At 43.2% G+C, this 144,179-nt stretch overlaps 2 protein-coding genes across 2 annotated transcripts in view; both read left to right on the top strand.

The window, feature by feature from the left end:
• Positions 1–32,494: 32,494 nt before the first annotated feature.
• TNNI1 (troponin I1, slow skeletal type) lies at positions 32,495–117,296 on the top strand. The gene is made up of 7 exons (XM_056560146.1): positions 32,495–32,569; positions 46,441–46,482; positions 65,660–65,791; positions 66,688–66,777; positions 82,534–82,710; positions 98,559–98,670; positions 116,609–117,296. Exons 1-6 carry the CDS (start codon positions 32,495–32,497, stop codon positions 98,664–98,666), a joined length of 624 nt encoding a protein of 207 aa, XP_056416121.1. The 3' UTR covers positions 98,667–98,670; positions 116,609–117,296.
• Positions 117,297–139,512: 22,216 nt separating this feature from the next.
• The window catches only part of LAD1 (ladinin 1), a 190,973-nt gene continuing 186,306 nt past the window's right edge, over positions 139,513–144,179 (top strand). The window contains exon 1 of the mRNA XM_056557618.1: positions 139,513–139,610. Coding sequence (XP_056413593.1) covers positions 139,573–139,610 — 38 coding nt within the window. The 5' untranslated portion in view covers positions 139,513–139,572. The remainder of the gene's footprint in view (positions 139,611–144,179) is intronic.

The raw sequence follows: 144,179 nt of genomic DNA, 5'->3' as shown, positions 1-144,179 counted from the left end.
ACTTACTGAATGTCATTTTGAATACTTTTAGGGGTGCAGTTTTTATAATGGGGTAATTTATTGGGTATTTCTAATATGAAGGCCCTTCAAATTCACTTCAAAACTGAACTGGTCCCTGAAAAATTCTGATTTTGAAAATGTTGTGAAAAATTGGGACATTGCTGCTGAACTTTGTAACCCAATTTCTATGATATCTTCAAAAAGTAAAAACATGTTAACTTTATGATGCAATCATAAAGTACACATATTATATATGTGAATCAAAATATAATTTATTTGGAATGTCTATTTTCCTGATAAACAGAGAGCTTCAAAGTAAAAAAAAAATCAAAATTTTCAATTTTTTTAGCAAATTTTTGAATTTTTCACCAAGAAATGATGCAAGTATCGATGAAATTTTACCACTAACATAAAGTTGAATATGTCACGAAAAAACATTCTCGGAATCAGAATGAAAGGTAAATGCATCCCAGAGTTATTAATACTTAAAGTGACAGTGGTCAGATGTAAAAAATGCTCTGGTCCTTAAGGCCAAAATGGGCCTGGTTAAAGGGGTACTCCGGTGGAAAACTTTTTTTTTTTTTAATCAACTGGTGCCAGAAAGTGAAACAAATTTGTAAATTGCTTCTATTAAAAAAATCTTAATCCTTCCAGTACTTATTAGAGGTTGTATACTACAGAGGAAATTCTTTTCGGATTTTTTTTCTGTCTGACCATATGCTACTCTGGACAGTTCCTAAAATAGACAGAGGTGTCAGCAGAGAGCATTGTGGATAGACAGAAAATAAATCCAAAAAGAATAGAATTTCCTCTGTAGTATTCAGCAGCTGATAAGTACTGGAAGGATTAAGATTTTTTAACAGAAGTGATTTACAAATCTGTTTAACTTTCTGGCACCAGTTGATTTTAAAAAAAGAAAAAAAGTTTTCCACCGGAGTACCCCTTTAACATTATATTTTGATAGTTCAGACATTTACCCATTAACACTTAAAGAACATTTTCAGTTGAAAGGACAGTAATCCATAGTGCAGAGGAATGCTGAACGTAGGGGGGCACCCAAACGGGGTTACTCCTTTGCCAGTCCTGAGAGAGTAAACATGTTCTCTAATCATCACATGTAATTAGTAAAATAAAATAAAACCTATTATGTGTTATTTTTGTAATCATATTGATTTACAGAATAAAGACAACATGTAATTTTTAACGTAAATTAGCAAGTCATTTATTTTTGTAGTATATTTGATGGTAAAATGAAGGATGTCATTAACCCCTTCCCGACCAATGACATACATGTACGTCATGGGTTTGGTGGGCAGACATGACACGGGCCCATTACGGCATTACATTAATCTATATAAGTAATCTAATAATGGGAGGGACAATAATGTGCAAAAAAAAAAAAAGTTAAAATAATGTTTTTCTTTTAAAAATATAACTGCTTCCCAGTAAATATTTTAAATCACCCACCTTTTCCCATTTTTCAAATAAAACACTATAAAAATAAATAAAGATATTTGATATCGCTGCATACATAATTTTCAGAACTATTAAATTATGACTGATTTTGCATGTTGAACGGCGTAAACGCAAATAAATTCCAAGTGCCAAAATTGCTGTTTTTTGGTCACATCACGTTTCAGAAAATTGGCTCCGTAGTTTGAAAAATAAAAAGGCATTGAGGTCAAAAAGAGAGGCAAGAGGTCAAAACATGGCATTGAATAAACTTTTTTTTCCTTATTTAATATTGTTTTTTTTTTTTACCATATAATGACAAAAAAATATCCAAGTTTGGTATCTTTGGAATCATACTGACCCATAGAATAAAGTTGGTATTTCATATTTACAGTATTGTGAACGCCCAAAAAATTATTTACTCATAAAATAGTGCAATTCCATTTTTTTTCTGGCTCTGTAATACATTATATGATACAAAAATTGAGCAAAAATAAGCCCTAATACAACATTGTCATAGGAAAAATAAAAAAGTTATTGTTCTTGGAGTCAAAACACTGGATCATGAAGGGAGTAAAAAGTGCAAAGTTTCCTGCAAAAAAAAAAAAACCTGTCTTTGGCTCTGTAGATAAAAAAATTAAATAAATGTAACTCTTAGAAATCAAAGAGGATAAAATAAAAATGGTAAAAATAGAAAATGTCTTCATCATAAAGGGGGTTAATATGCAGAACAAGGATTCCTTTGAATCTACTCTGTTACACAATGTGATATATATTGCTAATAATGTCTTCAATTTTACTTACAAAATTGTTTTGTTCTTCTACAAAAAATTGGTAATAACTGGAACTTTTTATTTAAATAGGAATGGTTAAATAACTGTTGCACAATGTATCTATATAAAACCTAGCATGTAACCTCATAACAATGACCTTTCATCAGAACAATACCCAGAGGTACAAATTGTATAAATAGGAACACCAGCTGAAGAGTTTTTTTACCATGACAAGAATTTAAACAGCTGAACACAAACTGAGCCTGTATGAAAAAAGAAATACTAGTCCTCTCTATATACATTGTGATGGTCTGTTTTCCATAAAACACTATTGGTATCTATCGATCTATCATTAGTGTTTTTGGGGAAACATACCCTCACAATGTATTTTGAGAGACCAACTAGTATTTCTTTTTTTATACATTTTGTGTTCAGCTGTTTAAATGCTTATTTATTCTATACTAGCTGAGTACCCGGCGTTGCCCGGTTTTTCCTTCCTAATCCTAGTTGGGGAGGAAAATCAACAAAGGCGGAAGTTTTTGACTTCATATCTCAACCTCATATATTGTTGTCATATCCCAACCCATCCTTATATCCCGTCCGGACGCGGCTTTGTGGAAAAGGGCGTGATTTGCAAGCCAGACCGATGCACAAAAATGGTAGAAAATAAAAGGGGTGTGACTTAAACAGTGGGCGTGTCTTTGTGAGATGGGGCGAGGCATGTGTGATGCGTGTGGCTTGCAAGCCAGACATACACATTCACCAGGAGATGAAGAGCAGGGCATGTGGAGTAAGGTACTGGAAGTCCCATATACTTGCATGGGACTTGAAACTAAAACCCATCTTTTATATAAGGGTGTAGGTAAGGGTTAATTTAACTATCATATATTTTTATTTGGCATATAAGTAACATGACCAGGTATTATCGAAATATCTCCAGCCGTATGGAAGTTATGCCAGAACATACATTTCCCATAGATTTACACGAGACTTTAACCCCTTAAGGATGCAGGGTGTACCCGTACGGACTTGGGGGCGTATAGGTACGCCCTGCGTTTCTCCGATCCCCGCCACTCACCGGGCGGGGGCCAGACCGGGATGCCTGCTGAAATCATTCAGCAGGCACCTCGTGCAACCCCCTGGGGGGTCCTGAGACCCCCTCATGTTGACGATTGCCGCAAATTGTCGGTCAATTCAGACGGGCGATCTGCGGCGATTACGGGTCATACGGGTCTCTGGTGACCCAGAAATAAGGAGACTCAGGGCTGTCCAAGACACCCCTGATCCCACTAAAGAGATAGGAGTGAGGTGGCAGGGGTGTCACCCCTCCTATCCCTGCTATTGGTCGGTCAGATGCGACCGACCAATAGCAGATCGGGAGCGGGGGAGGTTAAAGTTCGGTTCCCCAAGTCTGCCCACCCATTTTAGTCAAGGCAGAATGGGGGAACCATCATGTAACCGGCGGCAGACAGAGATGACGTGCGGCTCCCTGGTGCAGAATAGAGAAGCCAGTGAGTTGTTGCCTAGCAACATTTGGAGGGCTATAGTTTAGAGGCCACTATACAGTGGTCTCTAAACTGTAGCCCTCCAGATGTTGCAAAACTACAACTCCCAGCATGCTCAGACAGCCGTTTGCTGTTTGGGCATGCTGGAATTTGTAGTTTTGCAATATTTGGAGGTCTACAGTTTGGAGATCACTGTGCAGTGGTCTCTAAACTGTGGGATCTTGCAAAACTACAATTCCCAGCATGCCCACACAGCAGTTTGCAGTCTGGGCCTGCTGGGATTTGTATTTTTGCAACATCTGAAGGGCCACAGTTTGGAGATCACTGGACGCTGGTTTCTAAACTGTGGCCTTCTAGATCTTGCAAAACTTCAACTCTGGGAGTTGTAGTTTGCAACAGCGGGAGGTTTGCCCCCTCCCCCCATGTGAAAGTACAGGGTACATTCCTGCTTCAAGTTTGAGCTGCTGCAAATTTTCCACTGCAGCGCAAACTCCTAGTGGGAAACTCACTGTAAATCCCCGCCCGTGTGAATGTACACTAAAAACACTACACTACACTACACAAAATAAAAGGGTAAAACACTACATATACATCCCCTTACACTCCCCTCCCCAATACCCTCCAATAAAAATGAAAAACATATTGTGCAGCAGTGTTTCCAAAACGGAGCCTCCAGCTGTTGCAAAATAACAACTCCCATCACTTCCGGACAGCCACTGACTGTCCAGGCATGCTGGGAGTTTAGCAACAGCTGGATGCACCCTGTTTGGGATTCACTGGCATAGAATACCCCTATGTCCACCCCTATGCAATCCCTAATTTAGTCCTCAAATGCGCATGGTGCTCTCTCACTTCGGAGCACTGTTGTATTTCAAGGAAACAGTTTAGGGCCACATATGGGGTATTTCCGTACTCTGGAGCAATTGCGTTACACATTTTGGGGGGATTTTTCTCCTTTTACCCCTTATGAAAAGGATAAGTTGGGGTCTACACCAGCATGTTAGTGTAAAAAAATAAAAAAAATTTGATTAAGTAAGTTGCCCCATACTTTTTATTTTCACAAGAGGTAAAAGGATAAAAAGACCCCCAAAATTTGTAACGCAATTTCTCCTGAGTATGGAAATACCCCATATGTGTGACGTAAAATGCTCTGCGGACGCACAACAAGGCTCAGGAGTGAGAGCACACTATGTACATTTGAGGCCTATATTGGTGATTTTACAGTGGTTCTGACATAAACACAAAAAAAAAATACCCACATGGGACCCCATTTTGGAAACTGCACCCCTCATGTAACGTAACAAGGGGTATAGTGAGCACTAACCACTCCACAGGTGTTCGACGAATTTTTGTTATAGTTGGATGGGAAAATGAAAAAAATTAAAATGTTTCATTTGCACAGCCAACTGTTCCAAAGATCTGTCAAACGCCAGTGGGGTGTAAATGCTCACTGTACTCCTTATTAAATTCTGTGAGGGGTGTAGTTTCCAAAATGGGGTCACATGGGGGGGGGGGGGGGTCCACTGATCTAGCACCACGGGGGGCATTGTAAACGCACATGGCCCCCGACTTTTATTCCAACCAAATTTTCTCTCCAAAAGCTCAATGGCACTTCTTCTCTTCTGAGCATTGTATTGCGCCAGCAAAGCACTTGACATCCACATATGGGGTATTTCCACACTCAGAAGAAATGGGGTTACAAATTTTGGGGGGCATTTTCTCCTGTTATACCTTGTAAAAATGTAAAATTTGGGGAAAAAACTGAATTTTTGTGAAAAAAAAATTCATCTACACATCCATCTTTAACGAAAAGTCATCAAACATCTGTGGGGTGCTAAGGCTCACTGTACCCCTTGTTACGTTCCTTGAGGGGTGTAGTTTCGAAAATAGTGTGCCATGTTGTTTTTTTTTTGCTGTTCTGGCACCATAGGGGCTTCCTAAATGTGACATGTCCCCAAAAAACATTTCACAAAAACTCACTCTTCAAAATCCCATTGTCGTTCCTTCTCTTCTGAGCCCTCTAGTGCACCTACAGAGCACTTAACATCCACATATTAGGTATTTCCTTACTCGAGAGAAATTGGGTTACAAATTTTAGGGTGAGTTCTCTCCTTTTACCCCTTGTAAAAGTGTAAAAACTGGGTCTACGTGAACATGCGAGTGTAAAAAATGAAGATTTTCTCCTTCACTTTGCTGCTATTCCTGTGAAACCCCTAAAAGGGCTATTACACTGAATGTCATTTTGAATACTTTGAGGGGTGCAGTTTTTTATAATGGAGTCATTTATGGGGTATTTCTAATATGAAGGCCCTTCAAATCCACTTCAAAACTTAACTGGTCCCTGAAAAATTCTGATTTTAAAAATTTTGAGAAAAATTGGAAAATTGCTGCTTAACTTTGAAGCCCTCTGATGTCTTCCAAAAGTAAAAACATGTCAACTATATGATGCAGTTATAAAGTAGACATATTGTATATGTGAATCAATATATAATTTATTTGGGATGTCCATTTTCCTTATAAGCAGAGAGTTTCAAAGTAAAAAAAAAATGCTTTTACAATGCTTTTACAGACATTTTCCAATTTTTCATCAAATTTTGGAATTTTTCACCAAGAAAGGATGCAAGTATCAACGAAAATTTACCACTAACATAAAGTAGAATATGTAAAAAAAAAAAAAAAAAACAATCTTGGAATCAGAATAAACGGTAAAAGCATCCCAGAGTTATTAATACTTAAAGTGACAGTGGTCAGAATTGCAAAAAAGGACTCAGTCTTTAACCCCTTCAGGACCAAGCCCATTTTGGCCTTAAGGACCAGAGCGTTTTTTGCACATCTGACCACTGTCACTTTAAACTTTAATTTTGCATTTTTCTAACTTTGAAGCTCTCTGCTTGTAAGGAAAATGTATATTACAAATAAAAAAAAATTTTATTCACATATACAATATGTCTACTTTATGTCTGCATCATAAAAGTGACGAGTTTTTACTTTTGGAAGACACCAGAGGGCTTCAAAGTTCAGCAGCAATTTTCCAATTTTTCACAAAATTTTCAAACTCACTATTTTTCAGGGACCAGTTCAGGTTTGAAGTGGATTTGAAGGGTCTTCTTATTAGAAATACCCCACAAAAGACCCCATTATAAAAACTGCACCCCCCAAAGTATTCAAAATGACATTCAGTCATCATTTTAACCCTTTAGGTGTTTCACAGGAATAGAAGCAAAGTGAAGGAGAAAATTCACAATCTTCATTTTTTACACTCGCATGTTCTTGTAGACCCAATTTTTAAATTTTTACAAGGGGTAAAAGGAGAAAATGTATACTTATATTTGTAGCCCAATTTCTCTCGAGTAAGCACATACCTCATATGTCTATGTAAAGTGTTCGGCGGGCGCAGTAGAGGGCTCAGAAGGGAAAGAGCGATAAGGGGATTTTGGAGAGTAAGTTTTTCTGAAATGGTTTTTGGGGGCATGTTGCATTTAGGAAGCCCTTATGGTGCCAGAACAGCAAAAAACCCTCACATGGCATACCATTTTGGAAACTAGACCCCTTGAGGTACGTAACAAGGAATAAAGTGAGCCTTAATACCCCACAGGTGTTTCACGACTTTTGCATATGTAAAAAAAAATTTTTTTTCACTAAAATGTGTGTTTCCCCCCAAATTTCACATTTTTCCAAGGGTCAATAGCAGGAAATACCCCCCAATATTTGTAACCCCTTCTCTTCTGAGTATGGAGGTACCCCATAAGTTGACCTGAAGTGCACTATGGGTGAACTACAATGCTCAGAAGAGAAGGAGTCATATTTGGCTTTTTGAGAGCAAATTTTGCTCGGGGGGCATGTCGCATTTAGGAAGCCCCTATGGTGCCAGAACAGCAAAAAATACCCACATGGCATACCATTTTGGAAACTAGACCCCTTGAGGAATGTAATAAGGAATAAAGTGAGCCTTATTACCCCACAGGTGTTTCATGACTTTTGCATATGTAAAAAAAAAAAAAAAATTTCCACTAAAATGTGTGTTTCCCCCCTAATTTCACCTTTTTGCAAGGGTTAATAGCAGAAAATACCCCCCAAAATTTGTAACCCCATCTCTTCTGAGTATGGAGGTACCTCATAAGTTGACCTGAAGTGCACTATGGGCGAACTACAATGCTCAGAAGAGAAGGAGTCATATTTGGCTTTTTGAGAGCAAATTTTGCTCGGGGGGCATGTCGCATTTAGGAAGCCCCTAAGGTGCCAGAACAGCAAAAAAAACACACATGGCATACCATTTTGGAAACTAGACCCCTTGAGGAACGTAACAAGGGGTACAGTGAGCATTTGCCCCCCACTGGTGTCTGACAGATCTTTGGAACAGTGGGCTGTACAAGTTTTCATTTTCATGGACCACTGTTCCAAAGATCCGTCAGACACCTGTGGGGGGTAAATTTTCACTGCACCCCTCATTACATTCCGTGAGGGGTGTCGTTTCCGAAATGGGGTCACATGTGGGGTTTTGTTTTTTTTGCGTTTGTCAAAACCGCTGTAACAATCAGCCACCCCTGTGCAAATCACCTCAAATGTACATGGTGCGCTCTCCCTTCTGGGCCTTGTTGTGCGCCCCCAAAGCACTTTGCGCTCACATATGGGGTATCTCTGTAGTCGGGAGAAATTGCGTTACAAATTTTGGGGGGCTTTTTTCCCTTTTACCTCTTGTGAAAATGTAAAGTATAGGGCAACATCAGCATGTTAGTGTAAAAAAGAAAAAAATTTTACACTAACATTCTGGTGTAGACCCCAACATTTCCTTTTCATGAAGGGTTAAAAAAGAAAAAGCCCCCCAAACCTTGTAACGCAATTTCTCCCGAGTACAGCGATACCCCATATGTCGCCCTAAACTGTTGCCCAGAAATACGACAGGGCTCCAAAGTGAGAGCGCCATGTGCATTTGAGGCCTAAATTAGGGATTTGCATAGGGGTGGACATAGGGGTATTCTACGCCAGTGATTCCCAAACAGGGTGCCTCCAGCTGTTGCAAAACTCCCAGCATGCCTGGACAGTCAACGGCTGTCCGACAATACTGGGAGTTGTTGTTTTTCAACAGCTGGAGGCTCTGCTTTGGAAATAGTGGTGTACCGGACGTTCTTATTGGGGGAGGGGGGCTGTGTAAGGGTATGTGTATATGTAGTGTTTTTAACTTTTTATTTTATTTTGTGTTAGTGTAGTGTAGTGTTTTTAGGGTACAGTCACATGGGCGGGGGATTACAGCGAGTTTCCCAGCGCAAAATTTGCTGCATCTCAAGATGCGAGAAACCCACTGTAAAAGCCTCGCCCATGTGAATGTACCCTGTACATTCACGGGGGGGGAGGGGGGGGGGGGTGCGATGGGCAACTCAGAAACTTTTCCAGGTAAGTAAAGTATAACCACAACACTGTAACACTCTGTCCCACCCCGGTACTCGAACAAGTGGTGGTCTCCCATTCCACTGTGCTGCCAAGACAGTCCTGCTTATCTTACATGTTTTACAAACCTATTGGTTTCAATGGGGAAAAAAATCACAGAGTTAATGCACTAGTCATAGTTCCCTATAACATTAAAGAAGGGAGGGCTCAATATTCGCGAATATGCGCATATGCACATACATTTTAGCATATGCGGAAAAAAAACATAACGAATATTCGTCCATATATTCGAGAAATATTGCGAATTCGAATATGGCCTATGCCGCTCATCACTACTCATTCCATTTCACCCCCAGACCCCTCAGTTCCCTATAACCCCCCAGAACCCTCAGTACTTACTGTACGAATTTACGCATATGCCAAAAAAACGGGATTATGAATATCCAAATTTACCGAATATATGACGAATATTCGTCCATATATTCGCGAAATATCGCGAATTCGAATATGGCCTATGCAGCAACACTATGCAGGAGCTCTGAGGACCGGGGATGTCCCCGTGAGGAGTGTGGAGGCATGCTGGAAAGCAAGGAGCATTTTCTGCTTCATTGACCCTTTAACACAGGTTTACAACAGGTTGGGCGCTTCCATTGGTTGGCCTAGGCTGGTCAGTCTCTCCATTGCGGAATGGGCCTATGGGGCATTTAGAAATCTTGGAGGCTGGGACCGAAGCACTTTATTCCTAGTCAGCTTATTCTTTGTTACGCCGAGCGCTCCGGGTCCCTGCTCCTCCCCGAAGCGCTCGCGGCGTTTCTCTCCCTGCAGCGCCCCGGTCAGACCTGCTGACCGGGAGCGCTGCACTGACATGGCCAGCGGGGATGCGATTCGCATAGCGGGACGCGCCCGCCCGCGAATCGCATCCCAGGTCACTTACCTGTCCCGGTCCCCGGCTGTCATGCTCTGGCGCGCGCGGCTTCGCCCTCTAGGGCGCGCGCGCGCCAGCGCTCTGAGATTTAAAGGGCCAGTGCACCAATGATGGTGCCTGGCCCAATCACCTTGATTAACTGCACCTGTTCCTTGCCCTACTTATGCTCACTTCCCCTGCACTCCCTTGCCGGATCTTGTTGCCTTAGTGCCTTGAGAAAGCTATTACTGTGTTTGTCCATACTGTGTTCCTGACCTCCTGCTATTGCCATATTGACTACGAACCTTGCCGCCTGCCCCGACCTTCTGCTACGTCTGACCTTGTCTCTGCCTAGTCCTTCTGTCCCACGCCTTCTCAGCAGTCAGCGAGGTTGAGCCGTTGCTAGTGGATACGACCTGGTTGCTACCGCCGCAGCAAGACCATCCCTCTTTGCGGCGGGCTCTGGTGAATACCAGTAGCATCTTAGAACCGGTCCACCGGCACGGTCCACGCCAATCCCTCGCTGACACAGAGGATCCACAACCAGCTAGCCGAATCGTGACAGTAGATCCGGCCATGGATCCCGCTGACGTGCCGCTGCCAAGTATCGCTGATATATCCACGCTGGTCGCCCAGCAATCCCGACTGATCGTCCAACAAGAAAACCAGTTGTCGTACTTGACCACCATGACACAGCAACTTCAGTCACAGCTTCAGCAACTTCAGCCACAGCTACAGCAACTTCAGTCACAGCTACAGCAGCTGCAACAGCAACAACCTTCTCCTCCGCCGGCTCCTGCACCTCCTCGGCAGCGAGCGGCCGCTCCTAACCTCCGCTTGTCCCTGCCGGACAAATTTGATGGGGACTCTAGACTCTGCCGTGGTTTTCTGTCACAATGTTCCCTACATTTGGAGATGTTGTCGGACCAATTTCCTACAGAACGGTCGAAGGTGGCTTTCGTGGTCAGTCTCCTGTCTGGGAAGGCTTTGTCTTGGGCCACACCGCTCTGGGACTGCAATGACCCTCTCACCGCCTCTGTACACTCCTTCTTCTCTGAGGTTCGCAGTGTCTTCGGGGAACCAGCCCGAGCTTCTTCTGCCGAGACTGCCCTGCTGAACCTGGTCCAGGGTAATTCTTCCGTAGGCGAGTACGCCATCCGATTTCGTACTCTCACTTCCGAATTATCTTGGAACAACGAGGCTCTCTGCGCGACCTTTAAAAAAGGCCTATCCAGTAACATCAAAGATGTGCTGGCCGCACGAGAGATTCCTGCCAACCTGCATGAACTTATCCATTTGGCCACCCGCATTGACATGCGTTTTTCGGAAAGACACCAGGAACTCCGCCAGGAAAAAGACTTTAATCCCTGGGCACCTCTCTCTCGGTATCCCTTGCAATTTACCCCTGTGCCTCCCGCCGAGGAGCCTATGCAAGTAGATCGGTCTCGCCTGACTATTGAAGAGAGGTCTCGCCGTAGGGATAAAAATCTATGTCTGTACTGCGCTAGTACCGAACATTTCTTGGTGAATTGCCCTATTCGTCCTCCACGTCTGGAAAATGCACGCACGCAACCTGCTCATGTGGGCCTGGCGTCTCTGGGTACGGAGTCTGCTTCTCCATCTCTCTCTGTGCCCGTACGGATTTCTCCTTCTGCCAACTCCTCCTTCTCTGCTGTGGCCGTCTTGGACTCTGGTTCTTCTGGAAATTTTATTCTGGCCTCTTTGCTTGATACGTACTGCATCCCGGTGACCCGTCTCATCAAGCCGCTCTATATTTCTTCGGTCAACGGGGTCAAGCTGCATTGCACTGTGCGTTATCGCACAGTGCCCCTGCTTATGAACATTGGACCGCATCTCGAGGAAATTGAATTTTTGGTTTTGCCCGGCTGTACCTCTGAAATCCTCCTCGGTCTGCCATGGCTCCAGCACCATTCTCCCACCCTTGACTGGACCACCGGGGAGATCAAGAATTGGGGTCCTGCTTGCCGCAAGGAGTGCCTCACGTCTGCTCCCAGCCCCGTCTGTCGGTCCTCAGTGTCCCCTCCTGTGCCTGGTCTCCCCAAGGCCTGTCAGGACCGTGCAGTGCCCCCTCATAGTCCCCGTCCTGGTGACCCTCTGCCCCGTGTCAAGCCTCACCCTCTGCCCCCCCTCCCCATTCCCACTCCTTCTGGACTATCTGCCATGCATGGGCATACCCAGGACTTCGCTGTGGAGGGAGACTCTACAGTCGCTCCCGATGTCCTCGTCCTCTGTGGAGCGACATCCCGACAAAAAGAGGGGGAGACCTAAGGGGGGGGGGGTACTGTTACGCCGTGGTCCCTGCTCCTCCCCGAAGCGCTCGCGGCGTTTCTCTCCCTGCAGCGCCCCGGTCAGACCCGCTGACCGGGAGCGCTGCACTGACATGGCCGGCGGGGATGCGATTCGCATAGCGGGACGTGCCCGCCCGCGAATCGCATCCCAGGTCACTTACCTGTCCCGGTCCCCGACTGTCATGCTCTGGCGCGCGGCTCCACTCTCCAGGGCGCGCGCGCGCCAGCGCTCTGAAATTTAAAGGGCAAGTGCACCAATGATGGTGCCTGGCCCAATCACCTTGATTAACTGCACCTGTTCCTTGCCCTACTTATGCTCACTTCCCCTGCACTCCCTTGCCGGATCTTGTTGCCTTAGTGCCTTGAGAAAGCTATTACTGTGTTTGTCCATACTGTGTTCCTGACCTCCTGCTATTGCCATATTGACTACGAACCTTGCCGCCTGCCCCGACCTTCTGCTACGTCTGACCTTGTCTCTGCCTAGTCCTTCTGTCCCACGCCTTCTCAGCAGTCAGCGAGGTTGAGCCGTTGCTAGTGGATACGACCTGGTTGCTATCGCCGCAGCAAGACCATCCCGCTTTGCGGCGGGCTCTGGTGAATACCAGTAGCATCTTAGAACCGGTCCACCGGCACGGTCCACGCCAATCCCTCGCTGACACAGAGGATCCACAACCAGCTAGCCGAATCGTGACATTCCTCTTGTCTGTGGAGGGGAACTGCCTTTAATGTGCCTTAGCCTGTGACCTCCTTCCTGGTAGTGAGCTGATGCTGACACATTAGTCTTTTTTGTGTGTGTGCTGTAGGTATGAGGAAATATAGGGCTGGCAGGTGCTGAATTTTGGTTTTAGGGGTTCTGTGTGGCCTTATTATTGTTTGGTTTTTATAGTGTTATATGACCTCAGAACTTACTTTCCAAAGACAAAATTATAAATGGCCCCCTATAACTTTTTGTACAAAAATTAGTATGCTTAAAATTGTCCTGTTCTGACACCTGTGACACTTTAATTTTTCCATGTACTGGGATGTAAGAGGGCTAATTTTTGCGCCATGATCTGTATTTTTTTTTAATGGACCTTTTTTTTTATCACATTTTTTTTTTCTAGTATCTGAAGTGTCCAAAAATACGTATTTCCATACTTTGGAAGGCTGTATCTGTGCAAAAAACAGCAGAGCTTCTTATGGGACAGTACGTCTGATATAGTAAAATACACAATGTGCTAAGTCAGGATGAGAGGCGGTTTTGCTCACCTTTTGAGGTTGTGTGATAGACACAACCGCCTCTATGAACATTCAACATATACTAATGTATAGACTCATCCTTCCATCCAGTACCCACTTCTTTTGGCATCAATACATAGAACAGGATACCTAACCCTTTAGCATGGAACTGCTTTAGGATTAGCAATATAGTGCAGCTACTAATATTTCTGATGAATATTTAATCTGCTCACACACTTCAAGCGGGCACATGTGCAATATACTTCCTTTACGCAGCGCTGCAGTCACCCTCAGATTGTAATGTGGTGCCTTGTGGGTGTGAATGGTGATCGGGATGTTGCTGTGGAGGTTATAAAGGGTGCTATTAACCCTTGTCAGTCGTGACGCCAGGGTGAGGGTTAAATGCTGTATGACTTGGCCTATCACCATCCTTCCCAAGGACGATAGGTGTTTGCAGAATAAAGTATTGTCCACAACCAGAGCTTCGCTGAAAACTTGCATAAACTTTACTGAAGATTTTCTGTAACATGCGAACATAAGAACAGTCTTTGTAACAGAGTCTATGAACAGCTTAGCTGAGATTGACCGTTGGTTGGGACTTTTAGTAAGTTCTTTAGCTTGTAGGGATTTAGTATGCGCAGATCCGCTGGATTTAGGGTTATGTTTAGGTCCAGGGTCCTTGCCATCATTAGCGGGGAATTTAGAAGAACTCACTGTGTAATTCAGCCGAGGCCACAAGGCTTTGGCCTAGTAATTGTCGTTGAAAGTTGCGGAGGTCCTACCTCATTCAGTGACAGCAACCCAAGAGAGAGAATAATGGCCGCAACTCCCTTATATGGGCAGGGGCTGGCCTTCTTTGGATTGGTCCACGCCATCTGTCAATCAGCTTTACAAGGCATTGTGGGTATCACATGTCTCATGAACCTCCAAAGGTCCTTTTGAACTACCATAGAGACTAAACATCATCATGTGACCCGCAGGTCCTGCGACGCTAGCGCAAGGTAAGTACACTTTTTATATACATTTATTTACATTTACTTTATAATATATTAACTATTTAAGGGGTGACTAGGGGAGGACTAGACCTGAGGACCCCACGGCTCCTAGGAACTCTGACTTTGGGGACCCCTACCAAGGTACGGTATGTAATACGGTACCGGGACACCACAAACCCCCTTACTGAAAACAAGTCGACCCTGACACCTGTCCCCTAAGGCAGAGGAACAAGGACGAAGGCTAAGGATGAAATTATTATACATATATATACAGCCTGACACATTCTTATGACTAGAGATAATTCCCTTCACTAGAGATAATGCAAGTCACATTAAACATTTAGAACTTTCTATACATTTTTAAAGTTCCCTAGACATATCTAAAGCTCTCTAAAACATTTCTCAAGCTTTCTAGATATTTATATACAGCTCTCTAAACACTTAAGAAGCTCTCTAAACATTTATTCTCAAGCTTCCTAGATTTTTATACAGCTCTCTAAACATTTATTCTCAAGCTGTCTAGACACATATTTCTCACTAAAACATTTTACTTTTTTGCCATTTAAGTTTACGCAGAAAGTTATATTGGCTTGCCTGAGGCTATCTACCAATAAGTTAGCTACTAGGGTCTATTGGCTACACGCTTCTTACCCCTAGAACACAACAGTATAACCTTACCTAGGTTACCTTTAGTAAATATGTGCATCAATTTTTAGCTCGCAAGAGCACCTACTGGCCAGGTAGTGCATCTCACACACGTAGAAAGAAAATAAATTAGTGTACCTAACAGTGGTAGGAATTGGACAATGACTTAGGCTACAATTCCTAAACTGTTTTTTTTTTTATTAATGTGAGATATATTTTATTTTGGTGTACTAAGTTAGAATGAAGTAACTACTCTTTAAGTGATTTATTTGGTGTACTATGTGTACAGATACTATTTGGAAGATCAGTCTTGGTATCTTAAGGGTAGTTTACCCTGTGTAGTCCTTTGAGACAGTCACAACATCACCTCTGGGCTGGCAGGAGTCTCTTCAAATAACAGTTCTGTGGAAATTTCAGTCCCCGAGGGACCAGCTTGAGGGCTGGAAACAGAAGCAACTTCTTCGGGTGGACTGGGAGATTTCCTGAAGTCAGGTGGAGAAGGTCTTGCTGGACTTGAAGCAACAACGGGAGAGGTGCTGGTGCTAGCTGGAGCGACTGGTTGCGATTGACTAGTTGGAGCAACCAGTGGCGGCTGGCTAGGTGGAGCAACAAGGGGCGGCTGACTTACAGCTGGACATGGCATACCCCAATACATGACAGGTTGGTGAGAGGAGAATAAAGGAACGTCCATACTGGGATAAATTCCTTCTCCTGGTACATATTCCCTAGCTGGCTTGGCTGGAGGAGGAGTAGGGAGCGGTGCAGGAGGAGGTGATCCCGGCAAGTCTTCCTTCAAGCACACTTTTATTCTGTTTCGGTGGACCACCTGTGGCTCGAACCCTTCTTTCTGTATTTCATACACATCCGTATCGGGATAAGGTATTGCAGTAATAGTATAGGGTTCTGTTTCCCATAAAGAATCCAACTTATGAGTTCTTGGGAACTTTATGAGCCAAACTTTGTCTTAAAGCTGCAGGGGCTGAGCCGAGTAATGCCGATTATACTCTTTTTGCTGTTGGCCCTGGGCTTCGCCCATTTTCTTCTCCATAATGTCTCGGGCTTCTTCAATCCTCCTGCAATGTTCAGAGACCCAGTCCTGAGAGACTTGAGGGGAATTATTTAAAGGAGCCTGTAGTCCAAAAGTTCTGTCCTTCGGCAGTTGACCATGTCGGCCCATCATGAGGAAGAAGGGAGTATACCCTGTAGAGCAATGAATAGTGTTGTTGTAGATTTCCAATAACTCAGGCAGTAGTCGGAGCCACTCTTTGTGTTTCGAGACAGAAGCGGCTCGGAGCATATGGATAAACACCTGGTTGACCCTTTTGCAGAGCGCATTTCCTTGAGGATGGTAAGCTGTCGTTAGGAGCGTCTTACAATCATGCAGCTGGCAGAGTTCCTGAAACAACTGAGCTTCCAAGGCCGTCCCTCGGTCAGTGAGGACTGCTTCGGGACACCCCAAGGGTTGGATCCAGTGGCTGTAGAAGAGTTGTGCTGCCGTCTTGGCGGTCAGATCCTTGACGGGAACAACAACCACCCACTTAGAGTAGTGATCAACCATGGTCAGGGCATAGCAATAGCCAGATCGAGTGGGGGTCAGCTTCACATGGTCCAGGGCAACCATCTAATTATGCCTCTCAGTATTTATGGGGTGCAAGGGTGCTCTCGCATCTTTACGGGGGTTCCTGATGACATTGCACGCTGTGCATTCAGCACACCATTTTTCGATGTCTCCTCGCATTCCTATCCAGTAAAATCTTCGGCGAATAGTGGCCTCCGTCTTATGGATTCCGAAATGCCCCGACTGGTTGTGATATGCATTCAGGACCATAGCTGCATCTCTTCTGGGGATTACAATTTGATGCACCTGTTCTTCAGACACCGGGTCCAGGGAGTTTCTGTATAACAGTCCTTTATGGAGGAATAGACGATTTCGCTGTCGCGACAACCACTTTAGTTCAAAGTCCCCTTGCTGCTTGTGGAGTCGAGTGGGCACCTTCTTGTGGAGGCAGTAATCCAAGAGGTCCCCTATGACCCGACTCTCATCCTGTAGATTCTTCCATGTGTATTGGTCCTCGGGGATTTTCGGAGGTCCAGTTAGAGCATTCTGGCTCACGAACCGTTGGTAGAAGGGTGGCATCTCCACAACTTCCTATTCATCCCCTGCAGGGGGTTCTTCACCTGGGGCCATCCGGGAGAGAGCATCTGCATTGATATTGGATTTTCCACTGCGGTACTTAATGCTGAAGTTATAATTGGCCAACCTAGAGGCCCAGCGCTGCTCAATAGCCCCCAATTTAGCAGTATTCAGGTGGGCCAAGGGATTGTTGTCCATGTAGACCGTGAAGGGGGTGGCCGCCAGGTAATCCTTGAATTTTTCAGTGACGGCCCAGACCAGGGCCAGGAGCTCCAACTTGAAAGACCTGTAGTTGGCATCGTTCCTTTCCGCGCCTCAAAGATGACGGCTGGCGTAGGCTATTACGCTCTCTTTACCATCTTGTAGCTGACACAAGACGGCTCCTAGTCCTTCGAAACCGTAGTCAGGATAGGCCAAGATAGGAGGTTCTGTAAGAAGGTACTTTAAAGCTCGGAAGGCAGTTTCTTGGTCTTCAGCCCACTGTATCAGGAGCCTTCCATTATAATTTTCCTTGGCAGTACCCCTCAACAGGGCAGTCAGGGGACCAGCAATTTGCACAAAATGAGGGATGAAACGTCGGTAGTAGCCGGCAAATCCCAGGAAACTCTCAGGACGCCACGCACTGTCTTGGGTGTAGGCCAATCCCTCACAGCACTTATTTTCTTGGGATCAGAATAGACGATGACATCATCCAAGTATAGGAGGACACTTTGGAAGTTGAGATGCCCCAAACATCGTTCCATCAGGCGATGAAAGGTGGCCGGTGTATTACAAAGCCCAAAGGGCATGCTTTTGAACTCGAAGAGTCCCATGGGGGTCACAAACGCCGTCTTTTCCTTATCCTCCTCGGCCATTGGCAATTGCCAGTACCCACTGGTCAGATCTAGCGTAGAGAAGTAAGCTGCAGATCAGCTGTCTATGAACTGGGGGAAGAGGTAGCAGGGACAGGCGGTGAATGGACTGGAGATTGGGGCAAGGCCACCTGGGGTTCTGCAGCAGGGACACTTGCTTCCTCTACTGGGGACCCAGACTCGATCACCTTGACAGCTATTCTTTTAAAAGCTGGGAAGTCCATGTCAGGATTTTGCACCGCTAGCATCCTAAACTGGGCCTTGTCCCACTTATTCTGTGCCACCTCTATAAACCGGTCCATCAGAACTCTATTGCCCTGATCAGGCGTGAGGCCATCCAACTTCTGCACTGCCTCTAACGCATTCTGCAAGGCTACCACATATGCCCGGAGAGTCTCACCTGGTTTCTGACGTCGCTCATACAGTCTGAGGCGTACCTCAGAGGGGGAATGGGATTCGAACACTCAAAGATCTGTCCCACTGTGACTTTATCAGCCGCTGGCCAGGTGGGGAGCTCCTCCAAGGCAGGCCCCTGGAGCTGCCCCAGAAGCAACTGTACCTGTTGGTGAGGAGAGAGTGCATAAAACCCGAAGAGGCTGTAGATCTCTCTAAAATCTCTTAATGTGAAAGGATCTCCGCCGTACGTAGGAAGCACAGGGTTTCCCAAAAAGACAGGTGCAGCAGCAGGGGCTCCCAACATGTAGGGAACAGCTGGTTATGAAGGTGGGTCCGGACTTGCTTGGGGTGCAGGTCTTGCCGTTGGTGTTGCAGTCTAAAACGTCACAATTGCGAACTGATGGATCAAAACTACGTCGTTGTTGGTCAGGCAGCGTCAGTGTTTTGGGCAGCATTCTTCTGACTTACGGTGGGGACCTCATTGGCGAGGTCCCAGGAGCACCACCGTCCTGTTGGTCAGGTGGCGGTGTTGCAGGCTCTGACATTCTCTCTTTGAGTGTGCTGGCCCTTTAAATGGAGCTTGGGTCTGTAGGTCTCCGACCTTGGGCTTCGGCAATATGGCCGCTGCCGCACCGCAGGCTTTGGTGGGCAGCGCCTCTTGGATCCCGCGCGGGAAGGCCATGCACCGGTATTTACTCTTTTCGATGCATATTGTATATCCGCTATACTCATCGCCTCCCCCCTTACTTTTCGCGTGGCCCCCTTGTAACGTTCGCCACACGTGCCACTCTTGCGCATTAAACACAGTCTCTTTCACTGGTGGCAACAGCAGCAGGCACACACCCGTGGTGCCTTGTGGGTGTGAATGGTGATCGGGATGTTGCTGTGCAGGTTATAAAGGGTGCTATTAACCCTTGTCAGTCGTGACGCCAGGGTGATGGTTAAAAGCTGTATGACTTGGCCTATCGCCACCCTTCCCAAGGACGATAGGTGTTTGCAGAATAAAGTATTGTCCACAACCAGAGCTTCTCTGAAAACTTGCATGAATTTTACTGAAGATTTTCTGTAACATGCGAACATAAGAACAGTCTTTGTAACAGAGTCTATGAACAGCTTAGCTGAGATTGACCGTTGGTTGGGACTTTTAGTAAGTTCTTTAGCTTGTAGGGATTTTGCTGTGTGGAGATCCGCTGGATTTAGGGTTATGTTTAGGTCAAGGGTCCTTGCCAACATTAGCGGGGAATTTAGAAGAACTCACTGTGTAATTCATCCGAGGCCGCAAGGCTTTGGGCTAGTAATTGTCGTTGAAAGTTGCGGAGGTCCTACCTCATTCAGTGACAGCAACCCAAGAGAGAGAATAATGGCCGCAGCTCCCTTATATGGGCAGGGGCTGGCGGTCTTTGGATTGGTCCAGGCCATCTGTCAATCAGCTTTACAAGGCATTGTGGGTATCAAATGTCTCATGAACCTCCAAAGGTCCTTTTGAACTACCATAGAGACTAAACATAATCATGTGATCCGCAGGTCCTGCGATGCTAGCGCAGGGTAAGTACACTTTTTATATACATTTATTTTATAATATATTAACTATTTAAGGGGTGACTAGGGGAGGACTAGACCTGAGGACCCCGCGGATCCTAGGAACTCTGACTTTGGGGACCCCTACCAAGGTACGGTATGTAATACGGTACCGGGACACCACAGTAACACACCCATTACCGTATCTGTCATACACCTACAGCCGGCGTATGCGCAGTACACTTTCCACAGCCCTGCAGACTCACACAGATCGCAACACTGCTTGTGTCCACGATCTGTCTTTTATTGTCAATAGACGCATGCGCAAACTGTCTGTGCCCTTACAGCGCAACAGATCCCCACACCATAGCTTAGATTTATGATTAGCCCCCCCGTACATCTGCGGTTGCGTGCGAGGAGACAAGCGCACTGACTATACGATCTACGTGCAAGAAATTGATAGAAATTCCTTATTATTGAGCTATCCCCACTAGTCACAGGAAACGTCAAATTGAGTGCATTCACTTTCAAGACTCATCTGAATACAATGTAAATTCTATAAAAGGTTCTAATCAATGAACTATGTGATCTATGTGCATTTTTTTTACTTTATTTATTTCAACATTTATTCAACACATATGGACACTAGAAGGGAAGGTGTCATTCCGAAGGCATACAACACATCATCAGTATGCGTCCTTCAACTGGAGAAGAAAAATCCCCCACACCTGTTAATCATTTGCTTTAGTGATTTTTTGTTATAAATACCCTGTAGACCTTTTAACCTCCATATTCCATTTTAACATTGAGAAAGAGACAGTGCTAGTCTCGAAATGCGTTTGTTGGCTCAATAAATGTACAGTTCCACTATTACATGTGTACTGTGAATTCCTTGAACATGGATTGCGCTGCTGATGCCCGGATCCTTTTTGAAGTTTTCTTCTACCACTGTATTTCCGTACTTTGGTATTTCTTTATTATTATATTATTTTTATTTACAGATGCTGCCGGGTATGGAGCTTTTTGGTCTGGTCATTGGTCAGTAAAAGCTTGGCTGGATTTTTGTATTTCTAATGGTTTAGTTGAAAACATAGTTTTTCTACAAATGATTCCATGTAAGTGGCTATTGTCTGTTGGGGTTAGCATTTTAAGAATAAAATCTTGTTGAAGTCTGATAATAAGGGAGTTTCATCTTTTCAAGCTTTTGGTGCTATGTCGCTTATCATTAATATCTGGCTAAAAGCTGTTTTTTTTAAAGGGTCTCACAATATTATTGCTGATTCTTTATCTTCCAAACAGTTTTCAACATTCCGGAGCCTGGTGCCAGATACTGATCCAGTAGGAGTTTAGTGCCCGCAGCACTTATGGGTCTTGGCTTGGGACTAACACCTAACACATTTTACATACATAATTCTTTAGCCCCCTTCAACATTACAACATTTTGTAATTTTCATTATGTTAGTTACTTTGATCCTGACGTCTGGCTAACTTTTGCTAATGTTTATTTCTTCATCTAAAAAAAAAACTTGAAAGTTTTTGGAAGTCATCACTTATTGCATTTTTCCTTATTGTTCAAGCTTTGAAGGGTTATAGAAAATCTGCTGTAAATAGGGAATTATGTAGACCTATCAGTTTTGATCCATCAGTTCGCAATTGTGATGTTTTAGAAATGCTACAAATGCTACTTAACACTTATAAGAACAGACTGTAAGCAGTCATCTATATAAATTGCTGCTGTTTCCTCTTGCAGGGCTAAGTGCTCTGCACAGTGTGGAAGGAGTTAAGTACATTGCTACTTAACCTCCTTGAGGGCCATACCGTAAGCACCCATCTATATAGATAATTGGCAACTGTAACATAGTAACCTAGTTTATAAAGCTGAAAAAAGAAAAAAAAGAGTCCATACAGTTCAACCTAAAATCCTACTGTGTTGATCCAGATGAATATGTATACTGTGAGAACAGAAGTCTTATCTCTCCAGCTCCATTTTGTTTCTTTATACTGGAGTCTCTGGTGACTATCACGTAATCGTCACTAGAGGCTGAAATGTAGCTGAAAATCATAGTCAGGAGCGTAAAGTGATAGTAGAAAAGTAGAAAATGTAACCGTTCCTAGCACAGGTTCTCTGGACAGTAATAGACTAAGACATCTGGTATTTTCCTTTAAAGCTGGTTTATTGTGCAGATACACAGGCAACACGTTTCTGTTCCGTACCGGACCTGTCGTCAGGCAAAGTGTATACAACAGAACAGACACGTAGATTTAAAATACATTCAGTACGTATGTACTAAGGTTACGTTCATTAAGGTATTCGGAAACTTTGTATGCTGTTTCCTCAGATGGTATAGATATACAGATAGCAATCTGGAAGCAGAAGAACAAGTTCAAAGCATAAAACACAAATAAGACAATAGTTATAAAATAAAAAAGAACCACTTTGTTTAATCACAGTATGTGGGCAAGCAAAATATTTAGTGTATGGGAAAAGGAACTCGCATTTTCCGTATGCTACAACCTATATTCAGATGGGGACCTATGCTGTGGTGAAGATAGACTGTATTGCCGGTGCGGACCCGATATTGTAGGGTCGCTGAGTCCATAGGGTAAGCGCTATAGATACCATAGCGGTGTTGAAAGGGGCAGACCTTGTACCAGTTCAGTATAGGAACTCTGGCCAATCCCATCGTGATGTATGTCGTAACTATGGGTTGCTGAGATGACCATCATGGAGCGGGTCGTCTGCTACCGAAGGTACATTGACGATCTTGTGAGGCTCAGAAATTTCCACCAGTTATCTCCTCGAGAGTCTCAATAGCAATAATTGGGGCATTTCCTTTACTATCCACATGAGTTCTGGATTTGATCATATCTCATGACGATAATAAATTCACCACATCTACATTCTTCAAAAAAAAGGTCAACACTAACAGCTATATCGTCTTCTCAAGCGGACACAACAAAAAGTGGTTAGAGAACATACCCTACTCACAGTATAAGAAGGTGAGAAAAAATTGTACCAACCATCATGACTTCAGGATGCAAGCAGGAATTCTAAAAAAGAGGTTTATGGCGAAGAACTTCCCTCCCAAATTGCTGTCAGATGCATATGACAAGACCAAGACTCTAACCCAAGGAGTTAAACCCACTAAAAATTGGGAATATAGTTTCATCACCACATACAGTTCATCCGCACACGACATAAAAAGGATATTAAGATAAACATTGGTATATTATGGAAAGTGATAAATTTCTCAGCGACATACTACCCAAAAATCCAGCAGTAACATTCCGGAGGGCACCATCCATCAAGAACATACTTGTCCCGAGCCAGCTGAAGCAGCAACTATGTAAAAACCTCCAGTGTGGTCTAATGGGGAGCTTCCGCTGTGGTGAAAATCGATGCCTATGTTTTACAGAAATTTTGCACAACATTTCAGATTAAACATCGCCTGACATGCAAATAAGAATTCATGATCTATCTAATTCAGTGCTGTTGCAGTCTGTAATACATCGGCAGAACTACCCAAAAGTTCAGAAACAGGATCAATAAACACAGGTTAAATTTAAAAACCAGTTTCCTGTTACACAGCCTATCAAGACATTGCGCTACTGTCCACAAAGATGTTAAAAAAACATTTAAGGTGCTTCTAATAGATCATGTCTCAAAACATAGGTCCAACAGATTTGAGGTCCTCAAAAGACTGATGGTTTTTTGGATCTACAAACTTAGCTCTCTCCAACCTTCTGAGCTTAACGAAGTCTCAGAAACTATTCTAGTGTAACTTGCATCTGTAACCTGCATAGTGCAAGATTCACCACTTAGCAAAAAAAGTTCACAACAACATACACTATGGCCCTAATTTACAATTGCAAACTCAACATGTTTTGTTGGGTTGTGCGCCAGAGTCTGTCGTGTTGTGCCAGAATTTCTGTTTGCACCAGATTTTGCGCCAGAATTGAAAAAACCCCGACTAACTCTACACTTTGCTAAGAAAACCCGAAAAGGTGGCGTGGTCTCCGAAAAGGGGCATGTTCCCGACATTTTCACAAAAACCCAACATATTTACTAAGGTTTCCACAGAAAATGTATTTGAGCTGAGGAAAACCCGATAGATCAGAGCATGTGTAAAAAAAAAAAGCAAAATGTAGGGAAAGTGGAAAATGTAGGGAAACCTTAGTAAATACTGTGTAAAATTAATTGTGGGGAATTAAAACCTACATTCCACTCTTAGTAAATAAGGGCCTATATAACCATTTACCATAGGGGATACAACAACATGGTATAGCCCAATACTGGCACTTTCCCAATACCCTCTAACCGGCTACACTGTACACCGGTAAAATATAGTGGATTACTACTGTGATCCACTATACGGATTCCTCCACCTAGTGTCCACTTATCCCGTCACAGCATTGTAAAGTACTTTTATTACCGCTATACCAGCGGTCATTTATTATCATAAATTCCCGCCCCCTCCCCCCAAGTATAACATTATATTGCCACCGACCCCTAGCACTATGGGTTCTATACATTTACGGTAGAGGTCTTGTCCCTTCTAAACATTGTCATATTACTTACAGCAATGAAATCTATGACCTTACTACCACAGCGGGCTCATGTGTAGTAAAAAGTAAGCACGCTGTCTCTTTACACCGCTACAGCCTATATAGCACCTCGCTCTTCCAGCGTTCGGCCAACTTCAATATTTCACAGTGCTCTGTTTCTGCACACAGTATGCACTTACCAATATCACAAATTCTTCCATCCATAGTTCCCCCACTTGCTCACATACTGGTTTTAACACCCACATAACTTTCATTTATTTTACACAATCAATAGCAAGGCCCGCCCCTTTAGAACACCATTCCAGTATGTATGGTGCTCCATTCACCAACTCAGCCACCTGTAAGTCAACAAGGTCCGCCCCTTTTAAACATCGTTCCAGTATGTATGGCGCTTCATTCAACATCTCAGCAACCCATAGTTACGACATACATCACGATGGGATTGCCCAGAGTTCCTATACTGAACTGGTACAAGGTCTGTCCCTTTTGAACACCACTACGGTATCTATAGTGCTTACCCTATGGACTCAGAGACCCTACAGTGTCGGGTCCACACCAGCAATACAGTCTACATTCACCACAGCATAGGTCCCCGTCCCAGTCTGAATATCGCCGGATAGGTTGTAATATACGGAGAATGCGGGTTTCTGTTCCAATACACTAAACATTTTGCTTGCCCAAATACTGTGATTAAACAAAGTGGTTCTTTTTTTTATTTTATAACTATTGTCTTATTTGTGTTTTTTGATTTGAACCTGTTCTTCTGCTTCCGGATTGCTATCTGTATAGCTATACCATGTGTGGAAACAGCGTACAAAGTTACTGAATACCTTAATGAACATAACCTTTGTACATACGTACTGAATGTATTTTAAACCCATGTATCTGTCCTGTTGTATACACTTTGCCTGACGAAGGGTCTGGTACGGACCAGAAACCTGTTGCCTGTGTATCTGCTTAATAAACCAGCTTTAAGGGAAAATACCAGATGTCTTAGTCTATTACTGTCCAGAGAACCAGCGCCAGGAATGGTTACGTTTTCTACTTTTGCTTCATACTGGGACAGCGAACCTGCTTCCAGAGGACCATGGCTGCCGGTCTGGAGTTTTTGAAAATGCAAGATTAGGTGTTGTGCTCTGAGCACAACCCTACTAGGTTAGTGTATCTCCTTGTACCTATCTTATCACTCATAAAACAGCCTTCACCAATTTATATTGGTAAATTTCCACTTTTTTTTTGTAAAGTTGGAAGACCTAGGCGAGCTACCTCTCTTTCAGATGACCAGAATTGATTTTCTTTTTTTTTTTAAATAAACTGGCTAATGAGTGGGAAGTGGGTGTTTTCATTGTAAGATATATATATATATATATATATATATATATATATATATATATTTTCAACTGGTGTCTTTTTTTTAATTTATCACTTAGTAGTGGAAAAAAGCATGTGCACCAATGGAAAGTTGCTTAGTACATTAGACGTACACCCTGAAGCCAGTCTATGCAATGTCAGCAATATGTCTTTGGGCCTAAAATAACTGTCAGTGCTTAGCTATACCCATTTTTATGGATCTGGGTGGAAATCTGACTTTAAAGGGGTACTCCCACGGAAAAGCAGTTTTTTTAAATCAACTGGTGCCAGAAAGTTAACCCCTTAAGGACCGGGGGTTTTCCGTTTTTGCATTTTCATTTTTTGCTCCTTGCCTTTAAAAAATCATAACTCTTTCAATTTTGCACCTAAAAATACATATGATTGCTTATTTTTTGCGCCAACAATTCTACTTTGTAATGACGTCAGTCATTTTGCCCAAAAATCAACGGTGAAACGGAAAAAAAAATCATTGTGCGACAAAATTGAAAAAAAAACGCAGTTTTGTAAATTTTGGGGGCTTCCGTTTCTACGTAGTAAATTTTTCGGTAAAAATGACACCTTATCTTTATTCTGTAGGTCCATACGATTAAAATGATACCCTACTTATATAGGTTTGATTTTGTCGGACTTCTGGAAAAAATCATAACTACATGCAGGAAAATTAATACGTTTAAAATTGACATCTTCTGACCCCTATAACTTTTTTTTTTTTTCCGTGTATGGGGCGGTATGAGAGCTAATTTTTTGCGCCGTCATCTGAAGTTTTTAATGGTACCATTTTTGCATTGATAGGACTTTTTATTCATTTTTAAATTATATAAAAAGTGACCAAAAATGCACTATTTTGGAATTTGGAATTCTTTTGCGCGCACGCCATTGACCGAGCGGTTTAATTAATGATATATTTTTATAATTCTGACATTTCCTCACGCGGTGATACATGGTGATATATGTTTATTTTTATTTACACTGTGTTTTTTTTTTATGGGAAAAGGGGGGTGATTCAAGCTTTTAATAGGGGAGGGGTTAAATGATATTCATTCACTTTTTTTTTCCACTTTTTTTTTGCAGTGTTATAGGTCCCATAGGGACCTATAACATTGCACACACTGATCATCATTGATCACTGGTTTCTCACTGGTTTGCTCATGCCTGGATCTTAGGCACTGAGCAGTCATTTGGCGATTGGACAGCGAGGAGGCAGGTAGGGGCCCTCCCGCTGTCCTGTAAGCTGTCCGGGATGCCGCGATTTAGCCGCGGCTATCCCGAACAGCCCACTGAGTTAACCGGCATGGTTTCACTTTCGCTTTTAGCTGCGCGGCTCAGCTTTGAGCGCGCGGCTAAAGGGTTAATAGCGTGCGGCGCGGCGATCGGCGCTGCGCGCTATTAGCGGCGGGTCCCAGCTTCACTATGAGGCTGGGCCCGCCGTGATATGATGCGGGGTTACCGTGTAACCCCGCGTTATATCACGGGAGCAGGACCAAGGACGTACCTGTACGTCCTTGGTCCTTAACCCCTTAAGGACCAGAGCGTTTTTTGCAATTCTGACCACTGTCACTTTAAACATTAATAACTCTGGAATGCTTTTAGTTATCATTCTGATTCCGAGATTGTTTTTTCGTGACATATTGTACTTTAACATAGTGGTAAAATTTTATGGTAACTTGCATCCTTTCTTGGTGAAAAATCCCAAAATTTGATGAAAAAAAAAGAAAATTTTGCATTTTTCTAACTTTGAAGCTCTCTGCTTGTAAGGAAAATGGATATTCAAAATAAAACATTTTTGGGTTCACATATACGTCTACTTTATGTTTGCATCATAAAATTTATGAGTTTTTACTTTTGGAAGACACCAGAGGGCTTCAAAGTTCAGCAGCAATTTGGAAATTTTTCACAAAATTTTCAAACTCGCTATTTTTCATGGACCAGTTCAGGTTTGAAGTGGTTTTGAAGGGTCTTCATATTAGAAATACCCCATAAATGACCCCATTATAAAAACTACACCCCCCAAAGTATTCAAAATGACATTCAATAAGTGTATTAACCCTTTAGGTGTTTCACAGGAATAGCAGAAAAGTGAAGGAGAAAATTCACAATCTTAATTTTTTACACTCGCATGTTCTTGTAGACCCAATTTTTTTTATTTTTGCAAGGGGTAAAAAGGAGAAAATTTTTACTTGTATTTGAAACCCAATTTCTCTCGAGTAAGCACATACCTCATATGTCTATGTTAATTGTTCGGCGGGCGCAGTAGAGGGCTCAGAAGGGAAGGAGCGTAAAATGGTTTTTGGGGGGCATGTCACCTTTAGGATGCCCCTATGGTGCCAGGACAGCAAAAAAAAAAAACACATGGCATACCATTTTGGAAACTAGACCCCTCAGGGAACGTAACAAGGGGTAAAGTGAACCTTAATACCCCACAGGTGATTCACAACTTTTGCATATGAAAAAAAAAAATAATGTTTTACCTAAAATGCTTGGTTTCCCAAAAATGTTACATTTTTAAAAAGGGTAATAGCAGAAAATACCCCCCAAAATTTGAAGCACAATTTCTCCCGATTCAGAAAACACCCCATATGGGGGTGAAAAGTGCTCTGCTGGCGCACTACAGGTCTCAGAAGAGAAGGAGTCACATTTGGCTTTTTGAAAGCAAACTTCGCTCTAGGGGCATGCCGCATTTAGGAAGCCCCTATGGTGCCAGAACCGCAAAAAAAAAAACACATGGCATACCATTTTGGAAACCAGACCCCTCGGGGAACGTAAAAAGGGGTAAAGTGAACCTTAATACCCTACAGGTGTTTCACGACTTTTGCATATGTTAAAAAAAAAATATTTTTTTACCTAAAATGCTTGCTTTCCCAAAATTTTTACATTTTTAAAAAGGGTAATAGCAGAAAATACCCCCCAAAATTTGAAGCACAATTTCTCCCGATTCAGAAAACACCCCATATGGGGGTGAGAAGTGCTCTGCTGGCGCACTACAGGTCTCAGAAGAGAAGGAGTCACATTTGGCTTTTTGAAAGCAAATTTTGCTCTGGGGGCATGCCGCATTTAGGAAGCCCCTATGGTGCCAGAACAGCAAAAAAAAAACACATGGCATACCATTTTGGAAACTAGACCCCTCGTGGAACGTAACAAGGGGTAATGTGAACCTTAATACCCCACAGGTGTTTCACGACTTTTGCATATGTTAAAAAAACATTTTTTTTACCTAAAATGCTTGGTTTCCCCAAATTTTTACATTTTTTAAAAGGGTAATAGGCGAAAATACCCCCCAAAATTTGAAGCTTAATTTCTACCGATTCAGAAAACACCCCATATGGGGGGTGAGAAGTGCTCTGCTGGCGCACTACAGGTCTCAGAAGAGGAGGAGTCACATTTGGCTTTTTGAAAGCAAATTTTGCTCTGGGGGCATGCCGCATTTAGGAAGCCCCTATGGTGCCAGGACAGCAAAAAAAAAAACACATGGCATACCATTTTGGAAACTAGACCCCTCGGGGAACGTAACAAGGGGTAATGTGAACCTTAATACCCCACAGGTGTTTCACGACTTTTGCATATGTAAAAAAAAACATTTTTTTTTACCTAAAATGCTTGGTTTCCCAAAATTTTTAAATTTTTTAAAAGGGTAATAGGCGAAAATACCCCCCAAAATTTGAAGCTTAATTTCTACCGATTCAGAAAACACCCCATATGGGGGTGAGAAGTGCTCTGCTGGCGCACTACAGGTCTCAGAAGAGGAGGAGTCACATTTGGCTTTTTGAAAGCAAATTTTGCTCTGGGGGCATGCCGCATTTAGGAAGCCCCTATGGTGCCAGGACAGCAAAAAAAAAAAAACACATGGCATACCATTTTGGAAACTAGACCCCTCGGGGAACGTAAAAAGGGGTAATGTGAACCTTAATACCCTACAGGTGATTCACAACTTTTGCATATGTAAAAAATTAAATAAAATGTTTTACCTAAAATGTTGGTTTCCCAAAAATTTTAGATTTTTAAAAAGGGTAATAGCAGAAAATACCCCCCATAATTTGTAACACAATTTCTCCCGAGTACGGCGATACCCCATATGTGACCCTAAACTGTTGCCTTGAAATACGACAGGGCTCCAAAGTGAAAGCGCCATGCGCATTTGGGGCCTGAATTAGGGACTTGCATAGGGGTGGACATAGGGGTATTCTACGCCAGTGATTCCCAAATAGGGTGACTCCAGCTGTTGTAAAAGTCCCAGCATGCCTGGACAGTCAGTGGCTGTCTGGTAATACTGGGAGTAGTTGTTTTGCAACAGCTGGAGGCTCCGTTTTGGAAACAGTGGCGTACCAGACGTTTTTCATTTTTATTGGGGAGGGGAGGGGGGCTGTGTAGGGGTATGTGTATATGTAGTGTTTTTTAGTTTTTATTTTATTTTGTGTTAGTGTAGCGTTTTTAGGGTACAGTCGTACGGGCGGGGGGTTCACAGTAGTTTCTCGCTGGCAGTTTGAGCAGCGGCAGAAAATTTGCCTCAGCTCAAACTTGCAGCCGGATACTTACTGTAATCCTCCGCCCATGTGAGTGTACCCTGTACGTTCACATTGGGGGGGGGGGGGGGAAACATCCAGCTGTTGCAAAACTACAACTCCCAGCATGTAGGGTCTATAAGTGCATGCTGGGAGTTGTAGTTTTGCAACAGCTGGAGGCTCCGTTTTGTAAACGGTGGCGTACCAGACGTTTTTCATTTTTATTGTAGGGGTATGTGTATATGTAGTGTTTTTTACTTTTTATTTTATTTTGTGTTAGTGTAGTGTAGTGTTTTTAGGGTACAGTCACATGGGCTATCAGTGCATGCTGGGAGTTGTAGTTTTGCAACAGCTGGAGACACACAGGTTGTGAAACACCGAGTTTGGCAACAAACTCAGTGTTTTGCAACCAGTGTGCCTTCAGCTGTTGCAAAAGCTACAACCCCCAGCATGTACGGACAGCGGAAGGGCATGCTGGGTGTTGTAGTTATGCAACAGCGGGAGGCATACTACTTTGGCTGGGGATGCTGGGGATTGTAGTTATGCAACAGCTGGAGACACACTGGTTTGCTACTTAACTCAGTGTGCCTTCAGCTGTTGCAAAACTACAACTCTCAGCAGTCACCGACAGCCAACGGGCATGCTGGGAGTTGTAGTTATGCAACCAGCAGATGCACCACTACAACTCCCAGCATGCACTTAAGCTGTTTGTGCAAGCTGGGAGTTGTAGTTACACAACAGCTGAAGGTACACTTTTCCATAGAAAGAATGTGCCTCCAGCTGTTGCAAAACCATAAGTCCCATCATGCCCATAAATGCATGCTGGGAGTTGTGGTGGTCTGCCTCCTCCTGTTGCATAACTACAGCTCCCAGCATGCCCTTTTTGCATGCTGGGAGCTGTTGCTAAGCAACAGCAGGAGGCTGTCACTCACCTCCTGCTGCTGCTTGATCGCCGCACAAGTCAGTCCCGCCGCCGCCGCCGTCGTCGCTCCTGGGGCCCCGATCCCAACATTAACGCCGGGGATCGGGGTCCACAGCACCAGGGCTGCACGTCCCGCACCCGCTCACGTCCTCCGAAAGAGGGGCGGAGCGGGTGCGGGAGTGACACCCGCAGCAGGTGCCCTGATTGGTCGGCCGGTAATCCGGCCGACGAATCAGGGCGATCGTGAGGTGACACCAGTGCCACTTCACCCCTGCAGGCTCTGGCTGTTCGGGGCCGTCTCTGACGGCCCTGATCAGCCAGTAATTCCGGGTCACCGGGTCACTGGAGACCCGATTGACCCGGAATCGCTGCAGATCGCTGGACTGAATTGTCCAGCGATCTGCGGCCATCGCCGACATGGGGGGGCATAATGACCCCCCTGGGCGATATGCCGCGATGCCTGCTGAACGATTTCAGCAGGCATCGGGCACCGGCTCCCCTCCGGCTAGCGGCGGGGGGCTGGGAAAGGACAGGACGTACTCCTACGTCCTAGGTCCTTAAGGACTCGGAAACGGGGGCGTAGGAGTACGTCCATTGTCCTTAAGGGGTTAAGGGGTTAAACAGGTTTGTAAATCACTTCTATTAAAAAATCTTAATCCTTCCAGTACTTTTTAGGGGCTGTATACGAAAGAGAAATCCAAAAAAGAAATGCATTTCCTCTGATGTCATGACCACAGTGCTCTCTGCTGACCTCTGCTGTCCATTTTAGGAACTGTCCAGAACAGGAGAAAATCCTCATAGCAAAGATATGCTGCTTTGGACAGTTCCTAAAATGGACAGCAGAGATCAGCAGAGAGCACTGTGGTCATAACATAAGAGGAAATGCATTTCTTTTTTGGATTTCTCTTTAGTATACAGCCCCTAAAAAGTACTGGAAGGATTAAGATTTTTTAATAGAAGTGATTTACAAATCTGTTTAACTTTCTGGCACCAGTTGATTTAAAAAAAAAAAAAAAAGTTTTCCATGGGAGTACCCCTTTAAAGCAGACTTGGCATGGCTTTTGAAGCTCCCTTTGATTTTATTGGGAGAAGTCTTTTTAGAATCTGCAAGGAAACAGGTCATCAATTGGTAGGTCCATTTCTTAGACCCACAAAAATCTGCTTATGGACAGGGTCACATTGGGAGCATCCACAGCATATTTCATGCTGCAGATGCACTGACAGCAGTCACAGAGGGACTGCAGAGAAAGATCCTGGCTGCGGCAAGGTAGCTCTGTGTGTTCGCTCGTAGTGGCGGACTTCCGGCTGTAGGAATCTGCCACTATGAGTGGATGCACAGAACTACCTGGCCGCAGCCGCTAGCTCATTTTACAGTTCCTCTGTGACTGCCGTCGCCACATTCTGCAGTGTGAAATACGTTGCGGATGCACCTCATGTGACCCTGCTCTTAGACTAGGTTTTGACACAGTTTTTTTCAGGGCATTTTTTATTGTAAAACTGCTACTGCAGTTTTTGAGCCAAAGCCAGAAGTATAAATATAAAGGAAAGATTTATGCTTCTTCTTCTTCATGCTGGATCCACTTTTGACTTTGGCTGAAAAATGCCAGAAAAAAACCTGTTTGGAAACCTAGCTTAACTGTTTTTAAACAGCACACAGGGACCTGGACTCCTGTCACTCTGATGGTGTCCCTGCTACTTGCGGAGCTGACATGTGCCCATAGCTGCAGGTACATTGTATACTTCCTGCCCAGTAAGAATATACATTAATCAAGCAATCAGTATAGTTTGCTGGTTTACTGTAACACCTTGCTGGATTGAGCACTATACGCAAGACCAGCAAGGAGAGAGTTAGCCAGCGTTGCTGAGCACAGCAGGATATAGAAAAGATATTGCCTGTAATTTACTTTTATACTACAGCTTGCATTCTATGCATGTGAAGCGTGGTGTTCTTTATGGGCAGTTTTTTTTTTAAAGAATAAATAATGATGAAGACATGCATGAAAAACCAGCGTATGAACAAAAAAAATGTTTTTTGAGATATAGACAAGAGTTTTGAAAAACTAAACAAAACAAGAAACAAAATTCTTAAATGAAAAGGATTTAAAAAAGTGATCAAAAAGTTTGTTTTCATTTCAAAATACTCTTAATAATAAATTTATAAAAAAGGGCAATAAGACGTTACTGGTTTAATACTGAAAGCGATCCTGAGAAATGTTGCTCGTAGCAAGCCTTTGATTACCTACAGTTAAAAATGTTGCAATAGGAGAAAAAAAAATAGAAAAAACATAATGAATTTCCCAGATGAAACTTGGTTAACTAAGATGACAGCTGAAGGCAACTATGATTATCAAAATAGTCATTTTTATAGGAGTAGCAGACATCTGAAAATAGGAGGTATACAACACATTGTCAATCAGCTGATTACTTGTAGAGCTATATTTGTAGTGTGTCATCATGTGCCTGTGTCGATACTACTACGTGGGCAAGACAACTAGACAGCTCTTCATGAGAGTCAGAGAGCATTTTTACTCTATTAGGATGGGGAAAGGAGTGCCGAGGCTGACTGCACACATAGTTGATGTCTACAAAGGAGACAAATCAGTGATGAAGTTTACAGGGCTTGAGAGGGTTAACATACTGAGCAGAGTAGGGGATAGAAATCTCAACGATCAGAATGACCTCAGCCCATTTTTAGGGTAGGGTCACACATAACGGATATGCAGCATATTTTACGTTGTGGATCCACCAGTGACATAGTGTGCCTCCAGCTGTTGTAAGCCACCCCCGCGGCCTGCTCGCAGTCACACAGGGTCCTGCGAAACACAGTGCACTCAGACATCGCGGGGCAGCCACGATGTCTAAGTACAGTGCTCATGCGCGCGGGCTGAGCAAGCAGGCCGGGGGGGGGGGGGGGTCGAGGTGGGGGCGGGGCAGAGGGGGTAGGGGGGTACGATTTGACACAGGGCACAGAAGGAATAATGTGGCACAGGGGATAGAGGGGGAATTAAAATGGCACTAGGGGTATTAAGGGGAGATTACCTGGCACAGGGGATAAGGGGGGGATGATTTGCCACAGCGCAGGGAAATAAAGTGGCAAAGGGGGATGAAGAGGGAAGTAAATAGCACGGGGGGGGGATCAAGGATTGAGAGGGGAAATAAAATGACACGGGGGATGAAATGGTATAGGGGGTGATAAGGGGTGATTAAATAGCACTTGGCAATTCTACTGTTATATCGCTTTTTATAGTTTTTTTTATAGGCAATTAAACTCTGGAGTGAATACAGTACAGTATTCGGTTATTTAGAAAGATTTTTGAGCCTTTGTTTCCCAATAGGGGACATCTCTCAATAGCGGACACTTTATTTTGTGGCCGCTACAGGGAGATTCTACTAATTGCAGGTAAATGTCCATTATTCATATCAAATACGGTATGGCATATCTCTTTAGCCCCTCTCCCATTCCCCACCAGTTTCATGAAAGAATTTTAAGATTAATCTCTCACAAGGAGCCAAAATAACAAAAAAGTATGGACAAGAGAACAAAAATGAACATTACATACAACAGAACTACAGTCCTTTATTATCTAACCAAGTGGAAGCTTCCTGATAATCAGAAAAGAATATTCTGTCCTTATACAACATCTGCAATTTTGTCAGGAAAAGAAGGGAGAAAGAAATTCTGTGCGCTTGTTCTATACCGAACAAGGATGGCAAGTAGGGATGAACGAATCGAATCTGACAAATCCAAATTCGTTACGAATTTCAGGAAAAATTCAATTTGCAACAAATGTGAATATTGCTGCAATTCTATCGCGCAAATCACTTAATTAAACTCCATTTAGTGCGGTACAGGCTCCAGGGCATCTAAAATGGCAGACCCACATGTGAGGACATGGGGCAAGGAATCCTGGGAAGGCGGGAACAAGGTAGCTTTTTTTAGTTTCACACCCTCCCATCTCTCACCTTCATGCACTTTGGTGCTCATTTACTTATTTAATTTAACATATACTTACTTCTTACTTTTAGGGGTTAGTGAAGATGCATCTCCTTCACACTCACATTAATTTTAGGGCACATCAGTCACCTTGTACACATCTTCATCACACATATTCATCATGTATTCACTTTTACATCTTTTGTACACTATTCTTACACATTATGAATTTATTTATTCATAACTTTCATTATTATTATCACACATAGCTGTCCTTATATTGCACTTTATTCACATTCTTATTCATTTTTTGTAAGTTGGATTTTTGTTTATTTGATTGCAGTGTACATTTCATGTTATATATAATTCTTCCTTTTTACTTTTTTCTTTCATTCACACATTATGCATTCACATGCAGCACTTTTACACCCTTTCATATTCATTCACACTTGTTCACATTCAAGCACTTCAGGCACATCAGCTCTACAGTGACAACAGTACCACACATTGATTATTTCATAAAAATTCTTTCTTTACATTAAGTACATGGTGGTTCCCGTTTGTTGCCTGCATTTGCAAGTACAACCCATGGCCGAGTGACGCTGAGCGTTTGTGTGCGCATGCACTGGATTCGCGAGGCCAAGACGTCACCCCTCGGCTTGCGTATGACGTCGCTTATGGCGGCTGATTGCGGAAGTCGATGGGCGGGTCCTGGCAGTGTGGATCGGGATGGTGTGTGGACACAAGCGCCATATACTTATGGCGCCACAAAATAGGTTAGTGATTGGCCAGTAACTTTATGAGTGTCACTATTTACGCCCCCACATGTCCCCCACCTCACTACTCCTAGAGGAAGCTTGGCGAAACGCGTCGGAGTGTGAGGTGGGGGAGCATCCTGGTGCATACTGTGTACCTTCTCTTTTTGCGGTGTGACTTACTTTATATTGCTGCTGGTTACTATACCATTGTAAATGCTGCTATGCTACATTTTGCACCTTGCCCTATTTATATGCTGCACTGTTGATAATATGATCTACTGATCAGGACTTGTACTTCTAGATATTGCTATTTTGCACAAGAACCTATTTATATGCTGCTATATTTTATCATGATTGGTGCTACATAATATCTTTTTGCACATATAGTAGTTGTACTATCTACATTATTGGATATATATATACTATTATAATTATTGGGGTCTTAGTGCAATAGTCATTTTGCAGCTTGATAAACATCTATTATTGGGGGTGTGCATTGCTATAATTATTGTGAATGATACAATATTTCCAGGATGTTCCCCCATCTATTGTTTTAACATTGTCTTATGTGTATGTGTTTTTTATGGGTTAATAGGCATATGGGATCTTCAGTTTTTGTATGATTATCTGTTTAATAAAGATTATCAATTATTGACTATTACCTTGCACTAGCATTTATTTCATTATCCAATGTAGATTTTTTTGTAGGTTTATATATGTATACAGTAATAGTCTCAACATGCTGCAATTTGGAAAGCTACCACTGAGTCCAAAACCGCAAGATTTGGAAAACTAAGATAAACCCCAAAAAAGTGGGTTTGGTGTTTTATAATTTCCTATTGCCAAACATCTGGCTGCTGTGTTTTTGCTGTGAAAAAGCTGTTTTAGTGTTTCTTGGGGGAGAAGCGTTTTTGCTCCAAAAAAGTTGAAGTTTAGCCTAAATGGATGTACTGTATTTTTTATAACAACCAGAAGGAGTTGCCTAAGGCTGATCTAACACTTGAATGTCAAACTTTTTATGCAATAATACATATTAGGAGAAAATTGTACCTTGATTTATTTTGTTGCCTAGAGTACATTTCCTAAGTACATATTCATAGATGACAGATCATTTTCCTTTGACTGGGAATATATTTTGGACCTTGCTTATTCCTCTCCCATAATAGTGCATAGGATTAAAATTGCATGCATTGTAGTCCTTGCTTTGTCCAGAGAACAAGATCTGCAGCACAATGACAGGTGCACAATAATCAGTCTAACCCAAACCCCCTCCACCTTCCAAAAAAAGGATAGAGCTCTGGGACTTTGTAAATCCCTATGAATGTCAGTCACCATTTAAAAATCTGTACACTGCAAAGACCTTTCAGTCTGATATACCAGCTTGCCCAGACCAGGTGATACCGAGGTAAGTGGAAAACTACTATTTCCTTCAAACACAACACAAGTTATTTTATTACATGTTGGTTTCTGAGAAGAGAAATGCCGACATAGAGTGGCATAGTTTGTAGTGTAAACTAGTTCTTTTGGGACCTGATGCAAACATAAATAGGCTTACCACTTAGGACTCGTTCACATGTGTGCTGGAGCTCCATTTGCAGATCTGTTAAAATGATGAGAGAAGGTAGCAAAGCAACAGACACCAGACGGACCCCATTTAACCCTTTAACCCCTTTTTGCACTTTCGTTTGTTTCTTCCTCACCTTCTAAAAATCATAACACTTTCAGTTTTCCACCTACAGACCCATATGAGGGCTTGTTTTATTCGCTACCAATTTTACTTTGTAATGACATCAGTCATTTCACCACAAAATCTTTGGCCAAGCCGAAACAAAAATGATATGTGGGACAAAACTGAAAAAAGCAAACAAACAAAAAACGCCATTTTGTAATTTTAAGCGGCTTCTGTTTCCATGCAGTCAATTTTTTGGTGAAAATTACACCTTAGCTTTATTCTGTAGATCCATATGATTAAAATGATTATATGCGTTTGATTTTGTTTTACCTGTGTTAAAAAATTATAACTTTGTGCACGAAAATGTGTACATTTAAAATTGTCCTCTTCTGACCTCTGAGAACTTTTGTATTTTTCCATATACTGGACTGTATGAGGGCTTTTTGTTTGCGCCGTGGTCTGTAATTTTTATTGGTACCATTTTTGTTTTGATGGGACTTTTTAATCGCTTTTTATACTTTTATTTAGGCTATACAAAATGACCCAAAAATACGCAATTTTGGACTTTGGTATTTTTTTTTTTTACGTACACGCCATTGACCGTGTGATTTAATTGATAATATACTTTTTATAGTTTGGAAATTTATGCACATGGCGATACTATATATGTTTGTTTCATTTTGATTACATATTACATTTTTTTTAGATGGGAAAGGGGGGTGTGGGGTGGGTGATTCAAACTTTTATTAGGAAAGGGGTTAATTCACATTTATTTATTTATTTTTACACCATTTTATAGTCCCCACAGCGGACTAGTACATGCAATACTTGGATTGCATACACTGCTCAAAGCTATGCCATAGCATAGCATTGATCATGGTAATCGGTGCTCGATTGCTCCAGGCTGCTGAAGCACTGATCAGACGGTGAGGAGGCAGGTAGGGGAATGGATTTTTTTTTCATTTTAAACGTCACAATCAACTTTGATTGCGGTGTCTAAGGGGTTAATGCCGGGCATCACCACGATTGGTGATGTCCAGCATTAGAAACGGGTCCTGGTAGCTATCAGGATCAGCTCGTGAGCCCGCACTATTGCATGGGAGCGGGCGCAGGGTGTACAGGTATTCCCTGCATCCTTAAAAGGATACTCCACCATAAACATCTTATCCACGATCTCCGTGAGTTTTCTAACTGGCTAAATAGACTTAACTGATAAGCCTTAATGAATCTATCATATTGGGGAGCACTAACACTGTTTTGCCACATCAAAAATTCTAAACTCTACTTAAAAAATGGCGGAAAACTTCAGTTTTTTTTTTCTTTTATGATTGGTCCTTTTTTGAGGTGTTTGCAACAGCAATTGCAAAACAGCAATTCTTGGGCCATAAATAGCTGAAAAAAGCTATTTTATGGCGATAGAATTTTATTGACTAGATATTACCAGGCATTTTTCCATAAAGTACAACAGAAAAGGAAAAAAAATGTTTTTTTGAGCTGTAAAATTGACCCAAAATACTGTGTGCCAATACAGCCACAGTGTCCATTCTCTGACATGTTAAAATTTGGCATGGGCAACGTCGTCACTGCAGATGTTTTGGACTGCATCATAGGGCTTTGGCAGCATTATAGCTGTAAGAGAATCATGGGAGATTTGCAGGGTGGACCATTTATATGGATACACCTTAATAAAATGGGAATGGTTGGTGATATTAACTTCTTGTTTGTGGCACATTAGTATATGTTAGGGGGGAAACTTTTCAAGATGGGTGGTGACCATGGCGGCCATTTTGAAATCGGAGGGTCATGTGACACATCAAACTTATTGGGAATTTCACAAGAAAAACAATGATGTGCTTGGTTTTAACATAACTTTATTCTTTCATGAGTTATTTACAAGTATCTGACCACTTATAAAATGTGTTCAATGTGCTGCCCATTGTGTTGGATTGTCAATGCAACCCTCTTCTCCCACTCTTCACACACTGATAGCAACACCGCAGGAGAAATGCTAGCACAGGCTTCCAGAATCCGTAGTTTCAGGTGCTGCACATCTCGTATCTTCACAGCATAGACAATTGCCTTCAGATGACCCAAAAGATAAAAGTCTAAGGGGGTGAGATTGGGAGACCTTGGGGGCCAGTCAACTGGCCCACGGCGACCAATCCACTTTCCAGGAAACTGTTCATCTAGGAATGCTCTAACCTGACACCCATAATGTGGTGGTGCACCATCTTGCTGGAAAAACTCAGGGAACGTGCCAGGTCCGAGCATTCCTAGATGAACAGTTTGATAAGTTTGATGTGTCACATGACCCTCTTCCTATTGAAAAAACAAAAGTTGGATTCAAAATGGCCGACTTCAAAATGGTCACCACCCATCTTGAAAAGTTTCCCCCCTCACATATACTAATGTGCCACAAACAGGAAGTTAATATCACCAACCATTCACATTTTATTAAAGTGTATCCATATAAATGGCCTATACTGTATAATTTATTTGGTATATCCATTTTCCTTACAAGCTGAGAGTTTCAAAGTTAGAAGATTTTGGGATTTTCACCAAGAAAGGATGCAAGTAACGACAAAAATTTACCACTGTGTTAAAGTAGAATATGTCACAAAAAAAATCTCTGAATCAGAATAATCGGTAAAAGCATCTCAGAGTTATTAATGCATAAAGTGACAGTGGTCAGAATTGCAAAAAAGGGCTGCGTCCTTAAGGGGTTAAAGCACAGTGGAATTCAAAATTTATTTATTTTAGCAAATATGCCATTTTGCTTCATTTTGTCTGTAACACAGCGGGTGTGACAGAGAAATGCAACTCAATGTTTAATTCTGACATATTTAGAAGTATCCCATATGTGGCACTTGTATGCTACATGACTCACACGCAGGCCTCAGACATGATGGAGCACCGTGTGGATATTGGCTATTCCTTTTTTTTTTTAAGGATATTTTGTAAACATCTTATTAAGAAGCAGAGGCCTTTTGGGTTCCAAAATATGTTTGCAAGACAAATTGATGTTTTCATTGGTACCATTTTGGGGTACACTCTGGTCACTTTTTATTCAATATTTTATGAGGTGGTATGAAAAAAAAAATGTCGTTCTTCGCACTTTACATGTTCTTTTTAGTCTGCTCTTTGGTACAATTATGGCGATACCTAATTTATATACATTGTTAATAGTTTACCACATTTACATCACAAAAATAATTTTTTGTTAAAACAATTTTTGAGTATCCCCATATTCTAAGAGCTGCAACCTTTTTATTTTTTCACCAATAGAACTGTGTGAGGGCTTTTTTGTGGGATAAGTAGCTGTTTTCAATTGTACTATTTTAGGGTATATCTGACAAGTTTTTATTTATTTGTAAAAAATTTTGAGGCGTTCATCGTGCGGGTTAAATAATGTGAGTTCTATTGCTTTGGCTGTTACGGACGCAGTAATACTGTATTTTTTGTATTTATATTTATTGTTTATTTTTTTATTTATTTACAGTATTTATTTATTTTTTTACTTCCATAGCCAGGTAACCAGAGGCCATTTGAAGGTATCTGGTTACGATTGCATCGTGGGGTCTCAATGGAGAACTGAGGGAGCGCCCCCCCCCCCCCTCTGTCACTGCTATTAGTGTGACTGCCGCACTGAAGGGGTTAACCATCAGGATCGATCACCACCCGCACAGCTGTAGCGCAGTGATCGTGAATGGACACACATATATATATATATATATATGTCCATTTGTGGGAAGGGGTTAAACTCCTTCACTGTATTTGCAGTGACCACTTCTGCAGGAAAGCTAATCCATGCATCCACTACTCTCTTCCTGAGAAGGTATCTTTCCAGTTCTCTCTATCAATAATAGGGGCCTCTTTTAGGTCCCACAGTGTAATAATGCCCCTTTGTGTGGCCTAGATAGTAATAATCTCCCCATTTTTGCCGCTTACAGAGTAAAAATGCCAACTTTGTGCTCAATGAAGCATTAAAATGGCAACCACACCTGACACCTCATCATGGCTGTATTCTTTCTACTGTATGGTTGGCAGCTGGAGTACTATATACAGTAGTTTATACCAAAGACTGATGGTAAAGTTCCTCAGAACATTCCCTTGGAGTATAGAGCATCACATTAACTGGCCCCACACCCATGTGAATACAACCTAGGCCCATCAAGAGATTGTCTGTTACCTCCGAGGGGCCCTCCCAACAATGGCCTTGTCCCTCTAAAGTAATTGATAAATAGGTTAATACACACAAATGGTGAATCTGTATTTTTTATCCTTCTTCTGACTTGCGTTCCACTGCTACATGCCATTCTGATGCATACAAAGGAATGCTAAGCTTGGTAATATAATCAAGAGGAACTACTTAGGCGCATATCTTTACAGCCTTACAGGGAGAGAATGGAAGTAAAGAAAATGAAAAAAAAAAAAAAAAAAAGATTTTGAATCTGCATCTTTGTCTCTTTAGCTCTCTTTTAAAGTGTAATGTTAATCTTTTTCCTGATCTTCAGAAAGATGTATGTCCATGCTGAGCAGTAACCTTATGTTGCCAAGTGGGTCATGCACAGGTCCATTTCTAATTATTGAGACTGGTTGCCTTGGCACCTGTCCTGCCCAACATATATGTTCATCTCTCTGAAGACCTGGCAGAAGAATAAAATTACAGGTGAACTTTCATATCCTGCTATGCTTCAATTTATAAACAAATTTCTCATTTGGTTAATGATTTCGTTTTTTTTTTTTTTTTTTTTTGCCTACAGGAGATCTATTTCCTTTGAGTCATGCCAGAACCGTAAGTATATATGGAGCTTCAGTAAAGGAAAGCCCTATGGCCACAATTAATCTGTAAAATCAACTACCTGCTAGTTAATTCTACCACTTGAATATAAAGCATAGCCATAAGGCTAGGTGTCCACTTGTTTTTTTTTACACCTAAAAAACACCAGAAAAAACCGCCAGAAAAACTGCCACAGCTTTTTCCTGCATTTTGGCATTTTTTTCTGGTGTTTTTGCTGGTGTGTGAAAACAGCCAATTTTGTACCTTGTGGCAGTTTTTTCACTGCCTTCAGGCTACCACTCAGTGGATCGGATGCTGAGTGTGCGGTTCACAGAGTGTAAGGAGTTATAGAGTGATGTACAGCATCACTACTCACCTCCCCAGGCCGTATAGTATACAGGGGTGCATAGTGTACCAGTGTATACTATACTGACAGGACTCCCTGCTCCTATAGCCCCTTTGGGCGGTAAACAGTATATACAGCTATCTATAGATAGCTGTATATAGTGTATTAAGAAGCCGACGTCCAATTACCACCCTGGCTCCTGTCCCGGCTAAATCTGTGTAATTCCGCCCCCTTGTGATGACGTCATTAGTGGAGGGGCTACAGTCAGGAACCAGGGTGGTAAGTGTGAGGCTTTGTTAACATTGTACATTTTGTATAATGTGAACAGACCCTTCTGGTAGTGTCTTCCCAGAAAGGGAGCCTCCATCTGTTGCTAAACTACAACTCCCAGCATGCCTGGACAGTCAAAGGCTGTCTGGGCATGCTGGTAGTTGTAGTTTTGCAACAACTGGAGGCTCCCTGTTTGGGAAGACATTGCATTATGGGTGCTCTCCCCAGCGGAGAGCACCAAAAATTTACTAGCCCATTTTTCATGTTTTTTTTTCCTTCTCGTTTCAGATGCATGTATGCAGAGGATTACGGCAGATTCGGTGGACTACAGAGATAAACTGGATTTTTTTTCTTTAACAAAAATGGCTAGCGAAGGCTGTGGGGGAGTGTTTTTTTAAATAAAATAATTTTTCCAATGTGTCACTTTTTTTTAATCAAATTTTCAGGCTTAGTAGTGGAAGCCACCTTATAGACGGAATCCATTGCTAAGCGTTAGCCCCCAAAGCAGCTAGTGCTAACCCCAAAATATTACCTATTACCCACTGCCACAGGGGTACCAGGAAGAGCCGGTATTAACAGGCTCGGAGCATAAAAAATGGTGCTCCTGGGTCTAGGCGGTAACAGGCTGGCATTATTTAGGCTTGGGAGGGCCAGCAGCAATGTTCCTCGCCCACCCTGGTAACATCAGGCTGTTGCTGCTTGGTTGGTATCTGGCTGCGAATAAAAATATGGGGAACCCTATGCATTTCTTAAATTTTTTTATTTATTAAAAGAAAAGCCTAGAGTTCTCTGTATTTCATTCTCAGCCAGATGGCAACAAGCAGCAACAGCCTGACGTTACCAGGGTGGGTGAGGACCATTGTTACTGTCCCTCCCCAACCTGTTACCACCTAGGCCCAGGAGCGCCATTTTTGCTGCTATGGGCCTGTTGGTACCGACTCTTCCTGGTACCCTGGGGTGGTGGGTACCGGGGTAATACTTAAGGGTTAGCGCTAGCTCCATCTTAGTAATGGATTCTGTCTATAACACGTCTTCTGCTACTAAGCCTGAAAATTTAATAAAAAAAAAAACACATTGGAAGAATTATTTTATAAAAAAAAACACTCCCCAACAGCCCTCGTTAGCCATTTTATTAAAAGAACAAAAAAATTCATTTCATTGCCATAGTCCACTGAATCTGCCATAATTCTCTGTATACATGGATCTGAAACGAGGAGAAAAATAAACACGAAAAATGCGTTAGTACATTTCTGCAATTGACATAATGCAATGTCTTCCCAAACAGGGAGCCTCTTTAGTTCTTGTGATACTACAACTCCTAGCATGCCCAGACAGCCTTTGGCCCACCCCTTGCGACGTCACACTGTGCCCCTTCCATTTATGTCTATACTTCATATCTATAACCCCCCAAAATACAAAAGTGAAATCTCCTTGGAAATCTCTGAGGCGATCTCCGTGCAGCACCCGTGCCGCACCTGACATTCTAAACAGTAAGTTTAGAACGCTGGGTTTTCACACGTGACATCATGCAACACCCCCTCCATTCATGTCTATAGGAGAGGGCGTGGCAGTCCCCAGGTGTGGCATGGTGCTACACGAAGATCGCGGGGGTCCCAGTGGATTCCTTTGGATAGGGGATAAGATGTCTGTGGGCAGAGTACTCCTATAATCCTTAAAACAGCACTGTTGGAACCAGAACAATTTATCTGGATTTCACTTTTGCATTTCCTGTACTTATAGATATGAAGTAAATGACTGAATGGAGCCACCCAAGTATGATCTGGGGGCCCCAATTATTTATATATTAGAGTTGAGCTCAATATGACTGACCCCCAGTCAGCGGTTGTGTGTGTGCATTACACATCAGCCCTCATTAAGACACTTGTCCAGATTTATTAATCTGCCTGAAACCAAAGCAACCAATCATGCAATTAGCTCTGGTTAAATGAAAATTAAGCTGTGATTGGTTGTTATGGGGATAAGCAGATAATGTTGGTTTCAGGGACATTGATTAATATGGGCCCATTTGTTTATGCATTTTTATGCGTAGACCATGCAGGGCCAGACTTTATGTTTTCTTGTATTATTCAAAGTTTATTGAAATGACAGTGACCATTTAAAAGGGTTGTCTGGGGAGCAGAAAATCCATTGCCTGTTCTTCCCCTACCTCATTTCTGCCCTCTCCATGGCTTGAAAGAATACTTTCTGCAACTGGCACCTGCCCTCTGACAACCTTTAAGCTCTCTGTATTTATCAACATAAATGTTCAAATCATCCCACCTAAATAACCTACTTTTCTGTTTCTTTCTTTGTGCAACCAACATCAGAGAGGTAAGAAACTACATTACTATATTGATTAAAAAAAGAGAAAAAATCATTCTGTACAGTTTGTTCCTTCATATAAAATATGCAGTGCAATTTTTACAGCTAAAAGTGTTTTTTAGTATGTCATTAGTTTCACCTGCATTAACGTGTTGGTACAGACAGGTAGTGCAGGTGAAAGTGGTGACATTAATACTTACCTGGTCCCGTTCCGCAATCTTCCACCGTATTTTTGTTCTGCTAGCAGCGGGACCAAGCAGTGGACAGCAGCAGTCACATCACAAAGCTCTGTCCATGTTCCAGGTCGGCCTGGAACAGAAGATACGGCGGAAGAACCACAGCACGGAACGGGACAAGGTAAGTATGGTTGTCATCAGGGTCACCTGCAGTACCTGTCTGTACCAACAGGTTAGTGCAGGTGAAATTGATGACAGATTTGCTTTAAAGGCTTTGTATATCTTATTCCCTGCTTTATCTTTATTTTCCCTGCCCAGTCAGCACTATTTTATTTACAGTAATTTTAGTACAATTTTTTTTTATTTTGCTATTTATTTTCTTAATGTATCTTAACTTTGATGCCATTATGCTGCCCCAGGCACTCCAACTGAATACACCCTATTAGGATGATTCTAGAAACATTTTTTATGCAGATCTGTCACAAATGCACAGCATAAAGTGTGTTTTCACTGTGGATCTCATTGCCTGTACACTGTAATTTAAAGAGGTACTCCGGCCCTAATACATCTTATCCCCTATCCAAAGGATAGGGTATAAGATGTATGATCGCGGGGGTCTCGCCTCAATCTGTCATTCCGCACCCACCTTTGTGAGCTCTCCTTTTATATCTGCAACACATTATCAACAACAAAAAAACTGACAGAAATATATAAACATTTATTTTGTTTTTTTTTATCATAGAGAAAGTCAAAGATTTCAGCTTCACGCAAACTCTTGTTAAAGGTAATATTATATATTCTGTATGTGTTTTATGTGTAAGGACCTGTACACGAAACATTTTGCTGTCCTTTTCAAATTTCCATAGTTTAATAAATGTCTGTCTGTCTGTCAGAATTCTATTAGGATGCATTTTTATTTATTTTTTGAACAGACAAAATATAAAAAATTAAAAAATGTATCACATTTTTGTAGAATGCAAGTCAACTTGTACTCATGACCCCCAACAGACCAATTACTTGCTATTGATTGTGGTGATCCTCCTGCAATTTCCCTGGGGTATGAATATATCACACCAGTCAAAAGTCAGGGCACCAAATTGTGAAATGTGACAAATAAAATGTCCATGAGAACGACATGGAAGAGGCAGAGCTGAGCATAACTCCAAGATCATGGTACACATGTGCAGAAGCTTACACAGCATTTCATATATACCGTAATTGTCTACATTCTCTAACAAAAATTAAAGTATTACATACACGTAAAATATTGTACTGAATCTGGAGATTTTGGACCAGCATTGGGAAACAACTATATTACAAAGCTAATGTCCAGTCACATGTACAATATGTTACCATGGTTCCCTTTATCATATATATGTTCATGCCTAGCAGGAGACCAAACTTATGATGTGCATGTGGGACACAGATCTCAAAGGCTTCAGTGATGTTGCGCCTGTTGGGCTACGCCCACTTTCTCCTGCCAGGAGCTCACACAATGTGAGCAGGGCAAAAGGTATGATACAGAGCTTTTTAAATCTCTGAAAATGTTTCTAAGGGCAAGGAGGGGTGTTAGGAGTAGTTAGGGAATATAATCTGAGTTAGTTTAGAAAATGTAGTTTGATAACCGATGCTCTTTAAAAAAAAAGTTATTGATTTATATTTAATTTATTTTTATTGATTCTGAGGATAAAAAGTATCAATTGATTAAATATTAATAAGATTGCAACAATTATCTAGGTTGTATAAGTGAAGCACATAAAGAAATATCAAAGTGCATTAATATAAATGTGAATTTTATGTAGTGCGAAGTGCAAGATAAGAGAATCCTAGAACGGGTGGCAAAATATTTAAACTAGGCATGTGAAGGGTGGACCAAGCAGAAAATAAAGTGGCAGTGGTTAGAGAGGGTCAGTCCACAAGGGGAGATATATCCAAACCTGTGTAGAAAAGTGGTGCATTTGCCCATAGTAACCAATCAGATCGCTTCTTACATTTTTTTTAAGGCCTATGAAAAATGAAAGAAACAATCTGAGTGGTTGCTATGGGCAACTGAACAACTCTTTCTCTACACGTTTCAAAAAAAATAAAAATAAAATCTCACCCATTGTGCTTTGGTGGTGAAGTGGACTGTGGAGGTAGGATAAGAGTAAGGAGATCCATGTGTTACAAACTAGCAGTGAAAACAAATGCATCAAACAATATTTATTTTAAATGTATAACACTAGATGGTAGCTTAAAGGGGTATTGCAGGATTTTCTTTTTTATTTGACTATGCTACAGGGGCTGTAAAGTTAGTGTAGTTCATAATATAGTGTCTGTACCTGTGTGTGACGGTTTTCACAATTCTTATGTGATTTTAACCCCAATATTTATTTTTAACAGCATACAAAATGACTGTTTTCTCACTCTACAGCTGATGACAGGGAGCCTGTCTGCTTCAATTGGTGGAGAGATCGCTTGGTGGGAGAGAGATCAATCTGCAACTAATGCAACAGCTGTAGGCACCCTGATTGAAAACCACAGGTCTTTTGAATGGATGCAGCTCACCTATGTTTCAATGGAAGGGGTGGCTGATGTGTGGGAAGGAGGAAAATGGAATTATGTTTTTTTTAGGCAAAGGAGGAAATTCAAACAGGAAATACCAGTTCACAAAAAGCTAGCCACAGTGTTATGGTAATCTCACAACATAGCCATTTAGCCCCAAGACAAGCGCAGATCCTTCCTAAGCATGTCCATTACTGTCTGGCAGGTACGTACTGAAATCACCTTATGGTGGATAACACCTTTAACCCCTTAAGGACTCAGCCCATTTGGACCTTAAGGACTCAGACAATTTTATTTTTACGCTTTTGTTTTTTCCTCCTCCCCTTCAAAAAATCATAACTCTTTTATATTTTCATCCACAGACTAGTATGAGGGCTTGTTTTTTGCGCGACCAGTTGTCCGTTGTAATGCCATCACTCACTTTACCATAAAATGTATGGCACAACCAAAAAAAATACTATTTGTGTGGGGAAATTAAAAAGAAAACCGCAATTTTGCTAATTTTGGAAGGTTTTGTTTTCGTGCCGTACAATTTATGGTAAAAATGACATGTGTTTTTTATTCTCTGGGTCAATACGATTAAAATGATACCCATGATTATACACTTTTCCACTACTGTTGCGCTTAAAAAAAAATCGCAAACTTTTTAACCAAATTAGTACGTTTAAATCCCCCTATTTTGAAGACCTATAACTTTTTCATTTTTCCGTATAAGCGGCAGTATGAGGGCTCATTTTTTGCGCCGTCATCTGTACTTTTTATTAATACCATATTTGCTTATATAAAACTTTTATTAAATTTTTTTTGGGAATAAAATGTTATAAAAAAGCAGCTATTTTGGATTTTTTTTTTACGTTCACGCCGTTCACCGTACGGGATAATTTAAATTTTTTTTTAATAGTACGGATATTTACGCACGCGGTGATACCAAATATGTATATAAAATAATTTTTTTTTACACTTTTTGGGGGTAAAATCGGGAAAAAGGGACAATTTACGTTTTTATTGGGGGGAGGGGGTTTTTCAAATTTTTTTTACTTACATTTTTTTACTTTTTTTACTTTTATTTTTACACTCTTATAGTCCCCATAGGGGACTATTTATAGCAACCATTCGATTGCTAATCCTGTTCAGTGCTATGTATAGGACATAGCACTGATCAGGGTTATCAGTCATCTTCTGCTCTGGTCTGCGGGAAGGCAGATCAGAGCAGAAGACTCCCGGAAGACAGCGGAGGCAGGTGAGGGGACCTCCGTCTGCCGTGCAGGATGATCGGATCACTGCAGCAGCGCTGCGGGTGATCCGATCATCCTGTTAAGTGATCGCGATGCTGCAGATGCCGTGATCTGTATTGATCACGGCATCTGAGGGGTTAATGGTGGACATCCGCGGGATCACGGGTGTCCGCCATTACCGGCGGGTCCCTGGCTGCGATCCACAGCCAGGACTTGCCGCGCATGATGCCGGCATCGCTCTGATGCCCGCGGTTATGCTCAGGACGTAAATGTACATCCTGGTGCGTTAAGTACCATATCACCAGGACGTACATTTACGTCCTGCGTCGTTAAGGGGTTAAAGAGGTACTCAAGTGGAAAACTATTTTTTTTAAATCAACTGGTGCCAGAAAGTTAAACAGATTTGTAAATTACTTTTATTTAAAAAAAAAAAATTCCAGTACTTATCAGCTGCTGTATGCTGCAGAGGAAGTTGTATAGTTTTTTTCAGTCTGACCACAGTGCACTCTGCTTCCACCTCTGTCCATGTCAGGAACTGGCCAGAGTAGGATCAAGTCCCCATAGCAAACCCCTACTGCTCTGGACAGTTCCTGATATGGACAGAGGTGGCAGCAGGGAGCACTGTGGTCAGACATAAAAAAGCGATACAACTTCCTCCGTAGCATACAGCAGTTGATAAGCATTGGAAGGGTTAAAGGGGTATTCCAGGCCAAAACTTTTTTTTATATATCAACTGGCTCCGGATAGCTAAACAGATTTGTCAATTACTTCTATAAAAAAATCTTAATCCTTCCAATAGTTATTAGCTTCTGAAGTTGAGTTGTTGTTTTCTGTCTAACTGCTATCTTATGACTCGCGTCCCGGGAGCTGTGCAGTTCCTATGGGGATATTCTCCCATCATGCACAGCTCCCGGGACGTGACATCATCATTGAGCAGTTAGACAGAAAACTTCAGAAGCTAATAACTATTGGAAGGATTAAGATTTTTTTAATAGAAGTAATTTACAAAACTGTTTAACTTTCCGGAGCCAGTTAATATATATATATATATATATATATTAAAAAGGTTTTGCCTGGAGTACCCCTTTAAGATTTTTATATAAAGTATGTGCTCTGCACTCCAGACTGGCTCTAGAAAATCCATGAAAGGATAAGCAATCTGGCTGCCTGAACAGTGGATCACCACTTCAGAAATATACAATGAGATATACAGCTTCCTCTCTCACAATCAGCACACATCACTCCCAATTACTGGATTACCCTCCATTGCAAGTATGTTAATGCCTGCTTAGGAGCCAGCATACCCAGCATCTCTGCCTCATTCCCCTTTGTTCCTATGTGCCCGCCCTTGAGATAAGATGCAATGTCACTGAACAAGCAGCTGGTTGTGTGTTGTGAGATTTGTGAAAATCTTGGTAATAGTGATCACAGTATTATTACATTCTGTTTAAAGTGTAGAAAACTAAAAACATGTCAGGAGGGTAAAAACATAATTTTAAAAAGGCCAATTTCCCCAGGTTAAGGGCTGAACTTTAGGACATAGACTGGGATAAATTGTTCTCATATACTGATACAGGTGATCAATAGGAGATCTTTAAATTTAACCTGGAGAAAAATGTTGCTAAATATATTCATATAGGCAACAGGTGTAATCACTTAATCCAATCTGTAATCTATATGGGATTTTATTTTAAGTGATGTTAAGAATAAATGTAAAAAAAAAAAAAGGTATGAAAAAATTCAAATCAGAGTGGTCAGCTTTAGCATTCTCTCCTGCAGTGCCAAATGCTGCAACAGTTTCTAGCGTATCTACGTGCCTTTTATTATAAAGACTGTGCATGCTCCTGATTCCCTTCCCCTACTATTCCCTGCCAGGTCTTCTTGTACCTTGGACCTGTGCCTGATATCTCGACTCTGCCTCTGCTTGATTCCTTGGTATCTTGGTGCTTCTCCTGTAAATGACCTGGACTGAGCTAACACCATATCAGCTCTGCTATATCAGACTTTATTTGCTGTGCTTATACCATCTACAGCATCAGCTCACCCCTCCTGCATGTATCTCTGGTGCTTGGCTTCTTGGCACTCTGGCCTGCCAGGCCAGCTGCCACTTAAAAGGACAACTGTTGCGGTAGCAACCAGGTATCTCACATGTGGCTGAAGTACTGGAGCAGGATAAGGGGTGAAAACCAAGGGACCACTTCTTTCCCAAGTTTTGCCCTAAACGTAACCAGTAAGTGGCACAGCGGGTCCACATCCATTGGGGCGTTACAGCTTATAATGAAAAATAGATACAGGAATAGGTAACAATTATTAGTATTCCAAATGATAGCCAGCATGGTTTTACTAAGGACTAAATTCAGTAGAAGCCTAGACAGAGGGGTGGCTGTAAATATTGGGGGGATTTATCATTGTGTTTAAAGGGGGGGGGGGGTCATCTATTTTTGTGGCAATGGTGCATTTATGTCACATTTTTCTGATGCAACTGGCCTCCAAATGTCGCAAACACAGACAACCTCCAACCACACTTAGAGAACTGCCTGTGCTTACTCCAGAAAGTTATACTAGCCAAATTTACCACATTATGTGAAACCAAATGATAACTTTGGCACAAGACAGACAGAATTTCAACCAGAAAACATGCTAAACAACCAGGATGATAACAAAAACCTGTTTTCATAAATTCCCTCTATAGTGTTTTTGTAGTTATTGGGAGCTGCTCTGCTATCACCCATTGTCAACACTACAAACAATGTACAAAGCTGAGGCTTTTGACTCCCATACACTGTTTAGTTCTGGCATTGTGGCTGATCAGCTGATCAGCGGGTATTACTGTTGATGTCCTATCCTGTGGATAAGCAATCAGTAGTTTAGGCTGGAAAACCCATTTAAAACTGTTCATCATTGCCCTCAACAGCTACAACATAAGCAAATAAAATAAATAAATAACTAAAAACACAACTGCCAATGACCATCTTCTGTGACATAGATGCATTTAACATTGATATCATAGACCTATTAACTAATGCATCCATATTATAAAATATCAACTATATTAAATCCACATAAATTAATAACTGTTTTGAGTGAACAGAGGAGAGACTTTAAAGGGGTACTACCGTGCTGACAAAGTATCCGCTATCGAAAGGATAGGGGATAAGTTGCCTGATCGCGCAGGGTCCTGCCGCTGGGGACCCCCGCGATCTCGCATTCAGCACCCCGCTCTCATCAGGCCCCAGAGCGAACATCCGCTCCGGGTCTGATGACGGGGCCGGTGATCGTGACGTCACAGCTCCGCCCCGTGTGACGTCACGCTCCGCCCCTCAATGCAAGTCTATGGCAGGGGGTGGGACAGCTTTGTTTGTGCAATTTGAGATGACAGATTTAAAAGAAAAAATTATTATATGAAATAAATTAATAACTGACACTTGTGTTTGTGATCTTTGACATTATAACAAAGTAAAATAATAAAACTACTAAGTACTAAAAGTAAAACTAAAATAAATTAAAATGGTACGTGATATATCAGTTTCGTTTTCGAGTTTCTATAGTAACCTAGTAACATAGTTCGTAAGGTTGAAAAAAGACCAGAGTCCATCTAGTTCAACCTATAACCCTAATGAGTCCCTATTGAGTTCATCCAGGGGAAGGCTAAAAACCCTCATACTAGAGGTAAAAATTCCTTTCCGACTCCAAATATGGCAGTCAGAATAAATCCCTGGATCAACGTTCTGTCCCTATAAATCTAGTATACATAACCAGCGATGTTATTATTCTCCAAAAATGCATCCAGACCCCTTTATAACTCTTTTACAGAGTTCACCATGACCACCTCCTCCGAGAGAGAATTCCACAGTCTCACTGCTCTTACAGAAAAAAAAAAAAAACACCTATGGTGTTGTAGAAACCTTCTTTCCTCTAGACGTAGAGGATGCCCCCTTGTTATGAATACAGTCCTGGGTATAAATAGATCATGGGAGAGATCTCTGTACTGTCCCCTGATATATTTATACATAGTTATTAGGTCGCCCTTAAGTCTTTTTTCTAAACTAAATAACCCTAATTCTGATAATCTTTCTGGGTACTGTAGTCCTCCCATTCCCCGTATTACTCTGGTTGCCCGTCTTTGAACCCTCTCCAGCTCCACTATATCTTTCTTGTACACTGGTGCCCAGTACTGTACACAGTATTCTATGGGTGGTCTGACTGGTGATTTGTACTGCGGTAGAATTATTTCCTTGTTGTGGGCATCTATGCCCCTATTGATGCACCCCATGATTTTAGGGTTGGGGTACTCAACTACTTTTAGTAAGGGTCCACTTATCCAGGTCTGCCCCTAAATATAATACTGCCAGACAATGTACCCCCTGGATATTATAATGCCACACACTGTTCCTTCCAAATATAACACTTCCACCCATAGTGCCTCTGAACATAATACTGCCACACACTGTACTTCTTAAATATTATACTGCCACACACTTTTCCCCTGAGTATAATACTGCCACACACCATGCCCTTGAATGTGCCCATCTAATGTACTGTTCCACTGTGCCCCCCTAATGTACTGTGCAACTAGGCCCTCTAATGCACTTTGCTGATGTTACTTCTAAGAATTTTGAAACTCTGTTATGAATGCTGCAACAGGTAATTTCAGACGAATAGCAGATTTATAACCTGACTTGTGAAAAAAGATATGTTAAGTTCCATTATTTAAGTCAGTGAACTATTCAGTATAACTCATATTACTACAATAGAATCTCCCAATAGCGGACACTCACGGGGAATAAAAAAAGTGTCCACTATTGGGAGAAAAGGCTTAAACATCTTTCTAAATGATGAGATACTGTTCTGTACTCACTCCAGAGTGTAATTACCTACAAAACACAATAAAAAGCTAAATATAAATAAATCATTTTGCACTGTAATAAGTCTTTAAAAAAATCTCAACAATATAATTAATTAGGAAAAGTAATGCCAAATCATTCCCCCTGCAATGCCAAATCATTTCCCCATTCCCTCAACCCACTGATCTTCTTACTTATTACCTGGCCAGCAGGCAGTGACGGGTGGTGCTCCTCTGCGCCTCACTCAATGAAAGGAGCTGCGGCTGCCAGCAGTGACGAGTGACGCTCGTCACTGCAGCTGCCCTCAGTGAGTGAGGTGCAGAGGAGCGTCACTTGTCACTTCGGACAGCCACTGCTGCTCACTGTCCTCACTGAGTGAAGCACAGAGGAGCGTCACTCATCACTGCCCGCTGGCCAGGTAAGAAGTAAGAAGAGGAGGGGGATGAGGGAATGATTTGGCATGGGGGGGGGGGGGGGAATGATTCGGCATGGGGGGTAATGATTTGGCATGGGGATGAGGGAATGATTTGGCATGGGGGATGATTTGGCACAGAGGGGATGATTTGGCATGGGGATGAGGGAATGAATTGACATAGGGGGATGATTTGGCACAGGGGGCAATGATTTGGCACAGGGGGGATAATTTGGCACAGGTGGGGAAGATTTGGCAGGGCGGATGATTTGGCACAGGGGCGGATGATTTGGCACAGGGGGGGATGATTTGGCACAGGGGGGGATGATTTGGTATAAGGGGTGTGTTGGGGATGCTACAGGGGGTGTTCAGCAGGGGCCAAGGCCCTGAGCCACTTACTGGAGTATTGGCTGTACCCCCCTGATGGCGGCACTGTAGGTAGGGAGGCACATAAGCCTGGTTGTCCCCTATTGGGAGTGTTTTGTCCACTATTGGGAGTGTTTTTCCCCCTATACGGAGTGTTTTTTCCACTAGTGGGAGTGTTTTGTCCCCTATTTTCCCCTATTGGGTATGTCCCCTATTCGGAGGGTGCAAATACATTAAGTCCTATGGGACTCTGCCGGGGAATTAAAAACTGTCCGCTATTGGGAGATGTCCACTAAAGGAGATTTCACTGTACCTATAAAATCTATTGCTGTGAATTTTGATTTTAGCAGGTATTTGCAATGGGTGTGGCTAAAAAACCCAGACTCAATAATGAGAGGTGTCAACATATTTTACGGCATATAGTATATTTTAAAGGGGTACTCCAAAAATCTTAATTCTTCCAGTATACTGCAGAGGAATTTTTTTTTCTTTTAGAATTTATTTTCTGTCTAACCACAGTGCTCTCTGCTGACACCTCTATCCATGTCAGGAACTGTCCAGAGCAGGATAGGTTTACTATTGGGATTTTCTCCTACTATGAACAGTTCCTGACATGAACAGAGGTGTCAGCAGAGAGCACTGTGGTCAGACAAAATAAATTCATATAGAAAAGAACTTCCTCTGCAGCATACAGCAACTGATAAGTACTGGAATGATTTAAGGGGTTATCCACCATAAGGTGATTTTAGTACGTACCTGGCAGACAGTAATGGACATGCTTAGGAAGGATCTACGCTTGTCTTGGAGCTAAATGGCTATGTCATGAGATTACCATAACACTGTGGCTAGCTTTTTGTGAACTTGTATTTCCTGTTTGACTTATGTTTTTTTTTTTACTACAAATCCCACAATGCCATTTTCCTCCTTCTCACACATCAGCCACCCCACCCATTGAAACAAAAGACCTGTGGTTTTCAATCAGGGTGCCTACAGCTGTTGCATTAGTTGCAGATTGATCCCTCTGCCCATTGAAGCAGAAATGCTCCCTGTCATCAGCTGACTAGTCAGTCAGGTCTCGGCCGCATTGCAAGCTGGGAAAAATAAGAGACAACAGTCATTTTGTATGCTGGTAAAAATATATAGTGGGGTAAAAATCACAGAAGAATTGTGAGAAGACCGTCACACACAGGTACAGACACTATATTATGAACTACACTAACTTCAAAGCCCAAATATATACCAAAGACCAAATACAGGACAGCAGAAAACCCCCCACATGGCATACTATTTTGGAAACTACACCCCTCAAAGCACGTAACAAGGGGTCCGCTGAGCCTTAACACCCACCAGGTGTTTGACGACTTTTTGTTAAATTTGGATGTGTAAATGAATTTTTTCTTTTTTTTTTAAACTAAAATGCTGGTTTTCCCCCAAATTTTACTTTTTTACAAGGGTTAATAGCAGAAAATACCCCCCAAAATTTGAAACCCCATCTTTTCTGAGTATGGAGGTACCCCATAAGCTGACTTGAAGTGCACTACGGGCAAACTACAAAATATATTTCTTTGGAAAAAGGACATACCTCATATCTGGGCATAAAACGGATCTCCGGGTGCACACTGGTCACAGAGGAACAGGAGGGCAGTCAGGGGCCTTGAGCTTCTGCCTATGGAGCCAGAACAGTGGTTTAGTGGTTTCATGGGGTTAAAATTTGGAATGTACTCTGGATTTGGTACATTGGGGTCAAATTATGGAAAATTTAAATGAAAAGGGAAAATTTTGTATTGCATGGAAGTGTGATACTCCCTAGAGCAGTTTTTAATGCAGAGGCCCGGATGATCAGGGCAAGTGTCACATTGATAGGTTGTGTCCTTCCATATCCCCCTCCTGTTACACACTCTGCATTTTTTCTGGGATCATCCCTTCTTTCCAGTGTGGGGGACTTCACCTGGAAAGTGTTGGCCTGGGACAATCCTGGCACCTATAACTTCAGTTCCTTGGGAACTCTGGCCTGCTCTTTCCCGGTCAGCAAAGATCAGTACCTTTAGGATGACTTCTTGGAACTGAAGGTATGTCCCTGTGTTGCCAGCGTTCTGGTACAGTACAAAAGAGTTGTACATGGCAACCTGTACCAAGTAGACCGCAACTTTCTTGTACCATACCCGTGTTTTCCGCATGGCGTTATATGGCTTCAGGATTTGATCGGAAAGATCAACTCCCCCCATATACTGATTGTAGTCCAGAATACAATCAGGCTTGAGGACCGTTGTTGTGGTACCTCGCACAGGGACAGGTGAGCTGCCGTTACCATGAATTGTGGTCAGCATAAGGACATCCCTCTTATCCTTATACTTGACCAGCAACAGGTTTTCATGGGTAAGGGCACGGGACTCACCCTTGGGCATAGGTGTCTGAACAAAATTTAGAGGGAGGCCTCTCTGATTCTTCCGCACGGTCCCACAAGCGGACGTCGATCTGGCGGCAAGGGATGTGAAGAGAGGGATGCTGGTATAAAAGTTGTCCACGTACACGTGGTAACCCTAATCCAGCAATGGGTACATAAGGTCCCAAACGATTTTCCCGCTAACACCCAGAGTGGGGGAAAAATCTGGGGGTTCAATACGGGAATCTCGTCCCTCATAGACCCTAAACTTGAGAGTGTACCCGGAAGTACTCTCACAAAGTTTATATAGCTTCACGCCATATCGCCCCCGCTTCGAGGGAATATATTGGCGGAAGATGAGTCTCCCCTTATAACTGATGAGAGACTCATCTACAGAGAGCTCCCTAAGCGGTACATAGGCCTCCAAAAATTTGGCCCCAAAGTGATCGATGACCGGCCTCACATTGTAAAGCCGGTCATAGGTGGGATCACTTCAGGGTGGACATGCCTCATTATCTGCATAATGCAGGCATTTCCGAATGGCCTCGAACCGCTTCCGTGCCATGGCCATACTGTACAGCGGGGTCTGGTATAGGACGTCCCCGCTCCAGTACTGCCTGACACTTGGCTTTTTGACCAGGCCCATGTGCAGCACGAGGCCCTAAAATGTCCTCATTTCGGCTGCACTGATGGCGTACCATTCATTGGACCTGGCCAAAAAAGTATTAGGGTGGTGGGCGAGGAACTGCCTGTCGCACAGATTCGTCTGCTCCACCATGTGATTGACCAGGCCGTCAGTGAAAAAATAACTGAAAAAGTCAAATTCAGTGAACCCAGCCATGTCAATCTGGATTCCGGCGTCGCCAACAAACTCCGGAATCCGTGGCTGATAACTCTCTGGGGGTCTCCAGACAGGTTCATCGGAAGGGGGGTAAAATCGCCTGGTCGGTATGACTCCTAGTACGAGCGGCATCACCACTGGCACTAGTGCCAGCCACTGGAGCACTTTCATGGGGGGTGCGTGGCCTCGCCTGGTGGCGTATCCGCCGCAGTGCAGGGGGCTCATCATCACTGCTAGATGATGAGGAGGACGATGAAGATCACAGGAATGTTGGATCTTCATCGTCCTCACTGACAGATTCAGAGTTGGAGGCAAGAAAAGTGTATGCCTCCGCTACCGAAAATGCCCGGCGAGCCATCGCCTTTTTCTATGGTGGATGTATGTAGTGTATATAGAAATCACCACTATATGAAATCACCATTATATGAACAAAAATAAAAAGATGCGGCCAAAACAAAATGGGGGGGGGGGGCAAATGCAGCGCCCTGAACCCCTAATAGGGCCCGGGTCAAGCTGAAAAATCTCCGGCAGACCCTTGGGGACCTATTAGGGGGGGGGATTTTTTTTTTTACTGTTTTACACTATTTTCTCCTACCTTTCCCTGGGGAGTTTTCTGTCCCTGCTCTATGGGGGATCATCGGTCCTGAGGGGGCTCCAATCTTCACAGGGGGGGGGGTCCCTGGCACCTTCGAGCAGCTTTGCCCACTGACTGAACTCAGCTAACTGGCAGAGCTGCAAGAAGATGCAGTTAACCCCTCCCCGCCGGCTGCTATTGGCTGGACCATCGTCCAGCCAATAGCAGCGCTCCTGGGGGGGTGACGAAATTGCCACCTCCCCATAGATACAGTGGGTGATAGGGGGTGTATTGTACACCACCGATCACCTTATATCTTCGGGTCAGCGGGTCACACGTGACCCGTATGACCCGAATCGCGGCAGATCGTTAGTGTGAATTCACCAACGATCTGCCGCGATCGCCAACATGGGGGGGTCTGATGACCCCCTGGGCATTTGCGCGGGATGCCTGCTGAACGATATTCCCAAAATTCCCACAGGCGTATGGGCGTATGGATACGCCCTGGGTCCTTAAGTACCAGGATGTCAAGGCGTATCCATACACCCTAGGTCCTTAACCCCTTAACGACGCAGGACGTATATTTACGTCCTGCGCCGGCTCCCGCGATATGAAGCGGGATCGCGCCGCGATCCCGCATGATATCGCGTTGGTCCCGGCGCTAATCAACGGCCGGGACCCGCGGCTAATACCACACATCGCCGATCGCGGCGATGTGCGGTATTAACTCTTTAGAAGCGGCGGTCAAAGCTGACCGCCGCTTCTAAAGTGAAAGTGAAAGTGACCCGGCTGCTCAGTCGGGCTGTTCGGGACCGCCGCGGTGAAATCGCGGCGTCCCGAACAGCTGATCGGACACCGGGAGGGCTCTTACCTGCCTCCTCGGTGTCCGATCGACGAATGACTGCTCCGTGCCTGAGATCCAGGCAGGAGCAGTCAAGCGCCGATAATGCTGATCACAGGCGTGTTAATACACGCCAGTGATCAGCATAGGAGATCAGTGTGTGCAGTGTTATAGGTCCCTATGGGACCTATAACACTGCAAAAAAAAGTAAAAAAAAAGTGTTAATAAAGGTCATTTAACCCCTTCCCTAATAAAAGTTTGAATCACCCCCCTTTTCCCATAAAAAAAAAAAAACAGTGTAAAAAAAAAAAAAAAAAAACATATGTGGTATCGCCGCGTGCGTAAATGTCCGAACTATAAAAATATATAATTAATTAAGCCGTACGGCCAATGGGGTACGCGCAAAAAAATTCCAAAGTCCAAAAAAGCGTATTTTGGTCACTTTTTATAACATTAAAAAATGAATAAAAAGTGATCAAAAAGTCCGATCAAAACAAAAATCATACCGATAAAAACTTCAGATCACGGCGCAAAAAATGAGCCCTCATACCGCCCCGTACGTGGAAAAATAAAAAGTTATAGGGGTCAGAAGATGACATTTTTAAACGTATAAATTTTCCTGCATGTAGTTATGATTTTTTCCAGAAGTGCGACAAAATCAAACCTATATAAGTAGGGTATCATTTTAACCGTATGGACCTACAGAATAATGATAAGGTGTAATTTTTACCGAAATATGCACTGCGTAGAAACGGAAGCCCCCAAAAGTTACAAAATGGCGTATTTTTTTCGATTTTGTCGCACAATGATTTTTTTTCCCGTTTCGCCGTGCATTTTTGGGTAAAATGACTAATGTCACTGCAAAGTAGAATTGGCGACGCAAAAAATAAGCCATAATATGGATTTTTAGGTGGAAAATTGAAAGGGTTATGATTTTTAAAAGGTAAGGAGGAAAAAACGAAAGTGCAAAAACGGAAAAACCCAGAGTCCTTAAGGGGTTAAGTGGTTAAAGGGGTATTCCAGGAAAAAACTTTTTTTTAATAAATCAACTGGCTCCAGAAAGTTAAACAGATTTGTAAATTACTTCCATTAAAAAATCTTAATCCTTTCAGTACTTATGAGCTTCTGAAGTTAAGGTTGTTCTTTTTTGTCTAAATGCTCTCTGATGACACACGTCTCAGGAACCGCCCAGTTTAGAAGCAAATCCCCATGGTAAACCTCTTCTAAACTGGGCAGTTCCCGAGACACGTGTCATCAGAGAGCACTTAGACAGAAAAGAACAACCTTAACTTCAGAAGCTCATAAGTACTGAAAGGATTAAAAAATTTTAATAGAAGTAATTTACAAATCTGTTTAACTTTCTGGAGCCAGTTGATATATAAAAAAAAGTTTTTTCCTGGATAACCCCCTTAAGTAGGAGCATGGAGTCATTGCATTCACGTCCAAAGCTGAGCCTGACGCTACATTTCGGTAAGGATCCCCTTAATCATGCACTCAGACTGACAGCTGGGGCTGACTTAAATACCTGTTACAACATACCTTGGTATATAAGAGGTTAATTTAAAACTTACTTTACGCTATTATTATTATGATTATTTTACAAATATACCAAAAGATGGGTAAAAGGCATTACAAAAAGATACAAACTCTGTAAAAAGACTTTAATATTACAAAGCTCATTTAATCCCTTGGCTCCACTATGTCTAATTCGTTTATCAAGTAAACCTCCTTCTGCAGTAAACGGCATCTATTCATGTCCTCGTTCACACTGACAGGTACCTCTTCCAAAATTAACCATCTTAGATCGGTTACATTATGCTTACACTTAGCGAAGTGACATGCTACTGAGGTTTCACCATGCTTTGTGTCCGCTGTGCAATACAGAATTTTATACATACTTTTATGTTCCGCAAATCGAGTTTTAATCATTCTACTAGTCTGCCCGATGTAAGCTTTACCGCACGAGCATTTAAGCATATAGATTACATTACGGCTCAAACATGTATGAAAACCTCTTAGTTTTATTTTTGCCCCTTTCATGGGGTTATACACATGATCACCTTTCAAGGTCACATTAGAATTAATGTAACTTAAACATGGAAACTTTCTTATTTTTCGTGAAGCTATAAATGTTTATACATGAACATAGGGTTCTCGCTGAACAAATGACCGTATTTGGAATCAATTATGGATAAAGCTGAACAAACAGCTAAAATACCAGTCCTCAAGGTATAAATAGGTATAAATAAAGAAGAAAGAGATAGACCGTAATAGATGATCCAGGTATAAGTAATAAAAGTATTTATTGGATACTATATATATTAATAGCTACTGTTCGCTGTCCCTGCAGGGCCCTTGCATGGCCCTGCGTTTCAAGGCCACAGGCCTTTTCCTCATTAGGAATATAGGACCTATATTTCTACTGAGGAAAAGGCCCGTGGCCTTGAAACGCATCTCGAATCACATCCATCACTTGCATCTATCCATATTTATCCATCTTGTAATCCAGCATAATGCAGAACTTTGCTCGCAACTGCTGGAAGTCCCCAGTTTCGGGACCACCACTACTGCTACCCCGTGCGCGCATTTAGCGCCTAATTCACACGAGGGACGCCGCTCATGCTCTCACAGCTGCTGCCACTTCATAGCCACACTACCGCTATCTCCACACGCCACCCACAGACCCTCGGCACACCTGTTGGGCCGGTGCCATCCGTGCCAGCCGCGGACGTCTGGAGGAGGAGACCTATAGCGCTGCCAAACCACTGGAGACCGATACCAGTCATTGCCGGAGGCTGACACCTCCGTGCCATACCGCAGAGCTGGCTGTCAGAACGATCCCAGGAGTAGTGGTGCTGTGCAGCGGACCCTGTGCTTTCACTGCTACTGTGTCACCAACGCACATAAAGACTGTACTTCCAATACTGGAAATGTTGTATCACAAAACTGCTACCCTTGATTAAGATTGACAGTTTATTGAAGTGCTGATCATATATTCTACAACCGTCATTATCCATTCAGACTATACAGAGATGCTAACATCGCATATAGCTATTTGAGTGCTATTGAGAGACATTTAATACCAAGGACTTTTTAATAAGGACTACCTATTCCAACTATTTATTCACCATTATAGATGCAAGTTGCTGATTTTATCATTTTATTTGTCTTACTTATTATCTATACCATCGCTACATTTTACCTTGTTCTATGTCCCATGCAAGGGCCCTGCAGGAACAGCGAACAGTAGCTATTAATATATATAGTATCCAATAAATACTTTTATTACTAATACCTGGATCATCTATTACTGTCTATCTCTTTCTTCTTTATTTATACCTATTTATACCTTGAGGACTGGTATTTTAGCTGTTTGTTCAGCTTTATCCATAATCAATTCAATAGACCTTTGGGTGAAGGTAACACCAGTTAACCTCGGGTATTTATTCTACTGAGTGAGCTACACTCATTTTTACATATTTATCCTTTATATTCGGAATCAATTGTTAATAATTTCCAATATTTATTTACAGTACATTTTATCAACCTAGAGTGTCTATCATAAGTTGAAATGTACGTAGTTTGGTTATCTATGCGTTTTCCTTTTTTACCTTCTTTCTTTATCAAGGTTTCCCTTGTTTTACTCTTTATTTCTTTTACTGTTTTTCCAGCTAATTTTTAGTAAAACCTCTATCTTTAAATTTATATACATCAATTGTTCTTTACTTTTTTGATATGCCGACTCTGTGTTACATATTCTCTTTGCCTTTATAAATTGACTCTTTGGTAGTCCTTTAAATGTCATGGAGATTTGAAAACTACTTTTATTGAGCATGTGGTTTCTATTTGTTGGCTTTGAGTAAAGACTCGTTTCGAATCATCACTGTTTTTTTTTATTTCTACGTCCAAATATTGTATTACTGTTTTATCATAATTTAATGTAAATTTTATGGTGTCATGCTTACTATTTAATGTGGACACAAAATTAAGTAGAGAATCTTCATCTCCTGTCCATAGCATGAACACGTCTTCAACGTAGCAAAGCCATGTAAGCAACGTGTCCATACCCATTTCACCATAGACCACCGTTTCTTCATATAGTGCCATAAAGGCATTTGCTCAATTTGGTTCTAATCTAGATAGAAAATCCCTGTATCTTTAAGACACAGGGAGGCAATAGATAAAAAAACGGGACCTGTGGGTAATCAGTGTAAGCATAATGTAATGGATCTGAGATGTTTAATTTCGGAAGAGGTACCTGTCAGTGTGAACGAGGACATGAATAGATGGCGTTTACTGCAGAGGGAGGTTTACTGTATAAATGAACTAGACACGGTGGAGCCGAAGGTATTAAATGAGCTTTGTAATTTTAAAGTCTTTAGAGTTTCTAAGGCCTTTTACTCATGTTTTGGCATATTTGTAAAATAATCATAATAAAAGTAGCGTTATTAACCTCTTATATACCAAGGTATGTTGTAACAGGTATTCAAGTCATCCCTAGCTGTTAGTCTGAGGGCGTGATTAAGGGGATCGTCCCCAAAATGTAGCGTCAGGCTCACCTACGGATGTGGATGCAGTGGCTCCGTGCTCCTACTTAATGGAATATATGCTATATAGCTGGAAAAATGGGAAAAAAAAGAAATAAACAAAAAACGTCTGAAACAGGTCTGTGAATTCCTCTTTTCAATTCATTTATTGTCGCATCCTCTGTATATCAAGTACGGTAAGGGTTGCATTATCCAGAGCAAGGTGGAGCTCTGTAGATAGAAAAAGTATCTCTATCAAGCTGTTTAAAAGTATATAGCCGTGTATATCTTCAAAATAGAGAAAAACTAACAACAAAATGTTCTTTAACTATAGAATTAGTAAAAATGTAAAAAAAGTGTTGTCCTTTTAACCCCTTAAAGGGGTACTCTGGTCCTAAGACTTCTTATCCCCTATCCAAATGATAGGGGATAAGATGTCTGAATGCGTGGGTCCCGCGGCTGGGGATACCCGCAATCTGGCATGCAGCACCCACCTGTGAGAGCTGCACACAGCGCTGCAGCCTCCGAGTCTGCCGGGTCACGTCTAAGGGGTCGGAGTATGGTGACATCACAACTCCGCTCCCATGTTGACGTCACGATACTCCAGCCCCGTAGTCGTGACCCAGCAGACTCTGAGGCTGCAGCATTGCGTGCAGCTCCCGCAGGTGGCTGCTGCATGCCAGATTGCGGGGTTCCCCAGTGGAGGGAACCCCACGATCAGACATCTTATCCCTTATCCTTTGGATAGGGGATAAGATGTCTTAGAGCCGGAGAACCCCTTTAAGGACCAAGCTCCTTTTCACCTTAAGGACTAGGACAATTTTTTGTTTTTTGCTATTTAATTTTTTCCACCTCCCCTTCTAAAAATCATAATGCTTTCAATTTTGCACCTAAACACCCATATAAGGGCTTGTTTCTTGCGCCACCAATTGTACTTTGTAATTACATCAATCATTTAATAACAAAATCTATCGCAACCCCCCCCCCCCCCCCAAAAAAAAAAAAAAAATGTTGTATATATATATATATATACATATATTTGTGGGGTGAAATTGAAAAATAAAATGCCATGTTGTAATTTTGGGGGCTTCTGTTTCTACACATACAGTTTCATACAGTTACAAGGATATATTTATATAGGTTTTATTTTATTTTACTACTTTAAATCTTCTGACCCCTATAACTTTTTTTTTCTGCATATGGGGCTATATGAGGGCTCATCTTTTGTGCCGTGGTCTGTAGTTTTTATCGGTAGCATTTTTATTTTGATGGGACCTTTTGATCACTTTTGTTAACTATGACGGACTCCTTTTCATTTCATTCTTGTGAACTATTTATGTTATTATGTATGTTGCATCCTTTGAGAAAAATATATTTTGTTCTTCATCTCCACAGAGTTTAATGCTTGCTAAGGCAAAGGAGGCATGGGATCAAGAGCATGTAAACACTCAGGAAGAAAAGCAGAGATACCTAAGTGAGAGAGTGCCCCATAGCAACACACATGGTTTAGGACTGGCAGTATTACAGGTGTTTTTTTTTTTTATATATATATATATATATATATATAAATAACTTTTTGCATGGTTTGATGGTTCTCCCTTCACATATAGTGATGTTAAATTGTTAACATATGTAATTTTATCTAGATTGGTTTGGTTCGGCAGCTGTTCAGTAGTGTTGCTCGCGAATATTCGCAATTCAAATTTTATTCGCGAATATCGCATATTCGCGAATTCGCGAATATTCGCGAACATAGCGCTATATATTCGTAATTACGAATATTCGTTTTTTTTTTATTTTATTTTATTTTTTTTCACAGTACACATCACAGTGATCATCCCTCTCTGCTTCCAGCTTATGTGGTGTAAGAAGGCTCTAATACTACTGTGTGAGACTGGTGCGCGACTTTTCGCATATGCGAAAATTTGCATATGATAAGTTTCGCATATGCGCATTTTCGCGTGTGTTAATTTTGTGTATACAAATTTTCGCGCACGTGAATATTCGCATATGCGTATATTCGCATATGCGAAAATAAAACGAGAACATTACGAATATGCGAATATTCGCGAATATGACGAATATTCGTCCATATATTCGCGAATATTCGCGAATTCGAATATGGCCTATGCCGCTCAACACTACTGTTCAGCACTGTGTCCCCTTCAAAGTTGCTGTACAGCCTCATTCACTTAAATGCAGGGATATAATGTGAAAGGGATCCAGCACTAAACTAGCATTAATGTAGCACCTTAAATCTTTGAAGGGGGTTCCTGGCAGTTGGACCCCATAAGGCATAACGTGACAACCTGTCTTATTAATTTACCATTCCTTTATGTGATGGGAAAACCATTGTATAAGGCAAGTATGGTTATATTAATTTTCAGTTACAAAGTTTTTCAAGTAGAATATTCTTTTTACAGGAGTTGTGCCGTGAACTTCATGAAAAGGTTGGAATCGTTGATGAGGAAAGATATGACATTGAAGCAAAGGTTCTTCATAATACAAGAGAGGTAATCTAATTTTGTATTAAAATAATTGCTTAAAGCAGATAGTTTATATACCAGCAGAAGCAATCGTATACATTTTATATTCATTATATAATATTATTTTATATTCAATAATTCGAAGAAGTATATAAAATGTCTATAGAACCCAAGATACTGTATTACCAATATAATGAATGTAAGAAATGGACATTAGGAGGAACGTGTTTTTGGCAATGCTTCCTAGTACCCAGGAATTTCTTTCACTTGGATACATTTTTACATAGCCACCGCCAGAAGGAACCCCACATTACTTTTTTATTTCATATTAGGCTGCTTTCACACTATGATTATTCATCTGTTATTAACCCCTTAAGGACCGGTGGGTTTTCCGTTTTTGCGTTTTCGTTTTTCGCTCCTTGCATTTAAAAAATCATAACTCTTTCAATTTTGCAGCTAAAAATCCATATTATGGCTTATTTTTTGCGCCACCAATTATACTTTGTAATGATGTCAGTCATTGTGCCCAAAAATCTACGATGAAATGGAAAAAAAAATCATTGTGAGACAAAATTGAAAAAAAAACGCCATTTTGTAACTTTTGGGGGCTTCCGTTTCTACGTAGTACATTTTTCGGTAAAAATGACACCTGATATTTATTCTGTAGGTCCATAAAGTTAAAATGATACCCTACTTATATAGGTTTGATTTTGTCGTACTTCTGGAAAAAATCATAACTTCATGCAGGAAAATGTATACATTTAAAATTGTCCTCTTCTGATCCCTATAACTTTTTTATTTTTCCGTTTATGGGGCGGTATGAGGGCTCATTTTTTGCGCCGTGATCTGAAGTTTTTAACGGTACCATTTTTGCATTGATAGGACTTATTGATCGCTTTTTATTCATTTTTTCATGATATAAAAAGTGACCAAAAATGCACTATTTTTGACTTTGGAATTTTTTTGCGCACACGCCATTGACCGTGCGGTTTAATTAACAATATATTTTTATAACTCGGACATTTCCGCACGCGGCAATACCATATATGTTTATTTTTATTTACACTGTGTTTTTTTTATGGGAAAAGGGGGTGATTCAAACTTTTAATAGGGAAGGGGTTAAATGATGTTTATTCACTTTTTTTTTTAAGTGTTATAGGTCCCATAGGGACCTATAACACTGCACACACTGATCTATTACATTGATCACTGGTTTCTCATAAGAAACCAGTGATCGATTATTCTGCCGCATGACTGCTCATGCCTGGATCTCAGGCACTGAGCAGTCATTCGGCGATCGGACAGCGGGGAGGCCAGTAGGGGCCCTCCCGCTGTCCTGTAAGCTGTTCGGGATGCCGCGATTTCGCCGCGGCTATCCCGAACAACCCACTGAGCTAGCCGGCATGCTTTCGGTTTCACTTTAGATGCGGCGTTCAACTTTGAACGCCGCGTCTAAAGGGTTAATAGCGCGCGGCACAGCCGTGGCCCCGCGTTATAGATCGGGAGTGGACACATGACGTTCCAGTACGTCATGTGTCCTTAAGGGGTTAAACATCAGTTTTTCTGTATTGTATAATTAAGAAATGGATGTATAATAACGGATGCCCGTCACACACCTCCTTGGTCTTCCGTGTTCTCAGTCCCGGCGTGCATGCCCCTGCTGGAGCTATTACATTTAAAGGGCCAGTACGCCCTTAATTAGTGAATTCACCTGCACCTTCTCTTATAAGTATCTGGTCCTCCCATAAATCCTTGTCGGATATTTGTTACCCTAGTGCCCTGAGTTAAAGTTTCTGTGTTCAATTGTTCCTGTTTATCCGTGTATCTGTTCCTTTGTTCCATGACCATACCCTGCTACTATGCCGCCTGACTAGACTATCAGCTATCCTGACCACGTCTTGTCTGAATCCTTCCTTACCATTATTCATCCAGCAACCTGTGGACAGGTCATGCCAAGGGTAGTGACCTGGGTGCCACCTGCCGCAGCAAGACCATCCCGCTTTGCGGCGGGCTCTGGTGAAAACCAGCGGCACCTTAGACTCCGCTCCCTGGCATGGCTCACGTCATCATCCACACAGGCCCAGAGGATCCACCACCTGCCGTGACCCTTACAGTAAGATCCGGCCATGGATCCCGCTGGGGTGCCTCTGCCAGATGTTTTGGATCTTTTGACAATCATGGCTCAACAGATGCAGCAGTTAGTTCATCAAGCGCAACAACTGAATTAACTTTCTGCTATGGTGCAACAGCTTCTTGCTGCTCAGCACCCTGTGCCTGAGTCTCCCCCTGTGTCAGCTATTTCTCCCCCTGTGCCTGACTGGCTCCTGTGTTCCAACCTCCACCTCTACAATCTTCTTTGCCTCCTGCTGAAGAGGCTATGCAGGTGGATCGCTTTCGCCTAATGTATCAGAATTTGTGCCTATATTGTGCCAGTCCGTAGCACTTTCTCAAAGACTGTTCTATACATCCTTTGCGTCCACGAAAATGCTTGCATCTTGGATGAGTAAGAGTGGCTTCCCTAGATGGGAATATTACCTCTCCTTGTTTCACCATCCCAGTACAGGTCTTTTCTCCTGCCAAGAAGTCTTTCAATGCTTCTGCATTTTTAGACTCTGGTTCCGCTGGCGACTTCATTGGTATCTCCCTGGTTCAGAAACTTCACCTTCCAGTGACTCGTCTTGCCAAGCCATTGTACATTTCCTCTGTTAATGGATAAAATCTGAACTGTAAGGTGCTATACCACACTGAACCTCTCATCCTGCAAGTAAGAGATTTGCATAAGGAAAAAATTGAGTTCTATTTGCTGACACATTGTACATCAGAGCTTCTTCTAGGTCTTCCTTGGCTTCAACGTCATTATCCTCAACTAGACTGGAATTCTGGTGAAATCACATGCTGGGGACAGTTTTGACAAAATCATTGTCTTGTACCCATCCAGTCTAAAACTCTTTCACCTCCTCCTAGGCCTGCTAACAAAAACTTCAGAGCATACGCTCTTTCCAGGTCCTCCAATGTTGCAGGTTTGAATTCCACGCCAATGCATAATATTCCTCCAGAGTGATTGTTTCCTGTAGCTCCTGTCTATCTTCAACAAGTTCCACCTGGAAAATCTTTTGTGCCTGCTAAACTGAGACGTAAAGTCTTTGTCACGATGCCGGCTGGCAGGAGGTGGATCCTCTGTGCCAGAGAGGGATTGGCGTGGACCGTGCTAGTGGACCGGTTCTAAGTCACTACTGGTTTTCACCAGAGCCCGCCGCAAAGCGGGATGGTCTTGCTGCGGCGGTAGTGACCAGGTCGTATCCACTAGCAACGGCTCAACCTCTCTGGCTGCTGAAGATAGGCGCGGTACAAGGGAGTAAACAGAAGCAAGGTCGGACGTAGCAGAAGGTCGGGGCAGGCAGCAAGGATCGTAGTCAGGGGCAACGGCAGGAGGTCAGGAACACGGGCTAGGAACAAACAAGGGAACGCTTTCACTAGGCACAATGGCAACAAGATCCGGCAAGGGAGTGCAGGGGAAGTGAGGTATAAGTAGGGAGTGCACAGGTGGAAACTAATCAAGGTAATTGGAAGATTGGACCAGGCACCATCATTGGTGCACTGGCCCTTTAAATCGCAGAGACCCGGCGCGCGCGCGCCCTAGGGAGCGGGGCCGCGCCCGCCGGGACAGGACCGACGGAGAGCGAGTCAGGTACGGGGGCCGGGGTGCGCATCGCGAGCGGGCGCCACCCGCATCGCGAATCGCATCCCGGCTGGAGGCGGTACCGCAGCGCACCCGGTCAGGAGATCTGACCGGGGCGCTGCAGCAACGAGGATGAGGCGAGCGCTCCGGGGAGGAACGGGGACCCGGAGCGCTCGGCGTAACAGTACCCCCCCCCTTGGGTCTCCCCCTCTTCTTGGGTCCAAAGAACCTGAGGAACAAAAACTCAATTCTTTCGTGATGAGGTCCGATGCACATTAGGAGGGGTTCCGTGCGGTAACGCACGGCACAGTCCAAACTTTCATTGTTAACACAATTGATGTAGAGGGGTCTGGCGAGACTGGTCACAGGGATGTTGAACCTGTTGATAAGAGAGGCCAAAAAAAAATTTCCTGCAGATCCGGAATCCAAGAAGGCCATAGTAGAGAAGGAGAAGGTAGAGGCAGATATCCGCACAGGCACAGTAAGGCGTGGAGAAGCAGAGTTGACATCAAGAACTGTGTCACCTTTGTGCGGAGTCAGCGTACGTCTTTCCAGGCGGGGAGGACGGATAGGACAATCCTTCAGGAAGTGTTCGGTACCGGCATAGTACAGGCAAAGATTCTCCATGCGGCGTCGTGTCCTCTCTTGAGGTGTCAAGCGAGACCGGTCAACTTGCATAGCCTCCACGGCGGGAGGCACAGGAACGGTTTGCAGAGGACCAGAGGAGAGAGGAGCCGGGGAGAAAAAACGCCTCGTGCGAACAAAGTCCATATCCAGGCGGAGCTCCAGACGCCATCCGGAAAAACGCATGTCAATGCGAGTGGCAAGATGAATGAGTTCATGTAGGTTAGCAGGAGTTTCTCGTGCGGCCAGAACATCTTTAATGTTGCTGGATATGCCTTTTTTAAAGGTCGCGCAGAGAGCCTCACTATTCCAGGACAACTCGGAAGCAAGAGCACGGAACTGAATGGCGTACTCGCCAACGGAAGAAACACCCTGGGCCAGGTTCAGCAGGGCAGTCTCGGCAGAAGAAGCTCGGGCAGGCTCCTCGAAGACACCACGGACCTCAGCGAAGAAGGACTGGACTGTGGCTGTGGCAGGATCATTGCGGTCCCAGAGTGGTGTGGCCCCAGACAAGGCCTTTCCAGAAAGGAGACCACGGCAGAGTCTAGAGTCCTCATCAAATTTGTCCGGCAGGGACAAGCAGGGGTTAGGAGCGGCCGGTTGCTGCGGAGGAGTTGCAGGAGCCGGCGGAGGAGATGGTTGTTGCAGCTGCTGTGTCTGTGACTGAAGTTGCTGTATCTGCGGCAGCAGCTGCTGTATCTGTGACTGAAGTTGCAGTGTCACGGTGGTCAAGTATGCCAGCTGGTGATTTCGTTGGGCAATCTGTCGGGCTTGCTGGGCGACCAGTCGGGCTTGCTGGGCGACCAGCGTGGGGAGGTCGGCGACAACTGGCAGAGGAACTTCAGCGGAATCCATGGCCGGATCTACTGTCACGATGCCGGCTGGCAGGAGGTGGATCCTCTGTGCCAGAGAGGGATTGGCGTGGACCGTGCTAGTGGACCGGTTCTAAGTCACTACTGGTTTTCACCAGAGCCCGCCGCAAAGCGGGATGGTCTTGCTGCGGCGGTAGTGACCAGGTCGTATCCACTAGCAACGGCTCAACCTCTCTGGCTGCTGAAGATAGGCGCGGTACAAGGGAGTAAACAGAAGCAAGGTCGGACGTAGCAGAAGGTCGGGGCAGGCAGCAAGGATCGTAGTCAGGGGCAACGGCAGGAGGTCAGGAACACGGGCTAGGAACAAACAAGGGAACGCTTTCACTAGGCACAATGGCAACAAGATCCGGCAAGGGAGTGCAGGGGAAGTGAGGTATAAGTAGGGAGTGCACAGGTGGAAACTAATCAAGGTAATTGGAAGATTGGACCAGGCACCATCATTGGTGCACTGGCCCTTTAAATCGCAGAGACCCGGCGCGCGCGCGCCCTAGGGAGCGGGGCCGCGCCCGCCGGGACAGGACCGACGGAGAGCGAGTCAGGTACGGGGGCCGGGGTGCGCATCGCGAGCGGGCGCCACCCGCATCGCGAATCGCATCCCGGCTGGAGGCGGTACCGCAGCGCACCCGGTCAGGAGATCTGACCGGGGCGCTGCAGCAACGAGGATGAGGCGAGCGCTCCGGGGAGGAACGGGGACCCGGAGCGCTCGGCGTAACAGTCTTGAATTGGGAACATTCTTCTTTACTGCCTGGTCCCCCTGGTAAATGAAAGACTTTTCTACTTATCTCCCGGCATTACTGGTGGGGGCACCTTGAATGCGATGTCACAGATTTTGTCCATTCCTGCGTCACCTGTGCCCATGACAAAACTCTTCTACAGAAACCTGCGGGTCTCTTACAGTCTTTGCCCACTCCAGAAATCCCCTGTCTTGTTCCCGCTGCTGGCAGGGCTGGGATTGGCATTGCAGGACGTGCCCGCATGCGAATTCCAGCCAGTCACTCACCTCCCTGGTCTTCCGTGTTCTCAGTCCCGGCGTGCGTGCCGGATCCCGGATAGCTCAGTGCAGACGTCATGTGTTGGAGCCATCTCTCTGGCTTAGATAATATGTGTGAGCGTGGGCTACAGGTGAAGGCTACAGCTCTCCGCCCCCAATCACTGGGGTTGTCATGGGGACAGAGCTGCCAGCTGCAGCATCCCGGTTATCAGCGAGGAGGAGGGGCGGGAGCGCAAGGTTCAGCCACAAACCACTTATGTAGCGCACATAGGCCGTCTCCCTGCAGTGTAGAGAGGAGAGCCATATGTACATCACAGCTGAACTTTCTAATTTATTACTATTCTCTTATGTTTGGCGTCACCTTAGTATTGTATAAAGCCCCATAACCTCCTATATATATGCTGCAGATATGGTACTGCTCTGCCCTGTGCGTAGGGTGACCACGTGTCCTGGATCGCCCGGGTCAATCCCGCATTTGCACTTGTGAAAGTAAGTGTCCCTGAATGGCAGTTAGGAAATGTGGTCACCCTACTCATCTCCTCCGTGTGGAGAGAAGCTGAAAAATTGCAGAGGCTGCCAGGGCTGCTGACCAAAATGAAATGGACTTTTTGGCAAGCCTGCTACTTCCAAAATTCTAATTGATTTTGAAGGTTCCTTAAACTGCTGCTGTACTCAGGCTACTACTGTTTCCTCCACTAAGCCACTATGACCTGTTCTACTGGTTACAGCCAGGTCTACGCATAGACAACCCATGCAAGTCAGCATCACCAGTCCAGGAACCACATAATTTAATTTTTATTTTAATTTCAAAATGAATTTCCCTTTGGAGCAGACACTGACAGCGATGATGGAAGAAGGAGGGATGGTGGAGACTTCCCATGTTGATGGCAACAGTACAAATGTTCTCCTTGAGGGGGAGGAATTGGATGAGGAGGTAACATAGTAACATAGTTCATAAGGTTGAAAAAAAGACCAGAGTCCATCAAGTTTCACCTATATCCCTAATGAGTCCCTACTGAGTTGATCCAGAGGAAGGCAAAAAACCCTCATACTAGAGGTATAAATTCCTTCCCGACTCCAAATATGGCAGTCAGAATAAATCTCTGGATCAACGTTCTGTCCCTATAAATCTAGTATCCATAACCAGTGACGAGGAGGATTTTGAGATGGACTCTATGCAAGGACCTTAATCAAGACAAAACGGATAAGGAAGAGCATTGACCAACCTTGGTAGTATGGGACAGAGGTGAAACAAACTGGGCCCTCAAAAAAAGGGGGCAAGGATGGCTAAGTGTATGCTTTCCTGCGTGCACAATAACAAGCATATTGTGAGCTTGAAGGGAAGAGAAAAGTACTGGATAGCCACACCCTTAGACTCTCATTATAATCCAAAATGGGGGAATTTTTCGCACCTTCTGAGAAGGAAGTTAAAGGGGTATTCCAGGCAAAAACATCTTATCCCCTATCAAAAGGGGCCTGCCGCTGGGACCCCCGCAATCTCCCTGCAGCACCCGCATTCTATGCAGGTCTTCGTCTCCAGTTTCGGAAATCTTCGGGTTACCGGGACTGGAGACGTGGCATAATGCCACGCCCTCCCCAGCTTTTCATACAAGAGCTATTTCTTTTTCAGTCTTTAGTCTTCATTATAGAACACCAATTCTGTTACTACTCCCAAAAAAGGGATAATTTTTGGCAGGCAGGGATAAAGCCACAGCATCTTCCTGTGTCTCTGTGTGCATTTTAACGCTGACAGGCATCTACTGGAAACTAGTGTTGCTCACGAATATTCGCAATTCGAATATTATTCGCGAATATCGCATATTCGCGAATTCGCGAATTTCGCGAATATAGCGCTATATATTCGTAATTACGAATATTCGTTTTTTTTTGTTTTTTTTTCACAGTACACATCACAGTGATCATCCCTCTCTGCTTCCAGCTTGTGTGGTGGAAAGAAGGCTCTAATACTACTGTGTGAGACTGGCGCGCGAAAATTCGCATATGCGTAAATTAGCATATGCGAAAATTAGCACATGCGAATTTTCACATATGCGAATTTTCGCGTATGTTAATTTTGTATATGCTAATATGCACATATGATAGTTTTCGCATACGCGAATGTTCGCATATGCGAAAATAAAACGGGAATATAACGAATATGCGAATATTCGCGAATATATGACGAATATTCGTCCATATATTCGCGAATATTCGCGAATTCGAATATGGCCTATGCCGCTCAACACTACTGGAAACCAGGGATACTTTATGCCGCTTTATTTTGGTGTGAATAAGCTTAAAAAATGAGCGAATAGTTACCATGGGTTACCGCATGCCGCCATAACTGAGCCTTAAAATCACTTTGAAACTACTTTTAAATACACTCTTAACAGTGTTAGACAGGGGTTTAGAGCTGTTAGGCAGTGTTTTACTTCATTGCCGGTTCAACTCGAATGGAGCCGAACTGAACTCGCGATTTTCCAAAAGTTTGGCGAGTCTGGCGAACGAAACTTTTCAAAAGTTTGCTCAACCTGTGTGTGACAGTGGTTCTTCTGTGATTTTTCCCCCAATATGTTTAACAGCATAAAGTAACTCAGATCTCGGGTTTTCCCAGGTTGCAGTGCGGTGAGACATGACATCTCAGTCAGTTGTGCAAAGGGAGCCTGTCCTGCTTCAATGGGTGGAGTGAGCGCTGATGGGAAAGAGATAAATTTTCAACAGCTGGAGGCACCCTGGTTAGAAAACACTGGTCTTTTGAATGAAATGCAGCTCATTTGTGATTCAACATATCCCACACTTCAAACAAGGAAGCGTGGGATATGTAGTTTAAGAGACCGAACTCCAACAGAATACACATTTCACAAAAAGATAGCCACAGTATTATGTAATCTCACAACATAGCCATTTAGCCCTAAGACAAGCGCAGATACTTCCTAAGCATGCCCATTACTGTCTGCTAGGCACGTACTAAAATCACCTTATGGTAGATAACCCCTATAAATTTGACACCTCTGAATACTCCTGCACACAGAGCACAAATCAGGTTGTCACATCAACAGCCTGTTACTATATAGTGACAGGAACCTGAAATAATTAGTCCCCTGTTGATAAAAAGCCACTAGTATCCATCAACACTGAGTGCATCTGTTACATACTGCGCCCCAGCCGCAAGCTCCATCCGGGAGCGCAGTGTCCCCGACCGCCAGCGGGGCCATGATTCGCATCGCGGGACACGTCCGCATGCGAACCCCAGCCCATCATTCACCTAGTTCTGCTCCTGCAACTTCCTCACTCTCTCAGCTCCGGCGCAGACGTCACCGATCCTTAGTGCGCACGCGCCGAAGCTTTGAGATTTAAAGGGCCAGTATGCCCATAATTAGTAACCTGATAGCACATTATAAGTTGTTGCACCTCCCACACCCCCGTGCCAGATCTTCAGTGCCCTTTGCCTGAGAAAGCCAGACCTTCCAGCTAGGTTTTTTGACTATGAACCTTTGCCGCCTGCCTTGAACTTCTGCTACGTTTGACTACCCTACAGCCTTCTCCTTCTGTACCTTGCTTTGCCCAGTAACCTGTGTGGTCGAGCCATGTTGGGGGTAGCGACAGGGGAGAACCACTAAATGCTGCATGATGCTACAAAATTTTGCTCCACGCATGGGGGTTAGAGGGAGGTTAGCCTTATTCGCTGATGCCATGTGTTCTCAGCCAGTAAGTGGCTGGTGCTGATTTAGACCAGAGAACACAGGGCACCAGCTAATAAGGAATATTTAAACCTGTTTGGGACAGACCTCACGTCCTGGTACTTAAGGACGGAGAGCCCCCATGTCGGCGATCACCGCAAATCGGCGGTCAATTCAGACCAACTATTTGCGGCAAATCCGGGCCAATAGGGTCACTGGTGACCCGATCAACCCGAAAATAAGAATGATCGGAGCGGTCATAGACAGCTTCGACCATGCTAAAGGATAGGAGCGAGGTGGCAGTGACCAATGGCAGTTGGGTGTGGGGAGGGGTTAAAGTTCATTTCCCCCGCTCTGCCCCCCGATCGAAGATTGAGGGGAACACAAGCAGCGAGGGGTGAGCATGGCCGGCTTACGGGACCAGTGGCAGTGGGGGCGTCATCGGAGCAGCGGCGGCGGCAGGAGGAGTGCGGCCGGAAAGTGCGGCGGTAGAGGAGGCTGCAGTGAAGATCACCAGTAAGTGATCTTCACTGTGGCCTTCTAAAAGTTGCAAAACTCCAACTCCCAGCCTTTGGCTGTCTGGGCATGCTGGGAGCTGTAGTTTTGCAACATCTGGAGGGCCACTGTGTAGTGGTCTCTAAACTGTGGTCCTCCAGATGTTGCAAAACTACAACTTTCAGCATGCACTGACTGTCTGGGCATGCTGGGAGTTGTAATTTTGCAGCATCTGAAGTGGCACAGTTTGGAGACCACTATATAGTGGTCTCCAAACTGTAGCCCTCCAGATGTTACAAAACTACATTTCCCAGCATGCCCATACAGTCAGGGATGCTAGGCATGTAGTTCTGCAATATCTGGCCCTTCATATGCTGCAGAACTACAACTCCCAGCATGCCTGGACAGTCTGGGCATGCTTGGAGTTTTAGTTTTGCAACATCTGGAGGGCTACAGTTTGGAGACCGCTACTTAGGAGTCTCCAAACTGTTCTTCCCCAGTTGTTGCATTACTACAACTCCTAGCATGCCCAGACTGTCCAGGCATGCTGGGAGTTCTAGTTCTGCAACATCTGAAGGGCCAGATATTGCAGAACTACACACCCAGCATCCCTTACTCTGGGCATGCTGGGAGTTGTAGTTTTGCAACAGTTGGAGGCACACTGGTAGGGAAACACTGAGCTAGAGTCTGTTTCCTAACTCAATGATTCCGACCTGTGTGCTTCCAGCTGTTGCAAAACTACAACTCCCAGAATGCACTGGCAGACCGTACATGCTGGGAGTTGTAGTATTGTAACAGCTGGAGGCACACGGGTTGTAATCACTGAGCTAGAGCCTGTTTCCTAACTAAGTGGTTCCCCACCAGTGTGCCTACAGCTGTTGCAAAACTACAACTCCCAGCATGTACGGTCTATCAGTGCATTCTGGGAGTTGTAGTCTTGTGTGAATGTACCCGAAAAACACTACACTACACTACCACATAATAAAAAGTAAAATACTACATATACACCCCCTTAAACATCCCCCCAAAGCAAAGCAACAACTCCCAGTATTGCCGGACAGCCGTTGACTGTCCTGGCAGGCTGGGAGTCTTGAAACAGCAGGAGGCACCCTGTTTGGGAAACACTGCTGTAGGGTTTTGGTTGAGACAAGCCCCATCCTTGATCCGGGTCTGTCCCTCACTACAGAGCCCTGTCGTATTTCAAGGCAACAGTTTAGTGCCACATATGGGGAATTTCCGTACTCAGGAGAAATTGCGTTACAATTTTTTTGGGGGCTTTTTCTTCTTTTACCCCTTATGAAAAGGTAAACTTGGGGGCTACACCAGCATGTTAGTGTAAAAAAAAAAAAAATTTTACACTAACATGCTGGTGTTGCCCCATACTTTTTCATTTTCACAAGAGTAAAAGGAGAAAAAGGCCCCCAAAATTTCTAACGCAATTTCTTCCGAGTACGGAAATACCCCATATGTGGACGTAAAATGCTCTGCGGACGAACTACATGGCTCAGGAGTTTGAGAGTGCCATGTACATTTGAGGCCTAAATTGGTGATTTGCACAGGGGTGGCTGATCGTTACAGCGGTTCTGACATAAACACAAAAAAAAAACACCCACATGTGACCCCATTTTAGAAACTACACCCCTCACGGAACATAACAAGGGGTATAGTGAGCTTTAACACCCCACAGGTGTTTGAAAAATGTTTGTTAAAGTTGGACATGAAAATTAAAAATGTGGTATTTTTTTCCCCTGAAATGCTGGTGTTACCCCAATTTTTTATTTTCACTAGGGGTAATAGGAAAAAAGCCTCCCAAAATTTGTAACACCATATGGGGGGAAATACCCCATATGTGGATGTAAAGTGCTCTGCGGGCGCACTACAATGCTCAGAAGAGAAGGAGAGCCAATGGGCTTTTGAAGAGAGAATTAGGCTGGAATTGAAGGCCATGTGCGTTTACAAAGCCCTCATGGTGCCAGAACTGTGGACTCCCCCACATGTGACCCCATTTTGCAAACTACACCCCTCACGGAATGTAATAAGGGGTACAGTGAGCATTTACGCCCCAAAGGTGTCTGACAGATTTTTTGAACGGTCGTCCGTAAAAAAGAAAAATTGTATTTTTCATTTGCACAGCCTACTGTTCCAAAGATCTGTCAAATGCCAGTGGGGTGTTAATTCTCACTGCACCCCTTATAAAATTCTGTGAGGGGTGTAGTTTCCAAAATGGGGTCACATGTGGGGGGTTCACTGTTCTGGCATCCTCGGGCTTTGTAAACGCACATGGCCCCCGACTTCCATTCCAACCAAATTCTCTTTCCAAAAGCCCAATGACGCTCCTTCTCTTCTGAGCATTGTAGTTCGCCCGCAGAGCACTTTACATCCACATATGGGGTATTTCCATACTCAGAAGAAATGGGGTTACAAATTTTGGGGGGCTTTTTCTCCCTTGTGAAAATGAAAAATTTGGGGTAACACATTTTTTTTAGCGTCCCAATTTAACTTAAGTTGGTCAATCAACTGGGGGGCGTTAAGGCTCACTGTACCACTTGTTATGTTCATTGAGGGGTGTAGTTTCCAAAATAGTATGCCATTTTTTTTATTTTTTTTTTACTGTTCTGGCATCATGGGGGCTTCCTAAATGCGACATGCCCACCAAAAACCATTTCAGCAAAATTCGCTCTCCAAAAGCCTAATGTCACTCCTTCCCTTCTGAGCCCTCTAGTGCACCCACAGAGCACTTTACATCCACATATGAGGTATTTCCTTACTCAAAAGAAAATGAATTACACGTTTTGGGGGCCTTTTTACCTTTTACCCCTTGTAAAAATGAAATAAATGGGGCTGCAATAACATTTTAGTGCAAAAAATGGAGATTTTAAAATTTCTCCTCCATTTTGCTGCTAATCCTGTGAAACACCTAAAGGGTTAACAAACTTTTTGAATGTCATTTTGAATACTTTGAGAGGTGCAGTTTTCATAATGGGGTCCATTATAGGGGGTTTCCAACATAAAGATCCTCAAATTCACTTCTAAACTCAACTGGTTCCTGAAAAATTCAGATTTTGAAATTTTCGGGAATAATTGGAAAATTGCTGCTATACTTTGAAGCCCTCTGATGTCTTCAAAAAGTAAAAACATGTCAACTAAATGATGCAAACATAAAGTAAACATATGGTATATGTGAATCAATATGTAATTTATTTGGGATATCCCTTTTCCATTTCAAGCAGAGTGCTTCAAAGTTAGAAAAATGCCAAATTTAAAATTTTTCCTGAAATTTTGGAATTTTTCACCAAGAAATGAAGCAAGTATCGGCGTAAATCTACCACTAACAAAAATGTAGAATATGTCACGAAAAAACGATCTCGGAATCAAATTTATAAGTAAAAGCATCCCAGAGTTATTAATGCATAAAGTGATAGAGGTCAGATTTTCAAAAAATGCTTAGGGTTATAATGGGCTCCGTCCCCAAGGGGTACTCCGGTGGAATTTTTTTTTTTTTTTTATCAACTGGTGCCAGAACGTTAAACAGATTTGTAAATATCTTCTATTTAAAAATCTTAATCCTTCCAGTAGTTATCAGCTGCTCTATGCTCCACAGAAGTTGTATTTTTTGGGAATTCTTTTCAGTCTGACTACAGTGCTCTCTGCTGAAATCTCTGTCTGTGTCAGGAACTGTCTAGAGCAGGAGAGATTTGTTATGGGGATTTTCTTGTACTTTGGACAGTTTCTAACATGGACAGAGGTGTCAGCAGAGAGCACTGTGGTCAGACTGAAAAGAATTCCAGAAAGAAAACAAGTTCCTCTGTAGTATAAAGCAGTTGATAATTACTATAAGGACTAAGATTATTTAATACATGTAATTTACAAATCTGTTTAACTTTCTGGCACCAGTTGATTTGAAATTTTTTTTTCCCACCGGAGTACCCCGGAGCACATATGTATATGGTAAGGCGGTGTTCACCAAAAGTCTGACACACTGAGAAAGCAGGGGGGGGGGGGGAGGAGTGAGGTATTTACTTACCAACCTCCTTCCTAGGGTCTGGGCCTCTTCTTCTGTAGCCTACCTCTTATGATGCAGACTACGGAATTTCAGTGGTGGATATTCTGCCACTGTAATTCCTCAGCCAAAAGAATGATCATGCTTATTCCTTAGGCATTCTTTAGTCTGTGCCGCAGACATCAACATCTATGTGGACAGCAATATCTGTGCCATCCTAGCACCGACTTATTCAGTCGCCATTGGGCACACTTGGAATCTCTAGATCAAATGTTTTAGTCCAAAGCTTCCTAAGTGTGAACCTAACCTAAAAGAGCCACACATTGGCCCCAGGCTCTTTTAGTACCCTTTGTGGCCTGGATTTGGGGCTTGATGTGTCTTCGTTAAGGTATTTTACACATATTTTAACATTTATGAATACATTGAATGACATTAACATAGCTGGTAAGTATATTAACTTGTTTTAAAAATGTATGTATACAGTATGTCTATAGTATATCTCTGTATCTATATGTGATACAGAGCTGAAAATTCCCTACTTCCCTTTGCAACATTGAAATTATATTAATCTGTTACTAGGAGGGCTTAAAAAATCAGTTTCTAATCAGTTTCAATTTATTTGTTTCTAAAAAATAAATTGACGCCTACTTTAAGGAAGTTGTACTAAATTGCTGATAATGTATGTTCAATGAATATTTATGCACAAATGTTGAATGGATGTTTATGCTATGGTGCTTTATTAGACCCTGTGTTATGAACTGAAGAAGTCAATAGGGTCTAAGGAAGGGATTCAGCTGTCTTGGGTTTTAATTGGCTCCACACATACTGTGATGTAATGGGGGCTATATTAAGTTTTGTCTGTAAGAGGTCACACAGGTATGATGAAGAGGGCAACCTTGAAACATAATAAAAGGCATTGTAGGGCATCTTACAAGAATGTTGAGAGGTTTAACATGTTTCGATAAAATAAGTTTTATGGACTCTCCAAAGCTTAAAATAGAGTTCTTTAGGATTGTTACTGCAGCTCTGGCAGTGTCTCCATGCATGGATAAGTGCCTGAACAGGTCAGAAGTTGGCCATACTAGTTGTATGATGTATAATTATTTGGTTAACCTTTTTGGGTATTCCTCTACCATATTTACAGTAACATATAGACACCCAATAATAAACAAAGTAGGATAATTTTGTATTACTAATTGTTAATATATAGACCATATATTCATTACATTGCTAAGCTATTAACCATATTATAGCTTTGTATATAAAATGTACCTGATAGAAATGCCTTATTGAAAAAAAATAACAAATGATACAAGCCTAATTCGAATTATGCCAATTATGATATGATAATATCACCCAAATGTTTGTTGAATATGAATGTAATGTCGTCTATAGTCTCATTTAAAAATCAACAAAACTTTTTTTTATATTTTCTATGGTAGATTCAAGATCTGAGGATGAAAGTGCTAGATCTGCGTGGAAAGTTTAAAAGACCACCATTACGTAGAGTGAGAGTATCAGCTGATGCTATGCTCCGTGCACTACTTGGCTCAAAACATAAGGTCTCTATGGATCTGCGTGCTAACTTAAAGTCTGTGAAGAAAGAGGATACAGAAAAGGTACAATATTTAAATTCTTTAATTTTAAAGAGTGTTCTAAAGAATCAATTTTCCATTGAAGAGAGAGAGAGTTGGAAAGAGAAAAAAACAAAACAGGGGGCGCTCCCTTGTGTAGTTTATCAATTGGTGTGTAAACCCTCCACCACACCAAAGTGATAAACTGACCTTAAAGAGTTGATAAAATGGCAGGTTCAACTGAAATATAGGTACCAGATGCAATGATAAAGCTGCTGCATTCCGTCCCTATCCTACTCACAGACGGAGCAGATAAACAATAGAAGGATGGAAGAAACCAAGCAAAAAGTGGTCTAGGAGGCGCTGCTCAGTGTAAAGGCAATTACGACCACATGCAAGCACAGGACAACATGTAGTTTTATTTTGTACAATGAACGCGTTTCAGCACTGTACTGTGCCTTCCTCAGGTCCACCAGATATACACCAGAGGACTGTAAAAACAAGCCGGGGTGCTGGTATAATGATCCTGGCAAGATTTTGTGCTGCCGAGATCTGTTTTCATTCCTCTATTTTCCAATGAAAAGTGCTCAGGGTGGCAGTATACACTTGCCAGAGTTCAGGGATGCTAGAGCTTTTCTACAAATGAAACAAGCATTTTAAACCAGAATGATGGATAAAGCATCCTCTTGGATGCAGGATTATCAAAGTAATTACCATATATTAAAAGCGACAGTTGATTTATTATAATTAAAAAAAGAAAAAGGAGTGTAATGTAGTTTTCTTTGTGGGTTTTGATTCCCGACAAGTATTTTTCCTTGGCATTTATTAATGTTTCCCTATGTTTTGCACTTTTCCCTATGTTTTGCTATTTGTACAACTGCTCTGAGCTGTGGGGTTTTCCAGAGCTCAACTACACTACATTTTCTATGAAAAACTTAGCAAATATGTTGGGATTTTTTCAAAAATGTTGGCGACACGCCCCCTTTTCAGCAATCTCACCCCGTTTTTCTGGCGGCCATGCCCATTTTTAGGGTTTTCTGAGTAGAATGGAGAGTTGGTCAGGTTTTTTTTTTTCTGGCACAAATTCTGCCACAGACACAATTTGTGATGCAATGCAGGTCTGGTTTAACCCCTTAAGGACCAAGGATGTACCGGTACGTCCTTGGTCCTGCTCTCCTGATATAACGCGGGGTTACACAGTAACCCCGTATCATATCACGGCGGGCCCGGCGTCATAGTGAAGCCGGGACCCGCCTCTAATAGCACGAAAGCGAAAGTTGCCGGCTAGCTCAGTGGGCTGTTCGGGATAGCCGCGGCGAAATCGCAGCATCCCGAACAGCTTACCGGACAGCGGGAGGGCCCCTACCTGCCTCTTGCTGTCCAATCGCCGAATGACTGCTCAGTGCCTGAGATCCAGGCATGAGCAGTCATGCGGCAGAATCGTCGATCACTGGTTTCCTATGAGAAACCAGTGATCAATGATGAAGATCAGTGTGTGCAGTGTTATAGGTCCCTATGGGACCTATAACACTGAAAAAAAAAGTTAAAAAAAAAAGTGAATAAAGATCATTTAACTCCTCCCCTGTTAAAAGTTTGAATCACCCCCCTTTTCCAATAAAAAAAAAACACAGTGTAAATAAAAATAAAAATAAACATGTATGGTATCACCGCGTGCGGAAATGTCCGAATTATAAAAATATATCATTAATTAAACCGCTCGGTCAATGGCGTGCGCGCAAAAAATTTCCAAAGTCCAAAATAGTGCATTTTTGGTCACTTTTTATATCATTTAAAAATGAATAAAAAGCGATCAATAAGTCCTATCAATGTAAAAATGGTACCGTTAAAAACTTCAGATTACGGCGCAAAAAATTAGCCCTCATACCGCCCCATACACGGAAAAATAAAAAAGTTATAGGGGTCAGAAGATGACAATTTTAAACGTATTAATTTTCCTGCATGTAGTTATGTAGTCCGACAAAATCAAACCTATATAAATAGGGTATCATTTTAATCGTATGGACCTACAGAATAAAGATAAGGTGTCATTCTTACCGAAAAATGTACTACGTAGAAACGGAAGCCCCCAAAAGTTACAAAATGGGGTTTTTTTTTTCAATTTTGTCGCACAATGATTTTTTTTTCCGTTTCACCGTAGATTTTTGGGCAAAATGACTGACGTCATTACAGAGGAGAATTTGTGGCACAAAAAATAAGCCATCATATGGATTTTTAGGTGCAAAATTTAAAGAGTTATGATTTTTTAAAGGCAAGGAGCAAAAAACGAAAATGCAAAAACAGAAAAAACCCCGGTCCTTAAGGGGTTAAAAGTAAACTAGGTTTTATGTTATGAAAATAAACATTTCATTGCATTAGAAAACCTACTGAAAGGTAATAAACAAACGTAACCAGTCATTTGAATGTCCATGGAACAGTTATATTTTTTAAAAAGAAGTTTCAGGTTTAATGCACATTTGGCAGCATCTGTTTCATTCACCCACTAGCCTCATTAGATATACATAAACATAAATACTATGGGGGTTATTTACTAAAGTTTTTTCTCTGGGTTTGTGCCCAAATTGTGTCGCATGCTTCGTGCGCAGGAATTTGCAACCAAAAATATCCAACCAACCCGACCAACTTTCCGTTTTACTCAGACAACCTGAAGAGGGATGTGACTGCTGCGGAAAGAGCGTGGCCACAAAAGGGGTCTCAACACTTTTAAAAAATCTCAACATATTTACTAACGTTCTCACATAAAATGTGGTGAATTTGAGCTATGGAAAACCCAACAGCTTAGAGCAGTTGTAAAAAAAAAGAAAAAAAAAAAAAAGAGCAAAACGTAGGGGAAAATTTGGTACATACCATGGAAAAATACTTGTCGGGAATCAAAACCCACAAAGAAAACTCCACTTCACTCTTAGTAAATTAGGTCCTATGTGTAAAATAGACATAAATGTTTGGACCTTTATAATACGTGTTACACAAGCCAACCTTTACATGTTTATAAAAAGTATACATTCAAAGATACAGAGAAATTATCTCTATTGTTACCTTTAACATCACTTCTTCTAAGTTCATGTTACTAAGCTGCCAGCAGGTGGAGATCTCCACTAGATTCAGGTACCTATTAAAATGCTAAGCAGGTAAACTTAGAGTAGAAAGGTTAATGGGAGACTGTTATATTTTTCAAGGATATTTGATGTCAACAATATTAAAATACTACATTGCCTTCCTGATAAATCAGATGAACATTAAAAATCAATGGAGAATACTTTTATGAGGATAAATAATGAAATAAGTGGGAAATGAAGAGGCTTCTTATTTATAATAATCCCTTATTCAAAATACAGTTAATTTAGATTATCTACACTACTCAAAAAAATAAAGGGTACACGAAGATAACACATCCTAGATCTGAATGAATGAACTAATCATATGAAATACTTTCATCTTTACATAGTTGAATGTGCTGACAACAAAATCAATTATCAATGGAAATTAAATGTATCAACCCATGGAGGTCTGGATATGGAGTCACACTCAAAATCAAAGTGGAAAACCACACTACAGGCTAATCCAACTTTGATGTAATGTCCTTAAAACAAGTTAAAATGAGGCTCAGTAGTGTGTGTGGCCTCCACGTGCCCGTATGACCTCCCTACAATTCCTGGGCACGCTCCTGATGAGGTGGGGGATGGTCTCCTGAGGGATGTCCTCCCAGACCTGGACTAAAGGATCTGCCAACTCCTGGACAGTCTGTGGTGCAACATGGCATTGGTGGATGGAGCGAGACATGATGTCCTAGATGTGCTCAGTCAGATTCAGATCTGGGGAACGGGTGGGCCAGTCCATAGCATCAATGCCTTCCTCTTGCAGGAACTGCTGACACTCCAGCCACATGAGGTCTAGCATTGTCTTGCATTAGGAGAAACCCGGGGCCAACCGCACCAGCATAAGGTCTCACAAGGGGTCTGAGGATCTCATCTCGGTACCTAATGGCAATCAGACTACCTCTGGCAAGCACATGGAGGGCTGTGAGGCCCCCCAAAGAAATGCCATCCCACACCATTAATGACCCACCGCCAAAATCGGTCATGCTTGAGGATGTTGCAGGCAGAAGAATGTTCTCCACGGCATCTCATGTCACGTCTGTCACTTATGCTCAGTGTGAACCTGCTTTCATCTGTGAAGAGCACAGGGCGCTAGTGGCGAATTTGCCAATCTTGGTGTTCTCTAGCAAATGCCAAACCTCCTGCACGGTGTTGGGCTGTAAGCACAACCCCCACCTGTGGACATCGGGCCCTCATACCACCCTCATGAAGTATGTTTCTGACCGTTTGAGTTGACACATGCACATTTGTGGCCTGCTGGAGGTCATTTTGCAAGGCTCTGGCAGTGCTCCTCCTTGCACAAAGGCGGAGGTAACGGTCCTGCTGCTGGGTTGTTGCCCTCCTACGTCCTCCTCCATGTCTCCTTATGTACTGGCCTGTCTCCTGGTAGCGCCTCCATGCTCTGGACACTACGCTGACAGACACAGCAAAGCTTCTTGCCACAGCTCACATTAATGTGCCATCCTGGATGAGCTGCACTACCGGAGCCATTTGTGTCATGCTACCACTAGAGTGAAAGCACCACCAGCATTCAAAAGTGACCAAAACATCAGCCAGGTAGTATAGCAACTTAGAAGTGGTCTGTAGAACCTGCAGAACCACTCCTTTATTGGGGATGTCTTGCTAATTGCCTATAATTTCCACCTTTTGTCTGTTCCATTTGCACAACAGCATGTGAAATTGATTGTCAATCAGTGTTGCTTCCTGAGTGGACAGTGTGATTTCATAGAAGTGTGATTGACTTGGAGTTACATTGTGTTGCTTAAGTGTTCCCTTTATTTTTTATTTTTTTTTTGCAGTGTATATTGCGACAATGAGGCAGGATTGATGGCAGTGAAAGGGTGTTTTTTTAAGACCATTATCCTAGGTGAGCTGGCAGAGATACTGATCAGGTACCTAATTAATGAGACCATCAGAAGTGTGGGAAGTCTGCATATAAGAAAAGGAAACAGAATAGTCTGGGCTCTCCCCAGAAGACAGCAAGGTGGCTGTAAAGGGGGAGGCAGGGGTCCTTGCGAGGAGCACACAGCCAGGTGCTGTGAGTGACCCCCACCAGTGAAGAAGACAGACATGGGGTCTTAGTGCACACAGCAAGAGGCTGCAAACGCTGTGTGTGAACAGTGAGTAAAGATTGAAGGAAACTTGTGTTTTAAGCTGGTGGAGACTAGCTTATCAGTGGCTAGAGAGGGAAGTGACTTATGTGTAATTAGTGGCTGGTCAGCCTAGGATTTTGTTTGCTCCTGTGTTATGCTTTTGTTTATCCTACAATCTACCTAATAAAGCTGGCGAGGAGCTAGACTTGCATAAAGCTGGCGAGGAGCTAGACTTGCATAATGAACTGTTGTTTGCCTTCTGAATGAAGTAGAAACATGTCCTGTGGCTGTGTCAAGGACGATCCCAGAGCTAACTACAGAGGGAAATCCCTACAATTGGTTGAGAATGCGGGCAGCACGTTGCTAGGAGCAACCAGCGGTCAAGTTGCAGTGAAGTTGTTGCCGGGACCAACCGTGCATGTTGCAACTAGGACAAACCCAGCTGTGGAGTACAAGAGCAGGACTGAGCCTGTGGTGAAGGCTTTGCTATGGGCAACGACTCATCAAGCGAGTGAGCGCTCTTTCAGGTGAAGAGACAAGTGGACAGGCCACCTGCGCAGCGCAACAGCAGTAAGCCATGTGGGATTTTTTTTGTTGCTAAGATAGGTCGACGTTAAAATGCCATTGCTAGGAGTAACCGACTAGGACAACAACCGGTTGTCGCCAAGATGGATGCTATGGTGAGCACCTTGATGAAATTGGCTGCAGCTCAGCAAGAGGACGTCTTCACACCTGATTATCCTCTGGTCAGGAGGCCAGAAAAGATGGACGTGAGGACCCGTGAGTTGGTGGTGGGTGGTATCCCGCTGTTCGTGGAACTGGACTGTCTGTATCCAGAGTCATGCCGGACATAATACCTTTTTTGAAAATTCGACCAGAGCCTGGTAAGACTGTTCTTATTGACTTTGAAACATGTTATGGGACAGAAAGCCATGTGATGGAGGTGTGTGCAGAGCTTAATGTGGAATTTATACTGGGCAGAGACTTCCCATATTTTTGGCAGCTGTGGGAGGGGGAGAGTGTGCCAGAGTCACACACAAATGTCCCTGAGGTAAAGGTGGGCAGTGTATGACTACTTGACTGTGTGAACTCTGTCCGAGGTGGCTCTAACCTATGTCCAAATGCGAAATTATGTGAGGGTGGGGACTGTTCCCTCTCCACAGATTGCACTGAAAAAGTTTGGTGAACAGCAAATGTTGCATGCAGGACTGGGGGAAAAGTTTACAAAACACACTTTACATGAGTTAGGGCATAGTGCTATGAACTGTGCTGCAAATTTTGAACCTATGCAGTGTGATAATGTTTTCTGACAAAAAACGCATGCCTATGTTTTCTGAGGTAATGTGTACTGCTGTCAACTTGGACAGGACAAATGAAAACCTGTGTGAGCTGGTAGTAGATGGTAAGATGATGGTTCCTTTGCTAGAGCCTAGGGTCCTACTAAGTCTGGTGAAGACCAGTTGCAGAAAGCCAGACCCTGTCATAGTGTCTATACAGGCAGATATTTGGGGTTATAAAACTGTTAATGTCTGTTTTTCTACTCCCTATGGTACCGTGAGTCACAAGGTTACAAAAGAGCCCTCTTTGGAGTATGATGTAGTACTGGGGATGGGTTTTCCATTTTTTCAGCAGTTATAAGAAGACTGTCAGGTGGCTAAAGCAGGTACACCTGATGGGCCCACAACACCTGACTTGAACCACACACTAGTTGAGAGTTATTCAGCAGTGTCAGTAATCACTAGATATATGTCAGATATCTGTCAGGGGTCTGCCAGACTGCTGGGGGAGCTGAAGAACAGACCTCGAGTCAAGTCCAGGAGGGTCTAGAGACTCAAGTGACAAGTGTGCCTCTGACTGAAACAGAGTCTTCAGTAAAACCAGAAACTGAGCAGGTGCCGGAACATGGGTTCCATCCGCCGGTTAAAGATGAGCCCGGGGGGCGAAATTGCGTGGTCATCTGGAACAGGTGATGATGAAAAAAAAAGAAGCTACAGTGATGGCTGTGGATAATGCAGAAGTACTGTAGAGAGTCCTGAGCGAAGGAGACGTGATCTCTGGACCAGAGATGGATCGTGACCAGGAAGGTCGAACCACTGGACCAGATGTTGTTGCAGACCCCGGAGCTCTAGACGTCTCTGCCAGGCAGCGGAGAGACGGTGGTGAAGCGAAAGAGAAGTCTGTGGCCCAATGGGCCAAGATCCTTGCAAAGGGGGACGACAACTCCTAAAGGAGGAGAAGAGTTGGAACGAGTCAGCTTGAAGGAAGAGACAGGCCAAGGGCAGGTGACTGTCAAAGGACAAGAGAATGCCTCAAGGTCCAGCAACGAGAGTGAGGAGACCGCTGTAAGTAAGAGAAAAAAGAGATCTCAGAAAAAAACTAGCTGGTATTGGTAAAATAAAGGAGGCAGATCCAGAATCTTGAAGAAACTTTACAGATGGTCTCTGTTATATTGGCGCAAAAGGAAGAAGAGGTTCACCACCTGATGAAACATAAAACGCTTGCAGATTTGAAGAAAGAGCAAGAAGCGGAGCTTCAGCTGCAGAAAGATATGGAGCTCCACAAAAGTGAGTTTGCGGCTCTGCAGGATGAACTGTCCCACTCCCAGGATCTTGTGACCAGTAAAGGGGGCCAATTGGCCAGGATAATATGCCTTGTCTGCACTTAGTGCCACAGCACTGCGCAGACCAAGATGTAGAACCTGGTATTGGAAAGGCAGGACATGAATGCAGCCTTCTACAAGGGATTTGTCAAAGGCGACCAAAAGTCTTGTGCTCGGTGGCTGGTGAAATTGCGAATGAAAGAAGGGTGCGCCATTGAAGTGGTGCATATAGAATCTGCTTGTAACACTCACGTTTCTGAAGACAGGAACTCCGGTGTATGTGGATCTGCTGGATCTGTGTGGCAGATGACTCGGACCGTGCCAGGGAACGGAGTCTAAGGTGCCGCTGGTCTTCACCAGAGCTCGCCGCAAAGCAGGATGGGCTTGCTGCTGCAGGCGACACCCAGGTCGTAACCCCCGGCTCGACCACACAGGCGGCTGAGGAGATGCGAAGCACAGAAGGGATGAGACAACTCGTAGTCAGGATAGCTGTAGGTCAGGGCAGGCAGCACAGTAGCGTAGTCGGGACGTAGCAAAAGTTCAGTAGGCAGGCGGCAGAGAAGAAAGGTCAAGGTCACAAGAGCAGGAGATCTGGTACACAGCAGGGCAATACTAAAGAACGCTTTCTCTAGGGCACAAGGCAACAAAGATCCGGCAGAGAACTGAGGAGGGTGGAGGAATTTATCAACAAGACACAGGTGGTTACACTAATGAGCATACTGGCCCTTTAAATCTTAAAGCTCTGGCGCGCGCACGCCCTAAAGGACGGGGACACGTGCGCCGGAGCAGAGAGGTGGAAGCAGAGGCAGGGGAAACACCCGGAGAGTGACGGACTGGGGCTCGCATGTGGGTGCATCCCGCAGTGCGAGTCCCAGCCCCATCGGCAGCAGAAAGTAAGGCGACCATGAGCTCACGGCCAGCGTGTGAGGCCAGAGCGCATAGCGTAACACTGCTGAATAAGTCAAGTGCCTTAAAACCAGTTGGACGAAGTTGGTCAATTAAAAGGAAAGGCAGTTGTACACTGTCTTTTGAAGTTAAGTGCTCCTTGCTGGTGGTTTGAGCAGAGGAAGGGGGGGGGGGGGAGATATGTGACAATGAGGCAGGTTTGAGGGCAATGAAAGGGTGTTTTTCCAAGACCTTTATCCTAGGTGAGCTAGTAGAGATGCTCGTCAGGTGCCTAATTAATGAGGCCAGTAGAAGTGTGGAAAGTCTGCATATAAGAAAAGGAAACAGAATAGTCTGGGCTCTCCCCAGAAGACAGCAAGGTGGCTGTAAAGGGGGTAGGCAGGGGTCCTTGCGAAAAACACACAGCAAGGCTCTGTGAGTGACCCCCACCAGTGAAGTGGACAGACAAGGGGTCTTATTACACACAGCAAGAGGCTGCAAATGCTGTGTGTGAACAGTGAGTAAAGGTTGCAGGAAACTTGTGTTTTAAGCTGATGGAGACTAGTCTACCAATGGATAGAGAGTTCGTCCATCAGGAAGCCAAGTAAAATCAATGGATTTATTAAATGCAAACCGTTTCGCTGTGCATGCGCAGCTTCATCAGGCATAACAAGAGCAGGCTGGTAACAGATATATATACCTCCAGGAATTAACCATTAGAGTACTTTTTGAAAGAGTTGTTGCATAGAATTACATATCCACATATAAATGTGACAATATATAAAAAAAATTATATAGAAAAATATAAATAAATATAAATAGACAGACAACAATCACAAAAATAAAACAATAATATAGAAGTACAATGAAATCACATAAACATATAATTATCGCATGTGGTGTGAATATACCCCACATGCGACTTAAGCAATCACACCGCTTGGTCACCGGTGCGGCATTCAACAACGCAAGTTGAATATTGTTTCAAAATATATAGTATAGAAAAATATGGACCTATAAGATACCATATGTGTTAGTTCAGAAAGCAAAAATTGAATTACATATCGCTGCACTATCTAAATGAGCAATGACAGTACAAATAAAGTAGAATGAACTGTGCGGTATTACAAATCGCAACTGACCCAAGGGTGACATGTGAACACTACTTAGAAAAGAAGGAGGGGAAATGAACTAGAATAACTAGTGCGGTATTGAATACAGCACCCGGCCAAGACGCAAGGTGTGAATACTCGTAGAAGAATAACAACATATTTATAAAATCAAAGTTTGCAAACAACAAATTATAGTAAACATACAAAGATTTCTGTATACAAAGAAAAGGAAAAAAGAAAGAAAAAGAACCTGGATCATAGAGCATGAATAATAATAAATAAACAGTAAAAATCAGATAATAAGAATAATAATAATAAAAATAAAATATGACAAAAGACATACCTATAAGCCAATTTCAACTTGTTTATTGAAATTGGCTTATAGGTATGTCTTTTGTCATATTTTATAGTTATTCTAGTTCATTTCCCCTCCTTCTTTTCTAAGTAGTGTTCACATGTCACCCTTGGGTCAGTTGCGATTTGTAATACCGCACAGTTCATTCTACTTTATTTGTACTGTCATTGCTCATTTAGATAGTGCAGCGATATGTAATTCAATTTTTGCTTTCTGAACTAACACATATGGTATCTTATAGGTCCATATTTTTCTATACTATATATTTTGAAACAATATTCAACTTGCGTTGTTGAATGCCGCACCGGTGACCAAGCGGTGTGATTGCTTAAGTCGCATGTGGGGTATATTCACACCACATGCGATAATTATATGTTTATGTGATTTCATTGTACTTCTATATTATTGTTTTATTTTTGTGATTGTTGTCTGTCTATTTATATTTATTTATATTTTTCTATATAATTTTTTTTATATATTGTCACATTTATATGTGGATATGTAAATCTATGCAACAACTCTTTCAAAAAGTACTCTAATGGTTAATTCCTGGAGGTATATATATCTGTTACCAGCCTTCTCTTGTTATGCCTGATGAAGGTGCGCATGCGCAGCGAAACGCGTTGCATTTAATAAATCCATTGATTTTACTTGGCTTCCTGATGGTTCCTCTCTGCGCCGGACGAACTCCTGAATCCATGGTCATTCGTTTTTGATTTTACTTCTACCCAGGAGGGCTGCAGTGGACCTTCTTCTATATTTCTTCTGCATTTTACCTTGTTGTGTGTGGGCGCACAACCAACTTTGGTAAGCGGCTTGGGAATTACCGTCCCCCACCCCCACTAACAAGATCTGCTGATCCCGCACATGAGGCGCCCTCCTCCCTCTCTCTAGTGGATAGAGAGGGAAGGGACTAATGTATAGTTAATGGCTGGACAGCCTAGGATTTAGTTTGTTCCTGTGTTATGTTTTTGTTTATCCTGAAACCTATTTAATAAAGCTGGTGAGGAGCCAGACTTGCATAAAGAACTTGCCTGCTGAGTGAAGTGGCTGTCCTGTGGCTGTGTCAAGGATTATCCCAGAGCTAACCCCAGAGGGAAATCCCTACTATATATAATATCTCTCAAACAGTTAAAAGAGAAAAACTCAAAGGTAAAGCTTTCACTCAACAACTTCAGTATCAACTTGTGGTGTCATTTCCTATAAAAGTCCAGTAGATGGAGCCTCAGACTCCAAAAAAAAAGGAAAAAAAACTACAACACAAGATAATTGCTAAAGCAAAAGCCGTGGCAAACTGGCTGAGTAGCTTCTCTTTATAGAACTCTAATTTAGCCTTCTTCTCAGAAGGTGAGAAAAAGTCCCCCCTTTTGGCTTTTATACTGAGCGTCTAAGAGTGTTGCTATCCAGTAGCCACTTTTTATTTAACCTGGCAATATTCCTGTCACTGTGAATGCAAGAAAGAATGCAGCTAGCCATGAGAGTCCGTCACCAAATCCTCCTCAGGTCCCACTCTGTCTACCTGCTCATCCAAGTTATTTTCCTCAAGGAGAACATCTGCTGCTGCCAGCCAGATGGGAACTCTCCTCCATTCCTCCTTTAATAATCACCTTTAGCATTTTCTATAAAAAGGATATCCGCGGCATTACGTCGCTAATTCCGCTGTTCTCCTTTCTGACAAACCTGGTAGCCTCCTCGAAAAGCCGGAGCATGTGACAGGTGACCCTTATAGCTGAGGGACTGGCAGCCAAAGAGTCACACTGTCTCCAAAAATCGTCATTTTTCCGCATTAGGAAATCTTTCATCACACTGCTGGTACAGGCAGTCCAACATATGTAATGTTGAGTTCCATCGTGTTATAAAGTCACAAATCAGGCTTTGTTAAGCTAGACAGTATTGGCTCTGTAGTTTACACAGTTACATAGTTAGTATGGTCGAAAAAAGAGTTCCGTCCATTAAGTTCAAACAAGGAATTGAAGGGAAGGGGTATGGTGGGATGAAGGGGAAGGGATGTGATTATATTCATGCATAAGCATTAATGTTATTTTGTTCTAGGAATGTATCTAACCCTGTTTTAAAGCTTTCAACTGTTTCTGCTGTGACCAGTTCCTGAGGTAGACTGTTCCATAAATTCACAGTTCTTATGGTAAAGAAGGCGTGTCTCACCTTGAGACCATACCTTTTCTTCTCCAGACAGAGCGAGTGCCCCCTCGTCCTTTGGGGGGAGTTTAACCTGGAACAGTTTTTTTCCATATTTTTTGTGTGGGCCATTTATATACTTATATACGTTGATCATTTCCCCCCTTGAACATCTCTTCTAAAGACTAAACAAATGTAATTATTTTAATCTTTCCTCATAGCTATGATGTTCCATACCCCATATTAGTTTAGTTGCGCATCTCTGCACCTTCTCCAGCTCCCCACGTCCCTTTTATGAACCGGTGACCAAAACTGAACAGCATATTCCAGATGAGGCCGATCAAATGCTTTATAAAGCTGAAGTATTATGTCCCTGTCCCTTGAGTCCATGCCCCTTTTTGATACAGGACCATATCCTGCTGGCCTTAAAAGTGGCTGCCTCACACTGCATGCTATTCTGTAGTCTATGATCTACACGTACACCCAGATCCTTCTCTACCAGTGACTCTGCCAGTTTAATCGCCCCTAAGACGTACAATGCATGCAAGTTTTAAGTACCCAGATGCATAACTTTGCATTTATCCACATTAAACCTCATTTGCCAAGTGGATGCCCAGACACTTAGTCTATCCAAGTCATCTTGTAACTTATGCACATCCTCTATAGACTGTACCGTACTACAAAGCTTAGTTAAGGGAGGCATGTTAGAAAGCATACAAATGGTTAAACCGAACGCACATTTTTCTGCACTTATCCAGCACATGCGTGAGACCATCCCAAGTGTTCAAGAAACGTTTCACGACAAGATTTAGCATGTGTTCCAAACACGTCATGCCACCTGGACGCAGTGCTTTGACGATGTTTGTACGGTTATCAGCAACCACATTTCTTAATGTCAGATCACAACCATTGGGAAACTTCTTGTTGCAGATGGGGCAGCAGCTCCTCTGTTGTGTGGCTCAGCAGATGTAAAACAGCATGGTAGCACTTGATTTTGCAACAATAAAAGGAGGGTGGAGGAGAAGGATAAGCTACGCTTTTTCCTGTGGGATGATGCAAAATGTCAATGGAGGTGGAGACCCGCATTAGGAGGAGGATAGGTGGGTGGTGTCAGCAGTTGAACCTGATCAGGGCAACTGTGGAGGTGTCACCATGATCTCTTGGCCTCGTTGCGTTTGAGTCTCATTCTGCAGGATGTTGATCCATTGGGCTGTAAAAGACATGTATTGGCCTCAACCATGGCATACACACAGAGAAGTTCATACAGTGGGCCACCCTCTCCACCACATGATTGTACAAAGCGGAGGCGGCTTTGTTGGCAAAATAATTGTGACTAGGTAAACTATTAGTTGCCTGAAGGCGCAAATAGATGTAAACGGTGTTTGCTGAAACCAATATAATATTCATGGATAACGTATTAACAGGGCTGATCTCTGTAAAATGCACTCCCTTGTTAAGGAGCTACAATGTCCAAAATAGACAGATATAGGGCTCGTTCACACGAGCGGATTTCTTTTCAAAACCATTGACGTCAATAGGGTCTGCAACAAAAATCTGCTGCGGTTAGCGCACGGAGGCCCTGCCTCTTTTCAAACTCGCAGCAGAAGATCTGCTGCTGGTTTTAAAAGAAATCTGCTCATGTGAGCCCTTAAACAGTGTTTGCTGAAACCAATCTAGTTATTACGAATAAGGTATTAACAGGGCTGATTTCTATGAAATGCACCCGCTTGTCCCAAACAGACACATGTAAACAGTGTTTGCGGTGAAATGCGATATGCTGTGTTTAAGGAATATGTATCACTTTCATGCAGGTGTGCCGCAGCACACCTTTGCTCAGTTTACTGCTTGTTGTTTTTTCTTTTGTATGAGCCTTCAAAAAGGCTTGCTGGGCTTTGTGGTACACAATGAGGCTTGTGTATGAATGGATAGGACGTCTCTCTATGAACAGCCCACACTCACACAGGCTGGGGATGAGCACTTCTTTGCTGTGGATCCTTGTATAGCCCTCATAGGATTTAGGCACTAAGGAGGTTATAGATCAGGAATGGATTATGGCTCCTAGTTGAGAATTGTGGCTCCTGTTCTCACACACACACACACACACACACACAGTCTGTTTTTCTTTGTTCCTATCACTGTCCTATATCTATGTCTATCTCTACTTTGTGTGCTTATCTGTCCTTCTATCTCTCTTTTCCCTCAGACTGAGCACGGAACAGCATGTGAGCTCGGACTGTGTAAAACTTCCCACCCCCCTTGCTGTCTCCTATTGGTCTTTGAGCTGATTGACATACAAACCAGCAAATCATATGATAACCTGAGGCGATCATGTGATATGCATGATCCCATTGCCCCTGATACTCCCACTTCCTCTTGGTGCCAAAACGCCATGCTTTTTACATATTTTCCGCGCTTTAATTTGGGAGTTCAGCAAGCCAAGCAAAACGCAAAGTTGGGGTCGAATTAGGGATTGCCACAGTCGGCTAGCTCATCTCTACCTTTAACATGTCTGTACATGAAGCGCTATGTGTCCTTTTTTCTTTTGTTTGGGATTGTGCAGGGTTGTAGTATAACATGCACTCTCTTATCTAAACTGAAGAATTAAATTAAATTATTTCTGTTTGGGCCTCCCATTTTTCTTGAGCATCTTTAAGGCATTTCTACAAAGTCATTAAAGGGAATGTGTAATCAGAAAATAACCTATTGTTTAAATCAAGTTTTTAACCTAAACATATATTTAAGAGTTTTTGATGAGATTTTTAATAATTTTCCATCTTACGATCTGTATCTTATATTAATCCTAAAATCTTGCAATATTGACAGTGAAAGGTGACACCAGTAGAAATAACACTGGATCCTCACCAATCACAGCAGAAAACAATATCTCCCACCCTGTAGAATGAACTCTGCAAATGTCTCCAATTTATGTGGAAAGCATATCACTAAATGCTGTTATTAACAGCTCAAGCAAGATGGCAGCCTTCATGTAAAATGTACAAAAAATAAAATAAAAATGTACAAGTAGAAAATAGAAATAGATAAGAAAAAAGAACATGTTTCAATATTTGCCTCTAATCAGATACAAAAAATTGTGGCAAAACATTTTTGGCAAGTCCAGAAAGAAACATTACTGTCTGTGTAAGGTGTCATGGTTGACAATGGATATCAGAGAAAAAACAAACCATGAGATGGAAAAGAAGTACCTGTGGAGCTCAGAGACAGGATTGTGTGGAGACGCTGATCTGGAGTAGGGTACAAAAAAATTCTGCTGCACTAAAAGTTCCCAAGGGCAAAGTGGCCTCCATGATTCTTAAATGAAGAAGTTTGGAACAAAGTAGAGTTGGCCGCTCCACCACACTAAGTAATAAGGGGAGAAGGGCCATGGACCCAGAAGACAATGATGAGAGTGAGAGCTGGAGATGCAGTTGATTAGCTGGATGCTCTCGACCCTAGATTGGCTGTCATTCAGAACTCAAACTGATGCACATGTTTGTCAATACTTAAAAAAGAAAAAAAGAAAAAACCTACTTTGACTTTAACTCTGAGCTTAGGCTTTTTGCCTCGAATTGAGAAATGTTAAACTGTGTTCTCATCATTTAGGAACGCCCAGTTGAGGTCAGTGATTGGCGCAAAAATGTGGAAGCAATGTCCGGCATGGAGGGCAGGAAAAAGATGTTTGATGCTGCAAAATCCCCTACTGGACAATAACAAGGTAAAATTCCTTATTAATCATATTAACCAAGAAAACCTTGGTCTCAGTCGATGTATGGGACTTACCGCTAATTCTGGACATTGTCAGGATTGCCAATGTCTGCCATTAAAGGAGTACTCCGGTGCACACTTTTTTCATTTTATCCCGTCCGGGCTGCAAAATAAAAGAAAACACACTTTATCTTACCTACCTAGGCTCCCCCGGTGCTTCGGTACAGGTGTTCGGTCCCCGGGCTGTATTCTTCTTACTTCCTGTTAGCCCAGCACGTCACACGAAGCTTCAGCCTATCACCAGCCGAGGCGGGACATCGCTGCGGCCGGTGGTAGGCTGAAGCTCCTTGTGACGTGCCGGGCTAACAGGAAGTAAGAAGAATACAGCCCGGGGACCGAACACCTGTACCGGAGCTCCGGGGGCTCGTTGGCAGGTAAAAGAAAGTGTGTTTTCTTTTATTTTGCAGCCCGAACGGGATAAAATGAAAAAAGTGTGCACCGGAGTACTCCTTTAACCTTTCAGAAGCATTTAAAAATAAAGTTGCCGGCTAGCTCAGAGGGGTGATTGGGACTTCCACAAAGCAATCTCGAGGTCCTGATCAACGGATATGGCGGCTAGGGGGCCTTCACCAAAAGCCTAGTCCAGAATTGTGAATTTTTGGTCACTTCATATATTAGGAAAAAAACTAAATGAAAAGTGATCAAAAAGTCTCATCCAGATGGCTCCCAAAGGACAGAAGAGCATATTTATTTTCTTATTTTACTTTTTAAGTTATTATTTTTTTAAAGTAGCAAATCAAACATACATTGGTTATTGTTATAGGTAGGGTCACACGTGCCGTATTTTGCTGCTGCATGTTTTCCTACTGAAGTCAATGGGTATCAAAATACACAGCCGATATTGTTACCCACTGACTCTAATGGGTAGGAAAACATGCAGCAGCAAAATATGGTATGTGTGCCCTACCCTATAATTGTATTGACCAACAGAATAATTATAACATGTCATTTTAACTGTAAAGTGCACTGTATAAACCCCCCCCCCCCCCCAATGTAACAAAATTGTGTTTGTTTGTTTTTTTATCCCATAAATATATATCTTTTTTTTTTTTTTTTTGCTTCACTGTAGATTTTGTTGTAAAAGGAGTGATGTTCTTACAAAGTACAAGCATAAAACAAGCCCTCATATGGCTCCTTAGGTGGAAAATATAAAAACTTTATAGCTATTAAAAGGCAGAAAGGAAAAAATTTAAAATTGCGTCCTAAAGTGGGTAAAGAATTTTATGGGATATTTTCCATATTACTAGATTTTAAAATAATCCTGAAATCTTGCAGTTTCATTCTGGCCAAAAAGCCTAAAACTAAGCTGAAACTTCCTGCGCCGTACAGATCACTTCCCACCAGTGCTCTTGTCATCACAGACAGGAGTATAGTGAAAGGTGACAAACAGTAAGTGTATACATAACAGAGGTACACACATTAGTTGTTGCTCACAGATCAGCAGAAGAATAAACCCATGTGAATAGGACAGGTCTTGTCTATTGTTGAATATATCCATGCAACTGCATTTAGCAATGTTTTATAGCAAAACCCATGGCAGCTCAGGCAAAATTGGAGCCCCCATAATACTGTACAAATAATAATAATAATAAAATTATAATCTGAAAATAGAAACAGATCAAATAAAAAACAAGAACATTTCAGTATTTGGTTCTGATCAGTAAAAAATTATCTAGGTGATACATTACGTTTTAACCCCTTAAGGACTCAGGGTTTTTCAGTTTTTGCACTTTCGTTTTTTCCTCCTTACATTTTAAAAATCATAACCCTTTCAATTTTCCACCTAAAAATCCATATTATGGCTTATTTTTTGCGACGCCAATTCTACTTTGCAGTGACATTAGTCATTTTACCCAAAAATGCACGGCGAAACGGAAAAAAAAAATAATTGTGCGACAAAATCGAAGAAAAAAACGCCATTTTGTAACTTTTGGGGGCTTCCGTTTCTACGCAGTGCATATTTTGGTAAAAATTACGCCTTATTATTCTGGAGGTCCATACGGTTAAAATGATACCCTACTTATGTAGGTTTGATTTTGTCGCACTTCTGGAAAAAATCATAACTACATGCAGGAAAATGTATACATTTAAAAATGTCATCTTCTGACCCCTATAACTTTTTTTTTTTTCCAAGTACAGGGCGGTATGAGGACTCATTTTTTGCGCCATGATCTGAAGTTTTTATCGGTATGATTTTTGTTTTGATCGGACTTTTTGATCACTTTTTATTCATTTTTTAATGGTATAAAAAGTGACCAAAATACGCTTTTTTGGACTTTGGAATTTTTTTGCGCGCACGCCATTGACCGTGCGGTTTAATTAATGATATATTTTTATAGTTCGGACATTTACGCATGCGGCGATACCACATATGTTTATTTATATATATTTTTACACTGTTTTATTTTTTTTATGGGAAAAGGGGGGTGATTCAAACTTTTATTAGGGAAGGGGTTAAATGACCTTTATTAACACTTTTTTTTACATTTTTTTTGCAGTGTTATAGGTGCCATAGGGACCTATAACACTGCACACACTGATCTTCTACACAGATCACAGGCGTGTATTAACACGCCGGTGATCAGTGTTATCGGCGCTTGACTGCTCCTGCCTGGATCTCAGGCACGGAGCAGTCATTCGCCGATCGGACACCGAGGAGGCAGGTAAGGGCACTCCCGGTGTCCGGTCAGCTGTTCGGGACCCCGCAATTTCACCGCGGCGGTCCCGAACAGCCCGACTGAGCAGCCGGGTCACTTTCAGTTTCGCTTTAGAAGCGGCGGTCAGCTTTGACCGCCGCTTCTAAAGGGTTAATACCACACATCGCTGCGATCGGCGATGTGTGGTATTAGCCGCGGGTCCCGGCCATTGATGAGCGCCGGGACCCAAGCGATATGATGCGGGATCGCGGCGCGATCCCGCTTCATATCGCGGGAGCCGGCGCAGGACGTAAATATACGTCCTGCGTCGTTAAGGGGTTAAAGAGATGTCTCGGATCACTTTGATCTGCTGAAATGTTTTACTTAAATTGTAATACTTACCTACCCTCCTCCTTGCTTTTTTGGCGTAATCTTTGCAACAAGCTACACTTTACCTCTGGATTGAGAAACATGCAACTATTCCATTCCCAAATTGAACACTGGCAATTCCAATCGATCACTCGCAAGTTTCTTTTAAAAAAATAATAAAAAAGTAGAGCAGCACACTTAACTTGTATATTACTATTATTAACTCATCAAAACAACTGTGGCAAAGTACATGCAAAGAAGTCACATTTTTATAATATACAGGCATAATAGAGACTAGGCTTGGGATTCACAAGAACCTGGGCTTATTTAGTAGTAGTAGAAGTTGTGCCAACTGCTGTTAAAGTGAACTGTTGGGAACATATTCAAACCAAAAAGATGAATTTAGAACATTGCCAATACATACTAGGGGAATTTTATCAATGTTGATTTGGGTAAACTATTTTTCTTCCTCTTTTTTCTTTTTTTGTGTGTGGTGGCATTAAATGTACTAAATGGGTACTGTGCCCACAGACAGGTTATCCCATATCCAAAGGATAGGGTATAAGATGTCTGATCGCGGGGGTTCTGCTGCTGGGACCTCACCCCCCCCCCCCCAGATCTCCGTGTAGCAACCGTGCTGCACCAAGCATTCTAAACAGTATGTTTAGAATGCTGGGTTTCCACAGCCGGAAATGTGACGTCAGATCACAACCCCTCCATTCATGTCTATGGGAGGGGGTTTGACGGCCATCAAGTTTCTTTTCAGGAAATAATTTAAAAAAAGTAGCGCAGCACACTTAACTCGTATGTTCCTATTTCTAACTCATCAAAAGTGTGGCAGTATACAGGCCAAAGTACATGCACAGGAGTCACATGTTTGTAACATACAGGCATTCTGTGGGTGGAGTACCCCTTAAGGTAGTCACATTACATGTGACAAATGCGGTTCTAGTACACGTTTTTTGAAATAGCACTTCAGGACTTTGTATGGCTGTATCGACAATTTAGGTGACTTTTTTTTTACCCATTCAGGAACATGCCAGTTTTAGCCTTAAAGGGGTACTCTGTCCCTAGACATCTTATCCCCTAGCCAAAGAATAGAGGATAAGATGTCAGATCGCCAGGGTCCCGCTGCTGGGGAGCCCCGGGGATCTCAGCTGCGGCACCCACCTATCATTACTGCACAGAGCAGACTCGCTCCATGTGTAATGACCAGCGATACAGGGGCCGGAGCATCGTTACGTCACGGCACCGCCCCCTCAATACAAGTCTATGGGAGGGGGTGTGATGGCCGCCACGTCCTCTCCCATAGACTTGTATTGAGGGGGCGGGCCATTACGTCATGAGGGGGCGGAGCCGTGACGTAACGATTCTCCGACCCCTGTATCGCCGGTTATTAGGCACAGAGCGAGTGTGCTCTGTGCAGTAATGATAGCGGGGTGCCACAGCCTAGATCCCGGGGGTCCCCAGCAGGACCCCGGCGATCTGACATCTTATCCCCTATCTGTTGAATAGGGGATAAGATGTCTAGGGACTGTCCCACTTTATGTTATTACTTTGGGATGCTTCAACTCATTAAAGTTATTCTGATATTGTTTTTACATGACGTATTGTACTTATTAATGGTAAATTTTGGTTAACACATCCTGTATTTTTGTGTGAAAAACAAAAAAATTCTGTGAAAGATTTTAAAATTTGCCATTTTTCTGAATTCCAGATTTACTTATAAGAAAGATAGTCGTGCCATATAAATTGGTTGTTAATTCACATTTACAATATGTCTATCCTTTTTTAGGATGTACAGGGCTTAGAAGTTTAGCAGGAATTTTCAAATTTTTTAGAAAATTCCAAAATCAAACATTTTTGGGGACCAATTTAGTTCTGAAGTGGATTTGAGGGACCTGTATGTTAGAAGCCCCTATAAATCACCCCATTTTAAAGACCGCACCCCTTAAAGTAATCAGTTTCATTAAGAAAGTTTATTAACTCTTTAGGTGTTTCACAGAAATGAATGCAAAGTGGAAGTGGAATTCCAAAATTTAAATTTTTCTTGCAGATATGCCATTTTGCTCCATTTTTCTGTAACACAGCAGGTGCTGAAAGAGAAATGAAATTCAATATTTATTCCCCTAAATTCTGACATATTTAGAAATATCCCATATGTGGTCCTTGTGCACTACGTTTCTCACACACAGGTATCAGCAGTGTGAATTTTGGGTCTACCTATTATTTAGGATATGTTTTCCTTCGTACCATTTTGGGGTACAATGACTCTCTGATCGCTTAATGTTCCACGTTTTATCAGATGGTATGAATAAAAATATCGGTTCTGCCTAGGTTTTTTACTTCTCTTCTCTATGCAGTATAAATGATGTGTTTCGACAAAAAAAATTTTTTTGATAAAAAAATGTATTGAGTGTCACCATATTCTGAGAGCTTCAGCTTTTTTTTCTATTCTGGTCGTATTTTGGGGTACATCTGATATTTTTACTTTTTATAAAAAAATTTGTGAGGTAGGATTACCAAAATGCAGTAATTTTGGCAAGTTTATTCTTTCTTTCTCTTTTTTTTTATTTTTTTATACGGTGTTCACTGTGGGGTATAAATGACATGGTAATTTCATTTTGTGGGTCAGTAACATTATAATAAAACCTTAGTTATGTTATTTATTTTATGGTTCATTATATTTATAATATAAAAACTCATTTTAATAAAAAAAAAAAAAAAAAAAAATCACGTTTGTGCATTGCCATTTCCTGAGAGCCCTCCCCCCCCCCCCCCAACAATGAAGGTGTGTGAGGGAAATTTTTTCTCTGGTGTGTGAGGGAGTTGAAGTTTTTAGTTGTACCATTTTGGGGTATCACTACCAATAGAATGATGAGAAAATAATCACCTTGAAAAGTCGCAAACATTTTCCCAATTTAGAGTAAAAATATAGTTTACACACAATTATAAAGTCATTACAGGCTCTAACTGTCACACACAGCTTTCCCAGGCTCCTGAATGGCACATGATCTGCTTAGTACTGTGAGTGCTGACACATTTTTTACCATTCAAGAGCGGTCCCTGCTTTGTGTACATCCTGGAGGTCGGCAGTGGGCCCAGTCAGGTTGTTCATGGTCTTTGGTGGGTGGGGGGAAGGGAGGGCGCTGGGAGGGAGGGATTGTGGATGGACAAGAATGCTGTTGGGAGGGTGTTTGAGGTACATGTAAAGTCCTGCAGTGCTGAGATCCTGTATCCTCCATGCTGATCAGCAGCTCTTCCTGCTTGCAGGGGTCATGTGAGGTTATGTCATGTGACCCTTGCAGGCTACGGGAAGCTGCTATTCAGCAGAAGAAGAGGAACTCCCGCAAGAGCTCTAATCTTCGATTCTGGGACACATTGTCCCAGAATTGGAGAAGAAACTTGTCTAAAAGAAAAAATTATTTACACAAAGAAATTACAGGCAGATTCTGCTTGCAGAAAAATCCTATTGATTTCAATGGCATTCTGCTGCTTGGTTCACATGTTGGACATTGCTCCAAAAGCCTCTGGACTGCGCTGTAGTTAATGGGAGAGCGCTTTAGCGCCGATTCCAGAGGAGGCTCTCTAAAAGCAGATTTCCTTGTGGAAATGCAGAGCGAAATCTCCGTGGAGTGGGCATGCCCTTAGACTACTACAAGCTTATAGCAAGGCATGCATGGCAGTAGACAGATAAACGTTACAGAATCAAGATCAGCATCTTTTGATGTATTTGATGTACTTACTGAACAGTGCAGTTTAGTTTGTGGAGGTGAATCTTTTTAACCCCTTAAGGACCAGGTCCATTTTGTCCTTAAGGACCAGGCATATTTTATTTTTGCATTTTTGTTTTTTCCTCCTTACCTTACCTTACTCTTTTACAATTCCATTCACAGACCCATATGGGGCTTGTTTATTTGCATCATCAATTATACTTTGCAACGTCCTCACTCATTTTATCATAAAATGTACAGCGCAACCAAAAAAAAAACATTATTTATGTGGGAAAATTGAAAAGAAAACTGCAATTTATGAAATTTTGGAAGGTTTTGTTTTCACGCTGTACACTTTATGGTAAAAATAACATGTTTTCTTTATTCTGTGGGACAATATGATTAAAATGATACTGCCATGTCTGTTTTAGTAAATATAAAATGAAAGCAAAAAACTATTTGGGAGCGGTCTTCAATCTTCCTGCTATCATGGACAATAATACAATCTTTAAGAGACTCCAAATTTACACTCTGTGGGGGACATGTATCATTTCCAGTGTATAATAGAAGTTTTTTACCCCTCTGCCTGTTGTCTAAATTTGGCGCAGCTGCGTTAAATTTATCATTCTTGTGCAGCTACTTTCTTGAATTGCGTTTAAATTTAGAATTCTCCTCAGAGCATAAATTTACACCGCAGCTCTATTTAGTAGGAGCTTTGTCTGCAGCGTTTCTGCACCTAAACAGTAAGTGTGTCCTTGTTATTAGTTTTAGAATTTTTTTTCTTCATTATGTAGAGTTTTAATCTCACAATAATACCACTTTTTGCACCCAATTATAACACATCAATTATACCAATGTCCTTATTCTTCATTTAACATCTGTGACACCCCTGTGCAAATCACCTCAAATGTACATGGTGCACTCTACCTTATGGGCCTTGTTGTGCGCCTGCAGAGCACTTTGCGCCCACATATGTGGTATCTCCGTACTCTGGCTAAATTGTGTCCCAAAAAATGGGGATCCTTTTTCCCATTTACCTCTTGTGAAAATGTAAAGTATGCGGCAACACCTGCATGTCAGTGTAAATAATTTTATTTTTATACACTAACATACTGGTGTAGACTCCAACTGTTCCTTTTCATAATGGGTAAAAGGAGAAAAAGCCCCCCAAAATCTGTAAGGCAATTTCTCCTGAGTACGGCGATACCCCATATGTGACCCTAAAATGTTGCCTTGAAATAGGACAGGGCTCCAAAGTGAGAGCGCCATGCGCATTTGAGGCCTAAATTAGGGTTTTGCATAGGGGTGGACATAGGGGTATTCTATGCCAGTGTTTCCCAAACAGGGTGCCTCCAGCTGTTGCAAAACTCCCAACATGCCTGGACAGTCAATGGCTGTCCGGCAATACTGGGAGTTGTTGTTTTTCAACAGCTGGAGGCTCCATTTTGGAAACAGTAGGCACACGGGTTGGGAAAAAGAGTTAGGAAACGAACAATGTTTCCCAACTAGTGTGCCTCCAGCTGTTGCAAAACTATAATTCCCAGCATGGCCAGACATGCTGGAAGTTGTATTTCGGCAATATCTGAAGGGTCAGATGTTGACGAACTACAACTCCCAGCATGCTTGGGCAGTCTGGGCATGCTGGGAGTTGTAGTTTTGCAACAGCTGGAGGTCCACAGTTTGTAGACCACTGTATAATGGTCTCCAATCTGTGGTCTTCCAGATGTTACAGAACTACAACTCCCAGCATGCCTCGACAGAGTGGGCATGCTGAGATTTGTAATTTTGGAACATCTGGAAGAGCACTGGGCGCTGGGGAAAAGTATAACGGAAAGCAGTAAATTTAAAAAATAAAAGGAGAATGAGCTACAGTGTTAAGTGGATTACAAAGCTATTTTAATGTGACGGAGCTTGTTCAATGATAAGTTATCAAACATTTCCTATGTAAATGTATTAAATTGTTGGATCATAAAATAACAAAACCAATATACAAGTGATCTAATGAATAACTGAACTGTAAACAAATATTCTATATGCAAATTATTTTAAAAGTGCTTTGGAATAACAAAGGAGTAAAAATATAAAGCAAACCAAATGAGGAATTGAGATAGGAAAGTAAAAACATTCTGGTGGTTCCTTAGTAGAACTTTCCTTCAGAAATAGAAAGGATTTTGCTACGTGCAGTTAAAGTTGGCTTATATTTATGGGGAAAAAGACGCACTTGCGTCAAAATTTTTGGTGCAAAGGAAAAGAACGCAGGTAATAAATCCATGTGTACTATATATGCAGCTCCAAGGTCCCCTGATTCAGCCACATCTGGAGGACATGCTCTACCAAAACGTGCGCAAAAAAATGCGCAAAAAAAGGGCTTGCGCAAAATTTTGCGCAAAAAAATACACACAAAACAGGGGTAAAATCTTTGATACATGTCTCCCTGTGAGTGGTCTCAGTAGGGACTCATTAGGGTTATAGGTTGAACTTGATGGATTCTGGTCTTTTTTCAACCTTATGAACTATGTTACTATGTTACTAATTTAAAATCGCAACCAATTGTGAATATTCACTTAAATCCGCTACCATCCTCTCGGTTCAGATTTTTCATCCCCGATTTATAGAATAAAGCAACAAGAAAAAACAAAAATGGAGAGCGGTCTTATTATTTACTATACATCCAGAAACTTGTTTGCACTAAAAGCTCACTTACTTCACCGAGGGGAGTAATTTGAATCACAACTCCCCTCGAGCCGCCATGCTGGTCAGAATCTCCCGGCGTCTTAGCCTCCTCCTTCCTTTGTTTCAACTGTATCCCAGAGACTTCTCCTGATTAATTCAGACCCAATACTTTCGGTCTAATCCACAATAACAATTTATTACACAATACAGGTATAGAAATCCAACGTGTTGCGGGGCATAGCCCTTCCTCAGGGTATATAACACACCAACATCTATGTACTCTATATACAATATTGCTCCTGACAGACCAGAAATGACATTCATCCAGCTTTCTTTTTTTTTTTTTTCGCCCTGAGCGGATGAACATAATTTCCAATCTGTCAGGAGCAATATTGTATATAGAGTCCATAGATGTTAGTGTGTTATAATCCCTGAGGAAGGGCTATGTCCCGCAATGCGTCGGATTTGTATACCTGTATTGTGTAATAAATTGTTATTGTGAAACGGTGAAAACAAAGGAAGGAGGAGGCAAAAACGCTGGGAGATTCTGACAAGCATGCCGGCTTGAGGGGAGTGGTGATTCAGATTACTCCCCTATGTGAAGTAAGTGAGCTTTTAGAGCAAATAAGTTTCTGATGTATAGTGAATAGAAAGTCTGCTCTCCTTTTTTGTTTTTTCTTGTTGCTTTATGTCTGTTTTAGTAAATACTTTCATTCTTCTTAAAATACCATCTTTTCTTCAAACTCTACTTCTTTTGCTCATGCTAATTCTTTTGGAAATATACCGTATTTATCGGCGTATAACACGCACTTTTTAGGCTAAAATTTTTAGCCTAAAGTCTGTGTGCGTGTTATACGCCAATACACCCCCAGGAAAGGCAGGGGGAGAGAGGCCGTCGCTGCCCGCTTCTCTCCCCCTGCCTTTCCTGGGGTCTAGAGCGCTGCTGTCGGCCCTTTTCACCCCCTGGTTATCGGCGCCGCTGCCCGTTCTGTCCCCCTGACTATCGGTGCCGGCGCCGATAGCCAGGGAGAGAGAAGCGGCGCCGACAGCCAGGGGGAGAGAAGGGGCAGCGGCACCCATTGCCGGCGCCGCTGCCTCCCCCCATCCCCGGTGGCATAATTACCTGAGTCGGGTCCGCGCTGCTCCAGGCCTCCGTCGTGCGTCCCCGGCGTCGTTGCTATGCGCTGAACGGCGCGGCGCATGACGTCAGAGCGCCGCGCATAGCAACGACGCTGGGGACGCACGACTGAGGCCTGGAGCAGCGCGGACCCGACTCAGGTAATTATGCCACCGGGGATGGGGGGAGGCAACGGGGCAGCGGCGCCGGCAATGGGTGCCGCTGCCCCTTCTCTCCCCCTGGCTGTCGGCGCCACTTCTCTCCCCCTGGCTATCGGCGCCGGCACCGATAGTCAGGGGGACAGAACGGGCAGCGGCGCCGATAACCAGGGGGTGAGAAGGGCCGACAGCAGCGCTCTAGACCCCAGGAAAGGCAGGGGGAGAGAAGCGGGCAGCGAAGGCCTCTCTCCCCCTGCCTTTCCTGGGGGTATATCGGGGTATACACGCGCACACACGCACCCTCATTTTATCATGGATATTTGGGTAAAAAACTTTTTTTACCCAAATATCCTTGGTAAAATGAGGGTGCGTGTTATAGGCCGGTGCGTTGTATACCCCGATAAATACGGTATGTAAATAAAATTGACAAACGGCTGTCTGTCGAAAGAAACAACCTGTGTATAGTGCTAAAGCATCTTACTAATGATCTCTCCATATCAGCTCTGCTCTCTGTCCCTTGTAGCTGTGACATCACATCACATGTGAAAGCAGAAAGCTCCCATCCCTGCACCCCCTGCCTGCTCAGGGAGAGACCAGTAATTTGAAGGGGGGCTCATATGCCTGTTCATTAAATTTTAAGGCAAAAAGGAAGCCTCTCTCAGTAACAGTAGTTTCAATCAGAACAGGGTCACTGCTGTCTTCCTTTAACCCCTTAAGGACACCGGACGTATCCATACGCCCCCATTTTAAAGTCCTTATGGACTGAGGGCGTATGGATACGCCCGTGGGAATTCCGGTCCCCACCGCTCACCGGGCGGGGACCGGACCAGGGTGACTGCTGATATTTATCAGCAGGCACTCCGTGAAAACCCCTGGGGGGGGGGGGGTCCCGAGACCCCCCCATGTCGGCAATCGCCGCAAATCGTCGGTCAATTCAGACCAACGATTTGCGGCTTTTCCGGGTCAATCGGGTCTTTGGTGACCCGGAAAAAAGGGAGAATGGGGCTGTCCGAGACAGCACCATTCACTCTTACCCAGCAGGAATGAGGTGGCACGGGTGCCGCCTCACGATCACGTGATTGATGGGTCGGAACGACCCTGCTGGGCGGCGATCGGGACAGCGAAGATGGCGGAGATCGGCGCCGGCAAGTGTCCCCTACCTTGCCCTGGTCCGGCGGGGGTTCCCTCAGGATCGGTGGCGGCAACAGGAGCAGCAGGATACAGCAGGAGGTGAGGCCTGTTCACCTCTGGCTGTTGCTTAGCAACAACTTGCAGCATGCACAGCCAAAGGGCATGCTGGGAGTTGTAGTTTTGCAACAGCTGGAGTTCCAACTACAACTCCCAGCATGCCCTTTGGTAGTCTGTGCATGCTGGGGATTATAGTTATGCAACAGCTGGAGGCACTTTTTTTCTATGAAAATAACTACAACTCCCAGCATGCCCTTCGACTGTCAATGCATGCTGATTGTTGCAGTTTTGCAACAGCTGGAGACACATTGGTTGTGAAACTGAGTTTGTTACCTAACTCAGTGTTTTGCAACCAGTGTGCCTCCAGCTGTTGCAAAAATACAACTCCCAGCATGCACTGAGTGACTGTACATGCTGGGAGTTCTAGTTTTGCAACAGCTGGAACACTGAGTTAAGTAACAAACTCTGTGTTTCGCAACAATGTGCCTCCAGCTGTTGCATAACTACAACTCCCAGCATATATGGTCTGTCAGTGCATGCTGGGAGTTGTAGTTTTGCAACAGCTGGAGGTTCCCCCCCCAAATGTGAATTTTCTGCCGCAGCTCAAACTCCCAGCGAGAAACTCATTGTAAACCTCCGCCCGTGTGAATGTACCCTAAGGGTATGTTCACACTGAGGAATTGGGGCGGAAATATTGTTACTTTTCCACAAGAACTCACAGAGATTTTGCACAGAATTTGGCACGGAATTGGCACGGAATTCCACGCGGAAATGCAGGTTTCATGCGAAGGAGGAGTATCAAGTATTTCTATTCATAAACATTTTTTTTTCATGCGGAAATTCCGCGCCAATTCTGCGCGGATTCTGCGTGGAAATGCTTCTGACTCAAAAAAAATAAATAACATTGATCTCTATGGGAGAACGTAGCTGATTCTGCTACGCAGACTTCCTCGTCAGAATTCTGCTTGAGGAAATTCCTCAGTGTGAACTGAGGGGCAGAAATTCTGCACAGCTCTATGGGGATTTTCACTGCTGAATGAATTGGAGAGGAAAAAGCAAGCAGAATTACTCGTGGAAATTCCTCTCCAATTCTTCAGTGTGAACATACCCTAAAAACACTACACTACACTTACACATAATAAAGGGCAAAACACTACATATACACATACCCCTACACAGTCCCAAAAAAAAACGTATTGTACGGCAGTGTTTCCAAAACGCAGCCTCCAGCTGTTGAAAAACAACAACTCACAATATTGCCGGACAGTCACTGACTGCCAAGGCATGCCAGGAGTTTTGCCACAGCTGGAGACACCCTGTTTGGGAAACACTGCTGTAGGGTATTTTTGTGGAGGATTCAAATCCCCAATTTAGTCCTCAAATGCGCATGGTGCTCTCTCACTTCGGAGCCCTGTCGTATTTCAAGGAAACAGTTTAGGGCCACATATGGGGTATCTCCATACTAGGTAGAAATTGCGTTACAAATTTTGGGGGGCTTTTTCTCCTTTTACCCATTATGAAAAGGTAAAGTTGGGGTCTACACCAGCATGTTAGTGTAAAAAAATATAGATTTTTACACTAACATGCTGGTGTTGCCCCATACTTTTAATTTTCACAAGCGGTAAAAGGAAAAAAAGACCCCCAAAATTTGTAACGCAATTTCTCCTGAGTACAGAACTACCCCATATGTGGCCATAAAGTGCTCTGTGGACGCACAACAAGGCTCAGAAGTGAGAGCGTGCCATGTACATTTGAGATCGAAATTGGTGAGTTGCACAGGGATGGCTGATTTTACAGCGGTTCTGACATAAATGCCAAACAATAAATATGCACAAGTGACCCCATTTTGGAAACTACACCCTCACGGAACATAACAAGGGGTATAGTGAGCCTTAACACCCCACAATTGACAAATTTCCGTTAAAGTTGGATGTGAAAATGAAAAAAAAACAAAAACATTTTTTCACTAAAATGCTGGTGTTACCCTACATTTTTCATTTTCACAAGGGAGAATAGGAAAAAAGCCCCCCACAATGTGTAGACCCATTTCCTCTTAGTAAGAATATACCCCATATATGGATGTAAAGTGCTCTGCTGGCGAACTACAATGCTCAGAAGAGAAGGAGCGCCATTGGGCTTCTGGAGAGAGACAGTGTCTGAAAGATTTTTGGAACAGTGGTCCGTGAAAAAGAAAAATGTAATTTTTCATTTGCACAGCCCACTGTTCCAAAGGTCTGTTAAACGCCAGTGGGGTGTAAATGTTCACTGCACCCCTTATTAAATTCTGTGAGAGGTCTAGTTTCCAAAATAGGGTCACATGTGGCGGGGTCCACTGTTCTGGCACCACGGGGGGATTTTTAAACGCACATGGCCTCCCACTTCTATTCCAACCAAATTCTCTCACCGAAAGCTCAATGGCGCTCCTTCTCTTCTGAGCATTGTAGTTCGCCCACAGAACACTTTACATCCATATATGGGGTATTTCCATACTCAGAAGAAATGTCGTCACAAATTTTGGGAGGCTTTTTCTCCAATTACCCCTTGTGAAAATGAAAAATTTGGGGTAAAACCAGCATTTTAGTGAAAAAAAATCAAATTTTTCATTTTCACATCTAAATTTAGTGGAAATTTGTCAAGCACCTGTGGGGTGTTAAGGCTCACTGTGTTCCTTGAGGGGTGTAGTTTCCAAAATATTATGCCATGTCATTTTTTTTGCTGTTCTGGCACCATAGGGGCTTCCTAAATGCGACATGCCCCCCAAAAACCATTTCAGCTAAATTTGCTTTCCAAAAGCCAAATGTGACTTGCATTGTAGTGCACCCGCAGTGCACTTGACATCCACACATGGGGTATTTCCATACTCAGAAGAGATGGGGTTACAAATTTTGGGGGGGCATTTTCTCCTATAACCCCTTGTAAAAAATGTAAAAGTTGGGGGAAAACCAGCATTTTAGTGAAAAAAAAAATGTAATTTAGACATCCAACTTTAACGAAAAGTCGTCAAACACCTGTGGGGTGTTAAGGCTCAGCAGACCCCTTGTTATGTTCCTTGAGGGTGTAGTTTCCAAAATGGTATGCCATGTTGTTGCTTTTTTTTTTTTTTTTTGCTGTTCTGGCACCATAGGGGCTTCCTAAATGGGACATGCCCCCAAAAAGCCATTTCAGAAAAACTTACTCTCCAAAATCCCATTGTCGCTCCTTCCTTTCTGAGGCTTCTAGTGCACCACAACAAAGACTCAAATGGTCTCAAATGGCTGGAGGTGCTCAACCCCAAATGCAGTTGTGCATTTATACTGGGGGAGCAGATCCTGCCCTGGTCTGTTGCTAGGGGCAATCCCCAGCATAAAAATGCATACAATGGAGGATGCCACAATAGAATAATACACCAGATAGATGGTGTGGATGTGTAACAATTAGAATAATACAGGAATTTTGTTGCACTACACTACCCTCAACACTGATGTTAAAATTGAGACATTAGCCAGTATATCCTTATATGAAGACGTATCCACTTCTCAACATAATCAGACTACAGGTGTGCACATAATGGGTGGCTTCCCTATGTCTATCTCAGGGCTCCGTCTCCTGAGTGTAGTAAACCATATATATAGAAATAGACATAGACTGGGAATTGCACTTAAAAAGTTCTTTATCTCCAAATTCATCCATGTACAAAACAGTAGAGAGATATACAGAACATAATCACCCGGTGCTCAATAGACTGCTCAGAGGTTATTCCACTTGGTGTCTTCAGAACCTTCCATCCCAGACTTGCTGCTTGCTGGACGGTGTGTTCCTGGCCATGTGGATGCTAATTCACGCTCGCATGCCAGCGAGCGTTTCCACACCCCCTCAGAATTAGCGTCCACATGGCCAGGAACACACCGTCCAGCAAGCAGCAGGTCTGGGATGAAGGTTCTGAAGACACCGAGTGGAATAACCTCTGAGCAGTCTATTGAGCACCGGGTGATTATGTTCTGTATATCTCTCTACTGTTTTGTACATGGATGAATTTGGAGATAAAGAACTTTTTAAGTGCAATTCCCAGTCTATGTCTATTTCTATATATATCCTTATATGAAGGACATACCTGAGCCCGCACACCAACGCCAAGGTTTCTCAAATGGCACGGGACCTAACACTAAACCTACCAGTGCGTGATAAGCAAAACCAGGGCCAATGGGCAATTACGGCAGCATTACACCGACTCACAGCCTCCTCCCAGATACCCTCCAGTATGGCTGAGCACACATACAATGGGAGGAGGGAGGCAGACTACAAGCCCCACCTAAGTTGGCTTGATATAGTTGCATGGCCTCACAGGTGCATCTTAATGCTGCCTGGAAGATGTTCAAGGTGCATTACATATGGAGTTTACACATCTCCAAGTATAAGGTTTAAACATCAACAAAGACATGGTCTCAAATGGCCTCTAGTGCACCCACAGAGCACATGACATACACATATGAGGTATTTCCTTTCTCGAGAAAAATTGGGTTACAAATTTTGGGGGGCTTTTTCTCCTTTTACCCCTTGTAAAAATTCAAAAACTGGGTCTACAAGAACATGCCAGTGTAAAAAATGAAGATTTAGAATTTTCTCCTTTACCTTGCTGCTATTCCTATGAAACACCTAAAGCGTTAACACACTTTCTGAATGTCATTTTGAATACTTGGGGGGGGGGGGGGGGTTAGTTTTTTTAATGGGGTCATTTATGGGGGTTTTCTAATATGAAGACCCCTCAAATCCACTTCAAAGCTGAACTGGTCCCTGAAAAATTCCGATTTTTGAAAATTTTGTGAAAAATTGGAAAATTGCTGCTGAACTTTGAAGCCCTCTGATGTCTTCCAAAAGTAAAAACATGTCAACTTTATGATGCAAATATAAAGAAGACATATTGTATATGTGAATCAATATATAATTTATTTGGAATATTCATTTTCCTTACAAACAGAGAGTTTCAAAGTTAGAAAAATGCAAAATGTTCAAAATTTTCATGACATTTTGGGATTTTTCACCAAGAAAGGATGCAACTAACGATGAAAATTTACCACTGTGTTAAAGTAGAATATGTCACGAAAAAACTCTCTCTGAATCAGAATAATTGGTAAAAGCATCCCAGAGTTATTAATGCATTCTGACAGTGGTCAGAATTGCAAAAAAGGGCTCAGTCCTTAAAGGAGTAGTCCAGTGGTGACTCAGTGATTTACAACTTATCCCCTATCTTAAGGATAGGGGATAAGTTGCAGATCGCGGGGGTCCGACCCCTGGGGCCCCCCGCGATCTCCTGTACGGAGCCCCGACAGCCCGCGGGAAGGGGGCGTGTCGACCTCCGCACGAAGCGGCGGCCGACACGCCCCCTCCATACAACTCTATGGCAGAGCCGAAGCGCTGCCTTCGGCAATCTCCGGCTCTGCCATTGAGATGTATTGAGGGGGCATGTCGGCCGCCGCCTCGTGCGGGGGTCGACACCCGCTATCTCGGTGGAGAGCCGGGGCCCCGTACAGAGAGATCGCAGGGGGCCCCAGCGGTCGGACCCCCCCGCAATCTCAAACTTATCCCCTATCCTTAGGATAGGGGATAAGTTTTTCACCACTGGACTACCCCTTTAAGGTGAAAAAGGGCTCAGTCCTTAGGTGGTTAAATCTAATGAACAGTAATATGAACTTCCTCTTTTCACATAATTGGTTTAGACCTCAGGATATCTGATCACACGCTCTAAAAGCACAGCTCCATCTCTGCCTCCCTCTGTTTTCTAAGTACAGGCAAGACAGCTCTGCTTATAATAGAGAGATCTGTGCAGTATAACATTATATTAGTAAGTTACTTTATTATACTTTTTGACACCATAACACAGGTTGTTTCTTTGACTGGACAACCCTTTTAAGTAATACATAGATAAAACTATATGACTCTTATACATTATCTTCATTTTATCATACCTTGTCTAACCACAATTTATAATATACAAAGTTAAAATAAATCTAATGTTTGACTTGTTTTAATTTTAGCTCTTCTGATTTTTTTTTTCTAGAACCCCATGGATCTTCACTTTCTTCACTTCTTTTTCAATGCTTTATCTCAGCCTATAGTAAATCCTTGTTTTGCTCTATAACATTTATTCTGCAACTGTCTAGTCATTAAAGTGATCAGAAATGAGCTTCCTGTCAGCCTACCACTTATCATTTTACAATTTGAATAGAAATGTAATCTATATACATAACATTGTAACCATTGATCTAATAAAGATTCTAACCATTAGTTTAGTTATGGGAATTAAAAAAAAAATATTCCTCAGTTTCTTTGCAACCAGAGGTTATGGTACACATTTTGCACTTTAGTCCTGTAATTAATTTGTTAAATCAAAACATTCAAAAAGGACTGAATGTAATGACATAAGGTATTGAGGGTTGTAACTGATTTACCCCTGGATGGTGGATATTTGATGGCTTAGAAGTTGCTATTTGCTGTCATGTAGTTTGGAGAAAAGAAGAAGAGAATCTATGGGGCGATTTGATCACAATGTACAAATATATGAATGGACAGTACAGAGATCTTTCTAGTGATCTTTTTTATACCTAGACCGGTCGGTAACCATGAAAAGGGGGCATCCTCTTCTTCTAGAAGAAAAAAGGTTTCACCATCATCACAAACAAGGATTCTTTACTGTAAGAGCAGTGAGACTATAAAACTCTCTGCTACATGTTATGATTTTTAACTCAATAAAGATCAAGGGGGCCTAGATGTTATTTTGGGAAAATTATTATTTGGGGGGGGGGGGGGGGGGGAGGGGGGGTTGCCTTCTTCTGGCTCAACATAGTAGTGTCTTTGGTTGAACTTGATGGATTATTTTTTTAACCTTATAAACTGTGTACCAAAGGAAGCCAGGAGCTGTATCTTGTCTAATCACTACCCAGACACCTATTATAATTATGTATAGAGTGTGACTAGGCCAGAATATGCTTCCTTTCTTATCTCTTTTATGCGACAAGTCGGGTACCCTATTATCAAAGAGTACATATCACCCTTATTACCGAACAGAGGACTACAGAACAAGGGTAAAGATAGCAATAATATCCTGTGTTCTTTGTTCTTACTTTGACTTGCAGAAACTTGAAGATAAACTTTTAATCATCTCACCAATTTCAAACAAGTGGTTTTACCAAAATATAACATCAAGTTTTAGATGCTGATGGCTTTTATAACTTGAAGGGGTTCAGTGGTGGTATGAAGCCAAGGGTCATTTGCACTTGACTCATAGGCTGCAGCTACCTTCTTCATCAACTAAATACAGTGGGGTGTACACGGTTATTCCAAGATACACCTGCAGTACCTGCAGATTATATGGGAACTGATATCAATGATTGTAAGGCCCCATTCAAACAGTTGGATTAGCACATTTGAATTACACAAACATTTAAAAGAAAGGCTGACCAAGAGGAGGACTACATTAATCAGTAAACCACATTTTTAAAGATAAACACCCACCTAACATATTACACGTGAAGTAGAACTACACATACATATAGAAAAAAAGAATATCAAATGCAAAATATAATATCAAATAATCCACATATATGTAGTAACAATACCAAAGAATACATGTGAACTCCACAAAAGGAAAAAACACTATGGGGGAAATTTATCAAAACATGTCTTGAGGAAAAGTTCCTGAGTAGCCCATGGCAACCAATCAGGTTGCTTCTTTCATTTATTAGAGGCCTTTTCATAAATGAAAGAAGCAATCTGATTAATTGCTATGGGCAACTAATCATTTCCCCAATTGAGCCCTAATGGGATGTGTATCTTTAAATTTAGTATCCAAGCGGCTTCTCTTGCAAAATTGCCTCAAACTGAAAACGGGACAAGGAGGACCCATCCCTATGCACCAACAATGCCACCAGACACACCTTCAAAAAAAGACCTCAAGCACTGCACAGGACAAACCACTGAACCGATCAACGCCCCCAGCACAACCCAACGTCCTCTCCCTGCTTGATCCGTTTTAGACCAACAAATTCTTGACCTACACACTACCTCCTCCCCCACCTTGACATCCCCAAACAACAAACCGCTCACCATAGCCCAACTGCGCGCCATCAATTCTGACACCCGAAACTCAGCAAAAAAATGCCAAAGAAAAGGCCAAACGGAACAAAAAAACCTTATAAGCATCCAGACATTCCAACTCCACCCTGCTCATCAAAAAACTAAAAGGACAAAAGACACCGGGCGCCGAGTATCCACCTGGAAACCTAGCCGCCTATACCCATACAGGGCCCTCCTTACCAAAAAATGCTTGGTTACATCGACCAAGCCCCTGGCAGCAAACCAGAATGCTGACACCGACCAGTAACACCCAACACAGACACCTCCAACTCACGCGGCACTGCTCCGCATCCGGCACCAGCTCACAAAACCTGTCCCACTGCGAAAGAGAATCAGCAACAGAGTTGACCAGCCCTGGAACATGCACCGCCACAAATGATGAATTAGCTGATATTTCCCCATCTCCTTTTTGGGAACCAACATCAGAGGCGAAACCTCCAGGTCACCAAAGAGGGGTTCCGCAAATGGGCCCGCCATCCGCCCCAAAGCAACCTCTCCAGACAACTTCTCCATCACAATCTGAAGGCAACACTAAATTCCATCACCCCGCCCCCAATGCCATAGCCGAACTAGGGATACAGAACCCCTCACTAAAACCTGCCTCCAACAAACCTGCCGTTGGCCCATCGGGATACAACCTTAGAAACGGACGTATCTTGGCCACCCTCACCGGCATCACTCTGCGGCTGTGAAGCATCGTCCGACTTCCTCTTTCCCCGCTTAAAACACCACAAGAAACTATGGCGCCCCCCCCCCCCCCCACACACACACACCTTGAGCATTCATGCTTAAATCTACAGTCGAAGAGAAACTTACAGTATCCTTCATTGTACTGCCAGCAACAGCCCTGGCGTGGACCTGCCGACTGCCCAGCTGTTGAGGAACTGCCTGCCGCCCCCTGAAAGGACTGAGACCCACCCCCCGGCGGAGACATCAAACACATCCACAAGCTAATATCCTTGTGGTCCCAGAGCAGTGACGGAAGCACCGCCTTGCATTGATGAAACTGTTCGTCATACCATAACTATGCAATTCCCCCATACACCCTATAGGCCTCCCCTACTGAGTTAAAATAACAAAAAAGAGCCGAACAGTTTGTCGGAACAGGTGTGGAGGAGGAGTGGTGCAGTTGCCCATGGCAACCAATCAGAACGCTTTTTCCATTTTTAAATAGACCTGTAAGAGATGAGGGAGGCGGTCTGGTTGGTTGCTGTGGGCAGCTGCGCCACTCTTCCTCTGCACAGGTTTTGATGGATCTCACCCATTGATCTTTTGTATAGTGGTTTTTATTCAATAACAATATAGCAGTGTTAGTCAGTGGTAGTAGTAGTGGTCATGGTGTGGCAGAATTATATGTCCCTTGTATTGTGGTGTTATTAGTAATACTGGTCTGTGTATAGTGGCTTTTATTTCCTTACAGTATGGTGGTATTATTTAGTAACTGCAGAATTGATATGGAGTGGCGATATTATTATATGTCTCTAAGCCCGATACTAAGGTAAAATCCAGCGTGTGCCACAGTGAAGGAGAATTATGACATAGTGGGTATAACAGAGACTTGGTTGGATGATAGCTGTGACTGGGCAGTCAACATACAGGGTTATAGTCTATTCAGGAAGGATCGGACAAAACGGAAAGGGGGAGGAGTTTGTCTGTATGTGAAATCGAGTCTGAAGACCACACTTCGGAGGATATATGGGAAGGAAACGATAATGTGGAGTCTTTATGAGTAGAAATATATGGAGATAAAAACAAAAAAAATCCTGATAGGGGTTTGCTTATTATAAGCCACCAAACATAATAGAAGAGGCAGAAGATCAATTACTGAGACAAATAAACAAGGCAAATCAAAATAACGTGATAATAATGGTAGACTTAATATTAACCAACTGACCTGATAGAGTAACTAATGTGCAAGTAGAAGGATACCTAGGAAATAGTGACCATAATATAATACATTATAACTTGTTCTTCAATAAGGGAATCTCTCGAGGGGCCACAAAAACAATGAACTTTAGGAAGGAAAAGATCGATCAACTCATAGAAGCTCTTAACAATATAAAATGGGATAATGTCCTCCAAAAAAAAGGATACTGACACTAAATGGGAGACTTTTAAAAAATATCTAAAATTTTCACTGCAAGATGTATATACCTTATGGGAATAAAAGGGTCAGAAATAAAAGAAAACCAATATGAATGAACAAAAATGTTAAAGGGGTTCTCCGGTGCTTAGACATCTTATCCCCTATCCAAAGGATAGGGGATAAGATGTCTGATCGCGGGAGTCCCGCCACTGGGGACCCCCGTGATCTTGCACGCGGCACCCCGTTTGTAATCAGTCCCCGGAGCGTGTTCGCTCTGGTTCTGATTACCGACGATCATACGGCCGGCGGCGTGTGACGTCACGCCTCTGCCCCCGTGTGACGTCACGCTCCGCCGCTCAATGCAAGCCTACGAGAGGGGGTGCGACAGCTATCACGCCCCCTCCCATAGGCTTGCATTGAGGGGCAAGCGTGACGTCACACACGGGCGTGACGTCACACGCCGCCGGCCGTGTGGTCGCCGGTAATCAGACCAGGAGCGAACACGCTCCGGGGACTGATTACAAACGGGGTGCCGCATGCAAGATCACGGGGGTATCCAGCGGCGGGACTCCCGCGATCAGGCATCTTATCCCCTATCCATTGGATAGGGGATAAGATGTCTAAGCACCGGAGAACCCCTTTAAGGGGGCAATAAATGACAAAAATAAAGCATTTAAACTACTAAAACAGGACCGCAGTGAGGAAGCTTTAAAAAGCTATAGAAAAAAAGTAAAATATGTAAAAAACAGATAAAGCATAAATAGAGACAGAAAGACTCATTGCCAAAGAGAGTAAAACTAACCCCAAAATGTTCTTTTAACTATATAAATAGCAAAAAGATCAAAAATGAAAGTGTGGGCCCTTTAAAAAATGATGAGGAAGAAATTATAAACGGGGATCAAGTCACCTGTCTAACCCAGGAAGAAGTACAGTGACGCCGACAACAAATCAAAATAGACAAATCACCAGGTCCAGATGGCATTCACCCCCGTGTTCTAAAGGAATTAAGTAAAGTCGGCATGTGGTGCAAAGGGTGGACAAATTACTAGGGGGCTGGGGATGACCCAGCTGTCGTGGTCCATGTGGGAACCAACGACAGAATACATGATAGGTGGAGGTCCTTGAAGAATAATTACAAGGAACTAGGTGCCAAGCTGAAGGGAAGGACCTCTAAGGTTGTGTTCTCTGGAATACTTCCTGTGCCATGCGCATCGCAGGAAAGACAGCGGGAGCTTAGGGAGTTAAATGCATGGCTTAAGTCATGGTGTAAGGGGGAAGGGTTTGGGTTTTTAGAGCACTGGGCTGACTTTTCATTGGGGTACAAACTCTATTCTACGGATAATTTGCACCTGAATGGAAGGGGGTCCGCTGTGCTGGGGGAGAGAATCCTGGAAGGGGTGGCAGAGTATTTAAACTAGGTGAGTGGGGGGAGGATAATAAAGCAAAGAAAGCAGACAGTGGGATGGATAGGTTAGAGAGGGGTCAGGACATAATGGTGGGTGGAGAGTAGTCCTGTGGGGGGAGGTCAAGAGCAGTGGATAAGGAGATCCATGGGTTACAAACCAGCCGTAAAAATAAATGTAGCCCAAAAAATTGTAATCCCGATAATTCAAAAAATTCCATAAGCCCCAATAACTCAATAACTACAATAAGCCCCATTAACTCAAAAAATCCCATTAGCCCCAATAACTTAAATAATAACGTTAGACCCAAAAACTAAAAAAAATCCCATTAGCCCCAATAACTTAAATAGTACAATTAGCCCTTATAACTCAAAAAATAACATTAACCCCAATAACTCAGAAAATCCCATTAGTGAGACTATATGTGTAAAACTTGATGGAAATGTAAAGTGTATGTTCACAAATGCCAGAAGCCTAGCAAATAAAATGGGGGAGCTTGAGGCCTTGATACTGGAGGAACATATTGATATAGTTGGGGTCACTGAGACATGGCTGGACTCCTCGCATGATCGGGCTGTCAATCTGCAGGGGTTTACATTGTTTCGCAACGATAGAATGAACAGAAAAGGTGGTGGAGTCTGTCTGTATGTAAGAAGGGGTATGAAAGTCAGTGAGAACGATGCCATAGTGTGTGATGATTCTGAGGATGTGGAATCATTGTGGGTAGAATTACAAAAGGAGGGAAATACTGAAAAAATAGTATTTGGTGTAATCTACAGACCCCCTAATATCACTGAAGAGATAGAAGGTCAGCTGTATAAACAAATAGAGAGGACCGCCCGGGCAGGTACAGTGGTAATAATGGGAGATTTTAACTATCCAGATATAGATTGGGGCCGGGGGCTGGCTAAAACTCCAAAGGGGAGAAAATTCCTAAATTTATTGCAGGATAATTTTATGGGCCAGTTTGTGGAGGACCCAACAAGAAGTTATTCCTTGTTGGATCTGATCATTTCCAACAACGCAGAGCTGGTTGGTAATGTAACTGTGCGGGAAAGCCTTGGTAATAGCGACCACAATATAGTTACTTTTGACTTAAAATGTAGAAAACAAAGACAGATGGGGAAGGCAAAAACATATAACTTTAAATAGGCAAATTTCCCTGGGCTGAGATCTGCACTACAGGACATAGACTGGGGGGAGGTGTTCTCAAATACTGATACAGAAGGTAAATGGGACATCTTTAAATCAACTCTAAATAACTATACAGCTAAATGTATACCAAAGGGGAACAAATATAAACGATTAAAACTAAATCCTACATGGCTGACAAATGATGTTAAAAGAGCAATAAACAACAAAAAAATTTCCTTCAACAAATTCAAATCTGATGGGTCAGCTATAACATTTAAACAGTAAAAAGGAGCTTAATAAAATCTGTAAAAATGTAATAAAAACAGCAAAAATTCAAAATGAGAGACAGGTGGCCAAAGAAAGCAAAACTAATCATAAATATTTTTTTTATATATAAATACAAAAAAAACAAGGACAGAGCATGTAGGCCCCCTTAATAATGATAATGGGGAGGTTGTCATGGGCGATCAAGAGAAGGCGGAGCTACTGAATGGGTTCTTTAGTTCTGTATACACTATGGAAAAAGGAGCTGACATTGGCCAGGTCAGTGCTGGTAACACATCATGTAATGTACTGAACTGGCTTAATGTAGAGATGGTACAAGGTAAGTTAAGTAAAGTAAATGTAAGCAAATCTCCAGGACCGGATGGACTACACCCAAGAGTTCTTAGAGAGGTAAGTTCAGTAATATCTGTACCCTTGTTCATGATATTTAGAGATTCTCTGGTGTCTGGTATTGTGCCAAGGGACTGGCGCAAGGCGAATGTGGTACCAATCTTCAAGAAGGGCTCTAGGTCTTCGCCAGGCAATTATAGACCGGTAAGTCTAACGTGCATTGTGGGTAAATTGTTTGAAGGACTTATAAGGGATTAAATACAGGAATACATAGGGGATAATAGTATTATAAGTGATAGCCAGCATGGGTTTACTAAGGATAGAAGTTGTCAAACCAATCTAATTTGCTTTTATGAAGATGTGAGTAGAAGCCTTGACAGAGGAATGGCTGTGGATATAGTGTTTCTGGATTTTGCTAAAGCATTTGATACTGTCCCTCATAGACGTCTGACAGGTAAGTTAAGGTCTTTGGGCTTGGAAACTTTAGTTTGTAACTGGATTGAATACTGGCTCATGGATCGTACCCAGAGAGTGGTGGTCAATGATTCGTACTCTGATTTGTCCCCGGTTATTAGTGGTGTACCCAAAGGTTCAGTACTGGGCCCGCTGTTGTTTAATTTATCAATGATATAGAGGATGGCATTAACAGCTCTGTTTCTATCTTTGCAGATGACACTAAGCTTTGTAGCACAGTACAGTCTATAGAGGATGTGTATAGGTTACAATATGACTTGGATAGACTAAGTGTCTGGGCATCCACTTGGCAAATGAGGTTCAATGTGGATAAATGTAAAGTTATGCATCTGGGTACTAATAACCTGCATGCATCGTATGTCTTAGGGGGGATTAAACTGTCAGAGTCACTGGTAGAGAAGGATCTAGGTGTACTTGTAGATCATAGACTACAGAATAGCATGCAATCTCAGGCTGTTGCTTCCAAAGCCAGCAGGATATTGTCATGTACAAAAAGAGGCATGGACTCAAGGGACAGGGACATAATACTCCCCCTTTATAAAGCATTGGTATGGCCTCACCTGGAATATGCTGTTCAGTTTTGGTCGCCTGTTCATAAAAGGGACACTGCGGAGTTGGAAAGGGTGCAGAGACGCGCGACTGATCTAATATGGGGCATGGAACATCTTAGCTATGAGGAGTTACAATTGTTTAGTCTTGAGAAGAGACGTCTAAGGGGGGATATGATAAACGTATATAAGTATATAAATGGCCCATACAAAAAAATATGGAGAAAAACTGTTCCAGGTTAAACCCCCCCAAAGGACGAGGGGGCACTCCCTCCGTCTGGAGAAGAAAAGGTTTAGTCTAAAGGGGCGACATGCCTTCTTTACCGTGAGGACTGAATTTATGGAACGGTCTACCTCAGGAACTGGTCACAGCAGGAACAATTAACAGCTTTAAAACAGGGTTAGATACATTCCTGGAACAAAATAACATTAATGCTTATGCAGAATTATAAAACTACATCCCTTTCCCTTATCCCCTTACACCCTTCACTTCAATTCCCTGGTTGGACTTGATGGACGTATGTCTTTTTTCAACCATACTAACTATGTAACTATGTAAGAATGGGGAGGTGGTCTGGTCCCTCCCGACAACCGGGCAGGACAATAACCGTAGGAACGTGGTCCGTCTGATTTGGAGGGGCAAGGATGTGTGCCCGCCTCGCGCTAAAGTGGTTGAGCTCCTCCTCCAGATGGACTTCAGGGCGAGTGACATCTTTGCCCTGATTCACCCCTATGGTTTGTCCAAATTTGAAGTCAGTTTTGTTCGCCTGGCGGGATATCGACTGGCGGGATTTTGCTGTAAAGGCTATTTCCCGTCAGAACTCAGTGAAGAAAGTGACCGTTTTGACTCGTAACGAGTCACTCTCCTGTTATGACATCATGACCTGGCTGGGACGGTATGGGGATGTGATGGACATGCCCAAGAAAAATCTAGATGAGCACGAGATCTGGTCTGGGGCCTGGACGTTTTCCGTCAAACTCAAGCGTTCAGGTAGTACAGTTGCCCACATTCTGTCAGCTGCCTTCCTTGGACGTGACAGGATCTAGGTCTTTTACCAGGGGCAGCCTAAGGTCTGTCACAGGTGCGGTAGCCCCACCCATTTTAGTGCAGCCTGTACTGTACAGGTTTGTGCTTTGTGTGGTGGGGTGGGTCATCTGGCCGCATCCTGCAGACAGATCCGGTGCCACCTGTGTGGTGTCCTCAGGCACCCTTTCAGCCGTTGTCCGAGCGCCTCCGCCTGTGCTGGGGCCGCTCCGGCCGGGGAGAGCTGTGAAGTTGCCCCGACTGGGGAGGGTACGAGCAGGGATGGGGGCATAACAGGGCTATTAACAGGGCTAGTGACGAGGAAAAAGGGCCCCGCCAAACTAAGGCGGGAGGAAAATCGTAGGAGGAGTAGGGAGCTGGAGAGTGCCCAGGTGACTGGGGTAGCTCCGGCCCCTGAAGCTGGCCCTGTAACCACTGAAGCCCTGGGGGAGAACGTGCTGGATGAGGAGATCAAGAGGCTGCGCAGAGAGGAAGGCAAAATGGCCGACCCTTCTGATTCCTCCCACTATGAAAGTGTGGATGAGGAGAGAGGGGAAAGGCCAAAAAAGAAAGACAAGGGCAAAAGGAAAGGGAGAAAGAAGAGGTCTGAGCCCTCTGTTAAGCCTTGTATTACGGACCAGGTCCAAAATGGAAGCCTGACTGCCCCCCCCCCCTCTGATTGTCCTATCAAATCGGTACCTCGTCCTCGATACCATCTCCTCCCCCTCCTTGGAGGGGGAAGGTGAGGGCGGGGTGCCTAGGGTGAGAGAGCCTCTGAGGGTAACTTGGCCCTGTCCTGCGGAGGCATCTTCCTCGGAGGGTAGGGCTAGACTGGGGCCGGATGGAGACGGAGACCACATGGACCAATCAGAGTCTAAGAAAAGGTCCAATGTGGTCCTGCCTTTTCCTCTTCTTCAGGGGATGAGGGGGCGAAAAAGAAGGGGAAGCAGAAGTAAAGGTGTGGCCGTCTAACTCAATCACCCATGATGGCGGCACTCACCCCACTGACGCTGGCATCTATTAATTGTGCCAGTATAAAGCCTGATACGGCTAGATTCGCAGCCTTCGATTTTCTCGGCCGTATTGAAGCCAATATTTTCTTTTTACAGGAGACCAGGTTGTCAGATCTAGCCTCTCTGATGAAAGCCAGAAGAGAGTGGAGGCGCGGGCCCTCCCACTGGTCTCTTGCGGCTGATCCGTATAGTGGGGTGGCGGTCCTTTTTACCGCTCCGGTTGAATGCAGACGGATTATTGAGTTAGAAATGGGGAGGTGCCTGATCTTAGATGTCCTCATGAAGGGACAGGAGCTCCGGCTCATTAACATCTATGCCCCACAAACTAAGCTGGGCCGTAAAAATCTTTTTATGAGGATTAAGCCCTTCCTTTTTACAAGCCGGCAGGTGATCTTTGGAGGGGACTTCAATAATGTCACGAGGTCCTAAGATAGGAGAGGCTCCAATGGTCCGCTGGATTGCGATAGTGTGGTCCTTAATAATATAGTTAGGGAAGCTCGCCTAGAGGATGCCCACATCCAGAGCCCCTCAGGCCACGTGGGTTTCACCTATCATCAAGGTAGTCGCAGGTCTAGGATAGATAGGTTTTATTTGAAGGAGGAAGCCGTCTCTTCCGCAGTGTCCGTGTTTGAGGTGGAGTTCTCTGATCACTGTGTGATTTCGTTTTCCTTGAATGTTTCAGAGACCCCCCGGATGGGTAAAAGTTATTGGAAGCTGAATTCGTCCCTCCTGGAGAAAGCGGTGATAAGACAGTCCTTTGAGGATTTTCTTCAGAGTCAGGTACCTTTACTGGGCCTTTGTAGTAGTAAGTCAGAGTGGTGGGAGATATTCAAGAAGCGGGTTGTGGGGTTCTTCCGCCAGCTCTCGAGCCTCAGGTCCCTGAACAGGTATCGCTTGTATCAGGGTCTGAGGAGGAAACTCGAGCTTCTTGTCTCGACTGGAGGTAGTCGTGATGATATCTCCAGAGTGAAGTCCTTGCTGATGAGTACGATAGGCACGCATCTTTGGTTTTTGAGAGGGATTTCGTTAAGTGCCGCTCGCCCGACCCTTACAGGAACTGCAAGATGTCAGTGAGTAGTAAAGTAGTCTCAGGACTGGTTGATAGTACGGGATCCCTGAATCGGTCCAGATCAGGGATCCTGGAGGTCGTCAGATCTTTCTACTTGCACCTCTTGGGGAAGAAGGATCTAGATAGAGACAGGATATCGGCTTTCCTGGCTGAAACCATTCCTGGGCCAGGGGTAGACCCCTCTCTTGATGTTTTGGCAGAAGATATCAGGGAAGAGGAAGTGAGATTGGCGATTGAGGGGCTCGCCCCCAAGAAGTCGCCAGGTCCGGATGGCTCAACATCCGAGTGGTATAAGACCTTAGGAGACCTAAGGAGTCTTTAGCTCCCCTCTTGACCAAGGTATTCAATGAGTGTCTCTCCTCGGGCACTCTGCCAAAGTCAATGAGGATGTCAGCTCTGATTCTTCTCTCAAAAGGTAAAGATCTTAGCCGGATTGAGAATTGGAGGCCCATAGCTCTTCTCAATACGGACAGGAAGCTTCTGGCCAAGATACTGTTTAATCGGTTGGTGAAGTTTGCACCCCGGCTCCTTTCGAGGCTCAGCACTGCTCTGTTCCAGGCCGAAGCACCTTAAGTGCTGTCCTCAGTGTCAGGGAGGCAGTGGAGCGGAGTAGTGCGGGTCTCTGGAAGGGGTACTTACTGTCCTTGGATCAGGCCAAAGCATTTGATCAGGTGAACCACGAGTACCTCTGGTCCGTCCTCCTGAGGTATGGCTTACTGAGTACTTTTGTGAATTGGCTTAAGATCTTGTATGCCGGGGCAGAGAGTTTCCCGCTGGTGAACGGGTGGTCTGGCCGTTCCTTTAAGGTGGGGTCCGGAGTCTGTCAGGGTTGTTCTTTGAGCCCGCTTTTATACGTGATCGCGATTGATCCCTTCGTCCGGAGGGTAGATCGTGGGCCGTTGCCGGGAGTCGGGATGAGTCTGGTGGAGCTGGATGTCACCCAGAGAGTGGTGGCGTACGCTGATGATGTCACTATTTTCGTCTCCTCGAGGGAGGAGGTCGATGTGGTGATGTCAGAGGTGGATCGCTTCTCAGAGGCATCCGGGTCCAAGATCAACCGGGAAAAGTGTGAAATTCTCTTGCTGGGAACGGGGGATCCCTCGTTTGATCTCCCGGACACCCTCCCGGGGCCCCAAGACTCAGCAAAAATTCTGGGCATCACATTCGGCCAGGATGATTATCCCACCAAACACTGGGACGGTAAGCTCCAGGATGCCACTCAGAGGGTGAACCAGTGGAAGGGTTGGTCTATGACCCTCAGGGAAATGGTACACCTGATCAAATCGTACCTGCTCCCCTTGTTTATCTATCTGGGCAGTGTATGTATCTTGCCAGAGGCTTACTACACTAGGGTCTACAGCCTGTTTTTCCAACTGCTATGGGGAACAGGTTGAACCTATCAAGAGGGAGGTTACGTACCGCACAAGGAGACTAGGGGGTTTATCTATGGTAAACCCTGTGGTGTTCTTAACCAACACCTTCTTGAAAGCTAACATTTCGAACCTCTGGAAAGAGAGGGCTCCTCCGTGGGTACTCTCCTGCAGGGAATGGTTTCGGCCTTTCTTCCAGGAATGGGAGAGAGGAGGGCAATTGAAGGATCTCCGTACGCCCCATGGATATCTTCCGGCTTACGCTACCCCAACTCTGAAGGCCTTACGTCGGTGGGGTCTGGGAGTGTGGGAGATCAGGACCCAGTCAAGGCAGTTCCTTGACAAACGGGTTCTGTTGACCCACTTCCAGAAGCCTCTGGCGCTCAGGGACTGCCCAGGTTGGGATCTGAGGGTGGGGTTGTATCTTTTAAACTTGAAAAGGATCCCCCAGAAGTTTTGGGACTTGGCCTGGCGCTGTTTTCAGGGGAAGCTAGGTGTAAGGGACAACCTGAAGTACAGGAACTCTGATGACCGGGGGTGTCCCCGAGAAGAGTGTGTGGACATGCTGGAAAGCATGGACCACTTCCTGCTTCATTGTCCCTTTAACGTAGGGGTCTACAACCAGGTGGGTTCTTCCATCGGCTGGAGTCAACTTGCCGGCCTTACCTATTCGGAGTGGGCTTATGGGGCATTCAGGACCCTCGGTGGCCGAGATCGGGGCACTTTATTTTTAGTCAGCTTAGTGGCTAAGTATCACACGTGGAATGCATGGTGTTTAGTGTCCACCCAACAGAAAGTCCTCTCCGAGGTGGAGGTCTGTAGGAACATCCCCGGTGACCTCGGGAAGATCAGGTCTTTGGAGTATGACCATAGGCGTGCGCACTGGGTGTGCCGGGTGTGCACAGGCACACCCTAATCACCGCAGCCGCGGCCCGCTGCTGCAGGACTTTTTTTTTTTTCCCCTCACTACTAAACCCCAGCCCCACCAGACATCCCCGACATCACCAGCCGGAGGACGGGGGATAGATTGGCCGGAGCCGCAAATTTAAAAAAAAATGCATTTTTAAACATCCGGTGTGCCCTGAAAGACTTTCAGGGCACACCGGATGTTTAAAAATGCATTTTTTTTTATTTGCGGCTCAGGCCGCTCTATCCCCCGTCCTCCGGCCGCTCTATACCCCCTTCCTCCGGGCCGCTCTATGCCCTTCCTCCGGGCCGCTCTATCCCCTGTCCTCCGGCCGCTCTATCCCCCCTTCCTCCGGCCGCTCTATCCCCTTCCTCCGGGCCGCTCCTCCCCCTTCCCCGGCCGCGCACACTGCTGCGCTAACTGCAGACGCAGGGGCTGCCCCGCAGCTGCGCACGTCTGCTTACACCTCCTGGGATGATCCTGGCCGCAACTCCTGGCACCGGCGGAGTGGACATGCCCGGCCTCTGACCCGAACATGGCTGCCGCAGGTAAGAAAAGTGCACAGACCGAGGACGGGAGGGGGGTGGGATGTGTGTATTATGTATGTATGGTGTGTGTTATGTATGTATGATGTATTTATGTATGATGTGTGTGTATATATAATGGATTTGTGTATGTATTATGTATGGTGTGCATATGTATGTATTATGTATGTATTATATATGTATGATGTTTGTATTTATGCATTATGTATGTATAATATATATATATATTATATATATATATATATATATATATATATATATATATATATATATATATAATGCATAAATACAAACATCATACATATATAATACATGCATACATCATACATACATATGCACACCATACATAATACATACACAAATCCATTATATATACACACACATCATACATAAATACATCATACATACACACATCATACATACAGAACATACAGTACATACATACCATATATATGTTATGTATGTACTGTATGTTATGTATGTATGATGTGTTTATGTATGATGTCTATGTATATATAATGGATTTGTGTATGTATTATATATGGTGTGCATATGTATGTATGATGTATGCATGTATTATATATGTATGATGTTTGTATGCATATAGTATGTATTTATGCATTATGTATGTGTGTGTGTATATATATATATATATATATATATATATATATAATATATATATATGTGTGTAGATTATGCATGTATGATGTGTGTATGTATGTATGTATGACGTATGTATATATGTATTATGAATCAGAACAAAAGAAAAAATAAAGTTTCCTCCAGCTCTTCCAAGGATAACGGTGCTTGTAGTATTAAACCATCAAACCTTTAATCTGTATACATTAAAAATAGATTAAGGTGGACATCATAAAAGAGAAGTGAAACTCCAGTGCGTTTTGGGCTACATGTAGCCATGATTAAGAGCTACATTTTGCTCAAAACGTGTTGGCGTTTCACTTCTCTTTAATGATTGATGTCACCTTTTTCTATTTTTAATGCTTACAGATTAAAGGTTTGATGTTTTAATACTACAAGCACCTTGAAAGAGGCAACTTTCTTTTTTCCTTTGTTCTGATACACGGGACACGGCCCACTCTCTGCAGTCCGTGCTCTTCTACTATACTATACCTCTGGCCCACTCTCTGCAGTCCATGCTCTTCTACTATACTATATACTATACTTCTGGCCCACTCTCTGCAGTCCGTGCTCTTCTACCAGCAAATATACTAAAAACTACTACAGCACCGACCCGGTAGCTGAAATAAACATTTTTTTTTTAAGTATTATGTATGTATTTTATATTATGTATGTATTATGTACGCAATCCCCCACACAGCACCCATAGCACCCCTCAAACACACAGCACCCCTCAAACACACACACAGCACCCCCCCCCCCACACTCACACACAGAACCCCCTCCACACACACACACAGCACCCCCTCCACACACACACAGCACCCCCCCCCACACACACACAGCACCCCCCCCCACACTCACACACAGCACCCCCCCCCCACACTCACACACAGCACCCCCCCCCCACTCACACACAGCACCCCCCCCACACTCACACACAGCACCCCCTCCACACACACACACAGCACCCCCCCCCCCCACACTCACACACAGCACCCCCTCCACACACACACAGCCCCCCCCCACACTCACTTCACACACACAGCACCTCACACACAGCACACCCCCCCACACTCACACACAGCACCCCCCCCCCCCACACTCACACACAGCACCCCCTCCACACACACAGCACCCCCCCACACTCACACAGCACCCCCCCCCACACTCACACTCACACACAGCACCTCACACCCCAGCACCTCACACACACACAGCACCCCCAGTGCAACATAATGGGAGTTGTAGTTTTGGTCACCATATATTGTATCAGGGCATGCTGGGAATTGTAGTTGGTAACTGCAAATCCCAGCATTGCATTCTTTGAAGGAATGCAATGCTGGGAGGTGCAGTTACCAACTACAATTCCCAGCATGCCCTAATACAATCTATGATGACCAAAACTACAACTCCACACATCTATATAGGAGTACAATTTAGATTATGGTGTAACATCCTGGGAGTCCTAGTTTTGGGTCAGCTGCAGACCCAAAACTACAACGTGCTCGCTCCTCCAAGCTTGCTGGGTGCCGCATCACTTTTTCAACCAATCTGGTGCAAAAAAAATTCTATTTGGAATATTCCCCCCTCTGTGCCCCCATCTTATAGTAAAAGCATTCTTCTGTTTGCCAAGTAAAGAAAAACATGAGTTTTACCATTCAACTTACTATTTTTTTTTCAAATCCACATCAAATGCCTCCCTATAAACACCAGCAAACATACACACAAGTGGAGGTCTAGTCAGGGCTGGTGCATGGATTTCTGACACTCTAGGCAAAACCTAATTTTGACAACCCTTTGGCTCCGCCCATTGAACCCCTTGGCAAATATAAGATCAGGGGTAGAATTAGTCCCGTAAGCCTCATGGTAAATTCTAGACTTGTCCTCCTCCCTACAATTATAACTATACTGCACCTAATGTGGAGAACTATACTGCACCTAATGTGGGGGAACTGTACTGCACCTAATGTGGGGGAACTATATTGCACCTAATGTGGGGGACTATACTGCACCTAATGTGGGGGAACTATACTGCACCTAATGTGGGGGAACTGTACTGCACCTAATGTGGGGGAACTATATTGCACCTTATGTGGGGGAACTATACTGCACCTAATGTGGGGGAACTATATTGCACCTAATGTGGGGGAACTGTACTGCACCTAATGTGGGGGACTATACTGCACCTAATGTGGGGGAACTGTACTGCACCTAATGTGGGGAACTATACTGCACCTAATGTGGGGGAACTATACTACACCTAATGTGGGGGAACTGTACTGCACCTAATGTGGGGGAACTATATTGCACCTGTGGGGGAACTGTACTGCACCTAATGTGGAGGAACTGTACTACTAACCTAATGTGGGGGAACTATACTGCCAACCTAATGTGGGGGAACTATACTGCCAACCTAATGTGGGGGAACTGTACTGCAACTATACTGCCAACCTAATGTGGGGGAACTGTACTGCACCTAATGTGGGGGAACTGTACTGCACCTAATGTGGGGGAACTATACTGCCAACCTAATGTGGGGGAACTGTACTACTAACCTAATGTGGGGGAACTATACTGCTAACCTAATGTGGGGGAACTGTACTACTAACCTAATGTGGGGGAACTATACTGCACCTAATGTGGGGGAACTATACTGCCAACCTAATGTGGGGGAAATATATTTCCATCCTAATGTGGGAGATTTATACTGCCAACCTAATGTGGGGGAACTATACTGCCAACCTAATGTGGGGGAACTATACAAAAATATTTTTCTGTATATGGGGATGTGAGGGTCATTTTTAGTGCTGTGATTTGTAGTTTTTATCGGTACCATTTTTTTTTTTTTTGCTTTTTAGATATTTTTTATGGTATTTGAAGTGACCAAAAATGTGCTAATCTGATTAGTGCACTATTACGACTTTTGGGACCCCACTTCTGATTTTGCCCATGGCCATGTTAAGCCTAAAACCGGCCCTGGATCCAATCCTCCTACACTATGCAAGCAGGAGTGTGTGTGTGTATATATATATATATATATATATATTTATATATACATACACACATACATAAACACACACACACACATGCATGCGCGGAGTGAGTTTGTGCTTTAGGGTGCACACCCTAATGCAATAGGCTGCGCACGCCTACGAGTATGACAGTCTTGGTACCAGTAGGGCTTCTCTCCTATGGAGAGGGTTTTCTTTTCATGTGCCCTAGGTACTAGACCTTTTTGGTACAGTACCTTTATTTTAGTTAGGGACAGGCATACAGGGATAGTAGGGTCAGTTTTAATGAAGGGATAGAATTAGTAGGGGGAGTTAGGGAAAGAGTTTACATTTCTTCAGTGTATCAGATCTGCCATCCTTCTCTCTGGTGGTGGGCTGTTGCATGTGCACCATAGCTTTTTGTTTTGTTTTCAGCTGATATGGTATGAAGGGCTTACAGGCACTGAACTTGGGCCTAAATTGGGTTATGGTCTTGTATATAAGGTTGTATTTAGTTGGTTGGTTGGAGTGCTAGGTGGGGAGGGTGTATGTGTGGGAGGTGGGGTTTTGTTTCTTAGGGGACCTGACATGGGTCAGTTAAGGACTGGACGTAAGAACTGTACGAACGGTTATGGACTGACCCATGTACAGGAGAGGTGGTGTGGGAGAGGGCACAGTTTTAGTGTAGGATTTATTTTAGGGTTTTTGTATGTTGTTTTGTGATGCACATTTATTATATTTGTATGTATTCTGTGTTATTTATATTGTTTTATATTATTTATTTGTTGGTATATTGTGTTATGTATTTTGTGTTATGTATTTTGTTTTATATTATGTAGCATTAGCCATAAGAAAAGGGCAGTCAGACTAGCTGTTATTATGTAGTATTATTATTATATTATAGTATGTCGGTGTGTATTTGTATGTACAATAATATATATATATATATATAATTTTCTATTTTTTTTCTTCCCCCAAGTATGGATGATTTTGAGTTATAGCCAGGTGGTGCTGAATTTTATGTTGGTTTATTTATTTCATTTAATTATCCAAGTTCAGCTAATTTTTTTTTTATTGTGTGTGTAAGTGTGCATTTCATAGTTTGCTTAGGTGTATAGGTATAGTTTGGTATATTTTAGAATTTATTAAAGCTGGGCTGGCCGGTCAGGCAGGCTTTTGTTTTATTCAACATTTCTGTTGTAGCTGGTTAAGCTTGTTTTGTGTTTTCGTTTTTGGAATTGTTTTGTATTTTTATAATAAAAAAAGAGTGTCAGCAGAGAGCACTGTAGTCTTGACAAAAAAGAAATCCAAAAAGAATTTCCCCTGAAGTATACAGCCGCTAATAAGTACTGGAAGGAGTTAATAGAAGTCATTTACAAATCTGATTAACTTTCTGGCATGAGTTGATGCTACTACCTAATATGGGGAACCTGCTTCTTTCTAATGTGGGGCTATACTGCACCTAATGTGGGGAGCTATACTGCACCTAATGTGGGGGAACTATACTGCACCTAATGTGGGGGAACTATACTGCACCTAATGTGGGGGGAACTATACTGCAACTAATGTGGGGGGATACTGCACCTAATGTGGGGGGGAACTATACTGCACCTAATGTGGGGGAACTATACTGCACCTAATGTGGGGGAACTATACTGCACCTAATGTGGGGAACTATACTGCACCTAATGTGGAGAACTATACTGCCAGCCTAATGTGGGGAACTATATGGCACCTAATGTGGGGAACTATATTGCACCTAATGTGGAGAACTATACTGCACCTAATGTGGGGAACTATATGGCACCTAATGTGGGGGGGGAACTATATTGCACCTAATATGGGGAACTATACTGCACATAATGTGGGGAACTATACTGCACCGAATGTGGGGGAACTATACTGTACCTAATGTGGGGAACTATACTTCACCTAATGTGGGGGAGCTATACTGCACCTAATGTTGGGGAGCTATACTGCACCTAATGTGGGTGCAGAATTTCCCCAGTAGTATACAGCCGCTAATAAGTACTGGAAGGATTAAGATGTTTTAATAGAAGTCATTTACAAATCTGATTAACTTTCTGGCATCAGTTGATGCTACTACCTAATGTGGGGAACCTGCTTCTTTCTAATGTGGGGCTATACTACACCTAATGTGGGGAGCTATACTGCACCTAATGTGGGGAGCTATACTGCAACTTATGTGGGGGAACTATACTGCACCTAATGTGGGGGGAACTATACTGCACCTAATATGGGGAACTATACTGCACCTAATGTGGGGAACTATACTGCACCGAATGTGGGGGAACTATACTGCACCTAATGTGGGGAACTATACTTCACCTAATGTGGGGGAGCTATACTGCACCTAATGTGGGGGAGCTATACTGCACCTAATGTGGGGAACTATACTGCACCTAATGTGGAGAACTATACTGCACCTAATGTGGAGAACTATACGGCACCTAATGGGGAGAACAATACTGCACCTAATGTGGAGAACTATACGGCACCTAATGGGGAGAACTATACTGCACCTAATGTGGGGGAACTGTACTGCACCTAATGTGGGGGAACTGTACTGCACCTAATGTGGGGGAGCTATACTGCACCTAATGTGGGGGAGCTATACTGCACCTAATGTTACATAGTTAGTTAGTACGGTTGAAAAAAGACATACCTCCATCAAGTTCAACCAGGGAATTATGTGGGGGAACTATACTGCATCTGATTAAGGGGGGCAGGGGACTGGTGAAGGGGGACATGGGACTGATTAAGGGGGCAGGGGAATGATTAAATCTAAAAAAAAAATATTAGTTACAAACATTTTTTTTCCTCTTTGTGTACCTTTATAGGGTAATGGGGGGGGGGGGGCGCCACAAGGTTAACTCGCACAGGGCGCCTGAACACCTAAGGCCGGCCCTGGGTAGGGAACTATACTGCAACTAATGTGGGGGGATACTGCACCTAATGTGGGGGGATACTGCACCTAATGTGGGGGGGAACTATACTGCACCTAATGTGGGGGAACTATACTGCACCTAATGTGGGGAACTATACTGCACCTAATGTGGAGAACTATACTGCCAGCCTAATGTGGGGAACTATATGGCACCTAATGTGGGGAACTATATTGCACCTAATGTGGAGAACTATACTGCACCTAATGTGGGGAACTATATGGCACCTAATGTGGGGGGGGAACTATATTGCACCTAATATGGGGAACTATACTGCACATAATGTGGGGAACTATACTGCACCGAATGTGGGGGAACTATACTGTACCTAATGTGGGGAACTATACTTCACCTAATGTGGGGGAGCTATACTGCACCTAATGTGGGGGAGCTATACTGCACCTAATGTGGGTGCAGAATTTCCCCAGTAGTATACAGCCGCTAATAAGTACTGGAAGGATTAAGATGTTTTAATAGAAGTCATTTACAAATCTGATTAACTTTCTGGCATCAGTTGATGCTACTACCTAATGTGGGGAACCTGCTTCTTTCTAATGTGGGGCTATACTACACCTAATGTGGGGAGCTATACTGCACCTAATGTGGGGAGCTATACTGCAACTTATGTGGGGGAACTATACTGCACCTAATGTGGGGGGAACTATACTGCACCTAATATGGGGAACTATACTGCACCTAATGTGGGGAACTATACTGCACCGAATGTGGGGGAACTATACTGCACCTAATGTGGGGAACTATACTTCACCTAATGTGGGGGAGCTATACTGCACCTAATGTGGGGGAGCTATACTGCACCTAATGTGGGGAACTATACTGCACCTAATGTGGAGAACTATACTGCACCTAATGTGGAGAACTATACGGCACCTAATGGGGAGAACAATACTGCACCTAATGTGGAGAACTATACGGCACCTAATGGGGAGAACTATACTGCACCTAATGTGGGGGAACTGTACTGCACCTAATGTGGGGGAACTGTACTGCACCTAATGTGGGGGAGCTATACTGCACCTAATGTGGGGGAGCTATACTGCACCTAATGTTACATAGTTAGTTAGTACGGTTGAAAAAAGACATACCTCCATCAAGTTCAACCAGGGAATTATGTGGGGGAACTATACTGCATCTGATTAAGGGGGGCAGGGGACTGGTGAAGGGGGACATGGGACTGATTAAGGGGGCAGGGGAATGATTAAATCTAAAAAAAAAATATTAGTTACAAACATTTTTTTTCCTCTTTGTGTACCTTTATAGGGTAATGGGGGGGGGGGGGGGGGGGGCGCCACAAGGTTAACTCGCACAGGGCGCCTGAACACCTAAGGCCGGCCCTGGGTAGAAGGTTCTTGGTGCTTTTTACTGTCTTATACAGGTTTTATTTATTTCTTTTATTCATTTACACTGTAATAAAATTCTGCGTGGTGAATCATTTTATTATTTTCCTCCCACATAGCCCCTAGCTCAGAGATGAGAGAATTGTTATAATTGTCCCCACTACTTTTCTCGTGCCCCCCCCACACACACACAAATTCTGAAAGCTAAAGACACCACTTTGGCTGATTAGGGACTAAACTTTTTATTTAGCTCTTTATTTTTCATTTTAAAAACAGATGGCTCACAAGTAAGTTCCTTTTCATGTGGAGCACTAAGATCCACATGGACTGGACGCTAAGGGGTTAATGCTACATGTTTATGCCTTAAATCAGTGTTTCCCAACGAGGGTGCCTCCAGCTGTTGCAAAACTACAACTCCCAGCATGCCCAGACAGCCAAAGGCTGTCCGGGCGTGCTGGAAGTTGTAGTTTTGCAACAGCTGGAGGCACCCTGGTTGGGAAACACTGCTTTGAATAGTTGTGTACTGTGAACGTGCAATGCTCAGATTTATTGAATAGAATAAAAAACAGACTGTTGGAGGCTTTTTATCTAGTGTTAACACAAAGTACAGCATCATACTGGCCTGTACAAGGTGCACTGTAGAACACCTCCCTTTAGGGCAGTCACTTGGCTGTCACATGATTGATCCTATTCAAGGTGTTCATGTAAACCAGGAAACCAGGTATATGCTACAGAACTCCTGGAAATGTCTGTCAGCAGGGGAAACTGGTCTACCCTCTCCAGGTACTAATATCCACAGCTATATACTTACATATTATTTCTCTCTAGTGTATTCAATGCTTTACTCCTTCAATGCTATTTGTCACTTTTTGCTATTCTTTCTCACACAGTAGTTTGTGTTATGGTTTTGGACACAAAGCTCCTTAACTTCGGAATGTTTTATGATAATTGTGGATGGAAGTTTTCATGTGAGATACAATGTACTGAATAGCATTTCATTATATCTAAACCATATATTTTCTCCAATACCATACTACAGGCAGTTTTTTGTTCCCTTAAACATTAGGAAACATAGTAATATTATCATGTTAGTTTTCTGCCAATAAAAGTTGCAAATATTGGCTTATGTCCGTTTTGTATACTAAAAACTTTTAAACGCAGAACTTCTTTCACTTTTGCATCACTCGCAACATATTCTATAAAAAGTTGGTGGGGCTTAACCGAAGGATTCATGGTTGCCTACTACTAGACAGATTTATTATCATTTCTGCCAATATTTGATAGCCAAAATGTATGCTAGCGCATACCTGAATACCTGTTGGACACTGATTATCAAAGATATGTCACGTTTATTAAGATGCATATCTTTAGTCTTTTTATTAGTTACATAGTTCGTAAGATATGTCTTTCCAGCTCAGCGTATTACCCTATAGTGCGGATTCAGAGGAAGGGGGGGGGGGGGGGGGGGGAGCCCATGAGGTAGAAGCCCTGGATCCCAGATTCAAGTGACTATAACCTGTAATGTTCTTACTGTCCAGAAATGCATCCTGGCCTCTTTGGAAGTCTTTTATTGCGTTCCCCATGACCATCTACTCTGGAAGAAAGTTCCATAGTCTCACTGCTCTTACAGTAAAGAATCCCCTTCTATGCACAGTTGGCTGTCGGGCATGCTGGGAGTTGTAGTTTTGCAACAACTGAAATCACCCTGGTTGGGAAACACTGCTCACAAGAGCGGATTTACAGCGTATTTAGCTGCGGATCAGCTGGTGAAGGCCCGCTCTATGCCTTCTTTACATATGCCTGCTTGTGGCTGCAATACTTCGGGATGAGCAGACACACTGCAGCGATGTGCGCGGCGTACTCGCACATCGCGACCACTCTCCCTGCTCTGAGCTAGGCAGAGAGCTCCCACGATGTGCAAGTACACTGCGACTCACACATCACAGTGTGTCTGCTCGTAGCGGCGTAATGCCGCTACGAGCAGGCACATGTAAAGACAGCATAGAGCGGGCCTTCACAAGTGGATCCGCAATGAAATACGCTTAGGCCCCCTTGTTATAGATACAGTCCTGGGTATAAATAGATCATAAGAGAGATCTCTGTACGGCCCCCTGATATATTTATACATAGTTATTAGGTCTCCCCTAAGGCTCAGCGTTTTTTTTATCTCCTTTGCTCCCCTCCAAAGTCTATAATGATGCAAGTAACTCAGTTATTTTTATTTCATCTGCTACTAACGTGCTCAGAAGAAATGTGCTAGCGTTACTAAATCTTTTGCTATCTAAGGCTGGGTCCACACTACGTTTTGTCCCATACGGGAGCGCATACGGCAGGGGGGAGCTAAAAGCTTGCGCTCCCGTATGTTACCGTATGCGCTCCCGTATGTCATTCATTTCAATGAGCCGACCGGAGTGAAACGTTCGGTCCGGTCGGCTCATTTTTGCGCCGTATGCGCTTTTACAACCGGACCTAAAACCGTGGTTGACCACAGTTTTAGGTCCGGTTGTAAAAGCGCATACGGCGCAAAAATGAGCTGACCGGACCGAACGTTTCACTCCGGTCGGCTCATTGAAATGAATGACATATGGGAGCGCATACGGTAACATACGGGAGCGCGAGCTTTTAGCTCCCTCCTGCCGTATGCGCTCCCGTATGGGACAAAACGTAGTGTGGACCCAGCCTTACTTGTTTACATCAGTTTCATATCCATTATGACTTCCGTTTTGTGTCAATAAGGGATATCAGAATGGATTTAAACAACACTGATGTGAACATAGCCTAAGCTATATTTTTATAAACAAAACAACCCCAACTTTGATAATCTTTCTTGGTACTGTAGTCATCCCATTCCATGTATTACCCTGATTGCCCTGTTGGAACCCTCTCTAGCACCGCTATACCTTTCTAGTACACTGGTGCCCCAAACTGTACACAGTATACAGTCTTATTAATCCCCCCCTCTCCTCAATATGTTTTGTCTCTTACAAGGAATATGAAGATGATATGCTGCTCTACTTTTTATCCCTTATAGTACTATATAAATATATATATATATATATATATATATATATATATATATATATATATATAAAGATGTAGAAAAAGTGCAGCACTCCTCAGGTACGTGAAAAAAATAGTGGTTTATTGGCTCACATAGCAGCAACGTTTCTGTCCTACCATAGGACCATTTTCAAGCTCGAGCTTGAAAATGGTCCTATGGTAGGACAGAAACATTGCTGCTATGTAAGCCAATAAACCACTATTTTTTTCACGTACCTGAGGAGTGCTGCGCTTTTTCTACATCTATATTACATGGACTTTGATTGGGTCTGAGGCGCTGGCACCCGCTGTTATATTGGATAAGTAGTGCTGCAGATTTTCTCTCTCTCTCTATTCATCCATACAGGCCATGGATCAGCCACATTATAAAGAAGTGACATTACTTACTGACACATTTTTAATTTGTAGATTTTTCATATGTGAATTATAAAATCTGTGCAGGAAAAAAAATCTTTATTATATAATCTTTGGTATAGATTTCCATTAAAGATACTGGTAGACAGTTTGGTGAAAACAAAATGTCAACTTTCTGTTCTGCACACGATTTACTTCCCAGTGTTAGGCAAATGTCTAAATAGGTTATATGATAAATATAAAAAGTTTTTTTGTACGCCTTGATTTACTAAATGTGTTAATTTTTTTTGTGTGGAATGATGTCTCAGGCTTACATGATTTCACTCTATTTACTATGGAAATTCACAGGTCGGGAAAAAAGAGAATGATCTGTCCATCTTTTTCTTGTTGAAAATTTAACATTTTTTTGTTACATTATTAGTAAATTGGTCAGGTTAGTCTGAAATCAGGAAGCCACTTCCTCATTTTTGACAGATTGTTTTTTTTTTGTCAAAAATTGTGGCACATACACAATTGTAGCACACACGCTAAAATTGAGGCGCACAACCGGATAAAAACTAGTCAGGAAAACAATAGTAAATCAGGATCACTGTGATTTTAAACCCTAGCATAGAGGAAACCATGAATATTATAACTATTGCATAAATAAACTTGTTCTACCTTCCACAGAATACCCGACACACATATAAAATAATGCAAGTATGAAAAAAACAGACTTTGTGTTTTTTTACAGAATTTTAATTCTAAAGAGATTTTCCAGTGGAAACTTAGTGATGGACTATCTTCAGGATAGGTCATCAATATTTGATCATCCAAGGGCTGACAGACAGCACCAGGGGTGTACATACCACGGAGACAGACCACGCAGCTGTTATGGGACAAAACCTTTTTGACCTTTGCTGTTGGGCCCACCTCCTTCCACGTATTCCACTACCCAACACCCCAGCTGTTCAGCAGAGCTGTGGCACCTACAGTCCTGGGATTTAGGAGCCTGTTCTGAGCAATTTAAATGTCCAGGCAAAATGGGACAGTTGTGTGATTGCACTCACTTATATACTGCAGTCTGTCTGTGGCCCCATTCACAAATATTTGCTAAAAGGCTCCCCTGTCCGTAACATGGAGTGCTATGATATAGCATGTGACAATGAAGGTCCCCGTGCCTACTCCACTGCGCCTGCACTCCTAGCATATGCACTATAATGCTATGTAGGAAACAGATTGATGTGTATTGTCTAGGGATCGACCCATATTCTCTTTTTTTAGTGCTGAGACTGATAACAATAACCTGTGAACTTTCAGGCCGATAGCCAATAACTTATACCGATATTCCGTGCATTTTAATTTTTGGGGAAAAAAAATTCTACACAAATCTGCTGTTAAATGAACATGTTTATTGTAAACATTTAGCTTTTTTTGTAAATCTTTTTTTTCATTGGTAAATAAACATAAATAATACAGAAACATACCAGTTAGATTGCAGCAAAACAATGATGATATGGTCAAATACAACAAATACACTGAGAACAAGCTGGGCTCTGTACACTGAGGACAAGCAGGGCTCTGTACACTGAGGACAAGCGGGGCTCTGTACACTGAGGACAAGCTGGGCTCTGTACACTGAGGACAAGCTGGGCTCTGTACACTGAGGACAAGCGGGGCTCTGTACACTGAGGACAAGCGGGGCTCTGTACACTGAGGACAAGCAGGGCTCTGTACACTGAGGACAAGCGGGGCTCTGTACACTGAGGACAAGCGGGGCTCTGTACACTGAGGACAAGCAGGGCTCTGTACACTGAGGACAAGCAGGGCTCTGTACACTGAGGACAAGCAGGGCTCTGTACACTGAGGACAAGCAGGGCTCTGTACACACTGAGGACACAGGGCTCTGTACACACTGAGGACAAGCAGGGCTCTGTACACCGAGGACAAGCAGGGCTC

Source organism: Hyla sarda, chromosome 2 (genome assembly GCF_029499605.1).
Source record: "Hyla sarda isolate aHylSar1 chromosome 2, aHylSar1.hap1, whole genome shotgun sequence".
Lineage (NCBI taxonomy): Eukaryota > Metazoa > Chordata > Amphibia > Anura > Hylidae > Hyla > Hyla sarda.
Note: the sequence above shows the minus strand (reverse complement) of the source record. Positions and strands in the feature narration are given on the sequence as shown.

Excerpts from the sequence above, each read along its gene's own strand:
- TNNI1 (XM_056560146.1), top strand. The coding sequence starts at position 32,495 with ATGGCTTTTGAAGCTCCCTTTGATTTTATTGGGAGAAGTCTTTTTAGA. Across the intron at positions 32,570-46,440 it reads AGGAAACAGGTCATCAATTG|AGAAAGTCAAAGATTTCAGC; the intron begins GTAGGTCCATTT and ends TTTTTATCATAG. Across the intron at positions 46,483-65,659 it reads CACGCAAACTCTTGTTAAAG|AGTTTAATGCTTGCTAAGGC; the intron begins GTAATATTATAT and ends TCATCTCCACAG.